Below are 120,276 nucleotides of genomic sequence, written 5' to 3'. Positions count from 1 at the left end.
CTCTTAATTGAATCAATAAAAAAAATAGGATAATCAACGTATTTATTTATCATATCAAAAAAGATTCATAATCTACAAATGGCTGTGCCTATGGACTCTTAATTGAATCAATAAACCATTTCCAAGACCGAAGGCCCCATCTAAATTACAGAACCATATGGTTAGAAATTAAAATCAAAATTAGTGATGGAATGGTAAAAAAATAACATGTTCCGAGGACCATTTACACTTTTTAAACTAGCGATGACGGTTGGGGGAGGGGGGGGAGGGCTGAAAGATTAAATAAGGCCCAGTGGCATTCGCTACTATCTCTACTGAATAGCTTGGAATGGTCACTAACATTTCAGTAAGGCACTTGGGTATCATACTTTCCCATGAACTTGTTACATTATGCATACGGAAGCAAACTTCATTTCAAAATTAATCTTAATATTGACATTAATAGCTACTAATAACATTATAATATTTATATTTCTTACTTTATTGAGAACCGATGGCTGTTGAAACGGAATGTTTGATAATCAGTGAAATGTTATTCCCTACTTGATTAGACCTTGTAGTCGTCATAATAATAAAAAGAAAAATCAAGGTCTTAAAAGTAACACCCAAGTCCCAATTATTATAGAAATCGCATATTGATATTGCCACTTCCCATCCACATACTCGCTGCGCCTTCCCAGGCATCAGAAAACTTGATAACGAGACTACTGTTGTACCTTGAAGGATGAGGCAGATAGTTACCTTCAAGGGGTGCCATTTTGCAGGGAGCTTAATTTAGCATAACAAAAATGCATATACATAATTCCTTCAAAATAAATTTAAAATCCAGAAAATGTTTTATTTTATATACAACAGATTCTACAATAGGTAAATTTGAATATAAAATTATGAATTAACTTCTCCTTTTGTTTCCGTATATAATATTTTATCAAGTTATGAATATACCACCATCCAAGATTAAGTATCTAAGTGTACTGATCAGTCTATTGATTTTGTAAATTTGTATCAATTCAGTTAATCAATAATTATAAGCTTACTACCTGCTCACTCAGATCACCAACCTCCAAGAATAATGTTGAGATTATTTTGGGATCACTACATAATCCTCGTTCACTCCCTTCGTTGCTATATAGTTATTCCCTTTTTATTGGTATTAAAATTATAAACAGATTCATTATTAAACGTAAATTATTTCAAACTGCATGAACTTCTAATATTAATTTTTCATCAGATAGTAAAAACTAAAACATCAATTACTAAAATTAAAATTTTCTGGTAACAGACATATATATATGTAAATGATATAAAAACAAAAATATATTGTTCTAAATGCCTAAAAATCCAATTTTTTTCATTAGTTTGAAATTAATCATTTGTGACTTCTCGGTGCATACAACTGACTGTTTCTCTACCTGGAGCAGCAACAAACATTGCATTAAAAGATTTAACTATTTATGTTCCCACGAAAACAGAAGCTAAATCATATTTATATTCCCTTATATGTTTGTGATAGATTTTTTTATTTGAATGAATCACTGAATAGTGGATTCTTCAATATTTTTGGTGGAATCAATAGATTTTCTGAAACAATTTTTTAACATGGAAACATTTTATATATATTCCACAAGAATGTACAATTTTTCCCCAAACGCACGCCAGCCTTAAGCACTGATTCTTTTCACAGCCCTACAACTACATTTGATTAATAATAGAAACTACTTGACTTAAGCTCATTTTTTCGTACTATCTAAAACCAAAAAAATAACGCTGTCTCAGATTTTCTGCCGAGGTAAGTATGTAAACAAAGCGAACGTCCAAGACAGAAGGCATAAGAGAAAGTGAAAAAAATTATTACTGTAATTAAAATTAAAGAAGAATCTGCTTAATTAAATCCAAGATGCTTCATAACAGCAATTAAAAAGCAGTCTATTTGTTTATTACATAAAAATTTACAATATCCATAAAAGTTTCGTAACTCATATCAATTAATATAAAATGAATTAATCAATATCAATTAATATAAAGGAAAATCTTGCCAAATATAAAAAATTCCATGTTGCAAGGGTGGTTGTTATTAAAGTTTCACTTTGAAATGGTCATAAAACGAAAACTATTGGACCAAATGTTATCAAACTTGGTAATAATTTAAAGGAGGTCATGAAATTTCTTTTCTGCCAAGAAATTAAAAACTCGCCACCAGGGCTGAAATGGCGTTGTATCAATATTTTTAAGCAATATAGTACATGAAGACACCTGTTTAAAATGTATTTAATCGTTTATGAAACGTGTTACAATGCATGTTCAATGTGTGTTATCTCAAAAGCACTGTTTATGGTGAATAATTTAAACAATTTTTACAGTATTGAAAGATGCGATTCACCGACATGTGCGTAATATTCCTCCTGTTATGCTAAGAGCTATTGTTCAGAATGCAGTAATGCAATTTAACTTGCTTTCAGAAAATGTTGGACGCCACATTGAACATGCTTTGTAACATATATCAGAAACGATTAAACACATTTTAAACCGATGTTTTCATGTCCTATTTTGCTTAACAATATTGCAGCAATTAAAAATATACAGCTCCATTTCTCCCCTGGTGTTGAGCTTTTGGACTTTTTTTGGCGAAAAAGAAATTTCCATGGCCATCTTTAAACTTTTACTAAGTTTGATAACATTTGGTCCGGTAGCTTTTCTTTTATGACCATTTCAAAGTGGAACTTAAATTATAACCATCATGTATATCAAATAAAACAATATTTTTTTTACATTTATAGTTTTTTAATAAATCGTTTCTGTGGCCAGTTAACTTATTATGCTCGTTTGGTAATGTATTACCATTTTAATTTATCAAACATTAATTGTATAACTAGGGTTTTTTTTGAAGTTTTGATTTAATTGAATTTTAAGTCGTTGACTGAATCGGGAATGACTGCTGAAATTTCGATATCACTGCTTTACATTAAGCATACATAGCTTGATCTGAGATAAATATAGAACAATATTAAACATGCTATATTTTAATATGATAATATTTATAAAATGATGTACTATCGTTAAATTGTCTCATGCGCTATACATTGAAATGCTTTGTACAGAATTGATTTGAATGCTTTGAAACAAATTGTTCAAAATGATCTACGAAGCAGATTTTCGATCTAGAGCAGCCAAATTTGGCACATAGTTACATCTTAGGTAGTGGACTGTGATCTATTTGAATATCCTAAATCGTAGTTATCGCTTGAATCCGAGGACCTACTGATATATATAACTACACAAGTTATTTTATGATCAATTAATATGTCAGTAAATTTGCGTACATCTCAAGATTTAACAAGTATAATAAAAAATTAAAAACTAAATTAACTGCACAGATTGAATACTGAGTCCTGATAAATCATCAATTGGCTGCAGTTGATACAGGTTATAATATTCTTTAATTGTGCATGTACAATGTGCACGAGGCAGGAATAAAGCACAAGATATTCTTTAAGAAAGTATTTTTCAAAATTCTGTTTGATTTTTAATTTAAAATTAATTTTAATTTTAACGTACTTCTTAAGTAGCTTCGAAGTATATTTTTACGCAAAACCTAATTTAAAGTTATAATACAAGTTCTCAGTTATATTAACTTTACATATGTCCAATTTTTTTTTAATTTTAATAATTTTTTGATGTGACTAGATTTAATTTTAGTTTATTTTAGTTTCTTTAGTTTATTATTTTATATTTTTATGTAACATCGTTTCAAATGATATTCTAGAATATCTTTTTTTTTTGTAACTAACATATCTCTTGCATTTATTACAGTGCCTTTCTTATCAGATTTCAAGTTTTATTTTTATGTATGATATAAGCAGAATTTTTATCAAATGAAATGATCAACATATATTTATGACAATAACACACGCAATTGATCTGAACGATTAAGCACTTCAACAGTTAAATTTAGTAATAAACAAAGCTTCTTATCAATCGAATCAAAGTTTTTGGTCGTACATTTTGAAAGATATGTCCAATCTTTCGTGAATTTGCGATTTATTGAATTCACCAATCCAGATCGTAGATATTTACAGTTGGTTCAAAAACATTCTTATTGCTCAAAGTTTCTTGGATTCCAAAGTATTTAAATCCTATCGTGAAACAACGAAACATCTGTCGTAACAAAAGCATTTCCTCCATTAGGAAATACGTACATTTTTCCCATTCCGTGGCCTTGGTCGTTCATCACTGAACAATTAAAATGGTAAAAAAAATTTCTGAGCGAGCTTGGAAAAGTTTCCCAACAAATATCCCTTCACTGAATCGCTATTTATTTTTATTTTCCTAAGAAGGTTAGCTGCTTGACAATACAAGTGAAGCGTTAAAAAGCAAGTGTTGCCAAGTAATTGGAAAGAGGACAAACGGATTTGTAAAAAGTGCCAACTTCGTGTACCATAGAAAGATCATCTTGAGGAACTAATCCACCAATAAGCCGTTTCGCCGCCAAATCTTGCGCAAGAAACACGCAAAACAATTGTTAGTTGACGTTTATCCGTGCAACACTGAAGGGAAGATAACATCGATTGGAAGGATTAGATTATATGCATCATTAGCAGCGCAGTAATTTTTTTTAATGTTGCCTCTGATTAAACAAATAATGTAACAAAAATAAGTCTAAGCAAAGTTATGCTAAATCTGATAAGAATAGTTGAACTGCCGATGAATTATTAATCGATTTATCTATTGTTAAAAATTAATATGTTGAAAATTTTACAGCAAATTACAGATTCTGGAAAAGCCAATGACCTGAAGGAAAAAGTCAGAATTTCCTATGAAACTTTCGTAATTATTTTTTCTATTAGTCTATATGAATTTAAAGGAAAATTCAGTATCAATTTTCCAAATTTTCAATCTAAATAAATCTCAAATGTATTCGAAAGGAAGTACATAAAATTGTATCAAAAACAAGAAAAAAATGAATTATTAAATTCACAATAAAATAAAAAAAATTTCACTCATTCTCACATGAACAGAAAGACAGAATGACTATCTTTTTAAAGGATTTCATCGAGATTTTTCAAAGGACTACAGTTTTGATATAAAGATAGCAAATGAAATTTCATTTATCTTATTAGTTTTATTGAATAATCAATTTTAAGCAAAACAGATGTAGTTCTAAAAACCTTTCAATGGACTAGGGGAAAATCTTAAACAATAATATTTATCAAAATCTTGAAACACAATTCATTGATATCAAAATTTTAATAGTGATATTTTTATTGCAATATTTTTGAAATTTCTTATACTAGATAATTAAAAGAAAATAATAAAAATGAGCTTAAGAATGTAATTTTTAGAATAAAATTTTCTTTTGAACTTTATTACATTCACAAAAAGTTTCCCTGTTGTTTATTTCTTTTTCATAAAATAACTAAGTTATATATCAACTGCAAAGTTTTCCAACTTGTTTTTGCTTTAGAATTATTATTTCATATTTTCGAAATATCTTTCAAACATTTCTAGCGTTAAGTATGCGAAGAATGTACATTTTATTAATATTTAATAAATTTATTAAAATATAGAGCTGAACACATCAAGTGATAGCAAAACAAATATTATTCCAAATATACGTTAAAATTATTAGATAACTTTCTTGAAGCATTAGATGCATCAAGAAAGAATATTCCTTCTTTTTATATAAAATATTTCGTGACATTTAGAAAGATTATTCCTTTCTTTTAGAAATTTCGATGCATTAATAATATTCATTTCTTTTACATATTTCGATGCATCAAGAAAAAATATTCATTCCTTTTACATAAAATATTCCTAAATCAAAAATAAAACTTTATTTTCTTTATTTTTTTTGTTTCATTTTATAAAAAAAGTAATTAAAAATTTTCAAATTTCAAAATTTAAGTTGAAGTTGTCATTTATATTTCTAAAATTGATTGAAAAGAAACTTATTATTCGAATACTATTAAGAATATTACCTGAAATTTTTACCATCAACTTTACTAAGCAATAGCAAAAGATAATATTGAAAATTAAAATAATAAGCTAAATGTTATACAAGGTAATACATTTAATTATTTTTCCATAATATACATGTTATTTCGCTAAATTATGTCTAATTCAAAAATTTTCTAATTTTTTTGACTATTATAACTTAAAGTATATTTAAAAAAATATTATAATTTGATGTCTTCATTCGCTTACATGGTGGGAAAATTGTTTGATAAAGAAATAACAAATATGCTCTATTTTATTCAGCAAACAGATAAAGCATTTAACTAGCTTATTAAATCCATTCATATTTCCCAAACGAAATTACTTAGCCATTAATTGCCCTTAATTACTGAGTAATTACAGTTATCAAAAAATCAAACATTGATGCACCAAACTCCACCAATTATCTTGGGAATTATTGAACTCATTATAGAAATTCCTGAGATTTTCTGTGTTTTTTTTCTATCCGTATCATTAACTAAATAAATAGCCTTTAGCTGATATTTAAGTATAATTTGCAAATCGTCATTTAATGAATTATCATCGATTAGAATCTATAGTATTCAATTTATTTCTTATGAACAATAATTCTTTGATTATTACTAAAAAAACTAATCCTTTTTTAGCTTTATTATTTGTGTGTTGTAAAAGTTGGTGCTTTGATAGTTTTAAATTCATTTGCCGATTGTTTTTTAAAAATAAAATTATTCTATATGAATAAAATACTTTACATTTTATGATTGTTTAATATTTAGATAATTTAATTCTGAAAATAGTTCAGAATCTATGCAGAAATATTTGTTCTATTTTCATAAAACCACCATAATAATTATAAATACTTCTCGTATTATAACTATTAATAACTATCGTATTGTAACTATTAATTGAAATATTTTTACTTTTTAAAATAAAAAGTTAAAATATTTTATGATATTTTAAAGTAAAAAAATATTAATATCGAAAATGCTGTTATATAATAAAAGACTAATTGTGATTTATTTTTAAAAAATTCGTTTTTATTCAATTGAAACTCATTTTGATTATTTATCAAAAAGACCAAGTTTTGACTATTTATTAATACTTAATACTTATACCATTTTTATTGTTTATCAAATAAATAATTTCTAGACTTAAAAAAATGATTTAGAATTTATAATTTAGGTTTTAGGAAATTCGAAAAGTTGTGCAACAGTCTTTTTTAATATATAGTCAAAAATTGTTTTTAAGTAAATAAATTAAAATAAAATACTTATAAATCAAAATTTTAATGAAAAAAATATTTCGTAGCAACTTAATATGTTTAAACATATTAAATCCTTATACTAAAATTTAGAGGATACCTATAAAAATGATAACATCCATCTATCTTTCCATGTACTTCATTATCAGCGGTATATAAATTCTGGTTCTGAACACAGCTTCTTTAATAAAATACTTGGATCGAAATATACAAACACATTGTAAATATGCATATAGTTTTTCAAAGCTTCATATGCCTTTCAAAAAAGTAAAATTTAAATTTAGTAATTGATAGAAATAACCTCAAAAAACTACTTACAAAAAAAATCATTCAGTTCGATTAAAATTACCTACAAAAAACATCTTTTAGTTCTATGAAATTAAAATATATGAATGGAGATGCACTTAGTATTAAAATTCATCACATTAAATCAGCTTTGTTTTTTAATAAAAAGAATTACTAGTTGATAAACAATTTAAAATAGAATCATAAACTGAAACCCCAATTTGTTTTTAGAACATAAACGCAAAATCCTTTTTTGTTTTGTGAAAGAAAATATATTGTATTAAAACAACAGGTATATATAACACAGGTATAATAAATCTTTTATATATATATATATATATATATATATATATATATATATATATATACAGTATGCAGGTAACAATAAATCTTATAAATTAAGGTATATCCCAAAATCAAAGCAAACAGAACAAATAAAACTCAACCTTTAAGGTTAGAAAGAAACTGAAGAAAGAGGAAAGCAACATTCCATTCTCTCAAATTCGAATTTGGGAATTGCTTGCTTGAGGCAAGTGATTGGCTATTCAATGTAGATCACTTAGGAAAATAAAAGTAAATATTGTTCCATTTGCTTTCAATTCACGTGCGGTTAAAATTACTCAAATCATATGCAAATATACTCTTATATAAGAAATAACAAAGGATATGCAGAAACTAATTACAAAAGATTTTTTTTTATATTTATTTCCACATATATTTAGTGAAATCTGTGAATAAGAAAATTGAAATAAAATAAAAATGTCCTTGAAATTATTTCAGAAATTTTTCTTAGCTCAAATTTAAAATGCAAGACCTTATACTTTCAAGTCCATATTTCATTTAACATTTGAATATGCAAATCTATTTATTTAATTTACGTAAAAAAAATATTAAGTATAATCCGTATCTGTTAACTACATGATGATCAGTCAAGTCCTTTTAAGTCCTTTAAATTGAAAGCAGCGTCTCGTATAGACAGGGAAATAACATGTATCTATAATTAAGTGACTATGCCGAATTTATTGAGACAGTAGCAGCGAAAAAAGGAAATTGCAAAATTAACTCAAAAAATAAAGGAGATAGGCCAAAAACCCAGTTATAAACATGTTTGCTATACAATAATGAAAACACAAGAAAACCTTTCATGGCGTCATCTGCAAAATTCGCAGGGGTATTTTAGATTAAAATTATGAACTTTCCGTGACTTGAAAAAAGGTTCGCCCGAAATTGAAAAAAAAAATATATCCACAGATTTCCAAGCACAATTGCGTTTTTAGATTTATATATAAATTTACTTTCTTCTTTGCTTAAAGTTTGTTTCGCTATTGCTTAACTCGGAAAAATTATATGATAATACAAGCGAATACATTTGTCAGTTTTAGATTAAAACTTTTTCAAGACACGAAAAGCTCAGAATTTTAATTGCAAATATCTCCGTCAATTTTCCAGATGACTTTCTGAAACTTTTTTCCAGGTTTTTATAATGATATAGTATCTATTATTCCAATTGGACTTTTTGACCGATCTCCTTTATTTGTTGAGTTATTTTTTTTTATAATTTCCTTTTATTGCCTCTAGGAGCCCTATAATATCTAGGAGCACTATCAATAAATTCATTGTGGATGTTCGCTTTGTCTATAAGCTCTCTAACCAGATTCAATGATTCTGTACAATAATTTTTACTTTATCCATAATGATATCTTGTCCAGATTTTGATGGCTTTCAAAAATATGCTTCACTTTTTTCATGAATGAAATGGTAATACCACCTCTTCATCTATCACTTCGCTCTAAACACCTGTTAATTCTTAATGTCATTTACACTTGAGAACTGACAGGTTTTCCTCAAACTTTAATGTAGTATCATTGTTTAAGTTTCATAAGCATTCTTTTCTCTTTTTTTTTTCAAAATTAGAAGTCCTACGGCACTAATTACATTACAAACTATCAGCTATTCCAGGACGACATGCAACCGCCATAACCATGAAAAAAATTCTATAAATTTGCATTATAATTACCTTACCACATGCATTAAATTATGGTACATGCTCATTTGCTTATCATCATTTGTTTACTCACTAAAAAAAAATTATGATTGGGCACGTTTTGAGCACACCTCATTATTTAAATATTTTAACTTTTGTTTTAATTCAACAAACATTTTACTTGTTTTAATTCAACAAACATTTTACTTGTTTTAATTCAACAAACATTTTACTTGTTTTAATTCAACATTTTACTACAAAAAACAATTTATTTTGTAGTAAAATGTGTGAACGACAACAGGAGTGTGAAAAATTTCTATCCATTGATACCGTCATATTACTGAAAGTATTTTTATAGCCAGAAAAAAAAAGAGATGTCAACAGCGTTAATAATATATAGGGTTAGAAAATCCAATAAAGCTTTCAAATATTCAAAGTTTTTCTTCTCTCCCACACTTCTTTAAAAAAGCATAGTTTTCTTTCTCTTTACTTTTTTAAAGGTTAAAAAAAAAGAAATTATTTGATATGAGTTTTTAAAATTCTAATAGTCTGCAAAATTTAAAAAATAAAATAGCGAATCCTTCTAAGAATTATCTTTGTTTTTTACTCTTTTAAAGGTCAATATGAGCTTTTGAATTTAATATTCTACAAAACATAATAAATAAAATAGCAAAGATAGAAAAATAGAATAATTTTCTAAAAAAAAACTTTTTTATTATACTACTTTTCAAATAACATAAAAAAGCGTAAAATAATTTCCTACAGATTTTTAACCTTATAACTTGATTTTTAAAATTCACAAGCATAAATTTTCAGGAGAAATTTATATGTGGCTAGGAATCTATATAGAGTTATAAATCTACATGGAACTTGAAATAATTTTATGCTTCTAAATCCGTTTTCTAGGCGTGATATATTAAAATTTGTTTATTTAATTAAATATTTTTGGTTTTATGTGTTAAATTTTTTGCGTGTTAAATTTTGTAATCAATTTTAAACTAACTACCCACTGAGCTATACTCATCGAAAAAATATGAAGCGAACAAACAAAAAGATGAGTTAATAATGTAATCATCCAGTTTTAATCAAAGTTGAAAGCTGCAATTCTCTATCTTATCGGGAAGTTAGTTTAAAATTGATTGTAAAATTTGTACCTAACAGAAAAACAAACAAACAAATCAAACAAGGAAGCAGATTTTTAAAAAAAATGTATTAAAAAAGGTGTGAAGAAGCAATGCATTTACGATGAGACAATTTTTATGATATTTTAATTTTTCTTTATCTTATTTTAAACAAAACTATGTTTTAACATAAACTGAATATGCTATATCAAAAAAATCTTATTCACCATTTTATGACTTTCTGTTAGTTGTAAAAATGGGATATAGGCGGAAGAAACATTATATAGAATAGTTTCTTATGTTTACATGCTTTGCAATTTGTAGCTTTAAAACAGTTACGAAGAAGCGCTGTAAGCCCTTGGTAAATGACCTCTATTAATGTAAAAGAGGAATTTCACAGCCTGTTTTATACAATAAAACCAAATATTTTAAAATAAATTAATTAATTATCATCTTTTTTATTACGTATTATAATGTGACTAATTTTAGATTCAAACGTTAAATTATGCAGCGCGATTTCTCGTGTTACCTTGAATAAACCAACGCGTGAATAACAGGAAACGTTCCTGACAAGATATTTTCAACAGCGCGATTGAATGATCTTGATGTATTATTAGCATTTCTATTCCGCATATCTTAGGAAAAACGTTTTGAACTTGTTTCGGAATGCGCCCTTTGGCAGTTAGCTATTTTTAGTATCAATTATCCTTGAAGTCTGTATATAGAATTATTTTTTTATAAATATAATTCATCAAATTCAATGTTTATGAATTACTTCCTTAATGAATATATGTAATTAAAATTTTAAATGTATCGATTGATGTAATGACCAGAGTAAAATGTAATTTTATTTCTCTGATAATATCTGAATTAACGTTTAAATTTATCATCAACGATAAAATTCTGAATGACATTTAAATATTAATGAATCGTTGTATTAGAATTCATATTCAAAATTTCTTTTTGTTTGTTTCCATGTCTTTGTATGACCTGGTGTAAGTGTTTCAATTTTTAGGCAGTTAAAAAATTTCAAAATTTATTTTTTTTATTCAGTTTTAGTTTTATGAATGATAGATAATTGCCTATTCCACAATATCTAGTTATGCATGTTAACATTTATGCATAATGGGATTTGATTTACGAAATGCTGTAGTAGGAAATTAATCCCAGAATTTCCAGATCAAAATTCGGTATGCTTAATATTTAATAATAAGTTGCCAATTAGTATTCCAAATTTTGCTATTATTCTGTAGATATTTTAGCTTATAAACTTTATTTCGTTATACATGTAATAAATTTTTTTGCTTCATTCCATTTGTTATTCTAAATTTTATACTTAATTGTATCAAGTGTTACTTATTTATCATAAATTTTATGTTACTTATGAATACATTCTTCATAGTTTTCGTTCCCATATATTCTTCAATTTTTTAGGTAGGAGAAATAGAAAGAATTAAATAAATAAATAATGATAAATATAATTTGACAAAAGATGAAAAATATTTTGGTCGATTTAAAAAAAAAAGCATATGGCAGTCAACAGCTCAAATGTAATTAGACCTAATGTAAATTAGGAATTTTGAACTTTAAAAATCTTATTGAAATAATTTACTCATTTAACAGTAAACTAATATGTTAGATCATCAAGTTTAGGATTTTTTTCATATTGGAAAAATTTTAAGATAAAAAAAACATATTTTGCTAATTATAGCTTTTACATCTATAAATAAAAATAATTCCAAGAAATTATTAGATTTAATGCATATATAATAATTTTTTCAAGATGAAACTAATCTCGCTTACTCCAACTTGTAAACAGAATTATCATTTTTCCACTTTGAAAAAATAAAATATTTGTTATTGTAACAAGATGGTTAAAAAATTACAAGTATTTTGCATATTTTTAGTTAATATATTTTTTGATGCGGATGTGTTGTTCTTTCTAAGTAATATCGACTCTTAATGAAGAAAGGAATTCTAAAATATATTTCACACACGCGCGGAACGAAAGGTTTTCAGTATCCTCCCATTTATATAGAAACAATATTGCTACTTGAGAAAATATCAAATGACAAATATCTATAAAAATCGGAAAGATGTTAGAGAAAAGGGGAGTTGTCTTTTTATAAACATGGAACGTTCCGAAAGAAGGAGGAAGAAGAAGATAAAAGAAGATTCTGCTATATCTATATCTATATATATATATATATATATATATATATATAACACAATTTTAAGTCATCCCACGATTCTTTAAATCAGCTAACAAATCACTGAATCAAATTCAATTAATATTTCTTCCCTTCTCATAAGATTGTTTAATTTAGATATTTTTAAATAAAATCCCTAAAATATTTTTCTGTCTTAAATTTTCAGAATTGTAGCAGATTTACTATGAATAAAAATATATATCACTCTACATATTTATCTCTTCATAAATTTTATATAGGCCAGCAGTTATCTAACTGAATCTCAGGTCCCTTCAAAAGGATGTAAATTTTCAGAAAACTGAAGAGGGTATCTAATCAAAAGAAAAATCATTGAATTAAAGAATGAAAGATACATTTTGTCGGTACAAAAAAAAATGGCGACTTGAAAAAATGTTTCCATACATAGAAAAACATTTCTTGCTTATTTATAGTAATTTAACCCCTTTCTCTGATCCATTTTTTTGCGTATTTGATCATTGTTAACGTTAACGGATTTCAAGTTAACATACTTCAAAACATATATCAAATTTTTTTGTTGAGATATGCTATTTTATTATATATATATATATATATATATATATATATATATATATATATATATATATATATATATATATATATATATAGAGAGAGAGAGAGAGAGAGAGAGAGAGAGAGAGAGATAAAACTGTTACTTGTCATTATTAACATATTTCAAAACTTATTCACTAACTATTATATATATTATAATAGTTAAATCTATTAAAAAACATATTCTATATAATATTATTGGCAAATTACGACATTTTTACTTTTTATTCCAAATATTATTTTTTTAAAAATACTTCATGTTAAAGAGTGTTTTATTATGTTCTTTATTTTTGAGTGTTTCTATTATGCTCATTATTTTATGAGTGTCTCTATTATGTTCATTATTTTATGAGTGTTTCTATTATGTCATTTATTTCCAACTCACATTTATGCTGTAATACTTGTTATTTTCAACATTTAGTATTAACAAGTATCAAAAAGCATATTTAATTAAAATTCTAAACTGTAACTTTAAAGGAAGAATGGAAATAAAAACACGAAGAAAATTGCAGAATTTTCTTTGAAGAGAATTATTATGTTTATACTTGCTAAATGTAACAATCCTTCAATCTCGAAGTTCATTAAACAAATGATATAAGGATTATTTTATTAACTATGGATAAGATGACTTGGAAATAGAGTCTTTCGAGAAGGCCTCATATCTTACCACTGTGCTCCAATGATATAGTCTCGGCTTTAGAAATGGAGAACTCAGTTTCTAAACAGGATTTCACCAAAGATTCACGGTATACATTGATCTGGTACATATTATATTTTTGCCCCGACGGGTAAAGTCTCTAGCGAAAAATCCATATGCAATTAATAAAATTATTCATATAAATGCATTTTCACTCATAGCAGATAAGATGTCCTGGATGCAGTCTCAACGGAAGAATTCATATCTTATCGCTGTGGAGTAATGAATTGATAATGTCTCGATAATGGTTCCGCTAATGGCTAGCCTATGGGAAAGAAGTGTCCCATTATCCGAATCCGATCTCTCTGAACATCCGCTGTGCTCACGTATCTCATACACGTTAAATCCTACGTTGGCGATCAAATGTTGTCCTGGTGATATCCGCGAAGACTCGTTCTGGAAAGTTGGTAACTCAAGTGATTGCATTCCAAACTTTCGAAATCCGTCCAAGAAATAACTCTAATATTATATGAGGAATAATAATATATTTAAAGGAAACTAAATCAATGGAAGCTAAAGAATATATCAATTTTTATTTTCCTTTTTGTAATTGTCCTGTTCTTTATATATATATATATATATATATATATATATATATATATATATATGTCCTCATTTCTAGTAGCCTTATTTTTTTAATAATTTTTTTAACATTATTTATTGAATTTTGTTATCACGAACAAACTGTATGTCTGCTTATGTAGAATAGCATAAGTTTTCAGTTTCCCATTGATAGTCTACTTACAAAATCACTGCCATTTCTCATTTGAATTTCAACCAGCTCATTGCTCTCTGCTCGTTTTTATCCAATATTAAAATCCCTTTACCAAATTTCAATCAATAAATATCAGACACCGGGAAGTTTGGGTGGCAGTCATAGCGATGGATAGAACAGGAGTGTCTTTTGATGTCTCCACTACTTTTCGTTCATTACACTGTTTAAATAACCAGTAGAATTATAGTTGCAGGGGCATGAAACAGTGTTGAGTGCTTTGTAATAGACCTCAATAGGTTTGAACGTCCTGGGTGTCAATGCAGATTCTATCTAATAGTTGATCAGATTCAAAATTGCTAATTCTCCTCAGCTTAGTATTTTATTAATGGCTACGTTTGCCAACTAAACTGCAATAAAATAAGCATAAGTAGAACAAAAGAAATTAGATTAAAAAAGAACATTTTATTTTCAATCGCAATAGCTTGCATTGTAAAGTGGCTCAATTTCACTTCCGATACAACTCCCGTTTTTCCTGGAAACTGGAAATAAAGAATAGTGCTAAAACCTATAGTTAACTTCAATGCTATCATTTACAGCTTTGGAAGAACCTTTATATAAGATATTGAACTTAAATTTTGCTACTTCTCGAGAAATCGGGGTGTTTATGTCTTGTTGGCGTAAAGATAATCCATCTTCCACAGAAGTTTGAGAAAGAGTGTCCGGCCAATCAGCTTTCAAGCGGAACACAATTTTTCTGAGCACTCGTCCGATCCTAAATAGCAGCAGATTAATACAGGGAGAGGAAGTATGAAAAAAACACAGCAATCTTCGTTTCTCGAAAACCTGGGTGCTTTTCCTTGTTTTTTCTTGCATTTTTATCTATCAGATTGTGTAACCTTAGCATTGAAATAGATATTGAAACATGTCAGTGTTAATAATGCCACATATAATACTTAAAAATCCATTATCAAGTCTAATTATTGCAATAAGACATATGTTTTGACGTCTTGTTTGATAACAAACGTCTTGTTAAAAAACAAAAACAAGAGATTTTTTTTTCATGTTTCAGAATTTATGGTTGAAACAATATTCACTTTAAGGACAGAATAAACTCGTGTCGTTTGGCGATAATGTTCTTTTGAGAAAAGATGCCAATGTTACTTTTGTTCAGATTATTATTTTTTATATTTATTGTTTAATATTTATTGAACATTTATTGTGCTCTAATAGTTGTTTTCTCTGTTCAAATTTCTTATATAATATTATTAATGTTATTTTTCAAATTCTGGGCTTCTTTTCATTGACCATTAGTTAGACTGTTAGACCATAGTCTTAAAACCATTTTGCTTAGTAACTGGAAAACTAACTTAAGTGTACTCGTATCAAATATGAAATCAGATTTTCTCTATTAACCCCCTTCTTTTAAGCTCAACAGACCTGAACTATGAAATATTTTACTATAAAAATTATCGAATAGCAGTTAATAAAAAATATTACATGGATTAGATATTGCTTTTTTTTTCCTTCCTTTTTCTCTGCATTATTATCAGCTGCTTTTATGGAGCCATTTTAGCCATAACAATCAATAGTTTGTATCTGACATAATTGTTTATATATAACTGTAAAACTTGACAAAAAACAGTGGATAATTAGTGTGAACTTTAACATGATTAACTTTCTCCTACGTAAGAAAGGAAAAAAATTTACATAGATTAATTACTTTTTTTTCCTTTCGTTTTCTTTGCATCTTTTTAGCAGCTTTTACCGAGCCATGTTAGCCATAACAACCAATAGTTTATATCTGACATAATTGTTTATATCTAACTATAAAATTGGACGAACAACAGTGGATAATTGTCATTCTTAAACATGATTAAGTTTTCTCTTTAGTTAGAAAGGATAATGTAAATATTACCCTTGCATTTTGGTTTTATGATATAGCAAAGTCAAACAGTAATACTGACTAAGAAAAGAATGACCAATGAAAATGAATATGGTCGTTGAAGAAATACCCTTAATTGTACATAATAGAATCATCCTACATCTGCTTCATACCAACTATTGTTGATGAAGCAGCTCATGAAAGGTCTTGGACAGAATAAACTTCGCTTAACATTTGTTTTTATCATATGAAATAAGAAAAAGAAATTATAACAGTATGGTAATAATCATGTGTTATGCTATATTTTCACCAATTGCAAACAACAGCATTGTATGGGGAAAAGAATCTTCCCTTTAAGTAATTAAATTAAAATACAGATTGATAAATTTATCGTTTTTCAAACGGATTTTTTTTTCTTTTTGTAATTTCCGAAATTGATATTAATTGATCTCCAATGAGTTGATCATGAATGAAATAAATATTAATCCCCAAATGAGTTGATCAAAAATTATAATTTTTTTTTATTTTTTAAAATTTTTAAATGTTATATTAATATGATTATCATTAATACATTGAATGAAATAAGTGATAACAGTTAAAGAATTTATTCCATGTAGATTAAAAACACAAACCAGAATAATATAAGTCAAAATAATTCTAGCTTGTTGACCAAAATATATTTAAGTAAGTTTAACAATTTTTTGCAAGTTCTAAAACAAATACTCCAAAAAGTTCACATTTTTTTTTTTCATTTACTAAGTACCTTCAAAGTTATATAATTAGATTATTATAAATGTATTGAATAAATAAACCCTAATTTCTGACAGCCAATTTCCAATTAATTAAAAAATACAAAATAAATATAATATATAAGCATTATTCCAGTCTTTTCATTAAAATATTCTTGAAAACATTTATTTATTATTCCCACAGGAGAATAAATCACTACTAGTAAGTTCAAAATCTGGTATTAGTAATGTACATTACAATTATCTGGTATTACTAAATTACAGAAAAATAAGTTTAAAAAAAACCAATGTTATTTTGTAAGCACTGCAATAAAAAATTTCGATTAATGTTTCTGCGTGTTGCACAATTCACAAATTTTATATGCCTTCTTAATAAAATTTTTTCAGTCAGTACTTATTGAGCAGTTCGTTATGTTTTCTTGCTGTTTTATGTCTTGATGAAGTTTATGTTTTCTTGCCAGCAAGAATCAGCAAAAAAAAGGAGTTTTCTTTGTAAAAGATGCGATGATTTAGTTACGAAGTATAATCATTAAAAGAAAATTGACCAATAGATATTAATATGAATAAAAAAATTCAAATGAAAAAACATAACTCCGTTTTTTTTATAAAATATCAAAAAAAAAAATTGAAAATTGCTACGTTCTTAATAAGAAAATAGAAAAAAATTCTGTATTTTTTTGCGTTGTTTGGAAATAAACTGGACTGTTTTATAGAACTATTTGGACTCGTTTTATAGAAACCTTTTCTTTTTACTAAATCTTATGTTATTCTGAAAATAAAATGAATATTAAGCAAAATAGAATTACGAAAGTTCGAGAAATACTTTCTATTGGCAAATTACTTATTAAAACACAAGAAATTTATACTTTGCAATTATATTGCCTCAACTTTAATTTTAAAAAACTAATTTTTTAAGTTATTTCATTCAATTCATTATTTAAATTTCTTGAACGGTTTATTAGTCTGATTAATGTTAATATGCTTAGTAACTAAATTCTTTTTTTATCAAAAAATGTTATCCTCGCCACTTTTATTGACCTGTTGCCTCTTTTCCAAATAGTAAAATTTCAATGAGGTTTTAAAACTCCAAAATTCTACCAGCTTTTTTCTCCAGTCAGATGAAAATTCATGACTTCAAAATCCATTATGATAAACGATGGAAGGAAATTTAGTTTAACATTAATAAATTATACAAAATCTTTATTATAAAATACTTTAAATCACTTTTTATTATAAATTTTATTATTCGCCAAATTTGAAGATTTCAATCAAGTTTCGAACGAAATCTCTTCAAAGAAAATCTTGCTGACAGACTGTTCGAAGACAAGAGACAGCAAACAACAAAAAGCTAGATAAGTAAAATTTTATATACAGATTCAGCAGATAGATCTTGTTAAATTTGGAATCAAATCTGGCAAAAGGCTTACCGTCTTTCAATTTGTACTTTCGCATATCTGTAAAGATAAATAACTCAAATAACTCTCTTCGCAAAAAACTCATAAACGCAAAACTTTGATTAAATAAAATTGCATATGTGATCTTTTTACTAAAATTATAGTTATTTATCAAATTTTGATTTCAGTCGAGCAAATATGATTAGATACTTGTCTAATTTTCTTCATTATACTACAAAGTTTAAAACAACAATGGGCTGGACGATGAAAATAAAATTATGAGCATTTGTGGGGTTCGTAGTGTTTGTAAGGCCCACAATTCATAAGGTATGAGAAAAAACACTTATATTAGAAATTTTGTAAAAAAAAAAAAAAAAAAAAAAAAAAAAAAATGGGAAAGGCCACTTGCGGTGGTTATTCACATCTAATATTTTTGCTCTTAGTTAACACGAAATTAATAGCAAAACAATAAAAATTGGAAATATTTTTTATAAAAAACAGTTAATTGATTGCTTTAAATATTCATTAAGCTTTAAAGATTCATTGCTTTAAAGATTCATTTAAATATTCTTTCAAACATTCACTTTGCATTCATATTTCATTAATCAGCCTCAAGCTATTGCTTATTAATTACGAATTTTTTTACAAATATGGAGAATTTTTTTTGTGTGACGATTCTGCGATTCCCTAAGGGAAACTTCTGTAAGAAAGTGAAATCTACTTAATTGCCGAGGCGAAACTAATCATCATAATTTCTGAATCCGAAAATAATAGAATATTAATGTCATTGGAAAGCAAGTTGATAATGTTGATTCAAATAAACAGCGGAGCAACAAGTAACAAATAATTAATCATGTTATGACATTGAACAGTTTGCTATATTTAGTTCTTCACACTTTCATATATTCAATGGATTAAAAAAAAGCAAAAGAAAATGGGAAATGCATTTCTTATAAATATAGATTATTTTGTATTTCTGCGTTTTTAAAAAATATTTCATTTTGCACATTTGAAATTTCAGCATCGATAGCATCATTTTGTATTTTGAAATTTCAAATATACAAAACATTTCAATGTACAATTTTCATATTTCATTGAAAATATTACATTTCATTTTCATATTTCAAAATAGGAAATTTCTTATCCTCAACGAAATGTTTTATTAACTTTTTTTTCTTTTTCTTTTGTACTAATAATAAAAGAAAAAGCGCGCGCGCGAGTGTGTGTGCGTGCGTGCGTGTGAGTTTGCTTGCGTGCATGTGTGTGTTTTTCCACTTTACAGACCAGTCCAATAGATATAAAGCTTCAGAATTCGACAACAATTTATTTTGTAAATGCGTACATGTGAGATGATTTTTCTTATCTTAATCAAAAAATTAGAATGGTTAATTATGTGTTTAGATCGCAATGACTTGCGAAAATATATTGCAAAAATATGATTTCTATATCATTTTAAAATGCAAGAAATTTTCTTTTGGAGAATATTAATTTAATTTATGTTCAATTTTATCCCCAGTTTAAAAGGAAAATTTAAATATTTATATAATTTTCAACAATACTTTTCATTGATAAATGAAATTCAAATCGCTTTTCTTGTTTGATCGTGTGATTTTTTTCCATTATTAAAATCCAAGGAAAAAAGATTCTGTTTATTGTTTGCTCAGTTTACATCAGCAATATCAAACCTAAATTACAATATATCAAGATGCAAGCAATACCCCAATCTAGCCAGAGGCCATGTGGGAAACTTGATGGGCCGGCGAAGAGCAACTCCACCTAGCACGAAGGAACAAACAACATTTGATGACATCTGACATTTGTAAACAACAAAGAACCCTCTAAAGAAAACTCATACTGGTACAGAAAAAAAAGAATAGAATAAAAATATTACATTTTACATTACAAATTAAATTTTGACACATTAAAAATGCATAAAATACATTAAACGTATGTTAACTTTTTACATTAGGAGAGAACTAGAGACAAGAGCTTTGACAAAATGTCCCTAATAGAAGTTTTAATGGCTGAAATTTTTATGAGTTCTTCGATGTCAAGAGGCATCCAATTTCTTGGCCATTTGAACGCTCTTGTTTCTCTTCAATATTGTGCCAATCTTTCGCCTGTTACAATATATCAATAAAAACAATTTATAATTAAAGGTTATATCATATGGACAATTGCACTTTTAATAGGACTGTGATGTCATGGGAATTGAATCTATCTCAAAGATTTATTTATACAATAAAAATAACTGGTTTAAGGCTATTATTATAAGACTATATTAATGTCTATCACGATTTGATACTTAAAATAATTTCTTAAGTGAATCCTGAAAACGAAGAATGGCACATAAGATTCATTTGAAATTAACAAGTATTCTCGGTGAGTCATACGGTCAGTAAACGCGACAAGACCAACATACGAGCTGTCTATCGCATGATGTCCTTTAATAATTCTTTAAATGATTATTATAAAATGAATGATGACGATTGATAATGATTAATTTAAATGATTGCTATAAATCATTAAGTGATTTATCGCAATCATTAAAATTAGAATTTTTCTAAATAGCCACAATTTCACTCAATTCGTTCATATATGTTTTTTCCATTTAAAATTTCAACCTATAAATACGACTATCCAATCATTTTGAACCAATAATCTTGGCAACAAAATTTTAGATCTGTACCAAACATAAACCAGTAGTTTGATCTAGAAAATTTTATATCTATACAAAATTGTAGATACAATTGGCTTACAAGGAGAGTCCAAAAATCTATATCCTATTTTCGTTACTATACACAAAATGTATCATATTTATTATATGTATTAGAAAGCAGAGAGAATAACATGTGTGCTGCTTGTTATATAATTAGATTATTTCAGCGTGCTAAATTCTTATCTAAGTAGGACGCAATTCTTTCACCTAATGTCTCAACCAACCGATATATTTATCTACTTGTATTTTATCGAGTCATTCATTTTTTACAGTTTTGTGGGGATTGTTTCAGATTACCAAAACCAAATTTAGTTATAAAATCCGTTTCTTATATTCTTGGCTACAGTCACTTTCTTTACCATGAGCGGTAGAGATTGTCAGTATCCTTCAAAATGACCAGCCATCACTTATTTCCACCGACAGACAGCCTTCACTACAGTACAGCCTATCACGCATGGATGGACTTACATCGATTTAATTGTTACATAAGCGTCAGCGCTTTCCAATCCCTAATGTTCTCATTAACGTCCTATTTGGAAATTCAATAGCGTTGATGTGACAAACTGCTCGTTAGAGATAAAAGCTTGTGACAGTCATTCCCTAACACCATTATCATGTTCTGTCTTTTTTTTCATACTGCCACTTCCATAGAACACCGTTATAAATTATTGACACCAAGCTCAGTTTCAAACAATGCGTGGTCAGAATACAATAACGAGTGGTAAAAGCGCAAGAAAGAGACCGATCTTAATTCCACCAACAACTGTTCTTGAGGTTAACTCCGTCGTACAGCTGTTGGGGCGTGTCGAATAGCTCGGCATTTACCGCCGGATCCTATCTAGGCCAAGTGCACTTTACTGTGGTCGGTTTCACGTTTTTCCTCTTCTTTTTATTTTCTTAATACCTTTTATTTACATCTTTGTTTTGATTGCTGCAGTGAAATAGGAGCTTCGGCATTGAAGGTTAAACATCGGCGTGGTGTTTGCTTTTTGCCACTTTTTGTCTGTTTTTTTCTGCTTGCGAGCTATTTTCTTCGGTGGGCGTTGTTGAGGAAAAGTGTACCTGAAAATTAAAGTGAATTCTCAGAGAAAGTTTGACCCTCACCCTTATGATAAATGCATTTTTTTTCAGCAGATATCATCGCCATGGTGCGATCTGATTTATGAGAAATTATCAAAATTAAAATTCCGATTCAAGGATGACGTGTTCGGATTCAATGGAGGGCACGTTTTTCAATTACAATGACCAGTGCAGTGAACTACAATCATTATCAGTAAGAATTTGTTGTTTAGGCTTAAAGGATTGTTGTGGCGATAGAATTAGATCACTTTCTCTTGATTGTTATTGTTTGTTCTTGCTCAGGGCGTTGTAATTACGTTTTTTATTCTTTTTGTCAAAGATCGATTGCATTTTGATTTTAATCGAATCTCATTTCAGAATTCATATTCATTCTCATTCAGATGAACTTTCATTTCGTTTTTCAAGATAAAATGTATGGACCTTTTCCGTAACAATCAACTTTAATTGATCACTTGTTGTCAAAAGATTCACACATGCGTGTGCCAACACAGTCCACTATAACTCACAGCGAGTCTAATAAAATTATTCGATACATTATAAAAAATTTATATTTTCTAAATGAATTAATTTTCGATCTAAGACTGTGCACCGGCAAATAATCTCAGCCGATGAAATGAGCATATTATTTTTACTTCTGTGAAAATTGCCTGCCGACGTGTACACGTCGTTGCTGATTTTGACAAAAGTATTTCGACGTACGTGGTACGACTTTCCAACGGAAGTGGTTAAAGAGAAAAGGTAACGTTTAATTTCTGGTCATAATGGATTAATAATTGATAGTTTGGTTGTTTCTGTATAAATTAGAGCTTTGGCTTAAATACACATGAATTTACAATGATTCAAAATAACGTCAGGAAATAAAAATCAAGTAATAATAATCAGGATAATCAGTAAATAAAAATGTATACCAGAAACAAAGAAACAAATCGAACTCTCATGGAAATGTAGGATCACAAATGTCTTCTGGAAACAGCGGGCATCCTTTAAGACAATACATAATGCACACGGAAAACAAAAATATTCAGTTGTTAAAATATTGTTTACATTTTTCATGTCTCCACATATTACACATCTTGAACAATAATGCGACTAAAGGGGATCAAATTCAACTCCCAATTCAGACTCAAGGGGATTTCCTACACGGTCTAATAGAATCAAAGTGTGTATCGATTTTTTTACATATTTTTTCAAAATTCTCCAATATTTAGATATTTTCTAATGCTTGCATTATTTTCTACCTCTCTATATACAGTGCATATTACCCAGAATGGAACATGAAATATTGTATGTTACTGAATTATGAATCCCCAGAGTGATTGAAGATGGTTTACACTTTCGCTTCATGTCCTCATTACACCGAAGTCAAGCATTTTAAAATTATTTTCATTATTGAAAATATTTTCACGCGAATAAGAAAAAAGTATTTGAATAAATGTCAAGTTCTTTTGCTTTCGTTAAAACAAAATAGTGTAGTATTCATTTTTCATTATATTGATTCCATTAATTAATTAGGGAGAATTTGTTTCACATTAATTATAGATATTACAAAGCATTCATAAATACACTTATCAGCAATGAGTTATATACGCTTGTTAGAGGAAGTTTTCACATTTAATATTTTCAAATAACTATAAATATCAGTTATTAATTTTAATTTACTAAACTTATTTAATTGAGTTTCATTTTTTGAAAAGAGTAATTTGCATCACATGCAACAGAGCTCTTCAATAGAAAATATTATTTTTCTCGTAACCAAATAAATTAAAACGATCATTTCTCTAAATTATACATGAAAAACAACAGCTACCGTTTCATACGAAGTGTACTATTTACTAATCCAAACATATATATTCAAAATAAAATTTTGAAATATATGTGTTTATTAAAATTAACTTTTAAATCAAAATTCCTCATTCAGTAGAGATAACTCCCTTAAGTTTTCAAAACCATTCTAACAAAGTAGTTAAAAAAATTATCTTTAAATGCCTTCCTAATGTTCTGATTCGATATTTAAGGAATTGTGCAGAAAAAATTATATATGCATGGAATTCTGAATTTCTATATCATAATAGATGGAGACCTGGACTTCAACTCAAATGCCTCCTATATCAATGATTTAAAAAAGAAATACATACACTCCTATGAAGTATTGTAAGTAAGCCGTATAAATATTCCTTGATTTTTTATTTTAATTTAATATTTTTAATTAGTTGAACTAAATACTTTTTATCAAAAAATAAGCATACTTCTTATCTTTCTTGATTAAATTATGATTATGTCTTGTTCTTCTTTTGAGTTACTGAATGCACATAAATCTTTCCAATAAGGAAAATTCATAATCATGTAATAAATATAAAGCGACCAGTACCAACTCGAATCAGGTATCCATTCTTCATGGTGCAGTTATGTAAGATTAAGAACAACATATTTGCTATGGGAATAGCTTATATTTTGTTTAGATTTTCTCTTATGACCTCTTATTCTCTCTTCTTTTCGCAACACTTCTGGGAGAGGGGAAATTATCCAGAATTTGATGATAATTGCTGCATAATGACAATATCGCCAATGCCGGGGTGTACCTTCTTTTGATGCTTCCATATACGGGACACTTTTATTGATCTAATTTTTAGCTGTTAGTTTTTCTCATTAATGTTTTCGGTATTCAGATGTTTTCAGTATATCTAATTAGAAGTAAGAGGAGTCATTATATGGAGTTGAGTCTAATTCTTACATTTAAGAATAAGTTGAGTTTTCGGGGATTTTTTTAACAGTTCTTTAACTTTTTAAATATTGGGTTCAATCTATATCACAATCATTCATATTTGCTAAACATTAAAGCAATGCTTAAAATAAAATTTTATTTCTCTCAATATACATTTTCTTCGTTTTATTTAAATTATTGATTCAATAATATAACATTTCAATAAATTATTTCTCAAATATGAGCACTAGAGTTCTGCAAATATTCTTCAGACCTGGAACAAAAATCAATGTAAAGAACTTATTTTGAAAGTGATATTTGTGGTATTTAACCTTAAAGAACTTATTTTGAATTTTCACAATGCATGTTTTTAATAATAGTAATTAGGTATGCAATTTGGAGCAACTAGAAAATATTTCTTCCAGTTAAAAGCATTAGCTAGTTAAGTAATTCGAATGACAGGAAATTTTATTGTAAGTTTTGTTCGCATCTTTTTTTTAATGTTGAAGGAACTGGACTTTTCCTGGACTGAAATTATAGCTTGTTTAACTAGGGCTTATCAGAAAATCGGTGAATATAGGACTGTAATTACTTTTTCTTTTTAATACAGTATAGAACCAATAAAGAAGAAAAATCATAATTAAATTTTAATCAAAATCAAACTGTGGCCAAGGATTCGATAACATTTCTTTGCTAATGAAGAAAGAAAATCGGAATTGCATTCGAATCAAAATCAGGCTATGGCCATGGGTTCGAGAACATTTCTCTTCCCCCCAAATTTTATTGTGAAACCAAGCGTCCTTAGTAATTTTTTGGCAGTTGTTTCTTTATAATGTATAATATGATCAATTTTCTGGTTGTTTCTAGGCATATCAAAAATTACTAAAAATTGGCAATAATCATCCTGTGGATTAGAGGATCCACATTTGGCAGTTATCAATCCTCCTATGGATTAGAGGATTCCCTTTGGCAATTATCATCCTGTGGATTAGAGGATTCACATTTGGCAATTATCATCCTATGGATTAGAGGATTCATATTTAGCAATTATCATCCTATGGATTAGAGGATACACATTTGGCAATTATCGATCATCCTATGTATTAGAGGATTCACATTTGGCAATTATCATCCTATGTATTAGAGGATTCACATTTGGCAATTATCATCCTATGGATTAGATGAGTCATATTTAGCAATTATCATCCTATGTATTAGAGGATCCACATTTGGTAATTATCGATCATCCTATGTATTAGAGGATTCACATTTGGCAATTATCATCCTGTGGATTAGAGGATTCACATTTGGCAATTATCATCCTATGGATTAGAGGATTCCTATTTAACAATTATCATCCTATGGATTAGAGGATACACATTTGACAATTATCATCCTATGGATTAAGGATTCACATTTGGCAATTATCATCCTATGGATGAGAAGATTCACCTTTTATTTTCCCAATTCTAATCAATTGAATATCTCCTCTGATTTGACATATAAAAAAACAGTGATTTATAAAAACTTTATGATGATATCCCAAGGTTATTGTTTTTAAAGTTCTAGATTTAGTTTAATTAGATTAATGACATGGTTTTAAACTACACGAGGACTATTTTTGGGTGACTATTTGGGCTTTAAATTATATTCATATATCCATTCATTAAATTATATTCATATATGTGTGTGTGCGTGCGTGCGTGTGTGTGAATATTAATAGAATTTAATTTATTGGAATTTAATTAATTAGATTAACAGTCTATATTGAAATTGTCAAATAAGCAAGATAATACATAACTTCTAACCTTTTTCAGGCAAGATATTTCATTCACGAAGAACTTCACGTCGAATTCAATATTGTTCATTATAGAGCATAAGCTTCTTCTACATCAGACATGTAGACGAGGAAACATGAATATGGATTTAATATGCTTCATTAATTTTATGCTATTGGTATATTTTTTGATAAAACAAACTTCTTACTTACTATTTATTAAAATATGTTTTATACACATATTAATTTTTTTCCAAATTTAATAACATTTAATTAATATTAATTAATTTATTAACTGATTGACATTATTCCTCATAACTTATAATAACTCATAATTTCAAAATCTAACTTGTAAACTTTTTGCCATGATGATATATTTAATTCCTCCTCAGATCCATTTAGTCCAATAATTAATTTCTAAACTTTTAGAAGCCATTGGCAGTAATTTCCTTAAGATTTTTTCATATAACCTCTAATAGATGTATTTTTCTATTATTACTCGTATGGCATTAACTATCAGTAGTTACGAAAGAGCCTATAAACGTAAAACATTTGGCAATTAATTGCTGGGATGAGAATACACAACAACTAGAACACCAAATGTGCATTTTGAACACTTTTTTCGAATCGAATGAAGCCAAAATTTAACACACAACTGCAATTATAGTCCTAAAATCACATGCTAAATTTCGTACATTTCATTTATTATGTTTTAAATTATCTTGTGAAAGCATAAATCGATGGATTTGGTTCCCTTTTTAAATGTTAAATTTTTTTATAGAATTTTATCCCCATAACTATTTTTGTTTCGAAACTTTCGTGCTAACTTATACTTGAATAGCCGGACAGACAAATTTCCTCTGAATTTATTTCGTTCAAGAATTGAATGAGATCTACTGATTTGGTATAAATTCCATAAGCGAAATTCCATCCTACTAGCTTAACTCTATTTGGACTTGCTTTCACAAATGGAAAATAAATACATATAGCTCCCCCTCCCCCAAAAAAAAATTTTAAAAAAAATTGACTCATGGAATAGGAATATTGCTAAGAAATAACATAAAAATTTAAACTTTGTAATTTTTTCAGCAGTATATTTATTGACCCAAAATTCATAAAATATAATTCTTAATGTTACTTAAAGCATTTCTCCCGTTGAAAATATATTCCATCTTTACCGCTTTAGAAATTAGCATTTGATCAAGAATAGACTTTGCATATTTTGAAAAGATATAACTATTTTGTGTTTGTTATCTCATAAATAAATAATTCATGTATTATCGCTGTTATTACTTCTTGTGAAAGACTTCTATTTTCAGTGTTTTTAAGAAAGTTTTATTTCCCCTGATGCTTGTAAAGCTTTGCATGTAGCTTTATATTTATTTTTTGCATGGTTTATAAAACATTTTTAAGTTAATTTCAACTTGAAGTTATACTTTATCTTAATTCCATCGCATTGTTCATGAACCGTTTTCACAAATGCCAAACTAATGTAATACCATTTAATCCGTTGAATACAAAACTTTTACATTTATTTCAAAAACTATTTTACATTCTAAACACTATTTTAATTCTGTTATATAATTGCTTATAGCTATTTTATAAATGTCGAATAAATATGGAAGCAATATTTAAATTTACAGATGAATACGAATTTTCCTGTTTAAAATATAAACAAACGGGAGTAGTCTTCCCAAACCTTTCTCGCATACTCTCTAATAAAGGTGATATGCAAAAGAATGTTATGCATGGCATTGGCATACTATAATCACAAAATATCAACCTTTGGCTTCAATATAGCATTTTTATTGCAATCCTTGGCGAGTTATTTTGTGATTAATCTCTGGCATGCGGTTAATAGTATTCGAAAAGTCGAATTTATGTTTTAGATACGCTTTTCCCAATAGATTGAAAAGGAAATTTGATTCAGAACCACGATTGTAGTCACAAAATCCCATATCAAATTGGAATTATCATGTCCACAAGTTTTTGAAAATACAAACCGACAGAATGTTCATCTCTTGTTGTATTTAGCTCAAAATTTGTAAGGTATATAGGTTATAGATATTATCTGAGTAAGGTATATAGGTTATAGCTGTGTATCGAGTTTTATCTATCTAGCTCTTTTCGTATTGTAGTTATCGTGCAAATTATGTTCGTACAGCCGGACAGACAGACTTCCTCTTAGCGAATTTTGCTCAAGATTTGATATAAACATACATATTTGGTATAAAGGCGGCATACCAAATTTCATCCGTATAAATCAAAGCGTTTCTCAGTTATCTTTGTCGAAGACAGACAAACGGACATTTTCCAAAAAAAGGGTTTTTCGAACTCAAGAAGGTCTAAAACGTGTAAATTCGTCAAAATCTCGAGTCCGAATTTTTTTTTTTTTTTTTTTTAATTACCATACTTTTTCTAACTGCGTTTGCGAGAAAGTAATAACCTATATGGTAATAATTAAATAATTAATATTTCTAATAAAATAAATATTTCTTAATAAAATAAAATTAATATTTCTTAAATTGTAAAAAAGTCCTACAGGTTTTTAAGTTTTGCTCATTTGTTATTTTTTACATTAAATATAAGTTCAAATTTTGAAGAAAAATTATTTTCCCGTACTTATAAGTTAATCTATCGAACATTTTGCTACTTTTATCCCATTCCCCTGGGATGCACTCAAATATGAGGATGAGAGGCATTCGGAATTGTGTTGGTTCTTACAGCTCTAGTAGATACAGAAATGATGCAGGGTCGGCTGCTTCCGACCGATGACGGGACGTGTCTCCTATGGGAGAGTTTGTACCGTGGCCAGTGACGGCCCTTATGACACAAACTCAATCTTGGTTTCCGTCAGATCTGTCGCGGTCTCCGGTCATTCAGATTATTCCGTGTGTCTCAGAATGGGTCGGAGCAGGCATTTAGTGATTACTGTTATTTGAATTTATAAAGTCATTATAGAAAGGCAACTGGCCGAATTGTCAATTTACTGAAAAATAGTGTATAAATAAAATACTCTGAAAAAATTTGTAAACCTTTCAGGTTTTGATTTTTTTCTATATCACTTACATGAAGGTGAAAATTCTCTTTTTGCAAGAATCATTAGGCTTTAAAAGGATCAAAGGAAAACAAACAATGTTTTCAATGAAATGTCGACCTTTCATTAATAATTATCTGGTGTGTTTTTTGTACCATACTATTTTAACTACTGGACAATCAACTGCTTTGTTTTTTGTTTTGTTTTTTATCACATTAACGAAATTTTTTTAACTATGGCCTTGCAATTGCGAATTGCTACCAGTAAATAAATTATCTCCTAGTAAATTCTCCAACTTAATTTAAATCCAGTTCTAGTTTCCAAAACTCAGTTTATTATAATCCTTCTCTTCAATTAACCCTGAAATCCTATCGCTGTTTACATCCAGTGAATAAAAACTGACATTTCTATGATATATGATTAACGAATCCCTCCCCCCCCCCCAAAAAAAAAAATAGAAATCTGGTGATAAACATTAAGATAACGAACAAGACTGTTCAATTTGACAATTTTGAGCTCTTACATGACAGACAAACGCTGCAGGAAGGACACAAATATGATTAACTTTTTAATGGCTTTAAGCAGAAAATTGATTTTAAAAAATATCTAAAAACATTTTTAAATCATAATAACCTTAAAACAGAGAAAAATTGATGAAATAATTAACATTGGAATCAATAAAAAAATCAGCGTTAGAAGATTGTGCATTTCTGGTGAAAGATTTTATGCTCTAGAAACAGGAATTTTCTTGAAAGAGATTAAAAATCATGCAGAAAAATGAAACTCCTACATTCGTTTTAAAAGTGTTATCATAATCTGTTATGCATAAATGCATGAGCAACTCTAAAGAAATTGAAAAGGCTTGCAGAACAAATTTGACTAGATATATATTTTTAATAACTGCTTAGTAGTTAAAATAACTTTTGTTTCCTAATTAACAATACAATGGAATTTAGCCTTAACTAAAACAGGTTTAAATTATTAATATCTCGTGAACAATTCCAAGGGTTTTTAATAATCTTTGAAACATTACTCAAATTACGATCGTATCAGTTAACATATTTCTCCATCTTTTATTTTACTAGCTGTCAACTCTTCAGAAATTAATGAAAACACATTAATCAACATTAGTGTTAAGCAAAATCGATTGAATTTTCATTGTTACGGAGATAACAAATTTTTGCATTCATTATCGTATTGATAATTTCATAATTACATAAAATTTTTTTACGATATGGGAACAATGTAAACAAATTTTTATTGCAATGATAACAAAGTAAACAAATTATTACCATAATGATAACAATGTAAACAATTTATTATCATAATGATAACAATGTAAACAATTTATTATCATAATGATAACAATGTAAACAATTTATTATCATAATGATAACAATTTAAACAAATTTTTATTACAATAATAACAATATAAACAAATTATTATCATAAGAACAATGTAAACAAATTTTTATTACAACGAAAACAATGTAAACAAATCATTATCATAATGATAACAATGTGAATAAATTATTATAATAATGATAACAATGTGTTATCATTTCTTTCTCAATACGATAACTACATCAACACCTTTTTATCTTAAAAAGAAAGAAATCGTCTAGCGCTATGAATCATCATTGAAATTAAATACAGGTGAAAAGTTTATGGAAAAATATTTTATTTCCCAAAATGTATTTATGCAATTTTTATATGATGAGAAAGATAAAAATTCTTAAAAGAATTATTATTTTATTACTTTGTTTTGTTTTAAGACTGACTCATAAAATATCATTTTGCATCCTGAAACTTTTCTATCGCAGCTTAAAATTAAAATTTTAATTTTAAATAAATAAAAATAATATTCTACTTAGAAAGAGCATTATTATTATTATCAATCTGCTAACGAAATAAATATATATTCGAATTTCTGGATTTCGTCAAAATTCAAAACTAGGAATAATTTTGACTTTAGAAAGCATTCAATTTAGTTTTCTTTATGGTTTTTTAAATTTTATTCCAATCAATCTATCCAAAATATTACTGAATACCGCATTTAAGAAATTAATTTTGAAGTTATTATTATTTCAATCAATATAAATTTAGCTTTATAATGCATTTCCCATTCTAAATTATATTTTTACATTGTTACTAAGAGTTCGGGAATGATTATTCAGCTCCAAACATATAATAAATTATATAAAAAAAATGTAATATTTATCATTAAGTTCAATATATTGTTACAAAGAATATTACATTCTGAAGGACGAATAAGAGTGAATCTTCTATGAAATCTGTTTAGTTACTTTATTATGTAATCAGTTCACTTATGTTGCAGTTAAATGACAAACGTTACTGCGCATGTCATCATATATCTAACGGTATGTTACCTAACACAGTGCAGTGACACCGCATTATTTTTCTTTTTGAAAGACGCTCGGAGAAGCTAATTTAAATTGGCGCACAAGTGTCATGTGAACATCAGTTGAATCTATTTCTTACCAAACAGGTTGAAATCGACGTTGGAGTCCACGACCATAGAAAGAAAACAGTGTTACAAAGTTTGTTTGTTTGTTTGTTTTTTCTATTCCTTATGTTGCGGAGAAAGTCCTCAGATAAGCTTTATTTTACGCTTGAGAAAAGACTACTGATCTATCAGAAGAGGCTGGTAGTTGAAAAATACGTTATCCATCACTGAAATTTAAATTTTTCTAGAATTTGGCTGGAATCTTAAGAAATATTAAAATTTGCCTCCATTTTTTTATTATTATTATTAATGTAATCTTTCTAATTTGTGCTTATTTCATCGGAGAATAAAAAAGATCTCGAAAAGTTTCCAAATAAGCATTATAAAAATAAATTCTAGAATGTTTGACTTGAAGAAATAACTCAAGATGATGACGTTTTGAATGTAATTTACGATAGGAAACGATAAGAAAAAATCAAAAAATTCGATACGAAATTCGATTTGAAAAATTGCGAAATTATCGATAGTTGAAAATTCTAAATAAGATAAGATTTTCTGACACTAAAACAAAGTTCCAAAAAAATGAACTGTTTGAATTAATACTAATTTATTTGTTACTAAAATAAATCAGCACTAATTTTTTCCACACTGTAAATTCTAATATTTTTGTCTAATATTTTCATTTTGTTTTGAATATAATTTACTATTTTTTAAAATTATATAACAAATAAATGTCCAATTTGACTTACAAATTCTAACTAAATACACAAGATTTTCAGATTCTGAAACAAAGTTCCAAAAAACTGAACTGTTTGAATTAAAACTAATTTACTTGTTACTGAAATAAATTAGCACTAATATATTTGTTTGATTACATTTGAACCAAAGAGATTGCAAGAATCATTTGAAGTAAATTTCATATAAGTAAATTTAAGTCTTTCTTTTACTTTAATCATTCAATTCCAAATAATAAAATTTTATCGAATTGTCCCTATGATCTCTTTTAATATTGGATTTTAGATCTAGATTCTAAGAAACGAAATGCTTTTATAAAATTGCTTTATGTTACAACTTGTTATATTGTTTGTATTTAACAAGCTACAAAGATTTATCTAAATTTCATGTTTTTCTTTCGTTTATCAAACCTTTTTGCTTATTAAGATTTAATTAGAATATTTGTTTTTCATTTAAAAATGTGTTTATTTCTAGCTTACTGATTCCGAAATAAGGTTAATAAACCCAAGAGAATTGACGAGAATTAAAGAATAATTTGATTTTAATAGCCATTGCCACTAAGTCAATAAAAATGTGTTTCGCATTGATTTTTAATCCGATTTTTAAAAAGCAAAAAATATGATATTCAATATTGATTTATTAAAAAACGGAGAAAAAACAAAATTATGCTTCCATTAAAATGGTTTTAGTTGAAATCACTAAACAATGAATATATATTAAATTTTGCCTTGAAATAAGATACTATTTTAAAACAAAACTTTGCTTAAAAAATAATCTGTCATTCTATTGGGTTCTAATAAAATCTCTTTTTTTTTCTGTATATTTTTTAAACAAAATTGTAGAACTTCCAGCAAAAGTTTCATTTCTTACAAGAATAAATTATTAAATTAATCATTTTCGTAAATTAAATATTTTAAGAGTAGTTTTAAATTACTTGGTGTAGAAAATTATTTGCAAATATAAGATTTGAAATATCAGGTAAGCGGTTTGAAATGTTTAACTGCCTTATTTCACAGTTGAATAAAACGGGTTCATAAATTAATTTTCTTTACTTTTAACCTCACTTTTAATTAATCATTCCATAAATTTTATTTTTAATACCATTTGCTCCTAGAACTTTTATTTGCAGGTAAAATTCTATAGCAACAATCGATATACGATTAATCGATTATTAACCTTTTGGGTACATTTGAAGTATCAGATCGTCGTGCATTTGTAATACAAAGTGCCTTAAGTAAATCAGTACCCTATGGGAATACATGTCATAAAGTGAACTAAATGGAATTTTGCATAATATTTACTGCTTTTCAAATTAAATTTGTTCCCAACACAAAAACTTTGCAAATAAATGTGTGTCCAAAGGCTTAAACTTTCAAAATTTCCTAAAAAAATTCTGAAAAAATGATCATGATAAGAGCCTTAACAAATACAGATGCAGATCATTATTTGCCATGACTTAATATGCCATTCGTTTTTACCAAAAATAAAGATACATTTTAAGACATTATTTATATAAGAGATATAAAGACCAAGAGTGATATTTTTATGTCCATTTATTTGATGAATTAAAATGGTAGATAGAAAGGAAGCAAGAACAATCTCGATTATTTGTACTTCTATCAATTGAGATCCTTGTTAAAGTATGTGACACCGTAATATATGGAAACTCTCGAAATGTGTTTTTATTTGTTGCCTTTATAAGCCATACATTTAAGTATTCGAAAATGCTTTATTTTTTTACGATTATTAGAAATGAAGTTATAGTATTAATTATAAACTGGAAGTGCAATATCTGAAACAGAAAGTGGGCATTTAAAGAGACGTAAAATTGCATACATAAAATTTCAATAGCCATTTTCTTATTCTCAAGCAATATATTTCTTAAAAATACAGATTCTTGTTTCCTTTACTTATATCTTATTACTTTACTAGCCGCCTTTGGCGACCAGCCGGTTCGCCAATCTTAATGTTCGTTTAAATTTTAATAGTTAAATAGGTTGAACCTCCTTCTTCTCCAAGTTGCGATAACGTGCCAAAGCTGGCAATCTTTATTATGCACTATAATTGAACATCTGCTCCTTTGCTTTTGAACATTTCGCAAGGCCGTTGTTGGCGATTTTTAAAAATTCCGCAAGCAGGGAGTTAAACTCCGGTCGTACCATTAAATATTTTTTACACAATTCCAACTTTAATAGATTCCTCAGCAAAATATTTTAAAGCTTCAAATTTTGATAGTCATAATATTATAAAGGCCTTCAGTCATAACGTGATATGTATCTCTCTAATTTTCTGTTACCCCTCGTAGAATTTATGCTTTAAATTAAAGTGTAAAGGATGAATCTGCAATTAATATAATAATATTTTTTACTGAAACAAAGCATTTTTTTAATAATATGATTACTGATAATAGAGTCACTGAGCGTTTAAACTTCATGGACACTAAAGAATATCTTTCTTAATTTATGTAATATCTCAAGAATTTGTCAACAAAATTTTCTCAGATTCATCATGAACAGATCGATTCATTAACAATGTTTAATTTTAAATGCATCAAACACTAAGAAAATAAAATGAATCGTTTGAAATAATCTATCGAATACAGGTTAAAAAAAACTACTTACAAAACGCATATACAAAAAAATATATAACTAACATAAATACAATTTACTTACAAAAGCATGCAACTAACCTAAAAATAATTTAAATCATCCGTTGATAATGGTTGTCATGGCAACAATCAGAACACAATGCTCATGCTTGAATTTTCTTCGCCAGTTTCGGTAACGCAAATGCGTGAATTTTTCTACGCAAGTTGGGGTAACACTATGCAGATTATACATTTTTAATTTCCTTTATTCTGTGTTATTTTAATTCAAAAGTACTTCAGAATGAATCTGAAACATGGATTAATTAACAATGTTTAATTTTAAATGCTTAAAACATTAAGAAAATAAACAGAATCGTTTGAAATAATCCGCCGAAAAATGTTAACCCTGGCCTCATTTCTGTTGGGAGAAAAAAAACTGAAGTCTTACTCATTTGGCGGTGGGGAAAATGGAAGATTTTTTTGGCGAGAAAGTTAGTTTTTAATTAATAATTAATATTCTAATTAAAATTTCAAAAAAAGGGACCCCAGGTGCACATTCCCGACCTCTAAGGTATACATGTACACACACACACACACACATTGAGCTTTATTATAAGTATAGATAATAAATTCTCTAACTTCAGTGATACAGATTCTGGCTTCCTCAGCTTAAAGGAAAGATTAAAAAAAAAGTTATATATTCCACACATGAAGTTGCCATGAGATTTATTCCGTCATTGATACATTTGTCTGTTGCAATAATTCAGAATTCATTTACAAAATGAAATCAGTTTCAGAAACATTTATTAAATAATGATAAGCTGATTGTAGCTGAAGTGAATGATAGCTGAGTTGATGATAGCTGACATAACTTGATACGTACATGCAGTTTATTAGTAAAGAAATGAAAACCTGAAACGATTATTGTAACCATTTTTTATTATCATATCTTCAATAATTTATATAAAAAAAGATTAAATTTCATTTAGCATACAAATGAGTTAATATTTTTTTATTATCCGATTAGAGGAACTTATTATTGGCTCGTTCACTTACCTTTTTTACGATATCCTTAACAAAAGAAATAAAATCATTTAATTGAAAATTCAATGAAGGTAACAAATGTTATTGCCGTATAACATTTTTCTTAGTAAACAGTCAGATAAAGAATCGGAATTCATTCAAAACGCAAAGTAATAATTATCCGTGTGCACCTCCAAGTATTTTTCCAAACTTCTTTATAATTAAAAAAAGCAGAATTTTAGTATGTTATATTAATCAGTGATCCGTTAAAACGTTTGTAATTAATCATTTTCAAATAAAATATTTTATTTCTGAGAATTGCCACCGTGCACAGTAATACAAAATTCAAACAGAAGATCGTGATACTTTATCCGTTGCAACGTATCAAATTTATTGTATGCATTAAAAAATAATTGTGGAAAATGATATCTTATTCCTGAGAAACGTTTTCGGATAGGATCATAAATAATTCGAACATTCGGATTCGAAACGTAACGCAAATGTGTGAGTTTTTCTACGCCAGTTGGGGTAACGCTATGCAGATTAGAAATTTTTAATTTCCTTTATTCTGTTTTATTTTAATTATAAAGATTTATGATTCCATAAAGCTTTTGCAGTGAATGATATTTACAAAAAGACCACAATACTAAAGTGAGAATGTATAGTAACGCACATGCAAAATGAAGCGTAGATTCATTGTTGATTAAATTAAATAAGGATACGTAGAGAAAAAAGATAAAATCGGAAAAAAGAACTTATTGACAAGTTTCAAAATCCTTATGTGATTCTTATCCATAGCAACATTCTAAAAGTGTAAAAAGCACGCAATTTGCAATAATAGCTGCTTAAGTTTATTTATTTTTGTAGAAATCACACTCCATATATCATGGCAAAAAGCAGCTGGTGCAAATAGTGCAACACGATGAAAAACAGTCAGTCTGTAACGATGAACATGAATGATATGACAACTTGCGAAAGGCAGTCATTAGGAAAGAATCTTTTATAAGAAGTGATTTAGAGGAAAAATATATACAAGTGAAGTTCCACTTTCATAAAAATGTCAGTAAACTTCGACGCTTTCTCTTTAAAAAATAGCGTTATTAATTCGTCTGATAATTTCGAACTCTTTTGAGATGGAAAAAATTACTTTTGAAAGTATAATCATAAAATCATCTAAAGGCAAGTAAATAATAGTGGAAATGATAGCATTAACGAATCTTCTTATTAAACTTATGATACTTTGATAATAGAAATGAATGTTTTAACAGTTTTTTAATTATCATGTGTGGGTTTTTTTTTTCGTCTTGTAATTCCAAGAACGAATTACTTCGACAAAAATTAGTAATAGGAGTAGGACTTGCGAAAGGACTCTATTATTTAAAATGGAAATCTTATCATAAAGAAAGAAGCCAGTATTGAATGAAAAAAATTGCTCTTTCAGGAAATCTCCTTCAAAAGAAAAGAAGGCATGATTAAAAAAAGGAGTTTGCTCCGTTATGATATCCCCTTTGAAAGAAATGAAGTCATTATTAAATAAAGAAAAAAGAAGAAATTATTATTTTATATAATTCCCTTCGAAAGAAATGAATTAAGGATTATAGAAAGAAAAAAAGAAGATACTGTTCTTTCAAGAAGTGATCAACAAAAGAAAATAAATCATGATTGAAAAAAGAAAGAAGATATTGCTCTTTCATGAAATCTTTTCCAAAAGAAAAGAAGTCATGATTGAAAAAAAAAAGAATTCCATTATGAAATCCTCTTTAAAAGAAATGAAGCCATGATTGAAGGAAGAAAAAAAGAAGTTAATATTTTATGAAACTCCCTTTGAAAAAAATGAAGCCAGGATTGTAGGGGGGGGGGGAGAAGAAATCGTACTCTCATGAAATCCTTTTCTAAATAAAATGAGTCGTGATTGAAGAAAGAAAGAAAGAATAAATTGTTCCTACGGGCAATATTAGAAAGAAAAGATGTGAAAAGTTAAAAAAAAAGAAGAAATTATTCTTACAATTAAAGAAATCACAAGGGAATTATTCTAGAATTCCTCACTCGTAGCTCTCAGTGAAAACTATTTTTCAGTTCCACTATAAACTGTTACGGTTTCAAACTCATCCTTTTCTTTCAAATTATATCTAGCCTACATTTTTAACGATTTAATATTGTGTTGCAATCCGTCTAAAATGCTTATTTTATTGCCATTTCAATATTTTAAAATATTTAAGAATACGAAATGCATTCTCCTTCAATTTTATCCATTGAGAAACGTTCCTAATGAGTACCCTTTTTTTTTAAAAAAAAAGTTATATAAAGAATTTTATTTTACATTCGATTCCGCAAGATGTTCTTACGAAAGTTCTTACTAATTTAGTTGTAACAGTCACAAAATAGAGATAAAGAGTCAAGCCAACCGGAAAATAATATCTTTAAGCGATGAAGTGACAAGCCAATAAAGCTGAAACAACTAAACTCCTTCTTAAAGCTTGAAAGTCTCACCTGTAATGCCAATAAAAATTTGTAATTCCAATTTCAAGGAAAATTTGCAATCACCCTATCTCCTGCAAAGCTATTTTTGTCTCTTTAGTCTTTTATTTCTTGCTAGGTATCTCTTTTAAAGTTATTCTACTCACTACTCTATTTAAAACTGAATATATATATTAGATTTTAATACATTTCTACATATATATATATATTAATAACAATTTCTAAAAATTTCTTTCAACGCATTAATAACATGTTTTTATATATCTCCTAAAATTATAAAGTGGACACTATTAGGGACTTTTGGGAATTATTCACATAGGGTTATGTAAATATGTCAAATTAATTAAAAAAATTTAAAATGAAATGTATTATTTTTAAAAATTAAAAATTGTATTATTTTTAAAAATTGAAAAATGTATTATTTTTTAAAATTCCGAAATTTTTCAGGCGACTTAATTTTTTAATTATTTTTTCCCTTATTCCCAATATAAAATTATTTTGAACAAAATTGTGCATAATTATGCAATTCCAATTAAATGCTAATTTTTTAGAAAATTTTTATGCACACAAACTGAATTTTCATAAGAATTTTATGTTTTTTTTTAATTACTATTGATTTTTATTTTTTAAAATAACTCTAAAAATAGAAATATTTTTAAAATAACTCTAAATATAGAATATAAAAAATCCTTTTTTTTTTTTTAATGTTTAACCGAATTTTTCAACATCAATTTTATATCATTTCTTCAAAAACTAAGACATCTTGAACATTTCAAAGATGATTAAATCTAATTACAATATCATTTTGAGAAAAGACAATAAAATGTGTGCGCGTGTGTGTTATTTTGTAAGCGCTTCAAATATTCATTTGATTGAACTATATTTAAGGTGACTGCCTATATTAAAAATGGCATTTTTCAACCCTCTTGGTCAAAAAAAAGTTTTTGCAAAATTATTTTAATTCAAAAATATTTTTTCCAAAACCGTTTTTCTCTTCATTTTATGTCTTCTAGAAGCCGAGATATATCAAATTTAAAAAGTGCAGTGTACTTGAAAATTAACCGGAAGTCTCAGTCTGCAACCGGAAGTTGTTGTAAAATGCCACTTTTAACATATTTTTTACCTTTTTTCTTAGTTTTAAAATAATATAATATGATGTTGTAGATAATAATTTTATGATGTTGCTAGTGCACGGCCATAACTTTTGAACATCCACTTTTTCCAATTTCTTTATGGTAACTGGCAATATTCTCACGCTTTCGAGACTGGGGGGATTTAACGTGCACCAGACACGCTTACACAACGGTTCTTCAGTGGAATCGGGTCTCGAACCTAAAACCCTCCGGTTCCAAAGCCGAGACATTACCAACAGGCCACCGCGGCCATACTAAAGTGCAGGGGAAATCCTTTCTTGGGAAATCAATTGGATTACCGCAAAACATTATAAACATCATAAAACCTGTATATTTGCAACTTTGTGATCAAAAATTGCTAAAGAAATGCTTGCATGGAATGACACAAAACGCTGATGAGAGTTTTAATGGTTTGCTCTGGAATATAGTCCCGAAACAACATTTCGTTGAAATCCAAACTCTGTCATTGAAGTCCTATATTGCTGTCCTTCAGTTTAATGAAGGTGGCAGTGGTATAAAAAGTGTGTTAAATCAATTGCAAATAGAAGTTGGTAGTCACACTCATAAGGGACTAAAGCTTTTTGACTATGAACGTATTTGTAGTTCACAATACACGGCGACAGATTTATCTTCAAACATTTTGAAAGCTCTGGTGTCATTCTAGTCATTTAAAGGCGGTTCAAAAGTACGAGGTCAGTCTTAAAATAGTCCTAGTGTTCCTTAAAACAGAACTTTAATATAACTAAACTAAACTGAACCAAAACAAGAATAACAAGAATTCGAAACTTTACCATCATTCTACTTATAAATGTTACACATTATAGAAATTCATTTCTTTGATGCAAACTGGAGCTTTCAAGAAAAAATAAGAACAATAATAGACATTCTTTTTACCGAGACAAAATACGTCCGTCTGTCTGAAAAATTCTGAAATATGAATTTCCTTGGCGAAAAAGGCTTTCCTCTAAAAACGAATATTTTACAAAACTTGGATTGCTAAGTTCATCAATTTTCCATCTCTTTCTAATTATTCAATTTTTTTATTCATATTCATTCAATTCATTCAATATACATTCAATTTTTTAAAAATCTGCGTAAATCATAATTAATTATCATAATTTGCTATGGTAAAAAGAGAGAAAACCACTTCATATAATAACATTGTAAAACTTGCAACTAGTTATACTTTTTAAACATATCTCTAACCTTTTTTAAATTTATAAAAAAGAATCTGTTCAATCTGAGAACTTCATTAAAAGTAGGAACAAACACATTTGACAAGTATATATTGTGGATACGCTGCAAAGAGTCGAAAAACAGAATTACTCCATCCAATCAAAGGAGGAAATGGCATTTTTTCTCCATCGACAATCCTTTCTAATCCAGATTATTTAGATTCGGATTATTATTTATTAATAAAGAGAATAATTGAAAAACATGAAATTACTTATTTATGTAAACAATATTCAACATTTCAAACAGATAATGACATTCTATCAATCTATTCGGATTTGATCCTTCTGTTCCAATTTATATATCTAAAATATATAAAATGAAATAAAATTTCCCGAAATATATAAACTGGAAAATATAGGTATTTATATATTTATATCTAAAATATATAAATTGGAACATAATTTCCAAAATATTTAAATTGGAAACTATAAATATTTATATATTAATATTTTTCAATTTATGCATTTTGATTCCCAATTCTTAACATTGGTTCTAAATATGATCCAGTATTAAACAGAGTTATGATAATGTTAAAAATTGAGATGTGCAGTTTTAATTCAGAATGCCTAACATTTTTAATTAATTCCCAAATAAAATATTTCATTCGTTTTTATTTTTTTACATATTTTTTTATATTTACCTATCTTTGTATTTTCCTTATTTCCATATCGATGTAAACAAGTATATGGCGATATAGATTTTATTACACATTGAAAGGTTTAACTTCCGAAGCGTAATCCAGAAATTCGCCACATGGAAATCACTTTTATTTCATTAATAACTGAAAAAAGCAGATTATGATATGCTTCAAAAAATTTACATCAGAACTATAAAATGCAAAAAAATTATTACTTTCGTATTTTATTTTACTTTTTTTTGTCTTGTATCATTTGATTTCTTGCTATTATATTGCATCTCAGTTTTTAAAAAAACGGAGAAATAAAATGCCAAGAGATCAATCAAAGCCTCAAAACTCATAATTTCATCGACTCATCTTCCTTGTTTTTATTTTCAAAGTTCTTTAAAATATTCCGCATAACTTCCAAAAGGTAACAAAGTAATGAATCAAAAATAACGAAATCAAAAGTAACAAATCATCAATCTTCCCAATAAAATATTCCATATGAGGATATATCCCGAAAAATAAATTTAACTTTCTATTAAAACTATATTAGTTTTCAGATTCCTAATACAATTTCTCTTTTTATAATGATTTATAGTCTTATTGTTCCAGTTTGATAATGGTTTGATTTTTTAACTAATAATACCATTTCAAAACTTTTGTATTGATTATCACACAATCCCTCGTGTTGAGAAATCCATAATTCAAACAAACTGCCTTCTTTAACCAGAAATACATTACTTTTTTATTATTCCTTAATCTCTTGAGTTTCCAACACGTTGTTGAAACGAGGTTATAAATTTTCTTAATGGTTCTGATTTCAACGAAAAATTGCGAAATTTCTTTATGATCATATGGACAGTAAGAAAAAGATTTATGTGTTTCTACAATAATGAAAACCATTATAGAAATGTGTCTCTTTTTAGAGAAATCCATGTAGGGATCTAATATCTTTTTACTTTTTATTACTATTTAATTTTATTTCGACATTTAACAATAAAATTTATTGTTCTTATTTTGATTGTGTTAAATTTATGTTATTTGCTTACACTTTTTATTTCCCTTTTTGTTGATGTTTGAGAAAAATATTTTTGATTAAGACAAACATCTGGGGTAGGTCACGAATTGAAACTAAACATTCATTATTTTTTTTTAACTTACTGCTGTCTCTTTTAAAAATAAAGGTGCGCGCGTGCGCTAGAGTGCGTGCATGCGGACGCGTACAAGAATGTGTGTGTTGGTGCTTTGTAACAGCTACCAAATTTGGCCCATACATACATTGGAGGGTAAAAATCTCTATTTTGGAACAATTTTTTTTAAATTTTAACTAGAATTTTAATTGATTAAAAATTTAAAAATGTAACGAATTTTTGGCCGTTCTTTCGCGATGCCACTCGAAAATATTACTGAATAAAGATAAATTCCACATTGTTCCAAAGTTTTAAAAATTGTCTTTTTAAGTGTCCTAATTTCCTAGTTTGCCTGAATTTTGGTAATTTAAAAAGAAATATTTTTTTTACTAATATCCAATAATAAATAGGATTATTAACCTGAAACTAAAACCATTTTCATTCTTTCATCAATTTTCTACTAAATAGAATTTCTTCCCTTTTTGAAAACTTAGAAAAAGCATTCTGATTAATATATGTGTTGCTTGCGAATAAAAAGTAGTAATCCCGCAAAGCTAGATGAATTACACGTTTACGTTTTTAATTACTCTGTAATGTCATGATATTGTTCTCTTCAAAAGATCATTGTACGAAATAAACATATGAAGGACGGTTAAAATAACGCGGCTTCAGTGTCGGATAATTTGAAGAAATCACGAACAGGAAGTTATATTTATAGCTTCATATTCGTGATTTTTTTCACAGATTTTACAGAATTAAATATAGCCATTTTCGCTAACAAGCGAGTTGATCGCCAAAAGCAAATAAAAAATAAATGACCATATATAAGAGTTTTATAAGTTTTTTTTTTTAATTTAATGGTTAGTAAAGGGACTCGACTCCATTAGGAAAGTCTATGCACAAGGCTATTTAGCTATTAGACAAATTGATACTTAAAAATACATTGTTGGACAATTTATGAGCATCAAGCGTAAGAATTAAAATTTAAAATCACCAATATTTACAACGAATCAACTATTTTGCTAATAAGTAAAATTCTATATCACAATAATTAACAAGATTTTTTTTAAGCAAGTTTCTAAGGAAAGTCGTTTTGCATACATTATGTTTTAGTACCATTTATCAGTGTGAAAAAGATGAGGTTTTCTTGCCTCTGTTTATATTAGTAATATTCGAGAAGGTTTTTAATAACAATTAGTGTGCGCATGCACATATGTAACATGGAAAACACCAACTATGAGCATAGAAAAAGAAGTTTACTGTAATTGAATTTGAGGGAAAAAGATTAAAATTTAAAAAAAAGTAGCATTAAAATATAAACAATGCTAATATAAAAAATAAAAAATAACGTAACTTCTTAAAATAGGTGACTACTTTGAAAAGTCGAATTTCATCTAAAATATTGGATATTTTTTAATTCAATATTCTTAATTTCTGGATAGCCTACTTTCTAAAACCATTTGCATTTTGCTTATACGTTCCTATTTTAAGAAGTTACGTTTTTTTTTATATTGGCATAGCTTATATTTTAATGCTCCTTTTTTTTTTTTTTTTTTTTTTTTTACTTTTAATCTCTTTTTCTCAAGTTCAATTACAGTAATCTAAAGTATCCAATATTTTAGATGAAATTCGACTTTTTAAAGCAGTCACCTATTTTAAGGAATTTTGAAAACAATTTTTTTTTCTCAGCTGCATTGTAAAATGGTGCTACTGTTATAAAATCAAAATAATTTATTGATTAAAATATATTAAAATAATATTTTTAAATGAGAGTAAACACCTGTACAGAATTTCTAAATTCTGATATACCAGGGAATGAGAGAAAAAATCTATTATAAAATTCCTTTTAATAAACAGAGACAATTAAAATTGTAAAACTCTGTTTAATACCCATATTATGATTAAATGCAGGATGCTTATTATAAACCCATTTCAGTATTGAAACTTATAACCATTAAATTGATTAAAAATAATTGAGCATTTAGATAAATTTTATAAAAATCGAATGTCAACATCTTTAGATTAAACTCAGCACCCTTAATAAGGTACCTTTATTACAGCGTGCGTATCTCATGAAACAAGCATGTCATTGCCAGGTTGTCGTAGCGGACTTTTATCACATGAGGTCATAAGTGTGAGAAAGTTGTTTCAGTGTCCCTTCTTCTAAGTAATGTCATAAATACACCTTCGGGTTTGCAGCATGATGTGCATTGGTGAATATAAATTGTCCTATATCTAGAGGCACGAAGTGTGCGCCTCTAGCGCTTGAGAGAAACATCATGGCAGGAGGTTATAATCTTTCTCTGGAGTGCGCATTAACCGGATTATACTGCAGTTGTCATCTCCTACCATCCAATTTTTTATGTCTCTCCATAATAAGATTCCTTGTTGGTAAATAAAACACAAGCAGAAAGAAAAATAGGAAGAATTAACATATAGTATGAAGCTTAATTAATTCAAATAATTAATACTAGCAACAATTTTTTATGAAGAGTCAACAATATATTGTCACGTAGATACTATAGTATAGAACTCAATGACACACACAAGGGGTAGAGCTAAACCAATTTATTAACTGAACTGAGAACTGAGAATACAGTGACTGACAAATCTTCTGCTTTTATACAAGCAGACAAAGTTCCAGAATACTCTTCTGGAGACAGTAAGAAAAGTCCAGAACACTTGTCTGGTAAACTAAAGAAATGTCCGGAATCTTCTGGAAGATGATATAAAGGAAAACATAAAATCAAACAATTAAGTATTTACGTATACTATTAATCGCATTGTCTCTAGCGGGATTCTAACCCAGGTCTCTTGATCATGAGACCAATGCTATGACTATTCGGCCATGGAGATCCGACTGTCTCTCTTCAATGCGGCAATATAGTAAGTAGCTGTACCATTTTAAGCATATTTTAACGCATTTTGCATTAATTAATTCCTCAAGATAATTAAAACCAATAACAAATAAACTTGGGTTTATTGGGAAGATAGATCCCATCTGTAGGTTTATAATTAACAGTGTCAAACCAGTATGTGTTTTTTGTCCTGTTGATGACAATCATAAGTACCCATAAATGAGATGCAGCTTTTTCAGTTTCTTGACAGTTTAATGAGACAATTATGGTCCTAATTTACTCTCTATAATAGTACTTTATATCAAAAAATAACATTGGGCATACAAATGAAATTCATGAATTCCCCATCATTCATGTATTTTATTCAGTGCATTCTACATTATTACACGCTTAGTTCATTCCATGGTGTATAGAAAGTGGGCAATGCAAAGGTGACATTTTTAAAATATTCAGAATATTCAGTTACGGCAAAATTCATGAACTGAAAGGATTGTCCGAACTGAGATTCTTGAAAATGTAATAATCAAAATGTTATGCTGTTGAAGGGTACCGCAGTTTCTTCATTGAATTATAATGAAATCTTTTATCATAATATATGCTGTAGGAGGGTTGACTACTTTTATGAAGAAATGTAAATAGACTGGCATTTCAGTAAAATTTGATTAAAAAATTCCTCTCAGCGGAAGACAAAGATAGATTCCTTTACATCTAGGTTACTATCTGATGACATAAATTGTTGTGTTGCGACTTATGACACTTTAAACCCGCTGACAATTATCTGTCTGCGATTTAAGCCGAGTGAGCTTCTCTTGTTTTTTCAGTAGCGTCAACTAGGGTCAAGAGTACGACTCAGCTACTTCATGCTTCACAATCACTTGCACAACCCCTTTTTGCACGGGGGAAGGGCACATCAGGGAACATAGAAGAAGAACAACCGAGCCGAATCGGGACTCGAACCCGGGACGCCCATATCATTGGGACGACGCGCTACTCCTATGCCAGGACACCGACACATAGACTGTTGATGTTAGAAGCAGTCAAAATTAGGGCTTGAAAATCATTTTTCAGCCCTTTGTTTCTAAGATACTTCAGTTATCGAAAAACGTTAAATACAAAAGTTGTTCCTCTTAATGAGGAACTAATTTGGATAATTGGATTTATTTTTCTATCTTCGATATTAAGAAAGTTATTGAGAAGTTAATATTTCAACCCCCTAACATTTTCACCCTCTTTGAGTTAGGTAGGCCATTTACGAAATCGCAAAGATTTTATACGCATTACATTGTGTGTGTGTGTGAGTGTGTGTGTGTGTGTGTGCGTGTGCGTGTGTGTGTGTGTGTGTGTGTGTGTGTGTGTGTGTGTGTGTGTGTGTGTGTGTGTGTGTGTGTGTGTGTGTGTGTGTGTGTGTGTGTGTGTGTGTGTGTGTGTGTGTGTGTGTGTGTGTGTGTGTGTGTGTGTGTGACTTTTAAACAAAAGTTGGTTTTGGGTTCTGTAGGACCATGATCGTCAAAGAACTAAAGAAATTTTCCCGAAGTCTTATCATGAGAACCATTGCAAGATGTAGTCTTCCTATAGGAATCTACCTAAAAAAGTAGTTTGAGTACATATGCAGATTTACAAATTAAAATGACCTGATATTACTGCTGAAGAAATAGAGCAATGAGGAAATCCATGCATACGATCAATTGATAGTAATTACTTAACATTACAAAATTGATTAATTTTGTGCCATAACTTCTTTGCGAAACGTTTTAGCACTGCTTTTATGTTCGTCGCCTTCATTTAAAACGCTATTTCAAATTTTATAAAAAAATCTTAACGGTTTAATATTAAAAGAATTACTTTCCTAAAGAATTCTGAAGATTCCATTGCCCACCAGGTGGTATTGTTAAAATTGTATAACATTGTTTCATTCAGTTGAACGTACATTAATTTGAAACACAATAGGTCATCCTACTTTCCCTTTCATGAAAAATGAAAGGAATACTATTAGGAAAACGTAATCAGCACAACTGGAGTGATTACGGATAATATCTGCATATCTGCAATGTTTTATTCAAATTTCATCTGCGCCTCAGTTGATTTGCAAACGTCTGCCACTCGGTCGTTGTTGAAAGGTTTTGTTCTCTATTAGCTCACCTACTTACATAGATTCATATAAGTTTCATTTTTCAATTTGTTGTCCTTCACTTTTTTCGATGCGAAAATTGATATGAATTTTCAATTCGCTAAAATGTGCTGAAGTTTATGTCAAATGTCTTTTAAAAACTTTTTATCTAAAATTGGGATCGGTTTTGATTGACTGATCTTTTGAAACGCAAGATCTACCAGAACTAAGCATAACTTTTTATTTGGATTAGATTAAAATGATTCAAGGTGTCGATAGACTTGTCCTTAAGCAGGAAAATATTTATAACTAAAACCAAAATGACGCGATTCAATCGTCGGTGCTTGATTAATTAAAATTCTAATTAAATTTTTAAAAATGAAAATATATTTTTTCTGCTTCCGAAGTATATATGTGCCATCTTCCGCAGCTCTAATTCAAGCGGGCTGACTGCAGAACGTCAACAACACACGAATTAATACTATACTTATTCATTAGTGTACTACTACTACACACACTACTACTATTACTACTACTACTACACACACTACTACTACTACTACTACTACACTACTGCTACATATACACAGTGTGTGTTTAGTAATAGTAGTAGTAATACTAGTAGTAGGAGGAGGAGTGATAGTGTGCATGTGTAACCGTGTGTGTTAGCAGTAATAGCGTGCATGTGTAACCGTGTGTATTAGTAGTAATAGTGTGCATGTAGTACTAGTAGTAGTAATAGTAGTAAGAGGAGGAGGAGGAGTAATAGTGTGCGTGTGTAACCATGTGTGTGGTAGTAGTAATAGTGTGCATGTAGTACTAGTAGTAGTAATAGTAGTAAGAGGAGGAGGAGGAGTAACAGTATGCGTGTGTAACCATGTATGTGGTAGTAGTAATAGTGTGTGTGTGTGTGTGTAGTATTAATAGTAAGTGTGTGTAGTAATAGTAATAGTGTGTGTGTAATAGTAGTTATAATAGTGTGTGCGTGTAGTAGTGTGTGTGTGTAGTTAAATTAGAGAAATCCCTTATTACGTGAATGAATATGAATAGTTATTTTATAAAATAACAAAGAATTTTATGAAACAACTGAATTTATATTTTAACGTCAATGTATAACATGATAATATTGTTGAAATTAGTTAATACTGATAATAATAGAAATCATGAATGCACTGATTTAAAATTAATGCATTCACTTCATAAATAATAAAAATTATTTTCCACTTCACTTAAATAACTTTTAAATTATCTTTGTTCGTCAGTGAAATAGAAAATGAGGATATTTTCAATATGTTCCTAATAGGTGGGTTCGAATGCCGGTTTGAAACATTATACTTGCTATTTAGTATTGAATTTCTGAATGCATTATTAAATTAACTTATTCATACTACTCTAAAGCGTATAGTGATATTTAATACTACCGTATTAATCCGTAAGAAAACAGATCTTCGAAATACAGAAATCCAGTAATCTTATACATGAGAAAATAGCTTGTTCTTTCTATTTCCTGAAGATTTATTTTAAAACGCAATTTATTGAAGCTTGAATGCTGTCAGACAAAAAAAGAACGAATACTTTTTCCGATGCAAAAACTGGATCGCTCTGACAAGGATATGCATAATTATTCAGCCATTTGTCATTCGTCCAATTCCGATTAGAATTCATTCTTGTCATCTTGATAGGCGTCTAATTCTTGCAAGCAAATAATCAGTAATTTGCAGGTGATAATAGAGCATTTTGGACAACAGCAAATTAAAATTACATTTTTTATGAAAAAAATTTATATTTGATTATTAACATATATTCAAATAAAGAAACCTCAGGTGACAAGAACTAAAAGAAGCAACAATGCGTATAAAATTGATGGGACTGTATTTTACTGCTAGTAATTGCTTCTATTGGTACAGAAATCAACAAACAAATATAACATATCAAAACTCAAAGAGCAGAGCAGACTGGCTAAGTAAGAAGACCAGAACAGATATCGAAACGAAAAATAAAACTGAAAAGGGCAAAATGAGATATTTTGTGTTTTTAAGATAAGTTTCTGGAAAGCAATTTTGATAACTATTTTTTGCATCATATATCTCATCCTTTTTTTTTCTTTTTGTAAGTGAGAAAACTCGATAACCCGATGGAATGACCCTGGTTTCATACCCAAAGGGATCCAGATTTGAAATCCAGTGTCATTAAATACCATCCTTGTGTGCGTTCAGCGCATGCTTAATCTAATAAAAACTGCCCTTTTTTTCCCTCTGCTTAGGCTTGCAAATTTAAGGAAAAGTTGCCGGCTTAGATGCTATCCTCTTCATCTGACACTAGTACAAAACCACGAAATCATTAGCGGCACATTAATATAGTTAAACGGTACTATATTAATCTATAGTACTATATTAATGGTTAAATCAGGCTACAAAATTAGTCTGATTAATTTTATTTAAGAACAATTAAGTCTAAAAAGAGAAAAGAAGTATGTTCTCTTTAAAATCAGGCAAGATATTTGCGTTTCTATTATCTACATACACAAAGATAAAAGTTTGCTGATTGTAATTTTTTTATACAAATAAAAAGTTTTTTTAATTATTATTTTGATGAAATTTGGAATAATGCTCTTTAAGTTAAGAAGATTACTATCAGCTTTTCAAAGTATAAAAATAAATTATCTAGTTTTTATAAAACCTGAAAGCTCGAAAAGATAACTTTTTGGGATACTAATTACATTATAGTGCAATTTTTTTTATTAATCTTGATAATATTCTATTTAATTTGATACACAATTTGTAATAATAATTTTTTTTAAAATTCGAACTGTTTCAATGTTTTACGAAATTATTAAGTTGACACTGTTGCCAATGTTAAAATAAAAAAATACTGTCTTTGAACATCAACTCCTAGATTAGATTTTCACTTCTACTTTTATTTCATTGTAAATACATTTTTTAATTTGCACGAATTTCTAAAAGACAGATTTCATTTTTTAATCCTATCAAATTATGAAATTTTAAATTTAATTTAGCATTATATATTAATAATTTAACATTTCACATTAATAATTAAATAGCCAGAAATGTTAATATCGTGGACGAACAAGCTGGTCACCAAGGGCGACTAGGTGTAAATAAATTAACATTGTAAAATTTTGTTCAGTGAGTACCATTCTTTATAACAGTATCTTAAGATGGGGATTATTTTTCTGTAGTGACGAGTGATGCGTTACAATGAAAAGCTTAGTTCTGATATCATTTGTTTTACCTTTATCATTCATTGAATTATAAAACAGAAAGAGTGTTGTGAATATAAAACAGAATTGAGTTATAAAACAAAAAAAGTATAAGTTTTATGAAATAATTAAATTGGAAATCCAATTATAAGGGTTTTTTGATTTGACAAAAAAGAAAATGCGTTTTCCAAAACAACATCGTTGTGTGATATTTTATTTCTTTCTTTTGTATGGTTATTGTGTTATTTATTTACTTTATTTTGCATGGAAACTATTAAAAAGAATTTTTGATTTTTCCTATCAAGTTCTTATTCTGAAGAGAGAAAGAAAATGAACGTTCTTTTATTTCTCTTGCATGTTAGAAAGTTTCGAGGTATTCATTAGATAAAAGAAAGTCATAGGCAGTTAATATACAATTGAAAAGGACAATCTTTTTTAAAATAATCATATTGGTATTAAATCTCATTATTCCATCTATGCAAATAATTCTTCCCACTTTAATCTTTAGTAACCATTTCTATCTGTGTCAAACAGATACAGCCGGTTTTACTTAAATTCGAACTTTTTTTTTTTTCATTATCAGACATTCTATTATTTAGTTTTAAATGAAGCTGTAGATATGCATTCATTGACAAAACTTACTTTTCTTACAAATAAGAAAAATATTTTAAATTTTATTGGTCTGGCACTTCTTATTGTGATAACGACTCTGCCCTATTTTTGTTGAAATCTCATTTCTTTAAGTATGTTATTGGAAATTATGTTTACTTCGTTTAAAATGTATCTCGCGTAAATTACTTTTTTAGTTTGAGGCAATTGATTTTTTTTTTTTTTTTTTTTGCTTTAAATGCTTTTTTTTTTACAAAATATACTTTTAATGTACTCAATAAAAGGCTCACTTTTGTTTAAAAAATATATAGTAATAAGTTTCATCAAAAAGTTTCCTCGAATACTTATTTTCGAAGTTGTATAACTTGAACTGATTGATGAACCAGGCAATAAATTTGAAACTTTTTACATAGATGAAGATTCTTTGAAATAATTTGATTATTTCTTAATTTTTTTCATTAACTGCTAGCCACCTTTGGCGACTAAATGGCTCGTAGTGAATATTAGCTTCATTTATTTTCAATAAAATATATCGTGTACATAGTTTTTAAAATTCTTTCAAGAAAAATTTAAAATCTTGCATTATTTCATTTATGAACCATCTAAATACGGTCAAGTTCAATCACATCGTAGCTCTATTATCAATGATATAATTGAACATTAATATTATCTATCCGGATTTGCAGTGACATCATAGAAGATAGATTATCCGGATTGATCAGTTAATCTATTTTCTAATGTTCGTGGTACTTTAACTTCACTTTCGTATTCTTCATATAAAATATTGAACAAAATTCTTCAATTCTTCCTTTTTAGCTTTCAACAATGGAAGAAAAGCAAGCCATTAATTAAATATTTGAAGAAATAATGAAAACGGTTTAAATTACAGTGTATAAATAAAATTTATTTATTAAAATTATGCAAAAAAAAAATTCCAAAATATTTTAATCATAAAGATAACTTTTAAAATTTTAATATGATGAGGAACTCAGCTTTGGTTAACAATATTTTCGGGGTTATGACGGAAAATCTTCAAAATTTCGCTTAAATTTTACTTAATAATTTTTTAAATCGCTCCAATGTGCACATTTTCGCGCTTTATATCCCAAAGTTAATATGTCCTGCAGAGTGACCTCCAATATATGCTCACACATTTTTCTTTATTATTAGCAGAAGTAACTCTAAAAACTTACAACTCAATAATAACAAAACTCATTTTTCGAATGGAAACATTATTTTAATGTAAGCATTATATATCATCAAGATCTCGTCAATGTAAATGCTGTTTCTTGTGAAAATGAATTATTTTTTCATTAAAATTATATTCCTATGAATCACAAATAGAACTTGAAATTAAGAGCTACTGCTTTAACGAAAACGATGAATTTGCATGGAACTGTAAATGCAGCTTGCACACAAAACTTGCTGTAAAAAAAAGCAGAAATAAAAAAAAATGATAAAAGATGTTCAACTCTGAATTCACTTACACAAGCCATTAATTCCAATATATTATTTGATATAATACAGAAGACTTAGCAATGCGATACTGCACCAATCCAGACACTCTTATAGTTTGACGTTTTCTGGTAAACGAATAATAAAAATTAAAGAAAAGAGAATCGCTGTAAGCGGATGTAAATGACCTTGGAAAAAATGGATTTTGTATAATATTTTGAATTATATTTTGTAATATTTATTAATTGTAATATTTTGTAGTTTTATCTCCTATTTTATTTTACAATAAGTCTACATTAAAATACATTTTCTTTCCCATGAGCTTTTATCAACTCAACAGTCCTCTAATTTGATATCTGAAGGATAATTGGAAGTCTATTGTTTCGTACAAAATCAAAAATTATCGTAGTGAATCTTGTATATATAGAGATCGTCTTGTCAATATAGAGATTCTCTATTATATTGCCTACTATATCGGAGACAATATAGTAGAGAATCTTGTGCCACTTGAGAAATGGGAAGCTACCAGCCAGTTAAAATGCGCTATATACAGCATCTTCAATCTCTTTCTGTATGTAATTTCTTCCAAAAAATTCCCTCAAAGACTTAATTTTGAATTTGAAGAAGCTGAGCTAAAAGCTGAGACATGCAATTCATTTGAAATTTCAACACAAAATGAATAAATCATTTTCATTTCTCCATCTATCCTTTATTGCATGTGACGCAACGCCGAAAGAAGACAAACCTATTATTAGAATGCTCAGCCAACTTGCGTTGACCACACCACTTGGGAAATCACCAAAACAAACGCCAAGAAAAGACTCATTCCGCGCGATTAATTACATTCATTAACGGAAACAGTTGCTTCCATGCATTTTCTTCCCTTTTTCTACCCTCAGCCAAAAAATTGTTCTTCCAGGGTGGTGAGCACACCTTGTAACCTTCGCGGACACACCAACCAACCACCTTCTCCGGAACTCGTTAGGGGAAAGGAGATCCTTGAATCATTTTTAGGTTAGGGTCACACGAGAAAGTGATTTTCACTTCCGCATGACGAAAATGAGCAATGTCTCGCCAACTGTGGAAACCCTGGATTAACTGTCAAAAATGCAATCGAGGGATGAAAAGAGGGTGATTTCCAGCTGAGAAGCTCATATCCCTCAACAGAATCAGTTTGGAACACAGTACTCTCTCCACTGCCCACAATGCTCGGTATAAGAAGCGTCCAGCCCTACACCAACACCAACCATGCTTCTAATAAGAACGTACCACCTAAAGGTATGTATTTATATATGAATTATTAATTCTATTATTTATCTTTTCATAACTTTTTATCACAAATTATCTTTTCCAGATATCCATATGCAGCCTTCTATACATTCCCCCCTAAATTTATGTAGTAGGGGATAAAGGATATAATCCATTTGCATAGTAATAATTTGGCTTATACCATATTATTGATTGGTTGATTGAGTTTAAATTTTTTATTGATTTTATTTTTATATGTTATTAGAATATGCTGGTGATGAAATATTACTTCCTAATGAAAATTTAAATCGTTTCCAGCTTCATTCATATTCTGAAGATTTTAACTATTTTACATTTCAGCACTATTTGACTTTAATTCCTAAGCAGATTACTGTAATTCACATATCTATGGAATGTGTTTCCAGTATATCGCGACTTTATTAACCAGTGATTTATCATAGCATTTTAACATAAAATTTAAAAAAAAGAATTAAAAAATATTCAAATTTTGGTTGAAATTTTTTTACAAACATTTGTTTTTAGCATACGAAATTTAACTATTTAACTTGCTTTAATTTCTATCTGTATTCGATAATGCTTAATTTTTCATAGTAATTGTTTCAATGATTCGTATTCTAGTAGAAATTTTTAAAAATTTTAAACTTTTTAAAAAATATTTTATTAAATTGTAAATATTAATCACTTTCTAGATTAAAAAAAAATGTATATCTCCTATTTCATATAATAAATGGAATATTTTAAATAATTTATTGCATTTTAACTAAAATCATCTAGATCTAACAACCTATTTATAAACTAACGTTCTATAATTTCTTATGAAAAAATATAAATTTCCCTTACTTTAGAAATTTCAATTCAAGAATTGAATGGTAAGAAATATTTACATTCATACAATATTACTTAAACTCTATGCGATTTCTATTTAATTTAAATTTAAGTTTATGTTTTTAACTTATTCAAACTATTATGTTCCTATTACAGAATACAAATGAAAAATTTTCTCCACTTTATTAAGAGAATTAAAAATCCATCATAAGTTTGCATGTAATACCTTCCATTCATATTTGAATATGCCAGAGTCCCTCAAATGTAGGCATTCATTTCTAAAACTTTCACTAAATAAAATAAATTTTTTTGGCATTTGGGTATTAAAATGTTTTAATGCTGCTTTTGATTCAATTTTTTTATTCAACCTACTTTTTATATCAAATTTTATCGATTTAATTTCCAATGATTTTATTTGAAATAAACCATCCTTATCCCAAACATTTAAAGATTTTATTAACTATTATAAATATTATTATTTGCTATTTATTGTCTTTGGATTTTAATAGATATTTTTTACTGTCCGTCCACCCCTTTTGTTATTATGTAGATGTGCGTCAATGATAAAGAAACCACTAACTAATGCAAACTTTTTAACTTACATCAAGTAAACACATCTATGAAAAGTATGCAAAATAGTCTCTTATTACTGAATATATTTTAATCCAATTTATATATATAATTCAGGCAAAAGTTGAGATTTTAATATCAATTTATAGAAATGAAAGGCAGATTTTTCAAAGTAAGCAAAGACATATTTAGCTTCCCTTTGTTGAATACACTGTCACTACTTCTTTTGCCTTGGAGTATTCTTTGCAATAAAGACCTGCCATTTTGTTTTGCTTTATAATAAAGACCATTTCGAAATTAGAGCAAACCTAAATATTTTGTAATTATCACGTCGTAGCTTTATACTTCATTTGTCGTCTTGCGCTTCAGTTGAGAAATAAGATTTCTTCTTCTTCTTTTTTTTTTTTTCTTTTTTTAAGCTCTTTAAGTAGGTCTTATATGAACATCTATTTTATTGCAACAAAGCAAGAGAACGAGTCATTGTTTTATTGCACTAATACTAGCTGACAAATTCTAAATTTCTCTTTAGAATTGTTTAAATAGTAACTACTCTTTCAGTGATTAGAGTTCAAATTTACTTATCTTTTTGATAGTTCCGGAAATATAAATACATAAGAAAAATATATATAACTCTCTTCCGGATTTAGATGAGCAGGTATATTTACATGCCTTTTTAAGTCAGTGAATAATTTTCAAATAAAAATCAAATATATTTCTAGTATTGCTTATATAATATTTTTGTTTCTACTCACATATTCGGTATTTAAAATTCTTCAAAAAAATTCCAAAAAATAATTTTATGAATAAAGAAATATTACAATACAATTAAATTAATATTACAATTACAATCCCTATTAAATCAAGTCGAGAATATCTCAAAACAATTATTTTCATTTCTTAAATTTTAAATATAAAATTTTGAAAAAAACCCGCTAGCGTACTACAGTTAAATGAACATGCACTTAATAATTATAAAACTATCTTATTTTAACATAATCCTTTTTTTGATATGAAGCGACTAACTGTTTTTTTATTCGATTATTTTTATCTTGATCACCATATATTACTCCTAAAAGTTAATGATTAACCATTAGAGGAATGTATTTGTAAGGAGTTAAAATATTTTTCTATGTATAATTTTGTTTTTCGAAAAGCAAGACATATTTTCTAATTATTATTTAATTTGTCAATTTAGCCCTATCTCTAATTTAAAACCTTAACACATTGTGTCAAATGCTGCTAGAGATTAATAGAAAATTAGAAAATATTCCATTTTATAGTTTAAAAAATTAATATTTATAAACTGAGCGTCGAAACATCATTTTATGTTGAATTCATTAAAGAATCAACGAAATCTTTTTATTACTCTTCAGTTATTCCATTAAAACAATAAATTTTCGATAAGCTTAAATTTTTGAGCTCGCCTAATGTTAGGAAGAATTATAGTTCAAAGAATAATGAAATACTTTGCTAAATTTGTTTTATTTAGTTTGAAATTTACTTCATTTACCATTATATATTCAAAATCTTATGTAATCTTTAGTCAAATAATATTATGCAGTTTCAGTAAAATATTAATTAAAAATTATAAGTCAGATTAAAGGTAAATAAAACTGAAATGGGATTGTCTTTAAAATTAAGAATTGCACAATTAAATTACCGAAAATAAATTTGATTGTAAAATAAACTAAATATTCTCAATTTAAGCACCAATGTACAATTTCTTCATTCTATTCTATTCGGAATATTTCAGAATCACACTTTTATTTATTCTACTCTCAAACCCATTCTTTTTTCAAACAAACATAGAGAAATCATAAAACATAAACTGAATTCCTTACTAAAAGATAACAGAAATATAGAAAATATTATATTGAATGAACTAAAATCTTTTTAAAATTAATGTGCTTATCTATGAAAAAAAATCATTTTTTTCATATTGTTTATTTATTAATTCGTTTTGCATTTTTTTTTCGATAAATTTCCCTTGACCTTTTTGCAATCTTTTCTTACATTGTTTAAGAAAGTCGATTCGCTTACAGTATCTTTTTATCATCTAAAATAACAAAAAAACGTGCAACTATTCGTAAAACACGAACTCTATTCTTCTCTAGTTTGTTCTTTTTTGTGGTATCATTCAGAGATTTACACTGAAAATTAAAAGTAGAAAAGTAGACAACCTTGCTTATTTCCTTCTGTTTGGAATTTATATTGAATGTGACTCATGAGAAGAAAGAAATATATTGAAAGTGACATATCTTTGCCCTATTTTTTACTTCCTGTATATCGAGAATTTCTTCCTTTCTAAACTTCATTTGCATGATAAAGAAAATATTGTAACTACATAAATAATCTGTGCATTTCAGTTAATGAATCAAAGCATGTTTTGGTTGTTTATATTTGCAATTAGTAGTATCTTTTCTTTTTACAATTAACCTTCAGAAATTCAATAATAGAAATTTTTAGTTTCATTTTGTTAAGATGTTTATTTTTAAAATCGTGTGCAATGGAAACAAACCATGAACTAAATTAGCTTTAAATAAATAAAAAGGTTATTGATTCCATGAATAATTCCAATAACAATATTTAAAAAAATCAAACGATGAATGTGAACTAAAAACTTTTATTTTTGAAAAAAAGAAGTTTAAAATTTCCAAATCTAAAAACAAGTTTTTATTTATTTAAATGTATGTATTTAAATCATACAATTACTACTATAAACATTTCTCACGATGATGACTAATGCTATAAATGGAATTTTTAATCGATGAAAATATTTTGGAGATTAGAGGGGAAAAAATCATAAATATTATATTTAAGTAAATTACATGCATGTGTTGATTAATTAAACATTAAATTAAATAAAAGAACTAATTTTATAAAAAAAATTTCTTTGATATAATTTAAATTCGTTATTAAAAGCATTCCAGTTTAAATTAAAATTAGAGGTTCAGAATATATGTGAATATTACTTTAAAAGTCGTTTTAAACTTTTACATCTTTTACTTTGGAAATTAGAAATCCAAAACCATTCCTCAGTCTTTTTAAACAAAATTAAAATAACATAAAAATTGTATATTTTACTTTATTGTAAAAAAAGTAAAATATACAAATTAACTTAGCTTAATACAAAGTTAAAACATATTATTTTCAATATCATACTTAATGTTATTGTTAGATATTTTGGGCTTGCTCTGCTTGGCTTGCTTTGCTTGGCTCGTAGGGATTAACATTATCAAAAGTCAATACCATTTTATTCAGAATTGAAAAAAATAGATATTTAAAACTCAGTACTACAGTAGAGAGTGGAATAAAAATTTGACTATAAAATATTAGTTCCGAAAAATTTAGTTTTGATAATTATCATATGGATCGAACTTTAAAAACTTCAAAAATTTATTTTCTCAAATAACATTTAATACTTGATGTACACTTCGAAAAACTCCCAGCATTTACTTAAAAAAAAATCAGATAATGATATTTCTTCTTGGCAATTTAAAGATTTGGGTTACCTATTTGTTTATGTCAGCTTTTAACTTTGAAATTTCGTTTGCAATATTTTTATACTTGAAATAAATATGTTAAATATGCAACAATCTGTACGTGTTTTGTTCTTCTGTATTCTTCAGAAAATTTATTATTTGCATAAAAGATTGCTACATTTATCATTATGTATTCAAAACGTGTTGTTACTCATAGAAGATCACTCTTAATTTTTCTACTAGATTTTCTTTCTTTTCTACTACTCAAGCTGAGAGGCAATTCGCTTCCGAAATATAAAAAGACAAAAATAAAATGCACCTTAATTTATCAAAAATTATAGTATCTCTCTATCTACAAAATGCAGTTAATTCACTGAAATCCATTCATTCCTTGATTCATTCAGTGAAGCTTGTCTAATTTGAAATTGATGGCTCCACATTAAAAAAGATTCAAATTGTATCAAATACAATTTGTTGTATTCAAATTGTATCAAAATTCAAATATGAGATTTTCAAAACCAATTTTTCCAGTTTTTCAAATTTAGTTTTTCTAATTCTTCAAATTCAAAATTCAAATCCAGAGCTTCCAATTCTTAAATTATTGAATTGAATTGTGAGATTATTTTTATTTTAAAGAAATTTGAGATATAAAGCACTTGTTGAAAGAAATTTTGCTAGTGAAACTTCTGGCAAATAAAATATTTGCACATTTTCATAGATTGATTTAAAACAGATTTTAAAAATGTTGCAAGTGGGAACACGCCGGTTAATTACTAAGGGTGCCAACATTTAAAAAAAATGTGCATGCATAAAAAAAAGAAAAGACCGGATTTTTTTTTTTTTTTTTCCATTTCTCGAAACGCAGAGAAAGTGTTCTTGATAAAATCAGAACAACGAAAGTTAGAGTTGAAATAAAAAAAAATATTTATACTCGTTTCTAAAGAAATTGATATATTATTGGTAATCATATTATTTCATTATAGAATAATTTTATTGAAAAATATAACGAATACTTTTTTTAGTTCATACGAAACTAAGAGAATTTTGAAAAATATTATTGCTTATTTATTTCCATCGCTTAAATTTTGCTTGTTTTGAATGAAATTCATCACATTTCCAATAATTTAAATGTTTAGATTAAAATTCTGAAATTTTAGATACTTTGTCGCATTTAAACTTTCTTTTATTCTGTAATCGTGGCCATTCTAGGAAAGATTAAGTTATATCAAAAATCATACTTTAGAAACGAAATAATAACAAAGATATCTAAATCCTACGCTTTAAATTTTCGATCAGTTTCAATTTTACATTTTGCACTTTTCTTATTCATTATTCAGTTCTCGTTCTACATTTTCCTATACAATGCTCGTTTTAAGCAGAAATAGAATTATCTGTAAGCTTTTGTGTAAGGTTCCGAATTCAAGTAAGAATAAAAGTAGTTCGCAAACAATAGAGATGGTTTATTGATTTCATTAAAATTGAAAAGTTCCTTCTATCAAAAGTTATTTGTATTCGTTTTATATTAAATAAGGTCAAAGATTTTACTGAAATGATGATTATTTATTTGTTATATTTATTTATTTATTTCATTGTCAAATATTTAATCTAAAATTCTTCAGATGGTGATTTTGAATTTCATTTTTCGAGAATCTTAAATATTTAAATTATTTTTATTTTTCGCATCTACATTACTTTTTAGTTTTGGTGATAAATCTGGTAACAACGTGAAAAATTGTTCTAACTATTTATTTAACTATTAATCCCCTTTCTCTTCTGTTCAGCTTCAGCAATTAATTTTAGAGCACTGAGTCATATTTTCCAGATTTGTAACAAAATGCATGAAACTATATTTCCTAATATATACCGTCGTTCTTTTTAATTAAAAAAAATGCTTTTATCAATTCAATTTTAAGATTTTTTTTTAATTAAGCTTTTGTTTCATATTCTTCTTTTAATAAAATCTTAAGAAATCGGACTTTTAGAATTTGTTATCCAAAATAGCAAGTGGATAGATAAAATGTCCAGTTAGAACATTTTAAAAGGGGAGATGGTATTGATCTTAAGAACACCAAATTTCTGCAGCTTGTATTTCAAATTTTAAGGCAAAGAGTTATGTTAAAAAAATTTCAAAAAAAAAGAAAGAAAGAAACATTCCATCCAAATTGCAGTTTCTTTACGAAAGAATGCTTTACTATGTATAAATTCAAACGGATTATGGATGTTTATACAATAATTTATATCTGTTGAATCTTTATATAATTTAAAGTTAAATTAATATGCACCAAGACCATGGTTGAAGTATTACATTACGATTGAAAATTACTATTCTTTTACATCAAAATTCTTTACCATTTATAAATTAAATTAATTATAATTTAAATATATATTACTATCGTTTGAATCTATGGCATTCATATAAGTCATGCAATTAAATTAATCAAAAATGCGACCATGATTGATCAATCATACGATGAATGAGCTGTTACACATTTCGAATGGAAGTAAAAAGGGTTTTTTTCCTCTCAATATCTTACATTTTTTTATGACAATTAGAATTTTTTCATTTCAGAGTTCTGAATTCGAATGCCTTAACTTTACCCTTTCCATATGTTCTAATAAGTGTTGCAAACAAACAAAAAAAACAAGTAAAATAAAAAAATTAGACAGAAAAATTTTCTATTAGTGAAAGAGAACGTGAAGAAAAAATCCAGGATTCGGATATCCTCTGGTATTTTTTGAGAGAGAATTTATGCCGTCAATGTATCAAATTCATTAATTAATTATTGAAACGTTCAACTCATCCAAGTTTGAAATCTTTTGCTTCATAGTATCCTGTATTTTTTTTTCTTTCAATGATAATTATTCCAAACTATTTAGCAGAATTAAGTATTCTTAGTTAATAAGAAAAAATCTAGCAACCTGTAACTGAAAGTATATGTTTATTAAAGAATAAAATATGCTGATTCAAAAATATTTGAAGATTTCTTTTTTGAATCTGCAGAATTCAACATCAAAATGCGAAATATTAAAATTTTAAGTTATTGTTTTTGTGCGGATAGAAGCTTCATAGAGCCAAAATTTAATTTTAAAAATCTGCTGTATTCTAAATTAACAGATAAATGAAACGTTATTGAAAATTGAAGCATTAATTATTATTAAACACTATTACAAGTTACAAATCATTCCAAACTATTGCTTCATTTAAAAGATTTATTTATTCGTATGTAATAATATTCTAATGAAAATAGATCAAATATCTGTGATTTAAAATGACAAAGAACTTAAAGAAAATGAAAAAATTAATTACAATAAAACCGCTCGATACTTTAGACTTTTTGTTTTTCATTCGCATTTTGAGGTACATTGGGCATCTACTATAATGAATTCATAAAAATATTGAATTAAGTATGTGAAAGTAGTGGACTGATCCATCAGTTCGTAGAATAGATTCATTAAAATTCCAGAATATTATGTTTCTTTGCTTTTTTAAAAATAAATAAATAATAAAATAGATTTTATAGTGAACTAAATAGAATAAATAAATGTAATTTATCACGATAAAGAATAAATTTGTTTCATTTTATCTCTTTAATGTTCTACACAAATAATTTCACATAAAAGTGTCAAGGTACCTTTCACAATATCTGAAAACCAAAACTACAAAAATAGGTTAGGAAAATATTATTATGCAAAATACATTAGCAGAGACAATTTCCTCAAATAGGGATTATAAGGCTTCATATCAAACATTTAGACAGTTGTAGAACAATTTGGGAATTTCCTCTTCCGTACATAGACTGGTTCAATGTCATTTGGACAATGCATCATCAAGCAAACCTATCTTAGGACCCCAAAAACGTCGTCCAAGTCCATTTTGCTTTCGAAACTCTGAAATCACGTGCAACCCACAAACCTAGAATGTCTGTATCGTTCCCAACCTGTTTCGAGCACCTCAGAACCCCGCAGTAAAAGTCCATCCCTTCAGGTGAAAGATATATTTCATAAAAGCTTCCTGTGATTAGAATTTGCAAGCATGTCACTTGGAATGCTGCTGGGAGAAAAGATAGATGGCGTGATCAGCAAGTGAGAGAAGAATCGTTTGCCTTTTAACCATTTTATAACGGATGGAATGAGTGGCATCACCAATTTGAAATCGGCGTACAAGGCTGTTGTTTTATATTTTCTCGAATTCTGGAATAATAAGTTTTAAAAAATCTTTTCTTAATAATTGAATTAGATTTAAACAGTTATTTCTGATATTATTTGTCTGTGGTAAAATTTAGAATTTGGTGATGCATTTATTTTACACACTATTCTTAAGTAACAATTATGTTCTTTTCAGCATGATCATATTTATTTCTCAATTTTTCAAATATATAAATTCCAATAAATTGAATATGCCATCAGCTTTTTACTAGTAATAAAATCTTTCTGCAGTTTATTTGAAATGTTATAAAATATTTAAAGCATACAGACACAATGAATTTCGAATTTAAAAATTGGAAAAGCGTTTCGATCCTCTGACAGTTAATTCTTGATAGGAATTAAAATATGCATAAAGAAAACCAAAAAGACACAAAGTTCATCTATTTAATTATAATTTCTACCTACTTATACTTCTAATGTAATAAAAATATTTGTAAACATTAAACACCAATTTTCTTTAATATTTCTGCTAAATATAAATTTTCATGGGGAAATGTCTAATTTTATTTATTGATTCACAAAAACTGATCTTGCAGAAAAAAACTCGGAAAGCCTTTCTGAACTATTTCTTAGTGAAAAAAACAATGTAACATTAGTTGCTATGTTAGGATTTAATTACTATGCAGCATATATTATTATATTTAAAAAGAAGATGAATCATCATACATTGAATTCTTTCCGACGAGAGTTTTTTCGCTTTTAGGTATTCTGAATGCTGTTTTGCATTTATTCTTAAAGTTTTAACAGTTATAAAGATTCTGAAAATGCAGTTTATTTGACATAATATTATTAAAAGTCGTTTTAGCTACGTATGTATACATGTTCCATACCTCGTCCTAAGCAACAGTGTTGAATTCATATATACTCTGCACATGTATTATTTAAGACAAAAAAATTTCAAAGCGCAAACATTTATTACATGCTCAATTAACTGAAAATGGCAACCGAAATGTTGCCATTTTCCCACAGTAACGTTGGAAAAAATTATCTCAAAAGAAAATTTTTCCTTTTTAATCATATAAATTTTATTCCTTTCTTATTATTTTTTTCAAGATTTAATGAACAATGGAATAAAAGCTAGTAAATTTTTAAAAAGAGGAATTTTTAAATATTCAATTGCTAGAGGATAGCAAGAATTTGAACTACTCTTATTTTTTAACATTTCTGTATTATTTCTTTTTATTTCTTTGCCTCCGTTTTTATAATTTTTTAAAGACAATTAGTGCAATATTTGTAAAATATTTTTTGTTGTTGAAAAGCAAGAATAAAAACGAAGAACTGTTGCCTGAACATGTAAGTATAATTTTGGAAGAAAACTGAAAAAAAAATTTTAAGCATATTATTAACAATTTTTATTAAGTTTAACATACAACTATTGATTTGTTTTATTATTATCAAGAAAATTAGCTAGAGGTGGGTTTTGAAAATCATCCGGAATTTTAAATTATAAAAAGATTATGTATTTTAATGTTTTATGCAAAAGACAAGACATTAAAAATATGACATTACATTATTAGACAATTTTACATTAAAAATATTAGACAAGAATTTATTTTAATCATAAGAAACAGCGGTTATATCAGCTACTTTTATATGTAATAAATTGAAAAATAAAGTAAAACGAAAAGATTTAATTTTACAGAAAATAAATCATCAATCTAATTATCAGCCCATAATAAATTATGCCATTACAACAAAAATACTCATAGGTATAACTGTAATTGTTGAAACTTTTCAACATTATCAGTCCTTGTGAATAATTGTGAAACTGTTTTAATAGTTAATATGAACAAAAAAAGGCTTTCTTTTTTTAATACGCTAATCATTGAAAATAGATGATTTCAAAACAGGCAGATAAGGAAATCAAATTCATAACTAGCAATACTCAGGTACTGATCAACTTTAATGTCCCTTTCAAAAGTTTCTAGATCCCAAAGATAAGAAAAGAATGAGATTTTAATCAGAGGTATGCTTACCCATTTATTTGTTACAAAATCTGTTCTTTGTATCAAATCGCTTTGCAATCAAAATGATTCAACCTTCAGATTCGCGTCGTTTGACCTCTTTTTTGAAGCCAAACTCTCTTCTTATTATAAGTTATGTGCTAAATAGGACTAACTTCTGATTTTACCTTTCGATAAGGTATGTAAATTTCAAACAGGTTACATCATCTTGTTTAGGAAATAGGTTTCATATTATTGTTTTGATTTTGTTCTGGAAATGTAATTAGTGTACAGCGATTTGAAAAAAGACTATGGGACTTCTTTGCTGTCCTGCAGTTATATTTATGAAAATCCTTTTATAAATTTACCAATTTTTCTTTAATTCATTTAACCATTTGTGATGAAACAAATGTTCTTTGGTTCTGTTTTTCATTCAATCGATTTTGGGTTGAAAATAAATAGTCATTTCTGAAAAAATCCTTTTTCTAGATTTTATTGTAGATTATTTAAAAGCAAAAATTCAAATGAGATTTTTTTTTTTTTTCTTTTCAATACTTTCTCATTAAATGAGTTGCACAGATTTGATATTTATTTCATATTAATTGTTTCAAGTAAATTGTTCATAATAAATATGTTAGTATTAATCTTCTCTTCGTGTTGTTGCCATGCAACTTTTTGAAATCTTTATGCGAAAAACAGGTATTTAATTTAAATTAATTAATAAGGTAAGATAATTAATAAGGTAACAGGTAATTAATTTAAATATATATATAATTAATTTAAATATATTTGCAACCCATTTTTATGGGTCTAGGGCTGTTTTGCGATGGACTTGGTAACTTTTGAGTTCTTGCCAGATAGCGAGTACTCATCGAATTTCCGCGCCATGCCAAATGAAACGTCCTAGGCTCCGAGGGATTTGGCATTGCCAAGGTCCACTTACACTGCGGTTTTGGATGGAGTCGGATTTGAACTTGGAACTCGCCATTCCAAAACCGAGGCCGTATCGTCAAGCCGCAGCGATAGCCTTTGCAAACAAGTTCAGTTTTTTTTTTTCTCTCTTCCTTTTTTCAAAATATTATATATATATATATATATATATATATATATATATATATATATATATATATATATATATATATATATATATATATATATATATATATATATATATATATATATATATATATATATATATATATATATATATATATATTGTTTTCTTAATAACTAACTACAAGAATATAAGCTCGATACATTTGAATAAGAATAAATGTTGTACATGTATAATTAGTAAAATTTTAGTGGGGGGGGGGGGTCTTTCATTTTACAAAACAATTAAATATTTCTTTCTAGTTTTTGCATGGCTAACTTAAAGAATATAAGCTCGAGACATTTTAATATGAATAAATACTTTGCCTTATAATTATGACTCTATTAAAAAAAAATTTCAACCCTTCTCCAATTTTAATACAAATAAAGACAAAGACATCTATTCGTATCAAAAGACATCTGTCCATATTTTGCAAAATTCTCAAACCTACACGAACATCGAAACAAGAAAAGGCCTCCTAAACTTCATGGTTGTCAGATTTTAACTAACAAAAAATTTTGCTAAACTTCATTACTTACTAAAAAAAAGTGAAGCAATTTATAATCTTTTTAATAAATAAAACATTAAAAAAAAAGGTCGTGAATATATACTAAAATTGATTAGGAAATAAACATTTAGTCCAAAAGAAAAAAGATGAAAACTTCTTTCTCTTTATACATGACAGATAATCTCAAGGAGCCTCAACCAGGAAACAGTTACTCATGCGTCCACTTTGCATGCATCCACAATGTCACAGCATTTAACCTTACTGAAACAAACCATTTTACTACAAGATGGATTACAACACAAGACGATTCTTTAGCAACATTTTTCCTCTAAACTTTTTGTACCTACAACTTGATATTCCTACTGAAAACAAAGAAAGCATCAATAGATCATTTCGAAACACAGTTTGAAGAAAAAGATTCGGAAGGCTGGTTGACCTAGTTAGCATTGCGGACGATGCACCGGAGGGCTTGTTGAGAGGATTCAATTTCATTAACAGAATTAATTCATCGTTGTTCTTTCCAGAAATTTCATCCAATCAAAAATCGATCTAAAATTTCACAACCTACAGATTCACCTTGCTCTGTATTTTACCTAAAACATAATAGCCCTCCATATCCATTTTGACAGATTTCTTTTACCAATTCTTACTTTTTGTAGAGCCTAGGGGAGGCGGCATAACTCAATAATTTTCCTCGTTTGCTTTCTTTTTTTTCTTTTTTTTTTTTCCACTTTTTTCTAGCACAGTAGCACTAGTATCCGTTTCTTCTAGCCCGAAGCTAAAAGGAGAAAGTTGAAAGATGATAATGATGGCCACTTTCACTTGCACTGTTCAAATTCGAAGTGACGAAGGACTTCGTGCTGACTCGAAAGTGTAAAATCGCGATGGCGTGACGATAAATAATTACGATAACAAAGAGTTGTAAATGGATGTGGAGCGAGAACTATGCGTCCATTTACAACTCCGTTGACTTCATTAATATGAATGAAACTTTCTTTTTTATGTGGCAGCAGTTTCATTCAATGAACTATCAAACTAAGACATTCCAGATTTAATAATCCTTCTTTTATTCTTTGTGACCGAATGTTAAATCGTGAAAAACTGTCAAAGGGTTCTTAACTAAGGAATAAATGTCTTCTAAATCTTTATTTCCACACATATCATGATTATGGTTGTTATATTAATAAATCAAAACTGGTAGATATTTATTAGAATTTGCAGATATTTCCTTTATGAAAAAAACACCTTTCATTTTAGGAAATAAATATCTGTATAGTTTAATTTTGAATGAATTTACCATCCTTTCTGTCTTGTATAAATGATTTAAAAATAGTTTGTGCTCAATTATAATGAATTTTTAATAACTGAATTTATCAATTTTCACATTTACAACAAATAAGATAATGTTTTTGCTATTCGTAACTATTTAATTTCTAAATTTGTACTATTTTATTTTAATATTTGTGTAACAGATATGTGCATCTATATTTTTTTTATATGGATATTTCTTGCATGCAATAAAAATGCATGTAAAAGAGTATTATATCGTGCACAAATTTAGAAATTATATGTTATTAAGATAAATAAAGAATTATTAAGCTTAATAAATCTAAAATAGATCAAATTCATTTTGATAAAAAAAAAGCATAGAATGTGTTAGTGGATTCTTTTTATATATTTCTAAATAAAAAAATAGGGGAAAAGATAATAGATAAAGATAAAAGAAAATAGATTAAAAAAGCTTCGAAAACGGTATTTTTACACTTATTAAATAGCTGTTACTATTTTTCATATTATATAATATTAAATAAGAAACAATAATCAATCATTTAAAAATCCTTTATAATCATTTATCTCCATTTAAAAATCATTTATTTTCGCATTTTCTTATAAATGTTTAATCTTTTTTCGCAGCTAAAGGCAAGAAGGGGTTAGTGGACATCATCTCAGCCGGTACTCGTCAAATATGGAACAAGAAGGTTCCTGGCACCCAAATGGAGAAACTACAGAACATCATCCAGGATAAATACGGCGTCAAATTCGGTAAGATAACATGGAAAATATTTTACTTATAAAGCTTTTTGTTATCATTCCATTTCCTCAAAACTTGTATTTGTTTAAAGAAAATTTTGTTGGATTTTTTTATTATTATTATTCATTTATTTATTTCCATTTCTTTTATTAAAAGTTCAGAAATCTATGCTCGAAATAATGCTTGGGAGATAAAATAAAACAAATAATTTGATAGAAGACTATAGTACATTTATTTTGTTTTTTTCATTTGGTTACTCTTACAAATAACAGAAAAAAAATATATTTTAAGCATTTTTTTCATTCTAGTTTTTTATTCGAATAATTTCAATTTGTGTTTAATAATATACAATGAAACGTAGTTATTAATTTGTAAGCAGAATATGTTATTAAATATACTATTCTTAAACAAAAAATACTGTTTCTAAATCAAAACCATACTTTAAATAGAAAACCTGGAGAAAGTGTAAACTAAATTCCTATTTTATTTTATTTTAAAGAAATATTTATTTTTATTTCTGGGGCATATCTTCATGTTATCTAAGAAATATATTTGACATTCATGGATTTAAATACAGACTAAATCTTTCTCCTATTTTTTTTCTCATCTGTAATATGATTGATTGCACTAGCGTAATAAAATGCACTCAATTTATTTTAGCATGATTCTGGCAGAACTTTCACAGACAACAGATTATTAGCTAAGATGTGTGTCAAATTTAATTATATAAATTGATGCTCATTACACATCAAGAAACATTAATTAGAATTTTTAGTTTTTAAACAATTTGTATTAAAAATGTTTTTTTTTTGTTTTTTTGAAATTTACAAAAATGTTTAGACAAACCCACTGAATTTCTAGCTTTAGTATTTTTTTAAAAAAATCTAGATTTCATATCAATTTATCTATTTTTATAGTATTATGTGTCTTTCTAAATATTTATCAAACTGCAAAAAAAAAACACAGGTTCGTCAGAATTTTTTTACAAAAAAAACCAAATCTGTTTAAAATGTCAATATTTTCAAATTTCTATTCTTACAGTTAAATAAATTTTTAAAAGCAATTTCTCATCATTCAATTTCAATTTTACTCTTATTTAATTGAGTTTAATCTATATGATTGCATATTTTTTTCAGAAAATTACTGGGATTTCCATGAGTGGTCCATCAAAAACTATTCTCAGTTTTGGGAAGAAATTTGGAACTTTTATGAAGTTGTCTGCTCGAAACCTTATGATCAGGTAATATTAATGTATTAAATTATGTAATTACGTTACATTTTACAAAAAAGGATCATCGACAAGTGATCATTTTTCGCAAAAAAATATTATGGGTGATATATATGTATAATGATCACCTGATGATTAATATTAAGAGATATAATTACTTTTGTATATTCATGAAAAGTACAAAAAAAGTATCCCATCAATAAATAACTCTCTTTATTCTCTTAACTAATTTTCATTTCTACTTTAAAGAATATCTTTCAAATAAATCTTATTCTTAAGGTCTATTTTTTTATTGAGTCTGAAACTTTAAAACATTTTGGCTGCAACAGATAAATTTAATCTTTTCATGGGTTTTTTTTTCTTTTTTTGTCTTTGCCTTTTATTTTCTTCAAGGAAGTTTTAGAAAGAGATGTACAAATTCAATTTATATCTTCTTCAGATTTCTTAATTAAATATAAATGAAAAAAAAAGTAAAACGAGCTCAAAATACGGCAAATGAGGTTTGTGCTTCGACGAATTTTCTTATATGTTGAGCATCATATAGAAAAATAGTGTACTTTTCTTAAAATATTATATTAAAATTCTAATTAGGATTTTAAAAAGTTATTCTTATTTATGGTTAAATGCGGTGATATTTTCAAAACTAACAATGTTACTTTTCCAAATTTTTGCTGCAAACACATACAAAAACTAACATCAGCTCATAGTTCTAAAAACTAACGTCTTTACAGCAATGAAAGAATATATTTTTTCATCGATCTTGGCTCGTGGTTTAACACGCTTTGTTTTCATTTCAGCCCTCCAGGCGAACAGGAGATCGAGTCATTGATGTGGAATGGTTCCCTGGCGCTAGGTTGAACTATGCAGAGAACATCCTTCGATATCGAGACGATGGGGTAGCCCTCATCTGTGTTGGTAAGTAATCACATGAAAATAATCGATCGGTAACGCTTTTGAATAATAAATATAACTCTTTTTTTAGCATCTTAAATCCTTTTGCGTTGTATCGAAATCTTGCCAAACGAAATTACGTACTGTGCATGAAATTCAAATTTGGGCTGTTACATTTACATTAGATGAGAAATATTCTAGTTTATGCGAAAAATCGCAGTGTAAAATTAGCATATTGATATAGATATATGATATTTTTAAGGGGTATGAAATGAAAACCCTGAAATAAAACTTCGTGTAGTAGACGTATTTTCATCGGAAAAATGGGCTTTTGTTGAGAATTTAAAAAGGTTTTTTTAAAGATTTTCACTATTCATTGAAAAATTCTTCTTATAATGTTTTAAGAAAATTCTTCAAAATATTTTAACTTCGTGTTACTTTAAAGGAATTTTACTATTCTTTAAGAATAACGGAATTTATCAATTATTTAGTAACTTTTTAACTATTTTATTGATTTAAAAAATTATGATTCAGATTTATTAACAATTTATTTTTGCTAAAAGAAAATAGTCAAATATCTTAATGTTTTGTTCCCAATAAGCAAATTTCAGAAAATTTTATATGTTTGTCGCATGATATTTGTCTTCTCCAATTTGATAAGGGAGTAACTTTTTTTATTATTATTATTTAGGTCACTTTCATCTTTATGCCTTAACATAAGAATTTTGTTTCTATATTTTAATTTACAAAAAGCCTTTTTTTTTTCTTTTTTTTTCTTTTCTTTTTTTTTTTTTTTTTTTTTTTTTTTGCTTCTACTTTCCCAGTTTTTAGAAACGGAATTTAAGATATGTGTTTAAATCTTTCTAAAGAAACGAAGGTTAGAAGTATTTCCAGTGTATTCCTAAAAAAAATTTTGTTAGTGAAAAAATTATTAAATAAAATCAATATAAGAAAATTGATGCATTGTTTTTATTTTTTTTAATAACTTTATAATTTTTTGGAAGAAGGGCATTAATTTGCAAAAGGAATCAAAAGTATTTTCACAATCTCGTATTTGAAAACTGGTGCTGCCATCTGTTTTCGAATTTACATACTTAAAAATAAACTCAAGAAGCCATCAAAAATTTTTCAAACAAAATTACTATATCAATTGCTTTTGTTGCGGTAATTGCACATGATAAGCATTAGAAATTCCAGCGTTTCTGCACATAATGTATATGGAAATCTTTAAATTCAAAAGTATTATCTATATATTTTCTTATTTAAATCATACCATCTCTAAGCGCTTATTTTTTTAAAAACAAGATAAATGTGGAATATAAATTTTAAAAAAACATATTCTATAAAAATTATACACATAGGGTAGTAATATATTCAGATATGCTGAATACTTTATTAAGGGAGAGTTTTTTCTGAGCGCTTGCTATATATCAATTTATTTTAAGGATATAACAAATTTATTATCTTAATAAATGAAAGATTATTAAGAAGTTATTTTTCTATTTACTCTAGCTCTAATCTCATTAAAAAATTTTACTAAATTAAATATTTTTCCTCTAACACCATTGAATAATTTCTATTGATGGTTAATAGATAAATTAGCCATCAACCGAATGCATTAAATTAGTATTAGAAGAAAATGTATTTAATTAGTATTAAAAGAAAATGTATTTAATTAGTATTAGGAGAAAATTTTATTTCTAATCAGAAAAATTATTAATATATGAAAAAAATATAATCTATACCCAAAACATTTTCCCGCGTATGTTTAAAAAAAGTCTTGAAGCAATACACAAATTCGTTTTAATATCAGAGATCGGAGAAAACTGCAGATGTCACAGGACATTTTATGTCACAAAAATAATGAGTATTAAAAAAATATTCAAGTATAAGATCAGACATGATTTGAAAACAAGATATAATTTCAGGCTAGAACTGTCAGTTTTATTCAAATTAAAACAAATAGCTTCATTCCGTATAAAATCTTATACCAAATAAATTATTCAGCATTTTTGAGAAATATTAATATATAAATGCATGTTCTTTAATCCTATTCTTTACGTACCCTGAATGTACCAAAATTTCTTAAAAAGGATCTTGTCAGAACCAAGACCAACTATTAAGTTGTTGATAGATTTAACTTGATTTCCAGTATTTACTTTTTAACCACTCAATTTATTCAGCTATAATAGAGTCATTTTTTTTACTCCTTTTAATACATAAAAGTATTAAAGCCTGGTGTTTTGAAATCCTAACGATAGTCTTCAGAAAAAATAATTTAAAAATTAGACCCTTTAAATGATTTAGAATTCTAGCCCTATTTGGCTTCATCGATTCTTTAGTACTGATAAGAATTTTTGTTATTTCAGTCAAATGTCATAAATTGTTTGATTAGATTTATTCAATAGCAGATTAAAAAAAGTTATAAGTTTAAAACCAAACTTTTGGCATTCTTAGTTCTAAAATAATGAATTCCTTAGTATAATATTATACCAAAAGAATTTTCTGTACAATTTTAAATAAATTCATATAAACCATAATGATTAAATCAAACATAACTTTCGAAGAATATAAATTCATTTATCATTAATCTTCAATCTAATTTCTGGCATTCCTTAAAGTTAAGTAAGACTCCAAGCAAAATCTTGACAGTCAGACAGCCTGACTGCATTTACAATCATGCCATCGAAGGACTATATCTCAATTATACAGTGTTTACTTTTTACTGGTTTCTCTCGAAAGTTCAATCGATCCAGACGTTTGTAACGTAAAATCAATATAACTATTTTTAGTCCTGATTATTAATCATCAGACTGACTTCTAACATTCCCTACAGCTAAGTAAAACCTCCACGCAAAACCTTGACAGTCAGATAGCTTGAGTGCTTTGACAATCCTGCTATCGAAGGACTAAATTTCAACCGCCCCTATTTACTTTTCACTGATTTCTCTAGAAAATCCAATCGATCTAGTTTAATGAAAAATCAATATAACCCTTTTCCATCCTTTTTCATTTTCTTTTATCTGAGTATTCCAAGGTAAAATAACTTCGATATCCTTTAATCCTCGTTTCAATTTCAGACGAGGATGGAAACGAAGTGAACGTGACCTTCGCTCAGATGTACGAGGAAGTGAGAATGTACGCTGCTGCCTTCAAGAAGATTGGCCTTCAAAAGGGGGACAGAGTGGCTTGTGAGTATCGCCAATGATCATTAAAGAACAATTAGGAAAAATTCCATGAGCAAATCAGTTTGCTTGGATCAATATTTTGATTCATGATTCTGGTTTTGAAATCAGGCATTTTTCAGCAATAAAAAAAAAAGTGATTAGAGTGAAAAATATTCCATATGAATCTTTAAAATCTGAAGAAGGATAAAATATTTGATTTTAAATCATCCATAAAATGTTTCATTTATAATTTCATTGTCAACATAGTAATTTCATAATTAATGCTTTTTAGCATTACAAAACAAAAGTTTTGAAAGGGTGTGTAAATTGGCTAATTAAAAGACGAATAGTACGTTTTTGGCATGCTCAAAATTCATTCATTAATTGTCGTTAAGTTTATTTTAGTTGTTTCAGTGACAAATAGTGTTATTTTTCATGTACAATGTTTATACAAAAATTTCATTACTTAACATGGGGATGATTAGACATACATAATCAATTAGACAATATTTAGTTGAATGATTACGAAATATTACAATTAAGAAAGCTTCCAAGAGATTTCTTAATTTTACAAAAACCCAATATTTAATCCATTTTAGTTCATTAGGCCATATTCTCAACTGCAGAGAAATTTTAAAATATAATTATCCTAGATTTTTCGTATAAAATTATAATAGAAATGTACAGTTATATTATGTATTTGATTTAATTAAAAATTCTAGATATTTTAAGTTAAATCATAAAAAAAAGCAAATAACTTCACACTAAGGAAGAGTTAGGCTAGAAAAATAAAAATCAAATTCATAAATGTTATAATAGCTTCAATATTTGGTTTAATAAAAAGATATGAAAGTGCTACAGATTTGTTTTGATATTCTTATAAATTAATAACATTTTGTAACTTATTTAACTGGATACAACTATAGAGCTGCAAATGATATGCCATCATTCAACCATTCAGATGAGGTCAAATTATTAACAATTTTCTAATTAATCTGAACATGAGAAACATATCACATTTCCGATTATCTTTATAATCTTTTATAAAATATGTTCCTAAAATAAAAATAAATTACATATTTTTAAATATACATCATGTCTAGAGTGAATAAATTTATGTTTTTAATCTTATTTCATCTTTCATATATAAATAAATACCTAAAATTTCAGTAATTATTAAGACTTCTTTTATATCATAACTGGGGAATGGTATATTCCGAACAGGAAGGCTTAAGATAAAGAGGATGTGAAAACGCATTCAGAGGTCATATAGCTTCAAAAGAGAATTCTCCATAATTTAGCTGAGAAAGTATTTTGATTTGGGAGTGTGCAGATTCTGAAAAACAAAAACGCGTGCAACTCAGAAGTTAAAGTAAAGTTTGAATTCAAATAATTGGAAAATATTGAATTTTAAGAGCATGGATAAATTAAAGTTATTACAAATGTAAATATATATTTCATCAAGCTGCGACAGTCGAAATTATTCTGAAATTTAAATTAAAAGAATTTATTTCTTTTGGTGCAGGTTACATGTCTAACAGACGGGAGGCGATTTATGCAATGTTGGCGGCAGCAAGCATGGGAGCCATATTTGGTGGTCCGTTGCCATTTTACGGTGCAAAGGTAAAAAAACCGAACTATATTTAAATCAAATGTAAGAGATAATAATAAAAATTTCAGGTGTAGATCATTCACTTTTCCTGATTAATTCATCTACTTTAGTGGATTCTGTGGATTTACATGATTTTTTTTATACTATTCGCAGGCTGTGGCAGCTATCATGGACATCATGAAGCCGAAATTCCTCATCACAGTAGACAGATTCCAATTCAATAAGGATGAGATTAACATCTTGGAGAGACTCCCAGAGATCGTAAATGGTAAAAAAAATTAAACAAGATCCTTTATTTTAAAAATAATTATTCAAAAAATAAATACAACTTTTTCGAATAAAATATTTTATTAAGAAATTACAACTTTTTGTTTTATTGTTTTCAGATCAAAAATGCATTGAAAAAGTAATCATCATTCCAACCAAAGAAAGCTCCAAATTAAAGGACATAAGCTCAGTAAACAACAGGTAAAAAATTCAAGTGTCAATTTTTTTCATAAAGTTCATTCATTTTATAAAAGTTCTGAACGTGAAAGATTTATATATATATCCTACATTTACAGCTGCTTCCTCGACGAATTTCTAGAAGGGGCCTATAATCCTGATGGAAGTATTCCTGAGCTTGTTTTCGAACAATTTCCATTCAACCAACCCGTTTTCATTAATTTCACATCAGGCACAACGGGATTGCCAAAGGGTCTCGTCCATTCTGCTGGAGTGAGTAAAACTATTTAAAATTTGTTTTACAGAAAAAATGCATTGTTCTAAATAGTGTGAGTTTTAAGAGAAATTGTATCCTTTTTCATGTATTCAGACCTTTCACTTCATATTCATGTATTTCACACCGTCCGTTTCAGAATTTCTCTTTAAGCAATAATTTCTATTGTATCTATTTTAAATCCTCTAAATAATTTTTTCTAAACGAAATTTCAGTTTCATTTTAAAATCCTCTTCATTATTATTTTCTAAACAGAAATTTTAAAGAGATTTTATTGAAAATTTTAATTTATAGATTTCAACTACCATATCTAACATTTTTTTTAAACTTTCTTTCCAGACATTTTTGCCTCTTCTCAGAGATTTTGGTCTGCACTGCAATCTTGATCGAACCACTGTGACCCTAGCCATGCAACCCGTAAGTACAAAACTGATTTTAATATTAACTGAAAATTAATTAATTGAATCTTAATTATCAGCGTAACAAAACCAATTAATGTTACATATTTATTACACATATTAGGAACCAATTAACCAATTTATTTATTAGGAAATCAATTTCTTACACATAATGGGGGACGATTCTAACAATTTCTCATTAGTGTACTTACCATATGCTTGCGTTATATTTGAGTACAGGATTTAAAAATATTTAAGTTGATAAAAGATTAATTAATATATTGAATATTGAAAATTCAGAGAGAAATTCAATCTTCGATTTTTTTAAAAAACGAGCAATCTATGTATATAAAGAAAAGAAAATTATTTTAACTCAGAGAAATGATTATATTAATTAAAAGAGCTTCCTATTTAAATTTTATTAGTTAATAGTAATACAAAAAATAGTATTTATATAATCAAAGAAACAAAAAAATGTGAGTATATATAGGATACATTCTATCATGGGTTTTTTCGAAAATACTGTACACACATTTATCATTTTGTATTCAGGTCGGTTGGAATTTGTGGAATTTGTACGTCGGAAACCTGATGCTTGGATCCAGCCTTCTTCTGTACGATGGTCTTCCCTGCTTCTTGTCCAAACACACTTTCTGGGACGTCATGGACAAATACAAGGTGACCTTCGCCTTCATCGTTACCAGCATCATCGATACCTTCGAAAAAGAGGACATCGTGCCTGGTAAAGTTAATGTTTTCGATTATTTAGATTTCAATTATAATTGTGTCTTTGCTTGTCTCGGACTTTTTTTACTAAGAGGCTTTTAAAGATTTTCAAAATATAAAACGAATAAATAGTATTATTGTGAAAAGCTTATAAGCCAGTTAACAGGTACGCTGCACTAGCAATTGCTTTTGTATCGCGGTCATGTTACTCGGCTGCGAACCACAAGGTCCCAGGTTCTATCCCTGCTCATCACAGTTCGCCACAGAATCATTCAAAAAATTTTTGCACATCTCGAATAAGAATTAATACCTATAAAGATAAGATTAAAGCTTGGAAAATATAGGCATATCAGGAAAGTTTTCATTTTTTAAAACATTCACATTACGTGCTTGAAACTCTATTTTAAATCATTCTGAAGAATTATATCTAGGATTAAGATTCTGATGCCAAAAATTAAAAACAAACGATGACAAAATTTTGTTTCATATGCTTTTAAATTGGATTTTGTCTATGGAAGAAGAAAAACTTAAATAGACATTTCTTAAAACATACAAAAAAAAATATCACAGAAATTATATTTTTATTGCCATTTCCATTATCTCATAAATGAAAATAAGTACAAAGATATTTTAGATTTTATTTATCTTTAAAACTGGATTCTTTTGATTTATGATGGCAACAGCATTTATAGGTAATAAATATATTATAGATATATTATAAATACCGTAATGTATTTGTGGCATCATTAAAACATTAGATATAAAATATACATATAAATCCTATATTAGCCAATGAAAGCGGTTTCCTTAAAACTTTCTCTCATACTAATGGAGGTGTTATCCCAGATAATACCTTGGATAGTTTTGGCTTACAATAATTACGAAATATTAACTTTTGAAGCGAATTTAATATTTTTACTGAATCTGTTGTGTGATCCTTTGCAAGTTTCGTGACGATGAATCCCTTGCATACCTTTAATAGTATCCAAAAATCAAATTTGTACTTTAGATATATTTTTCCTAACTGATTGAAAAAATAATTTGGCACAAAATCGCAATTGTAGTCACAAAATTCCATGCCAAATTTGATGCATTTAAGTCACTGTATCTTTGCGTTTCACATTTACATGTTTCTGAAAATACAGACCGACAGACGGTCAATCCCTTGATGGATTTGACTCAAAATTTGAAAGGCACCTAGCCTACAGATGTTAAATCTGTATATCGATTCTTATCTATCAGCCTCTCTTCCTTTTGTAGTTATTGTATTAAATTATATTCAAACAGCCGGACAATTAGATTTCCTCTGAGCAGATTTCATCCATCTAGTCAAATCGTTTTTGAGTTATCTTTGTTACTGACAGACATTTTCCAGAAATGTGTTTTTCTAACAAAGAGCAGTCAGAAATGTAAAGATTCGTCAAAATCTTGAATTCGAATATTTTGACTATCACAATACTTTCTTTATACTTCGTATGCAAGAAAGTAAAAACATAAAAATTTAATTTGGTCGCACACAATATTCATTTGAATACTTAAAGCTTAATAGGATTCACTTCAGCATAGCACGGTATTTTAGATAAATTTGAAGAGTATTCAAGTTTTCAGCCCAAGCTCTATTGCGAACTGACTGTGGAATGTCTTTTAAGTTAGTATAGATCTGAATTTGGCCTTCGAATACCATATTAAATCTCGCCAATGTTTTGTCTAATGTCAGTAACATTTATCAACAAAGTCTCGCCAACATCAGCTCTTGAAAACAATATATATATGCATCACTTATCAAAACATAACAATGCAAGATTCATTTGGAATATTTCCTGACGACCTTTAAAAAAAACCTGGTTCCCAAACAAGACAACTAAATAGTAATATACCGTTAAACTTCCAGTTGCTTGGCCTTGATCTTACCAGCAAATGTCGATTTGAACAAAAAAATATAAAAACTGCAAATCTTTCTGTAAAGAACATTGTTCAAAAGGGCGGGTACGACTGAATAGAAGAAATAAGCTCTTTGAATATCAAGGGCATGTTAAGCTTTGGTCAGTAGGCCGTGACGGGGTTAACTATTCACCACACCTGGACAAAAAAAGCTTCAATAAACCTTGAAGGAACCGGAAATATATTTGTTCAATTCTTTTAATGGATTTTTAAATATAAAAACGTGATATAAAAATGAGCCGCACAAAATTTGCACATTTTGTATGGATTTTTATATTAATAATATGCCTGTCATGAATATTAATAGAATTTCTTAAGCTTGATTATAAATTCGTTTCACACCCAATATTTCTATAAGTGACTTGATATTTTATTAAATAATTAAAAGTGGTAACTTTAAGGTCTCTTTCTAAATCATATGTATAAATGTTTCTGACATATTACATTACATATTTTGAATTAGACGAATTTCGTCATTGTCATATGACCATGGTTTAAAATTATGAAATCCTTCCGTATATAATCTTTTCGAAAAGCAAGGCTTTAGCTTCAAAATTTACATAATTGATCAAAATTTTAAGAAATAATTAAGTAAGAATATTTAAATAAATTTAACTATGTAAAATTAATTATGTGAAACTAAATAAATTATTCAAAGTATTAGTTATTACTTATGCCTTTTTTTAAATTAATACTTTTATTTTATAAAATTTCAGTCAAAGATACATTTTAAAATTAATTTTTGTGACCTTAACAGATTTACATTTTTTATTTCACTTTTGGAATTTTATGTATATAAGTGGGATGATAATTCACTGATAAATTTCAAAACCTATGCCTTACTAATATTCCCAAAGGCAAAGTAAGGTATTGGTTTTGAAACATTAGCATTGGTAAGGCACTTGCATTGTTTTTTATATAACAGTTAAAAATTTAAAATCATATTCATTTTATATCACATTGTGAAGTATTTTTCAATTTTATAAATGTTTAATTTCTAATTAAGTAAAATACAATTTCCTTAAACAATACACAAAATCGGCTAAAAAACTTGAATAAAAAATGAGAAATTGGAAGTGATGTATAGTAAAACGCTTTTAATACTATAAATCTCAATACTCTGACAACAGAGTTTCTGAAAATATAACAATGATTCCTAAAAATTAATTGCACCTTAACAAAAATATTCCCTGAAGTATAATAATTTTTTTTTACAAAGAATATTCTATTATTCCCAAATTTACATTACAGAAGTTCTTAAATATGTTCCTTTCGAGATTTCACCTAACACATAAATCTTTGTTTTACTTAAACGTTGTATATACTGTTAATTTCAGGATATCGCGTCTAGAACTTTTCAATCTTGCACTTATCTAAGGAGTAGTATACCGAAAGATGAGCGGTTATTACATCGCCCAATTCCACAATTAATCTGAGTTCACCGTATTGCTAAATACTGCATATTGATCTAAATTTCATTCATTCATTTGCAATTCCAGCTCCTGATTGCAAGCTGGAGCATCTGAAATTGATTTCCATCGGCGCCAGTCCAGTTAAACTTCAAAACGTAGATTTCATCTTACAAAAGGTGAAGCCAGACGTTTTCGTTGGATGCTTATATGGTGAGTTTGCAAACAATATTTGCTTTATTTTTCACTTTCAGTGCATCATTTAGCAAACACTTTGTCTTAAATATATAAAATAATTCTTCCGAAATATTAAAATAGGCAAGAAGAGGATCAAATTTTAAAATTCTACCACTATGAATGACTTTAATTTAAAACATTGAAATTAAGCATCTTCTTCAATGCTCAAAAATATCTAGCATATTTACTCCATTTTCTTTTATATCTCAATTAAAGAGTTGAACAATTTGAACTGTATTTAATTAATTGTATCGAAATAAAATAATTTATTTACAATTTCATAAAATTCATGCATTGCAAAATTATTCACAATTTTAAGATCAAAAATTTTACTTTCTGTTCAATATGACATATTAATATCGTTAGGAGAATCTCCCTCTATCATTTCAAAAACAGAATTTCTAGGAAAGCATTTTCTGGATTTTACTTTACATTTTTTAATTCTATTAAAATCAAATACATTCATTAATTAATCAATCATTAATTAATCATTACATTAATATCATTACTTTATTTCATTCCAAATCTTATTATCTTATCTTATAAGTACTTATGAATATTGATCAAGTACTGAATTATTTGTTGAAATTATGCTTCTAACATGTATCTATTCGTTCCAACATTAGCCATTTCCTTTATTTCATTAATATTTTCATGTCATTATTAATTCTAGCACTTAAGAAACTGTATGGCAACCCGTGTTTTTGATTGGATGATCTATTTCCTGCTAGAGAACTGGATAAAAAGAAAATTGTTAATACATAAATCATGATATTCTTTGTAATAATTGGTTTTTGCTATTCAGGTGCTACCGAAGTCATTGGAGTGTTTTCCGGATTCGACTACAATTCACCAGTCTACAGTTCAGAGATTCAGTGTCCGGCATTGGGAGTCGATATTCGAATTTTCGATGACGAAGGTAAGATTAATTCGAATTTCATTTGAATTCTAACAGATATTAAATGTTTACAATGGTGGATTTTCGATTAGGGAAACTAGACAGTTGCCTAGGACCCCTGAAATGAAGGACGACAGCAGGCAACTCAATTAAAAAAATCTTTTTAATCAAGTTAGTTAAAAAAATGCAAATTCTATGAATCAATTTAAAAAATTTTTAGCTATGTTTCCGCATAAATAAATTTTTAAAAATACAAATTCAATGTATCATAATATATTAGAACCATCTGTTTACGCTGACTTATTCAAATCATAATTACTTAGATTAAGTTATTAATAATTACTCTTTAAATATATTAACAATCTGTTAATAAATTATCATTTATTCATTAATTGATTAATCAGTTAATGAATGATTATTCTTTCATGAATTAATTAAATTTTATACCATAGGTTATATTCTTGATAGGTCATATAAAATAATTATTTTTAATGTTATATTTGATTGAAGTTTATTATTCCTTTGTGATCTTTCATAATAATTAAATCTTATATTCGTAAATCATAAAATCATTAACTTAAAATTATGAATATTTTTTCAAAAATCTTATTGTTTTATTCTTGTATGATAAATTGATAAATATATATATCCACAAAGTTATTAAAATAAAAATAACTAAAATAAATCATGTTTATTACCTTAACCTTAAACTGGCTACTCCGACCCGCCCGAAGGCACACGGCAAAATCTGAATGACTGGACCGCCGCAACAACACTGGCGGGAACTGTGGTGAGTCCAAAGGACAATCACCGGCCAAGGTACAACCCTTCCCAAGGGAAATACGCCCCTTTATAGATGGGAGGAACCAGGCCCTTACTTTTTCTGTACCCATCAGGATAGCGAAAATAAACCACCTCTGCGAAAGCTTTTTATCTTCAATTACGAGGTGCCCCCCGGAGGAATAATATGTTGGTTTAATAAAAATGCTTTGAAATGTAAAATTAAATTGACCACCTATTAAAAAACGAAGCCCTGTTATGAGCACAAATGTCTAAGCAATTTTTTTTAATAAAAATTTAACATTTCCTTCAATCTATTTACTTTTCCTGCAGGAAACAGCATAGTTGGAAAATCTGGCGAACTCGTGATTGCAACACCCACGCCCTCCTTCCCCGTCAGCGTCTGGAATGATGAAGATGGCTCCAAAATGCAAGATACTTATCTCTCCAAATTCCCTAGTAAGTGCCTGATCTATTTAATGACCATGTTGTGATATTAAGAAGAACCATCTTGAAAGTTGTATTCTATAAATTAACAGACATGGATAGCATAATTAGAGGAAACAAAAATGTGTATATCGCAGGCAGTGAATGAAATGTAGATCTTCTAAATAATGTCGGCTTAACATAAAGCTGCACATATTTTATAAAGAAATTGTAAATAACAATTAAGCATTTTATCTAAAAACAAACGCTTTATGTCCAATGTAGATAAAGAATATCATGGAGAGAAAATTTTATTGAAAAGGAGCTTAAACAATGGGCAATGATAAGCCATCTTTGGCGACTACTTTCTTTTGCTAGAAATTCATTACCTGTTATTTTTTTAAGTAATAACCTAGATAAATTGTTCTTACAAAATTTTTCAGCAAAATATTTTTAAATAAATTGTTTTAATTTGACTTGTATTATGTCATAACTCTTATGCTTGCATTATTCATTGTATATTAGTACGTGTTTGGCTGGAATTTTATTTAAAATTTAATATTTAATCTTTAATTCTTTTACTTTCTCGGGTATCTAATTATCGTATTGTTTCAATTAAGAGTCCATAGAGCACATGATCTGCTTGTGCATTTATTCTCCAATTTCCTTTCTTTTTTGCAAAATAATAGTAATAATAATAATTCCCTTTACGCTATCATGCTGGAGAGATTGAAAATTATTGTACATCTTTGTGTTTAAATAATTTTTATCAAAACTCTTTTACTACCGTGCAGACAAAAACAGTCTTATTAAAAATTATTTCAATTTTATTTGCAACAAAAAATCTGTACATTTATTTTCAATCATCTTTTAACCGGAATAAATTATTACTTATTTAGAATCATTTTTTATTTTATTGATCTATTTTGTGATTATTTTATTAAATTGATAATATTTCTCTTCATAAAAGAATTAATTCATATTTTCTTATATTGAAGTAATATTAACATGAAATCTCCAATACTTTTCAGATGTCTGGGCACAAAGCGATGAAGCTTGGATTGACCCCAAAACCAGAGGCATGATCATCATTGGCAGAAGGTAAAATTCATTTTATATTTTAATTTCGTTTGAAATCTACTATAACCTAATCCTTGAGTTTTCTGCCAATATGATAACCAAACAAGCTTGGTCAGCAATTCTTCTATCAGTCCTATGCGCAGTATTACCTACTTTGTCAGCCATTTTCATTTTTGGCTATGCCTTTGTTGCCTACTTTGTCAGCCAATTTCATTTTTGGCTATGACTTTGTTGGCGTATTTGGCGATGCGAAGAAGAAAATTAGAGATTTCAATCTTAATTTCTATTTTCTGGTATCTATATTCCTTTCAAATGAGACTTCTAAACTTTGCTACATAAATAATATAATCTTCCACCTCGTAAATCTACTTTTATAACAAAATGGAACCAATTAATAAATAAACTGATCCATTCGAGATTTAAGAGAAGGAGTATAAACTGCATCTCAAAATAAATTTTCAAAATAATTTTCAACCTAACAAATTCAGAGGAAAACTTTTCTCAGAGGATTTAAGACAAGACAAAACAACAATTAAAAAATAAAAATAGATAGAACAAATAGTTATAAATAGTAAGAGTAGTAGTAGTTTAGTAGTAATAGTAGTTTATTACCAATTTCTCACAAAGTCAAATTAGAGAGATTCATTAATTTATTATAAACTTAATTTTGAGGTCTATGATTCGTCCTTTAAACATGTCCCTCTTACATAAGAATTCATTGTTAATTTTTTTAATCTGTATTATTAAAATAGCTCTTTGTTCTCAAATTTATATATTTTTCTATTCGCAGCGACAACACAATCAAACAGCATGGAGAAAGATTTGTGTCAGAGGAAATTTATTGGGCTAGTAAGTATTCTCTGATCTTTTTTGCCTTTTCATACACTGGAAAACATCATGTAGAAGCATTGTGAAAAAACAAAAAAATGTAACTTTCTGTATTCGTTTCTATTTAATCAAGTATTGTCTTCCAATTAGGAAACTATTGATTTTACTTTCATACCTATTTTGATTTTTCTAAAATCTCATTAAACATTTGAAATGTTTTTGAATTTTACGTAATTTTTATATGCAATTATAGCGTCTTAATTTTAATTTAAAAATTTTAAATGTGATAAATCTGTGCACATATGACGCTTGGGAAAATAAATGTAAGTTATTAATATGTAATTAAGAATGATATAACACAGAAAACAAGTGACACTTTAATTTTAAAATTACGGGTATTCGAATATTCTAATCATTTTTGTCAAATTCATTCTTAATTGAAATACCTTTTTAGCATATGAAATTTTTCATGTCATTGCATTATGTTGCGTGAAATCTTATCAAGTCAATTTCATTATTTCATTTGTTCATCTTATCAAGTCAATTTCATTATTTCATTTGTTCATCTTATCAATCATTTTATCAAGTTTTTGCAGAAGAATGTTCCATGTGAAAAATTCTTGATGAAGTTTGATTGCAATTTTGCTTATAAAAATATAAGCAACCTTTATTCAGTTTTAAAATTAAGAACCTCCATTCTCTACTAATTCAGCGTAACTTAATCTTCTTCAGTTACTATATTTAAACAGTTTTCGGCATTTTTTAAATACCAGAATTCAAAATTAAATGCAATATTTTACTTTCAGTTCACGACGTTGAAGAGATAGCTGACAGCATCTGCGTGGCTCAAAGCAACGGCAGTGGAGATGGTCGAGCCGTCCTCTTCGTCAAGATGAAGAATGGACACGTCCTTGACAAGGACATGACCTTTAAGATTGAAGAGAAGATCCTCAAGGAACTCACTATCTTCTACATTCCAAAAGTCATCTTGCAAGTCAAGGATATTCCGGTAAGAGTAATATAAAATTAATTCATTTCAAATGAAAAATGTTCTCCCCTTCATTTTATCTATTTAACTTTTTCGGCCCTAATGGGCAAATACATTTCAGTGATCAGACTTTGTTGGTCTTCATTCATTTCTTTCTATAGGTTATTGTAGGAAGAAGCATTTTTACATGGGATTTAAAATTTTAATCATACAAAGTCGGGTTGAAAGGATTAAAAACTGCATTAATTATTGATGATGCCAGAACTAACAACTAATTTTTATTAAACATTCTATTATAGTATGTATAAGCAAAAATTCACTATAAACCCTAACAATTAAAATAAAAAAAAATGTTTTCCCAAGATGGAATTTTTAATATAAATCAAAAGAAATGAGCTAACTATATCAGTGTAGAAATCCTTTGAAAAACGTCAGCTTAACCCTATTTTAATAAATAAAATTACTTTCAGCCTTTTCCATCAAAAAGCTTACATTTTTAAATGGTACACAGATTTTGAAAATACTTCATATATTCATAAAATGTATGTTAATAGGAAGAAAAAAACTCTCTCTAATAATCTACCTCTTTTTATTCCTACAAAAATATATTTCTTCAGATAACGACTAAAAAGCAGAATAAACGTAAAAGTCAACTTAATAAAGTTCAATTTTTGGTGCTTAGAGACGCTTTCTATCCCTTGCCGTTTGTTAAGAAGAATTACATACATTCGCAAAAAATGAATAACTCTTCTTGGCGATGTTAAATAATAATATTTTTATTTGAATTATATTAATATAAACTTTGAATGATAGTTTTCCGCTACAGGAAATTGCCCATCTTTAATTTTAAAAGTATCAGTGCAAAGAAGAATAGAAATTTATCGTGCAGGTCATGGAAATATTTTATGGAAATTTCATGGGAATATTTCATGGAAATATTTTAGTCCTCATATTTAGTCCTCAATTAGATTAGCGGTTGATATATTTGGCAAAGGAATCTAAGATTCCAAATAAGTTTTTTAATCCATTAATTTTTTGTCTAACTGCAGCTCGAAAACATTTTTGGATCTCTGAATACATACATACTTGTACATACATAGCTCTTCATTTATAATACGAAAACAAAATATTGCATAAAAATAATCTGAAATGCAGGAAATAATATTTGATGCTTCTTAAATCTTCACAGTCATTTTTTTTTTTTTTCAGTTTTAGCAAATTTCTTGAAAATAATTTGCAAAATTTTGTTTCAAAGGAAGTTTTTTCCTAAAAATCTACCATCTAGAACATTTAGATTTTGACGAAAAATTCAGATATCGCGAATTTTGATTCAGATTTTTTAAAACAGAAAAGGATGATCTTTATAGAAAGCAAGATTTTTTTTTTAATTACACAGAACTTTTTAATAAGTTTTACCTCGCGTTATACTACAAAGTATGATTCTTATTTCGCTTTATTTTTTTAAAAATAATGTGAAACAAATAACTAAGACATTTAATATTAATATTTTCTTATTTTCATATGCGAATATAAGTTCCATTATCAATAAGTACCATATAAATGTCGCATCCCTATTATTTTCCATTTTAAAATATGATTATCATTTTTTTGAATTAACCAAGTGAAGCCATTTTAATTCTTATTTCTTTTTAGTACAATCTGAACGGAAAACGAATGGAAAGTGTTGTGAAAAAGATCGTCAACACCAACGTCATACCCGAAGTGAATAACATCAGGAATCCAGAATGCCTGCGACAGTACTGGAATATTCCACAACTTCAAGATTTCTAAGCAGGTGTTCGGAATCTCTAAGTCTAAAAAGTGGATCTTCAGAGATCTGAAAAGTACAACTGCAAAAGAGACTATTCGTGAAAGGTCATGTGAAGGTCATGATGGTTTACTTCGACATGCTACGAAGATGGTGTGCTAAAGACTGTTTATCACTAATTGTATTTATTTCGCACATTATTGTGTTTCTTTCATCACTTTTACAGGGAAAGAATACTATTTTTATATAAAATTGTACATTTTTAGTGTGGTTATGGTATTCTGTAACTCTACCATTGTATGTGAATAAAAAAATCCAACTGAGTTATGTTAATTTCTATTAAAGTACATACTTTTATTGCTTACCATTTTGGAATACATACACCATAAAGCATTCATTAAAAGGATATAGATTGAAATACCTTCGACAGATCTAAAACTTTGATGAAAAATTGGATGTGTGGTGGACATATTAATGATAATAATCATTGTAGTTATATGATAGTATCGAAAATTGATAGTATATAATAATAATAATAATAATAAGCAAAACTGCAAAGCTATTTTGAAACTGAGTATGCAGCAGAAATGGCTTAATTTATTTGCAGATGCAAAATATATTGGTCCTACATTACGTCTAATACACCCTAGTAGCATATATATATTATACAATATTTTATGATATAAAACAATATTCGCAATATTGTATAATATTGCTTAGTATTGAATAATATTATATATCGTACAATATTGTGCTACAGGCTGTGCTACCTGAGCATCCAAGCGAATACATATTTACCATTGCGGCAGAAAATGTTGGTTTAAGGAGAATTTTCCCCAATGTCAACTCAATGGTGACATGAAAAGAGACAGATTGTCAGTGTAGATAAATACATTAAAATTGATTTTTCTTTATATTTCTAAAAGATCTGAATCCATGTGCATAGTTATGGAAAGGTAGAAAAGGCTATAATTCAGAAAAAAAATCTGTAAAATATGACCAGACTAAAATAGATCACCCTAGCTTATTTTATTGTTATTCTACATGTTCATTTTATTAGAAAGCTTAAAACTCTTTTAATTTCACTAATTCTTAATTTATGCAACTTTATAATTAATAATCTTTAAACTCTAAAATCTTTATCACAGCAAAATAAACCAATACAGTATTTTGTACAGTGTACAATATTTTGTACAATAAATTGCACCGATCCTTTTTTTTTTTTTTTTTTTTTTTTTACTTTCTCTTATACGAAATATTGAGAAAGTATTGTAATCATAGAAAAAGCCAACTAGACATTTTCACGGATCTCCGGACATTCAAATCTTTTTAGGCTCAAAAAACACATTTTTGACATGATATTTGTCTATGAAAATGATAACTCAAAAACGTTTTGATATTGATGGATGAAATTTGATATGTAGACTTACGCCCAAATTTATAGATTTCGTTCAAATGTTGAACGAATTCTGTCTGCAGGAAATCTGGCTGTTTGATTACACGTGAATTCGATAACGCCAAAAAGCAAAAAACTAGATACATAAAATTTGGTACATGGATTCGTCTAAAATATAGATTCTTATCAAATTTTAAATCAAATCAATAGTTGAACGTCTGTCGTTCTGTACTTTCGAATGCATGTAAACATAATCATAAATGCATTTACTTAAATTAAAGAAATTCAATAAATTATCTTATGACATCAACTGTAGTTTTGTGTCAAATTTTGGTTCTATTCAGTCGTCTAGAAAGGATCCAAAATACATATTGTCACGAGAGATTCAAAAAAATATTTGATTCGCCGCAAATATCTATGTTTCGTAATTATTATTTGCTTATGCCATGCAATTCATTTCAACCTTAAACAAAGTTCACAATTTTTTGTGGAGGAAGGGAGGAGGGCTAAAACATTAATTAGAAAATATATAAGAAAGTTTTGTAAAGAACATTGTCGCTGGTTTTATGCGTCATTTCACACTTAAACGTCTCATATCGATTTTGGACACTTATATCAACCCTGTCTGCAAATAAACCACCGTTAATTTTAGAATCCCCTCTACTTTCTCATATGCTTACATATCATAACACCGCTTCATGCCCCTGCAATTATAATCTACTACTTATTTAAACACGTCTGACATTTATTGATTAAAATTTGGTAAAGAGGTGTTAACATTACGTAAACAAAACTGAGAGCAACGAGCTGGCTGAGATTCAAATGAAAAATGGCAGTGATTTTGTAAGCAGACTACCAATAGGACAATGAAAAGCTTGAGTTATACAATATTTCGCTTTTTGTGTTTAGATCCGTAGAGTAACGAAGAATAGTAAAAAAAACAGAGTAGGGATACCTATTTCCATAGACCGATAGTATCCAAAATTTAATATCGTTCTACCAATTTTAATGTAAAAATCACTTATTAAATTTCATTTATCTTGTTTATTGTGTTTTTGAGATATTATATTTACTTGAACTTTTAAAGAAACAGTCAGAAAATTGAGGATTCGATAAAAATTCTGTACTAATCTATACTTTAAATAATATAGTCAAATGCTGAACTTTATCTTTGTAACTCTTTTCATGGTTAAATTACCCATTTATACTTTCCGTTGACGAATTTCGAATAAAATTTGACAGAAATCCACAACCGTCATGTAAACATTGCAGGTTAAATTTCTTCTCTCTAGCTCATTTCGTTTTTAAATTATAGTATTTCAAAAACAAACAAACACGAGACTTAAAAGATCCAGATAATATTTTTTTTATGTCTCCGAACATCAAGATAATCAAAATCACGTGATCTCATTTCTTACAGTGAGAATATTTTCATTTTGTATTCTACATACGATACGAAAAGTAGAACAACTGTAAAATAGTGAAAGTTAAATATCGTGATCGAGGCAAGCATCTTGAAAATAGGTGACTACGTTAAAAAGTTGATTTTTTTCGAAATTAGAAAAATATTTTGCTAAATATTCTCAATGTTTGAACAGGTTTCTTCATAAAACCATTAGCATTTTGTTTCGATATCTATCTTTTGAGAAGTTACACTGATTTTTACATTTGCATTTACATAGGCTTTCTTTAATGGCATTTGACATCTTTAGATGGTATCAAATATAAAATATAATGGAATTTTCTGACGAAAAACCTCGTAAATTAAAATGTAATGTATAATTTTTGTTCAAATTTGATATAAAAATGTCTCAATATATTCTGAAGTTCCCGAACTATAGAATAAATAATTTATTCATTTAAAAATATTTTATAGTTGTATTAATGCTAAAAAAGGAAATTTTCGTGTTATTTATCAGTCAAACTCCAATATTTAAGAAACTGATCGAAATACATGTAATGGTTTTAGGAACAAGATAATATATTTCTCAAGCTATCTGCAAAAATTTCAGCAAATCATTTGACAAAGCACTAAACAAGAAAACTTTTGCTTTACCTCTTACCAAAAAAAAAGCCTCAATTTTTCCAATTTTTAAAAAAACGTTTGCCACTTTATTGGTATATTTTGGTTTCATGGGTGTGTTTTTTCAATCTTTTTCATATAAATATTCAAAAATGTTATTATTTTCGAACGTTTTTCAAAAAATTCGTCTTGAACGTAATCTCATTAAGAGGCATAACAAGAAACGAATTTCCAGCTTCCAAAATGGAAATGAATCGAAAAATATACTTAATAATGAGTAAATATTATTGCTAGAGACAACAGAAATCAATATCCATTCTTAAAAGTCGCTTCACTACCGGTTTCGACAGAATGAAACGCGCTGTTTATCTTTTTGCTTCACGGTCCTTGCATTGGCTGGAATACCAATGACAAATGGCTGTTCGCATTTCGAACATAATAAATGGGTTGGAAAATTCATTAGCTCACTTTACAGCTGTGCGTTGCTTGCTCATTTCCTGAAATACCAACATGGAAGGAGATCGAAAACAAAAATACAAAATGATTCGAATAAAATGGAAATAAAAAATTATAATTTCTTGTAGGAGTGGTTGAGCAAGGAGGAAGTATACTTAAAATAACCGAACACTCATTGGATTAGCATATATAATTGATATACGTATTTGCTGTTCATCAATATAATCAAAATTTAAACGATAATAAATATCGATTGGGCAAAAAAAGTTGAAAATAATTATTATATAATAATAATTATTGATTAGTAAGCTGCACCCAAAATTAGGGAATATTTCGAAATGAATATGAAGCTATTAAAAAACAAACCAGCAGGAGTGGTCTCCCTAAAACTTTCTCGCTTACTCTATGATAAATGTGTTATCTCAGAGAATGCTTTGCATGGCATTGGCGTACAATAGTTACGAAATATTAACTTTTGGCGTGAATTTAGCATCTACTGAATCCATCGTGTAAGTCTTGGCGAGTTTGTTTGTTTTTTGGCAATTATTTTTGGTTGATCTCTGGTTTGCGGTTAATAGTATCTGAATTTGCGCTCTAAGCATATTTTCCGTAACCGATTGAAACTAAAATTTGGCACAAAACTACTCTTGCAGTCACAAAATCCCATACCAAATTTGATATATTAAAGTTAGTCGTTTTTGAGTTATCGGGGAAAACAAGTTTCTAAAAGTGCAGACTGACAGACGATCAACCGCTTGTTGGATTTAGCTCAAAATTTAATAGCTGTCTACACTATACATTTTAAACAACGCACTGAATTTTATCTATCTAGCTCTTTCCGTTTAATAGTTATCGTGTTAGCTTATATTCAAACAACCAGATTTCCTATCAACGGATTTTGCTTAAAATTTGATAGAAATCTATAAATTCCGGGAAAAGATCATATACCAAATTTCATCCATGTAGCTATAAACGTTTTTAAATTATCTTTGTTACGAACAGGCTGATAGACATATATTTCATAAAAATGTGTTTTTCGAACTTATGGAGGTCTAAAATGTTGAGATTCGTCAAAATCTCTAGTTCGGATTTTTTGACGATTACAATACTTTCTCTACACAACGTGTACGAGAAAGTAAAAATAAGCGTTTTATTTATTTATTGTGAATCGATAAGTCTAATCGATAACCATCAAACTCTCCGACCCGCCACAAAGGCACACGGATTTAAACCATAAAACTGAATGACCGGACCGCCGAAACAGCAACATTGGCGGGAACTGTGGTTGAGTCCTAAGGGCCGTCATCGGCCACGGTACAAACCTCCCCGAAGGAAGTACGTCTCGTCATCGATGGGAGGAGTCAGATCCCCCACCTATTAGTGTACCCTCCCGGGTGGCGAGATCCAACCACCATGCCGGAAGCATCTCATCCTCATTTCGAGGTGCCCCCCGGAGGTCATTGTGAATCGATAAGGTATGAAAAACAAACAAAAGGTACTTTTCGTTTTAGATTTGTGTGCTATCACTTTTGGGTGATCTTACTAATTTTTCGGGTGTGCGCAATAAATAAGATCAAGTTTCCGGAGATTTTTGTGAGGCACTTTTTTTCTATTACTTTTTCTATTCTGATGTTGATTTTCAATTTCTTTTTTAATTCGAAGCTCAGATATTATTTCTATATGTTGCTTGATAAATAATAAACCTGTTCACTTTTCATCTCACCCTTACTTTAGTAAAATCAAACCATACTGACGCATGCGCAAAAGAACACAGAATCTCCATGTCTTTAAACAGACGGTAACATTGTCACTCTTGCTTAAATGCTTCTTTTATTTTTAATCGTTTCATATTCATTCTGAGTCAGCCAATTATTTTTTTTAATTTATAAAACCTCAAAAAAAATTATTTATACTTTGTTATTTGTATTAAACACAATCTTTTGTAAAAAGATAAAGAAACATCCAAACTTTTAACTTAATAAAATAAATTTTAAATTTTCTCTGCTGACGGTTTCTTTTGGAAGAGTAAACTACTTCTTTCCTATAATAAATTAAAATAAATAAATATTCCTTCGAAATACTAATTTCTAATAATAATTAAGCAATATATTTATGTGCCTTCGCGCATGCGTGTGTTGTGTGTGTTTGCTATTCCTCAGCAAGACAAACCATTTGTCCTAAAGCTGCAAAATCAAGTACAAGTTTATTTTTGTGGATGAGAATGTGCATCTCAGAACATTTTTCTTTTTCTTTTTGAAATCCTTATTAGAATTTCAATTAATTAAAACATAAGCGAAATTATAACATCTCCCGTCAGAATTGCTGAAAATATTGTTATGCAAAAATAAATTTTCCGCCACGTTACCGTATAAAGAAATCTATATATTATTATTTCTAATTATATCAATTTAATTGACATGCAAAATCTTTCTGCAACTTAATGAATAAAAAAATAATAATTTTTCTTAATTTTAACAACAGATTTCTTTCTTAAAATTTTTTTCAAATTCAGCAATAGATTTCTTTATTAATCTGAAACTGCAATCGTTTTTATTGTCTCATTAAATATTTAATCGCAAAATTTCTTTCATTGATTCATTACTAAATTAAAAAATATTCTGCTTATTATTTTTGAAGTTTACATCTCTACTAATAATAAAGATGAATATGTGTGAGTCAGTGCATATCTCTGCTTGTTGGCGCTCTACGCGCCAGACATTTTGACTTACAACTACCAAATTCGGCTCATATATACCTAGAGGAGATTTTGTTGAAATTTTGATTGGAATTTTAATTAATTAATTAGGTTTCCCCGAGATAATTCCTGAAATATTATTGCAAAAAATGGTTTTTCCACTATTTCGCAATTTAAAATATTATTTTTTTAATAATATCACTTTAATAAGCGAGAAAATTTTTCCTAAATTGTTCGACGGTTTTTAATTTTTTTTTTTTTCTCTAATAGGAAAATATATTTAAAATGCTATAGTAAGTCTGAAATTACCGTGAAGAAAATATATATATATATATATATATATATATATATATATATATATATATATATATATATATATATATATATATATATATATATATATATATATATATATATATATATATATATACTAGCCGCCTTTGGCGACCAGCCGGTACGCCAATCTGAATGTTCGTTAAAATTTTAATAATTAAATATTTTATGCAATTCCAACTTTAATAGATTCTTCAGCAAAATATTTTAAAACTTCACATTTTGATAGTCATATAATTCACTCATAATATTATAAAGGCCTTCAGTCATAACGTGATATGTATCTCTCTCATTTTCTGTTACCCCTCGTAGAATTTATGCTTTAAATTAAAGTGTAAAGAATTAATCTGCAATTAATATAATAATATTTTTTTACTGAAACAAAGCATTTTTTTTAATAATATGATTATTGATAATAAAGTCACTGAGCGTTTAAACTTTATGGGCACTAAAGAATATCTTTCTTAATTTATGTAATATCTCAAGAATTTGTCAACAAAATTTTCTCAGATTCATCATGAATGGATCGATTCATTAACAATGTTTCATTTTAAATGCATCAAACACTAAGAAAATAAAATGAATCGTTTAAAATAATCGGTCGAAAACAGGTCTAAAAAAACTACTTAAAAAACGATTTACTTAAAACTATAAGCATATATAAAAAATATATATAACTAACATAAATACAATTTAATTACAAAAGCATGCAACTAACCTAAAAATAATTTAAATCATTGAAAACAGGTTAAAAAAAACTACTTAAAAAACGACGTACTTAAAACTATAAGCATATACAAAAAATGTATAACTAACATAAATACAATTTACATACAAAAGCATACAACTAACCTAAAAGTAATTTAAATCGTCCGTTGATAATGGTTGCCATGCCAACAATCAGAACACAGTGCGCATGCGTGAATTTTCTTCGCCTTTTACGGTAACGCAAATGCGTGAATTTTTCTACGCCAGTTGGGGTAACGCTATGCAGATTAGACATTTTTAATTTCCTTTATTCTGTGTTATTTTAATTCAAAAGTACTTCAGAATGAATCTGAAACATGGATTAATTAACAATGTTTAATTTTAAATGCATCAAACATTAAGAAAATAAACAGAATCGTTTGAAATAATCCGCCGAAATATCTTAACCCTAGCCTCATTACTGTTGGGAGAAAAAAAGAACTAAAGCCTAAATCATTTGGCGTTGGGGAAAATGGAAGATTATTTTGGCGAAAAAGGTGGCGGTGGTTAAAATGGAAGATTTTTTTGGCGGGAAAGTTAGTTTTTAATTAATAATTAAAATTCTAATTAAAATTTCAAAAAATGGGACCCCAGGTGCACATTCCCGACCTCTAAGGTATACATGTACCAAATTTGGTAGCTTTATGTCAAATGACCTGGTCTGTAGAGCGCCAACACACACACACACACACACACACACATTGAGCTTTATTATAAGTATAGATATATATTTATATATATATATATATATTAAAATTTATTAATTATGTTTAACCAGGAATTTCTATTTTATTGTTCTGCTCATTAGTGTTTTGCTCAGACAAAATCAAATGTTATTAATATAGATTACAAATCTAAAATCTAAAATCCATCTAATCGATCGTAATTAAAGGTGCGTTACCATTTCAAAACATTTGAAATGGAACCAAGATGTTCTTTAATAAAGATAAGCTTGCTGAAATTTTACTTAAAAAAATTTTAATTTATAATTCATTTTCATTAAATTACAATAAGAGCTTAATTTCATTAATGACAAATCAAAAGTTAATATTTGCAATCATTCAGTATCGGTCACCATATAATACTTAGAATAAATTTTTAAAAAATAATTCACAGAATTGCACCACACTCGACAAACACTATTTTATAAAGAAAATAAAACTTGTTTTTTATAAGAAATATTTTTTTTATAATTTGTTTTTTAAACAAAGTAATAGATTTCGGAAAACAAAACAAAACAAGTAATAAGGTTCCTTCTTTACATTTTTACTAAACTTGACGCTACTTAACTGCACAACGTAATCAGATCATTCTCATGTGACACACGCTTGCTGCTTGAAATTAATTGTGGAATTCATCGGGCTTCTTGCAAAAAAAAAAAAAAAAATCGGAAACATTACAACACAACTCAAGTCAGTGAAATGACATGCGCATTTATATTTGTTTCGTAAGTGTATTGTCAGCTGAATTGTTTTATGGGTAAGCTTTCTCATGGCAAAATTCACCGAAAAGCTTGAATTTCCATATATAACATTTTTTTTTAATTTAAAGCCCGTTTAATTAAAAATTTAAACTGAAAATGTTTTGGAACGAATATTGAAATGAAATTTTAAAATGTAATGAATATTATTTGAAAATACTGCAGAATTAAAATAATGTAATGTTTCCAAATTTACATTAGCGTGTGTGTGTGTGTGTGTGTGTGTGTGTGTGTGTGTGTGTGTGTGTGTGTGTGTGTGTGTGTGTGTGTGTGTGTGTAATTCATTAGAGAAAAAGTGCAACTTTTTGGATGAAACAAAATTTTAGAAGTTTTTTTGTTATTCATGGAGATATTGTAAATTTTACACCCCTTAAAAATGTCCAAAATTATTTTATAATGATATCAGCAAATTATTGTACAATTTCTGACTGGATTTTGACATATTTTTCAATAGTACATTCCATTGTTAAAATTGAAACAGATTAGTTTTTATTGCTTCATCAAATATTTAAATAGTGAGATAATCATAGCGTGCTTCATCAAATAATCATAGCTTGTGATTTCCGTGAAATATTATACTTAATGTTTGGAATTTACATAAAAAATAAGGAAGAGAAAGTTACAGTACGGCGAAAGATAAATTACTCGGACAGGTAAACTTTTAATAATATTATTATAACAGGATATTTGATTCTATTGAGAAAGTTCCTGGATTTAATAAATTAACGGCCGTATTCACAACCGTTGTTAAACATCAGCTGATGATTAAAAGCTGATCAGCAGTCAAACTGACTGTCGATTTCACCCTGTTTTGCCCTATTTTTTGATTCACGGACTTCCGATGATCAAATTTGATCAACGGTTTTCTGCATGCGTAGCTCTCAGGAAGGACAACTGTTACATTAGTTTTCAAACAAAAGAATCCTTTTTTCTTTTAATTCTGAAGATGAATGTTTGGCAATTATACCAATGAAAGTAAACAGCCTTCTGATAATTGCTATTATTTCTGCATTAGAGAATCATAAAAATTGAGTTATGAGCCGAAGATTTAATTGAAGTTAAATTCAATCAATATTAGCGGTGAAAATTGTGAGACACCAAAATTAATAATCAAGAATTAGAACAAACTTTCTTATTGAAAATAGATGTTTGTATTTTTAGAAATTACCAGACCTTCACTATAAAAAACATACAGCAATTGAAACTGTAATTAAAATGTAAATAGTAGGATTTCTGTTCCAGAAATTTCTCGCATACTTCTTAATAGAGGTATTATGACTTCTTCCTCTTGCCACAAGTATCCAGACTTTCATTTTCAGAATTTAGCGTATGAATACGTAGTGAAAAATTTCACTATGCCTCGAATCATAGTGAATCAACGAATATGTTTCTATAGCCAAATGAAACCGAAATTTGATGCTGAATTAAAACTTTAGTAACAAGATTACATACTGAATTTCGTTTATCTAAGCCCTTGCGTTTCTTTTATAGGTATGCGAATGAACACACACTGCCAAATCTTCGACGGATAGGTTCAAATTAGATACAGATCTGCAATTCAAATTCTAAAAATGTATACCAAATTCCACCCAGTTAACTTTATGCATTTTGTAATTATCGGGTAACCTGACAGACAGACAAGCATATAAGATTCCAACGATTAGATTTAATCCAAAATTTGATAGAAATCTACAAATCTGGTAGAAAAAACCTCATACCAAATTTTACAAAGCATTTTTATGTGTTTTTAGGACTCTGAATGTTGTAGATTAGATAAAATCTGCATTTCGAATCGCTTGAAAATTGCAGTACATTCCAAAAGTAATGATTTCAGTTATTTAGAAAACGATGCTAATACATACTACTTGGTGTGTGAGGCAGCAATGAATTCCGAATTAAAGAAATCGAAACTGAACTAATTTTTCAGGAATGGCAACACTTGATAATTTCTGCTTGTGGCAATTTTTGAGTTTGTAAACAAGTCAGGCTAGTTTGGATACTAGTAATTTTGCGTGACACTTAAGGTCGAACGTTTCATTGTCTTCCATGAAATGACTTTTTAACATGTCTCTGAAATCCGAAATGGTTAAACAGTGTATATTGCGAAGTAGAAATTATAAATTTCGCGATGTTCTGCTACCAGATCAAGTCTCAGTAATAGTTGGTCGGGGCCCTCAAACTAAAATCAGAGACCGGAGGTGCTCAAAAAATCAAGGTTACATCTTTAAATTTTCTTTATCATCCTGCTATTCTTTAATCTAAATTAGAAAAGAAACATTTATTGGAATGAGGGTTGAAATATTATTAATTTAAAGCACTCAACTGATAATTGTGCTATTATTCTCTTTCTGCATGTAATTTTACTTGTTTAATCAACGTCTGTTAACTGTACGTGTTCGTTTTATGTAACCACAACGTTTTATACAACTATTAATGGATTTATTTAAGCAAATAATGAGGTACAATTTAATAAATCAGTAACACAGTATTAATTGCAATCCATTTTAATTATACGTGATTTTAAATATAAGACAATCATATCTTGATGAGCTTAAATTAATTTCAAGTAATTCTTTAAAGAACCGATTTGTTTAACGGTAAAAAAGGATTCACAACGTTTAATAAACTATTGAAAGATTTAAATTATATAATATCATTTAGTTGTTATCTTTTTTTGTCCTAATTAAAGAATACGACACAAATGCAAAATTGCGATGTTTTAAAAATGATAATGCATGAAATGTGATAATCCAATTGTATTGTTTAGTTTATATTTGACACATTTTCTAATGCTATGGTTTGATATTGTCAAAGAATCTGTACTGTATTGTTTAGTTTTTTCCTTTTATTTCTTTTCTTATAGTGTAATTTTTGCATTAATAGTATGAAGCATTTTTGTTTTGTTTTCACTTTCTAATAATCTATGCATGTGAATAATAATATATGCATAGATCATATTATCTATGATGTATGCAATTTAAATAATCTACATTTTCCGCCCTTTCTCTTTTTACTATAGTCCAAATTACGGCTGATTATGCTAAAAGCAAGGCTGTGATTCAACAACTAGGACCAAACCCTTCAGAAGTAGATAATAAATTATTAGTATGTGAAACTGAAGCTGAAGTTTCTGATGGAGCAAGCATCAATCTTCTTGAAGATGACCTGAAGTTCACTTTAGAGTTTTTAGATTCAGAATCTAATAGTAGAAATAAACATAAACACCTTTCAAAGAATTCTCCTGATAATACTCCCAAAAAACTCAAAATAGAAAACTCTTCTGGAAATGAAAGTAGTTTTTCTGCTTCTAACTTTCAAGATTCTTCTCCATCAACTTCAAATGTAGTTATAAGTAATGAAGACGAACCTCAAACTGAAACTACTGGTATGGTCTTTTCTTATATTTTGTAAGTTTAAATAAAATATTATGAGAGTATTCCTAAATCAATATTTTTTGCCACATTAGACTTTTTTTTTTCATTTAACTTCAAAAAATAAATTTTATAAGGAAAGAATAATTTCTTCAATTTATATTTGCTATTTCAAAACTTGAATGATTTATTAATAATTTATCAAATATTCCCACTGAAAATATATTATGTATTTCAACATACAGTATTCAAGATAATTCATGCCTTTTTTTGCATTACAAATATACTTATTTTACCTAGCAGTTATTGGTAAATTTCAAAAATTTTACTTATGAATTTTTTGTATAATTTAAATAGAAAATTTTTGTTATATTAATTAGACTTTATAATGGCATTTATTCTATATTAAAAGTCAACTTTAATTTTATAAATTCTTTATATTTCCATTTAGCTGTAAAAGAACTTATAAGGTATGCAAATTTCAGTCAGTTTTATTATATTTTACATACTGGAAATCATCAATTTGAAAAATCTTCTCATTGTACATTTAACTATCGTAGAACATTTCTTTTGAAAAGATGTTAATTCATACCAACCCACTTGAAATTCTGTTGACTTTTCCCACCTGTGATTTTAAATAATTATGTTAAAATATATAACTATCTTTCTACTATACTCTTGCTTCTCTTTGTATTTTGAGCTGTTAATGCCAATGATAAATGTTGTGCTATGCAATGATTAAAATCTCTGAAAATAAAAATAAATTTAATAATTAAACATTAATAAAAAAGTCAACACTATTTGTAATTTTGTGTTTTATGTAATGAAAGTAAATTAAAAGTTCTAAATTATCCTTCAAATTGTGCTATTTTCTGTTGCCACCTGTCTACCATTTTGTGTTTTAAATTTCTTAAGATTGTTTCAGTTATGCCACAAATTTCTTTGTAATATCTCCAGTCCTCCTGTAATAGCTCTTACAGCTCAACTGACATTTCACGTGTCACTTCATATTATTAAATTATTATTCACTTTATTGATAATTGGAAGGCTTTGTAAAATTATATTTTCTTTATATTTTTCAACATTTTTGCTTATTATTCTTTGATTTAATGCTTTTTCTATAAAAATAGTTCTGCTATTTGAGTTTTTGTAAAATAAAATGAGTAATAAAGCAAAATATATGTTAGTTATTTTTCTCTTCTTGATTTAGCTATATCAAATGAACAAACATAATGTTTTTATTGCCTTGGTAAAGCATTTACTGTATTCTTAAATTATTTAACTTTTCTAATAATTCTACTGAGAGAGTTATATATTTTTCTTATTCATTTTAAACCTAGATATTCGCTTTAACATATATTTTCAATTAAAGTATTTTCTTCCTCATAGAAGTAAAAGAAGTTCACGATACCAAATCAGAAATGGAAAATTTGCATAAGAATTTTATGGATGCCTTTAATTCTTTGTTAACTGAAGATCGCTGGGAAGAATATGATCACAGTAAAATGTTAATATTTACTCCAGCTGATCTTAAACCCCAGAAAAAGGTAATTTTTTTTATTAACAAATATTTTTCTGAATTAGTTTATTTTTAAATGAAAAAGAATAAAGCAGCCCAACTGTAGACTATTTCTAAAAATGTTTTATGTGTAGTTGAATTAATTTAAAACAATTTTTTGTAGCCCAAAATACTGAGTAATATGATAGTATGAAAAATGTTCACTGTTAGATTTTGAATTTTTGTATCCTCATATAATATCACTTATTCCAACCTTGTTTTTAAATTTCTTTCTATAAGCCTTCAATATTTTTTGTATTTTCTTAAACATTTATGTGTAATGGTTCCACTTTTTTTTTATTAGTGAAAACATTAGGTAATAGTTTCAAGAATTATGATTGAAGTTTTTGCAAATTGTCCAACTTACTAATCTTTGCCATTAAATTATTTTCAGAACTGTTTACAATTCAATGAAGAAATATTAATAATTATTCAAGCAAAATGCCTCTTATAAAAAAAATAGTGTCTGTCACAGGATTGCCTATTATTCTTATGTTCTTATTTATAAAGAAATGAAAAAAAATACTTCATTAACAAGTCCTGCAAATAGTTTTCAGCCCATAGACAGAAATACTTACAAAATGAGTTAAATATATCCTTTTTAAGAAAAATGTGTAAAAAATATTTCTTACTATCTTAAAATTTAATTTACTTTTATCTTCTATTGTTTAATGCATAACTCTCCGTCGTCTTCTTTAAATTTTATTTCATTATTGTCACTGTCCTGTTACATGCAAGGCTGAATCATTTTAATTTCTTGAACAAACCAAATGCAGTATAAGAAATTCTGAAAATATTTGTCAGTTGTAACCTTAAACAAAACTAGTTACCGTTGGGTGCCAAAAACTATTCCTGCTAGGGAAAAACAAAACTCTTAAGGAAAGAAGCTTAAATGATTTAAATCTTTTTAATGAAACATTAAAGGACATAACACATGAAAAACAATAATAGGACAAACATTTAAGGAAAAGTTCAATTCTTGTGGATAAACATCGTGCTTAATTCTATGACTCCAGAGCACAGACTGAAGTTTTATCAAGCAGACGCTAGGTGGCAAGCTGGAAAAGTTGTCTGGTTACATAGTTAATTTTTCTCTATCATAAGAGGAGAGGATTTTGGGAATTTTCTCAAAACTTTATATAAAATTAAATTAATTTGACTTCATAGTTTATTTAATTTCATTTAATAATTCTTTAATTGAATTGTTTTCTCTTTGTACCATCTTAGGTAGCTGCATTTGATTTAGATCATACTATCATCTGTACTCAATCAGGAAGGGTTTTTCCTACAAGTATGGATGATTGGAAGTAAGTATAAATATATGTTCCATGGAATACTCACATGATTTTATTTCTCTAGATACTGTGATAGTTAAAGATATTGTTGTTGTTTTTTTATTCTTTACAAAATTATTTTTATTATACATCAGATAATATACATCAAATATATCATAAAGTATTTTTAAAATAATTATTAATTTAAATATATGATGTAAATTAATTACAAATTGTTATTATAAAAAAATTTATTTCATAAATGATTATATCTTGTTATATTTTTAATCTTAAGTAGAGATATAGTAAAAAAAATCATTCTTATATCAGAATTTATATATATGATATCATTTTTGCTTACAGCAAATTTAAGTTTTTTTATATCTTTTATAATATTCTGTAACTAGTGATTTTATACTTTCAAAGCATATCCCAAGTCATTCAACTTCCTTTTAAAACTGACAATACACTATGTTACCATCTAATCAAAATTTGTAATTCTGTTTCTTAAAACTTCCATCATCTGTACTGCATATTTCCATACTTATAATTTTACTTTTTAGTGCTCTATTTTCATCAATTTTATCCTTACCTTTTTCAAAATAATGTTGTTGTTTTTTATTGCAAATAATATCCATTGTAATTTTAATTCACTCTTAAGGTGTTTATGGATTGTTTTTTTTTGTGTGTGTGTGTGTGTGTGTGTGTGTGTGTGTGTGTGTGTGTGTGTGTTGTTTGCGTTGAAGAAAAGAAAAAAAATGTTTCTATTCGTCCTGTTTTATATTTTACGTAGTAATGATTCATTTTATTGAAAATCATTTTCAGAATAATGTATGCAGAAATCCCTGGTAGGCTAAAAAAACTACATGCAGAAGGTTATAAAATCGTGATATTTACTAATCAGGTAAAATCTATATAATAATTTTTTTCCATCATTCTTTATTGGAATGAAATTTCAGTTTAGTATGCCATAAAATATTACTTTTAATTTCTTTATTTCTTTTATATTTTTCTATATGTATTAAGAAAGCAAAAATTATTTTTATTTCCAAACTATTTCAGTTTTGAAATACAGTGGCAGCTTTTTATCTCAGAAATGAACAAGAACTGAAAAAATATATAAATTTTAGGAAAATACAATTACAGGAAATACTATATAATAGGAAAATACAAGAGTTAAAGGTGATCTTACTGAGTGGGAAAAAAGGCAAACAGTATCAATTAGCTGGAAAACGAAACCAGAGTTGCGAAAATCTCAGCTCAACCACTTTAAATTCAAAGAGAGGAAATTTTCTTTTTGTCATTTATTTATTCTGCACAGTAAATGAATTTTGATGTTTCAAGTTTTATTGTTCGCTTACTTGTTTGCTGAACTTTCGGGATTAAAAAATAATCAAATAAGATAAAAATCAAAATTGATTAAATTTTTAAGATAATATTGTGGGTGATACTGTTCTGAAACTTTAATGAATAAGCTACCACTTTAAAATATTACCTTATATTAATTAATTTTTATTTATATTTTCTGATCAAGTAATTTTAACAAATATGCTATGTTTTTTTTATTATTATTATTTATTTAAACTTTTTTTTATTTATTTTGAGAAAATTAAAGAAGTTTAAATGTGAATGAAGTTGAATAAGCTTTGACTAACTTTGATTTAATTTACATTTACAATAAAGATTTAAAATAAAGTTAGTATTTTAGAATATCTTAATAAATATAAGGAAAGACTATTCATTTTATTAAAAGAATAACACTGTTTTTTGAAAAGTCATATTAAGTGTAAATTCATCACAGTATTATAATTCTAAATATTTTTTATGAACAATTAACAGATTTTTAACAAATGTTTGACATGTATCTTGGTTTTCACTTTTCTTTCTTTCATGGGGGGGTTTTCACTTTTTTATTCACGAGAAAAAAGGCTTTGCATTTATTTTCAAAAATAATAGTATTATATTCAAAACAAGTAGACTCTGTTTAACCATCAAATAATATCTGAAACTAATATTTGGAAGTCAAACTATTAGAATTTTATTTAAATATCAATGAGTTATTACTCTATTGCAATCATTGTGGACTCTTATCCCTCTCAACTAACTTAACTTTATTGGTTATAACAAATTCAATAAAAGGATTTTTTTTACACTTTTTAATGATGTTTTCTAGAATGAAATAAAATTTAAAGTATTTATAAACAGATAAAATAAGAATACATGACATTGATAGTTATAACATCATTTATCTTTCTGGGATATGCTGTAATATGATTAATAATTTTTGAAGCTAGTTTTCTACATTTGAAAGTTGTCATTTTACTCAAGCTAAAAGAGAGAAAGTGTCTTAAATGTTTTTAAAGCTAGTTTTCTATTTCTTTTTTATTTCATACTTTAAGTACATATTATGTGTTTACTTATCATATAGTATAGCTTTGTATTTGTATTAAGAGTTCTGTTTATTCCAACAATTTGTACAATAACTTTTTCTTATTCATGTAATTTTTTAAAAGATTATTATTATTATTAGAAAGGAATCTCTCGTGGAAAGACATCCACTACTGATTTTAAGTTAAAAATTCGACGAATTGTACAAAAATTGGGTGTTCCTGTTCAAGTCATGGTATCCACTGGTTCAGGAAAATATCGAAAACCTAATACTGGTATGTGGGACTACTTTGTTCAGAAATGCAATCAAGGGATGCCTGTTGATATAAAATCAAGTCTTTATGTTGGAGGTAATTTTTTATTGTTGGTTTTGGGGTGAGACTTACAATAAAAAACTTAACATCTTATCATACGAAAATGTAAATAACATGTTTATTGATTTATTTTATGTTTAATTTATTTTTATCTTCTATTAAACTTTTCTTTTCTGTTTCAGATAAGATTCATTTGTTATTTAATATTTAGAGCATTCATTGTTTGGCTTAGTTATTCCACTTTTAATTTATGTTAGAGAAAGAAAATAGAAATATACTGTGTATATTAAATATAATTTTGTCCTCTTAATTTATTTCTAGAAAATTTCACTTCTAAATCGCACATGCATGTGATTTCTTCCCTTTCTGATATAGATATATATCCTATCTGATTTTACTTATTTCATTTCTTTTCCTACTCTTTTTTTTTTAAATGCAGCTTAAAAGCAAGTGTTAATTATCATTAAGATGTTTCTTTTTTTTCCCAATAGTACTTTTCTATAAATATGTAATATCTTTACTTGCCAAAGTCACACATTATTTACTGAAATTATTCTAGTAACTTTATTTGGATACTTTCTATGCATTTCTTTATTGCTTATCTTAGAGTTAAATTAATTTTTTCGTCAAATAGTAATTGCAGTTTATTATGCATTCAATGAATGGTGGCATATTTTTTTGGGAAATTCAGTGGAAAACATTAAGCCATATTAAAGTGTATTAGGCTATTATTAATAATTAGAGCTATTTAAATAACATAGTAGAATTTATAAAACTGAAAAATAAATTACAAAATTTTTATATTTTTAAAGAATAGTTCAGCTAAATACAAATAAAATTATCATAATATTTATTTTTCATCATCTTAGATTATCTATACTTTGTCTTATTTTGAATCAAATCCTTTTTAATGTCCATTTTTTATTTATTGTTTTTATTTATTAATGGTTGTTTTCATTATACTTAATTTTAAAGAGCTGATTTTTTAAATGCTTGACAAAGCATGCTGTACAGTTATTTAACGGTGCAAATTTTTAAAGTAACCTTATAGAAGGTTTGTATCAGTGCTCAGCTTTCTAAAGTGAATTTAACTGTTTCATCTTGATTAAACTTCTTGCTAAAAATAATAAGATATGAATAGAAAATAACTATTTATTGCATTAATTAAACAAATTGTAAGCAGTTATTTTAAATAAATCTGAAACTTTCTCTTCAAGATGCTGCTGGAAGGCCTGATAACTGGGCTCCAAAGAAGAAAAAAGATTTCTCATGTGCTGATAGATTGGTAATTAGATAATTTATTTTCAATGGAATTCTGTAATGGATAATAATTACTTATATTGTATTTTTTATTACATTTCTTTTTGAAAGTTTTGAATTTCAATAATATCAATTCTAAAATATAAATAAATAAAATAATCCCTACTAATTCAAAGGGTCTTTAAGCCTGAAGTTTTAAAATTGGAATTCAAATTGATTTAAAAATACCATGATTTTCATTAAATATAGCAATCAGTAAATAATGAGATCAGTTTGAAAAATTTAGATGAATTACAAGATGATTTCATACAAGATTGAGTGAGACATTACTTTTTCTTCTTTGTTTATTGTCAGCATTAGTTAAAAATAAGGTTTCTGTCTTTCTATGTTTGTCACTTATAACTACTACAAAATGTCTTTTTGAAAATCTGTATTTAATTATTATTTACTATAGTTTCAAATGTTTTGAAACGTATTGAGCATACAATTAGAATCTTTGAGCATAAGAATGGGATCTGTTTTTTCTTGTTTTTCAAATCTTTGTAACTAAACCTGAAGAGTTTATTCTGTAGCTTGAAATATAATCTGGTGTAGCAATTAACCTATCAAAAGGACTCTATGAAGTTATTCCCTAGTTTTTAATTTAAAAGAAAATAAACATTTTTATAAAAAAAAAATTCTTCCAACATTTTTTTTTTTTTTTTCTTTTTCTGTTAAGTGATTCTATAATAGAATTGCTAGTCCAAAAAATAATGTAAAAAAAAAGTCATTATTTTTAAATTATTTTAAAACACCACATGTTGATCATCCTAAATTATCCCCCCCCCCTCTTCCTTATTTGTGTATTTTGTAAAAAGATCACTATAATGTAACAAAGACAGAGTATACTTGTATTGCATGATAAAAAAAAATGAATATTAATGCATTTATTTCACTTTTTAAAAATTAAATTGATAGGGTGGGGGATATGTCCTGTATCAGTAACATTTAACCTTAATATTTTATTGAATATTCATTAATTTATAACTTCTAAAATATTTTGAAATAATTATAAAAAATTATAAAAGCAAGTTCTATTGCAGTTGAACGTTAAATTTATTGTTTTTGGATTTTTGTGATATTTTTAGTTCTTTCTCTACACGCTCTTCTTGTATCAACATAAAGCATAGTCTGTCTTTTTGAGTACAAGATCAAATATAATTGTGAGTGTGTATCAATTTATGATAATGGTTATTTAATCCCTCTTTTCAGTTTAATAAAATATCTAAAAATGACTGCAAATAAATTCAATGTATCCTATTTCTATTTTATGTAATTGCTATTGATTTTATATTAAAACATATTTTTTAAATATTGATATTTGGGTAACAAAGTATCATATACATTTGATATTTTGCATGTTAAAATTATTTATTGGTCATTGTAAAAAAATAAAAACAGTGCTGATAATAAAATTTGACTGTCTGCACTAATATATATTTTTTATCATTAACAAATATATTTTTGTTTTTTTAGTTTGCTTTAAATGTTGGTTTGAAATTTTCTACACCAGAGGAGTTTTTCCTAGGTCAGAAGCCTGCAAGTTATAAAATGCCTGTATTTGATCCTGTTAGTATATTTATTTTATTTGAAATTACTAATAATTATTCTTTTTTTCCCTTGAAGTTATATTGGTAAAAACAATTCTTATTCTACTTTTAATGGTTTCTGACGTATTGAAATAACAAACTTTATTTTGATTTATAAAATACATTAATTTGAAATTCAAAATATGAAATTTCCATATGAAGAATAATACTTTTATAAACTTTTTTGAAAATTAGGTGCATAGTTGTATATTTTATTGCATATTATATTAAGTAGTAAAAAAAACTATATGATATTAAAATTTTGACAATGGGCTATTTAAAAACCATTATCAATGCATTTATTTTCTTAAAAACAAACAATATTTTAATAGAACTAATATATAATTACCTGAATACATATTGCAGGGATTTTATATTCTTCATAACTGCTGGTTTTAATTGCATAAAAGCATGTATTTTTTTCCCTTTAATTGGGATTTAAAAATATACATAAATATTTTATGAAAGAAAAAAAAAGTGGAACTTTCCAATGAAACTTGCCATTCATGTTAAAATTTTAGAGTTTGTGTAATTTTTAACATTTTATATTTCTCTTATAATATACAAAAATTCATCTTTGGGCATATTTTTACATCATTAGCATAAATGTCTTACAGTTTAATTTGTATAGTAAGCGAAGAAGAAATTCACTCTTTGAGAGATATTTAAAGAAAAGATATTAAATCATGAATATATTAGTTTTATATAATTTTTGTATAAAAGAACTTTCTTTAAACTGTGGCCATATTTTCAAAAAGTACAGGCTTATTCGAAATTTTTTTTGTATCTTTGTTACAGCGAAATTTGAAAGCAACTGCACTTGCAATAAAGCTTCAACCTCCTCCTACAGAAGAACTGAATGCTAATAATATCATATCAACTTCATCAGAGGTAACTCATTGCTTATGCTAACAAATCTAATATTGTCAAGAATTAAATAAAACATATATTCACTATTTTAACATAATATTACATTTTTGAAATATTTGTAATGTGTTGTAACATTATGGATATATCTATAATAGTATAATGAAACAAAAAGCAATTATTGCTTACTGCTGTATAAAATTTCAAAGTCTTTTTAATAATAATTTAATGTTTACATGAGGCTATTAATTCATTTTAATCTGGTAATTTGAAAAGTTGACATGAGTTAGCTTTGAAGTTCTTAAAGGAGGAATGGGTTAAGAAAAAAATATTTTAAAATAATAATGTCATGGTACAACAAAATGTGCATTTTCAAAAGAACGTGAGCGTTTTAAAAAATTTCGATATAGTAAACATAAAAATGGTGCATTATCTGTCTTTCATTCCCTAAATGAGGATTTGTTTTAAAAAAATTTAATTTGAATTGCCAGTTCTTTATTGTCACATCTTTCACTTTGTTACTTAAGGCTTTTAGTATAGTTTTTGTTTTAATAAACAGTGAAAGTAACTAAAACTGTTTTTTTTTTCATTTGTTATTTAACAGTTTATTCAAATAATGAAAAGATCCATATAAGAAAATTTAATGGAATGATTATCCAAAAAGTATAAGATTGTATTTATTGTAATAAGTGAATAGTATAAGTATAAAGATTGAAGCAAATACAAATTTCTCTATTATGATCATTATATGGTTTTAAATAGTCTTCAAATTTGTAAGCAGTTTATCATGTTTCTTGGAAATGTCTTCCACAATATTTGTTTTATTACTTTAATAATTATTATAAATTTGAATTTATCTTTCACTCTCAATTATATTACTTGTTTTTTTTAAAGGTTATAGTGTTTGTTGGCTTTCCTGCTGGTAAGTTCCTTTGTAGTTAATTGTCCCAATCTAATTATTTTTTGTTTCCAAATTTATTAACTATTTTATATTTGTAAAATTATTCCATTTTACTGCAAATTTTTGTCAAAGAAAATAATTATATAAAATATTTTTATTCTGGACCATAAATGGTTTGTTTATGAATCCAAATGATGATAACATAATAAATTTCTTGAGAAGCTAAAATGTATGACATCTTTATGTGTGATAATAGCACATTGTAGTAAAACTGAATGTCTTCTAGATAATTTTTATATTTACAGATTTTTGTAGTAATTATTACTTAAATTTTTGAAATTGGACATAAAGAGGAGGGAGATTGATTTTTGTTGTGACTAAACATTTATATTTGTAGAAATAGATTATTTCTTAGATCAATAATATATTATAGAGCTCAAAAGTATTCAGCTATTCCATTAAGAAGCATTTTTTTTGTTTGTGGAAGATCTAATATAAAAGATTAATATTGTATTTTCTGATAGAGACCAATATTGCAAATGCTTTTAAAAATATATAATGTTATTGTTGAAGTTGCAAGTGAAAATTCGATATATTATTAACTTTTTAACTAAACGAGTTTGCTACATTGCACATGGACATTAAAAATAAAATAAAAGAGCACTTTATAGTAATTATAATTTTTTAGTATTTACCAAAAAAATTATTTGTTGTATTTAAACAAACTGATGAACATTTTTTTTTTATTGTTTAAAAATATGCATCATAATTTCATGATTTTATTCACATATGAAATTCTGTATTTTACCTGAAGCAAATAATCGCTAAAGAAATGGAAATTGAATGATAAAAGCATTTTTGCTCACTTAACTCCTTTTTATAACTGAAAAGCCATTTTTCACTTATATAGAATGTGGAGTTCTTATAACTATTCAAAACATAAAAATTATTATATTGCATATTAATCTTGTTCATGCCAAAGTTGGAATAGCTTAGATTAGCATATAATGCAATCAGATCTTGATATCTATATTATGTGTGATGGCAATTAATATGTCAAATGAAGACCCATGTTGATGTGTTATGGAACATAATTAAATTAAAAAATATTTTTCTTATATGTATAATAGAAATTTAAATAAAACTATCATAAAGCATAATACATATTGTTGATTCCATGTGAAATTACGCTACTTCTACTATTAAAGAACTTAGTGTTATTATTATTATTTTTCAGTTAGATTTATGCATTTCTTTTTTCAATGAAGCTCATAAATAATTTACATACAGGAAATGAAAAATGTCAAAATTAAAATATTTAATTAGGAATAAAATTAATTGAAAATAAAAAAATTTATCATGATTTTTTTTAAATTTTTATTATTTTAGAATGTAAAAAAGAAAACTAAATTTTTTATTTAAAATATTTTTTGAAACTAATATTCTTATATATTTGAAATATGCTTTTTGTAGCTGGAAAAACTCATTTCGCCAGGACATATTTGGTTCCCAATGGATATGTTCATGTTAATAGAGTAAGGGTTTATTTTATTTTTTCAAAATTTGTTTTTAGTGTTGCAATTTTAATTCAACATTAATGATATTATTAACTATATGTGGTATCCATAAATTTTGCTTATGTATAGTCATAAATATGTGTAAATGTTATTTATTTAACCATAGTGGTTTGTTATTTTTTGTTTAAATATATAAAGAAAGTCAGTAAAAGTTTGTATATAAGTACTTCTTTTGTATTCTAGAAGTATAGTTTCAACAGAAATAATGATTTTACTTTTTTTTGTCAAATATCACAAAATATTTCTAAAATTAATTTATTATTCAAATTTAAATAAGATATGAATTCTCTATAATAAATTGCACATCTCAATCACTTTTTGAAAAAATGTGTGCATTTTACATAAAAAAGCAATATTATTATTTGGAAAATAAAATTAATTATAAATTTTTGATTTATAGGATATCTTAGGATCATGGCAAAAATGTGTTTCTGAATGTACAAGATCTTTAAGCAGTGGTCTGAGAGTGATAATAGATAATACAAATCCTGACTTCGAAAGCAGAAGCAGGTAAATCCCTTGCCATGTATATTATTTTTTTCCCCTTTTTTCATTAATTGGTATATTTTAAAGTCATTATTTTGGTTTCAGGTATATTGAAGTGGCTAAAAAATTTAAAGTCCCTTGTCGTTGTTTTCTCTTTGATTGCTCAATAGAACAAGCAAAGCATAACAATGTTGTAAGTAGATATGAACTTTTAAAATTATGTTTACTTCAGTCATATTCATATTTTTTTTTATCTACTGTGATATTTTGTTCATTTGTTTTTGATTCTGGTTGTATTTCATTAAAATCTGTGCTTATGAGATTCAACTTTTTAATGAAAATTTTATTTTCCTGAAATGAGGGAAATTTTACATCAGATAACAGAAATAAAGACGTTTAACAAATATTTTTTTATTTGTTTAGTTCAACCAAAAAGTAATCTGTTATTAAATTTTATTCATATGTGTTAGCAATGAATATATTTGTCTTTTAGTTTAGAGAACTTCAAGCGCCTGATGAAAAGCATGTTGGAGTTAATGATATGGTATTGAACAGTTATAAGTGAGTGTTCTTTTATGTCATTATGTAGCATTTCTGTTTTCAATGCATATTCTTTTATTAATAATATTTTTAATCATTGTGAAGTATTCTGATCTTTGTAGCTATTTAACTAAGCAAGCATTTAACTAAACCACAGCTTTACAGATAATATTAAAACATTTAAATAAAGTAAGTTTTAAGTTGATGCTAATAATTCATTCCTGAGAAAACTGACTTTAAAAGCATCAAAAATGAGAATTACTTAATGAATTAATTGCAATTTTTAGAAGCCATGTGATGAATAATTAATCACATTGTATGGCTTAAGCATGAATTACATAAATTTAACATATTTAAGTTCAGTACTTTAATATGTTGCATAATTTTAATGACATAAATTTAATTATATATCCATTAATACACAAAAGATACATGTGTGTCTTTAAAATATGAATTCTTCCTAAATTGAAGAATTAATCTGAATGTATTTTATATTTTTTTATGAAGTAGTATATGTACATGTTTTATTTTAGGTCTAAATATCAGGAACCAAGCATGAAAGAAGGTTATTCAGCTCTTGTGAAAGTAAATTTTGTTCCCAGATTTAAAAACAAGCATGAAGAAAAAATGTTTCAAAAATTTTTGATTGAAAAATAATATTGAAATTTTTAGTATGAGCATGGATTATAAAAGTCTATTTATTTTATGTAATTGTAGTTTAGTATTTTATCAAATTGTATTATTTTTTTACTGTTACTCCCCTTCTGTAAATAAGAAAATGTTTTTACTTTTGGTATCTATTTTTATGAAAAAACAGAAAAGGGGAAAAAATTATTAATGAATTGGGGAGAAAAAGAATTAATTTTCCATTTTGTTTACGCATTGCTGATTGTTTCATTTCTTAATATACTTAAAGTAAAAGTTTTTTTTTTTTTTTTTTAAGTAAAACAATTGCATATGAGATGCTTACATTTTTTTCAGAAATTAGTTTTGGTTGTGATGTGCAGTTAAAGGTAAAATATGTAAGTCTAAATAAAAATAATTTGCATGAATCAGTAGTGCCAAAATATGTCCAATTGTATTTTTTCAGAATCATGAATATAGTCCAAATTTATGGTTCTGGTTTCTTTATTGATTGATTGATGAATGGGAGTTATGATATTTTTTTACTTCAATGAACAGCCCTTCCCTGTTTTTATTTAATCATTCCTTTTTTTATCTTTATCCATATTTTTTAACAGGCCTAATTTTAAAAATATTACCAAAATTATTTTTCATTAGCTTTAAATAAATTTTAATGGCATTTATCAAGGATTAAATGTTGCGTATTTTTTATTATCAACTTCTTAGGTATGTGTAATAGTAATATTAAAAAGGTAACAAAAATCATATTAAAGTTTCATAAATTTGAAAAATATGGGCTTATTTAAATGCCACATATTATATAACTGAAAATTAGATAAAAAAATTATTTTTTGGAAAAAATTTAATAAAAAAATGAATAAATGATTTTTTTATCAAAATAATATTCTTAATGTCCACAAAGTCTCATCATTCTTATGTAAATTATTAGAAAATAAATATTACATATTAATAATGATATTCATAACTTTTTATAGCCTTTTAGTGAAGTTTTTAAATCAGGGAACAGATATCATTACAATATCATCATGGAACATTACAATAACATTAACTAATTGAATGATGTGTAGCAAGCTTTCAGTCATTCTAATATACCATCAATGCTCTATAAAATGTCACATAAAACAGGGTGCTGCATTATTCTTTGCCATGAAAATGATTGAGTACAGATGCATCTTCTAGGTAGATTATGTTGTTGTTTAAGATACGATTTTAAACTTCATTGCATTTGCATGCATCTACTAACCGTTGGATAAAACTTGGATCTGTGACTATACAAATTTTCAACTATAATTTCCATGCAAATCTTAAATCATAGTTTCATCCATTTGCAAGGTGAGTTTGATATAATATTCCAAGAAAAAACAGGGTGACAGAAGGACCCATGTGGATCATAAAACACTATAGCAACCTTGTATTATTTCTTACCATTTTCAAGTTATAGTGGATAAAGTAAATATGCTGACATTCAGAAGAAAATCTGCATTTCAAAAGTTTCTGACCTAACCACATGTTAAATAAGCACCGCATATTTTGAAAAAGCAAGAAAAATCCTATAAGATGACATCATTTTCTTCAGGATGCCTGGATTTAAGTGGAAACCTTGGCAAAATGCAAAATCGAATTGTCACCAAAATCTTTAATATTGAAAACCACAAATGCTGTTCTAGCTACAATCTGTTAAATGTATCTTATACATGTCCATTCATATACCTTTCAAATGGATATATAATAAAACATATAAGTATTCCATTCAAACAGAAATTTAGTTTTTTATCTGCATCACACCACTGAAGTTGTAGTTCTTCTATATAGAAAAAACGTCGAAATGTCTGGAAATAAAAGGATGGCGGATAAATAGAATGTATGTAAAATCACCATTATGAACTCTTTCAGATATGAAGATGTTTGCTGGGTTTTTTTCCGTTGTGTTTATAACTTAATAAAAAAAATCCTTCTTTTCTTTTTTTTTATTTGGTTTTAAAATTTACCTTCTTGAACCTAACAAAAACTGCAGATTTAAAGCAGACAGGAAATTAAATTCGGATGCCAAAATAGTCCTTCTCGAATTTCCTTTTCTTTTTCTTCTTTAGCGAACATCAATATGTCGTGATATATTGCAAATGATCCTCTAAATTTTTCTTCAGTTGGAACAGTGATAAGGTTTGTAGCAGCCTCATTCAGAAGCTGATTCAATGGAAAAGTATAGTGAATTTGATAGAATTTAGCTGGAACTGCATTTGTTGTATTCAGTATTAAAAATTTTTCGTGGTCATTCGATTTTTCATTTTGCCAAAGTTACGGCATTTGCAACTCAGCTTTAAATCTAGGTATCCTGATTAAAATGATATCTTATAGAATATTTCTTGCTTTCCCAAAATATATGCTTATTTTTTGCACAGGTCTGTCAGAATCTTTTTTAATTAGAAATTTTTTCTGATTGATAGCATATTTAGTTTATCTGCCTTAACTTTCAAACAGTTTTTTTTAAAAAATTGGATTTCTATAGGGTTTTAGGAGTCCATATGGGCTTTTTCTCATTCTCTTTCATTTGGCATTGTCAAACTCACTTCTGTGTAGATGAAATTATGATATATATATACAGCAGAACCAATAGCTCTTTCAGAAATACAATGTATGGTAGAATAACATTAAATAAAAAAGAAGTATGAGATAATTAAATATGTGATACGTTTGCTTAAATATTGTGGTTTTATTTCTCTAACAACAAAATTTGTTTTAGAAATCAGAAATACTGTTAAAATGCAATTGTTTTGTTTTCTTTGCGTGCAAGTACCCCTGGAAAGTACTTTAATGTAGAATCAATAAATGATACTGACCAAGAAAAGTATTTTAAGGGGACTTGGTTCCGAAAAAAATTGTTCTATAATTTCGATAAAATATACTTTATTTTGCGGTGGATAGATGCAAATTGTTCAGAAATCTTGATTTCTAAAGTATTTTTCTTGCATCAGAAATTTTAAGTTTAAAATTTTTTTAAAAATTACCAGTTTTTTTATGCTTTTTTACATTCAATTTTCAACATTTGCTGACCAAATGTTTAAGCATATTCTTAATCAATTTATTGCAATAAGGCATCCGATTTTGGATGTTTAAATTAATTTCGGGGAAAAAAAAACATGTTTACGCAAAATTTTTGTAATTTTTCGGAAAATATTCGAATTTTTTCAATTTCACTATTTTTAAAAAGTTTTCTGGTTCATATTTTTAAAATATAATATAAATGCTACGTTAATTTATTTCCCTATAAAGGGGCATATTATATATATATATATATATATAATATGGTATTATTTTTTTTAACTCCATGAGAAGTTTTTGGATAAGAAAATTCCACTAAGGCTTGTAAAAATTTAAAGAAGTTTAATGCTAAAGGTTTTAGATAACTTTTTTTTAACAGCTTATTAAAATTCATTTTCTTCTTATAAAACATTTTCCTCTCCAATTTCTCTTTATATAAATATTTTAGATTCTGATATAATACTGGGCGAATTAAATAAAAAGCTATTGTCTGCGTAGCTACTAATCATTGTCTGTATTGTTGCTATTGTCTGCATAGCTGCCTTGCTAATCAAACTGAACTGATTGCAAACAAAGAAAAATGCGAACTCATCCAAAAAAGCAAGTTAATTTTTGCAGTTATTTTTAAAAAATTGAAAATGAAAAAAGCTGAGTTGCAAAGTCAAATTATGTTATGAATAATTATTAATTTCAAAATGCACACTGCTTTGCTTATGATATTATTTGAAGATATGAAGAAAAAATATCTCTCGCAAAATAATTAAGAAATATAATATTAGTGAAACATTAGTCGGTCTTTCATAACAATTTTTTATCTTGATTGTTTTCAATTAAGCATGCATTGTACAACACATTAACATTCTGAACAATTCAAAATCATATCACTTTTACACCGCATGAATAAAAGAATATTATTACCCAGCAAAATAATGCGAATAATAAGAGCCGTTTGGAATATAATATTTCCACTCTCATTTATCATCAGCTGCTTAGAAAATGCTAATATTTATTAGGATGTATTTGCATAGCTAATTGTCTGCATACTGCAAAGTCTTTAAAAGAATTGACTTTTTAAAGCGAATTAAACGAACAAAGGTTTTGCTTCTTGTCTAGAATATCTATAAAGCTCCCCTCGGTGCGCCTATATTAAAGCCAAACGCAATGTAGCTTTATATCCCACTAGATGACACGACATTTTTATATCCTGTATACTTTCTCGCATACGAATACACGAAAGAGAAAGAATTGCAATCGTAAAAAATTTTGACCTCAAAATGTTAAGGAATGTTCCATGTTTCAGACCTCCTTGAATCCAAAAAATTCATTTTTGGGACTCTGTCTTTCTGTGGAAACAATAAATCAAAAACGCTTTGAACTAGATGGGTAAAATTTGGTATATGAATTTTACAATATGTAGATTTTTACCAAATTTTGGATGAAATCCATTCGGAAGAAGTCTTGTTTGTCCCGCTGTCTAAATATAACATGATAATTAACAAACGAAAAGAGTTAGCTGAGTAAGACTTGAAACAAGATTTAGCGCCTAAAGCATAAATCTGTATCAAATCTGGAACCAAATCCGTCAAATCATTCATGCTTTTGGTACTTTTCCGAGGACCGTTGGCGAAAGTTAAATTATTTTCGCCAACGGTTTGGTGTTTTTTTTTTTTACAGTTCTTGGAAACGGAAAAATACCATTATATTTCGAGGGTCATTGGCGATAATTAAATTATTTTTGCCAAATCACCAACAGCTTGGCGATTATTATTATTATTTTTTAAATTTTTTTTACGGTTCTTGGAAACGGAAAAATACCGTGCTTTCTTATGCGTGTAAACGCAATAACTGCTATGATTTAAGTAAATGAAATTTCCTAGGAGGCGTCGTGGTTACAGTTGTAATTATGTATCAAATTAGGTTCCGGTTGGAAAAAAGGCGTCCAAAATGCATTTTCGATTGTTCTGATAATTGTTTAAATTGTTTAATCGCACAACTGTGATTAGTCTTAAAATAAATGCCAAAAATCGCATGTTAGATTAGATTAATGCAAAAATCAATATTTCGTAATTATTTCGTGAAAATTGTTATAATAATCACAGTTAAACATTCGCCATACTATAATTACGTTATTTCGTAATTATTGTTTACCAGTATCGGTCTCGGAACTGGAGGGTTGCAAGTTTGAGGCCCTATTCCACCGAAGAACCCTCGTGTAAGCGGGCCTGGTGCATGTTAAATCCATCGGGGTCAAACGTCTCATGCATGTATGGCATGGAAGTTTGGACAGAGGGGTGCCAAATCAGGTGTCGTCATCTAACCGCGGTTCAAAATTACGAGATAGCCCTAGTATTGTTTTAAAAACGGGACATTAATAATAACTAAACTTAACGTTTATCAGTATCATGCAATCATCAAATTTTTGTTTCATTTCTCAACCAAGCTCTTCTCTGGAATATATTAACT

The 120,276-nt window shown here is 27.3% G+C and overlaps 2 protein-coding genes across 2 annotated transcripts; both read left to right on the top strand.

Annotated features, from left to right (window-relative positions):
* The first annotated feature begins 54,946 nt into the window (after positions 1 to 54,946).
* LOC129963621 (acetoacetyl-CoA synthetase-like) lies at positions 54,947 to 89,149 on the top strand. The gene is made up of 18 exons (XM_056078103.1): positions 54,947 to 55,090; positions 69,623 to 69,751; positions 70,877 to 70,980; positions 71,766 to 71,883; positions 74,940 to 75,050; positions 76,552 to 76,649; positions 76,792 to 76,906; positions 77,025 to 77,106; positions 77,202 to 77,355; positions 77,696 to 77,773; positions 78,307 to 78,496; positions 81,921 to 82,043; positions 82,873 to 82,986; positions 84,079 to 84,204; positions 85,203 to 85,272; positions 86,042 to 86,100; positions 86,886 to 87,088; positions 88,721 to 89,149. Exons 1-18 carry the CDS (start codon positions 55,018 to 55,020, stop codon positions 88,856 to 88,858), a joined length of 2,085 nt encoding a protein of 694 aa, XP_055934078.1. The 5' UTR covers positions 54,947 to 55,017; the 3' UTR covers positions 88,859 to 89,149.
* Positions 89,150 to 99,921: 10,772 nt separating this feature from the next.
* Positions 99,922 to 114,840, top strand: LOC129963776 (bifunctional polynucleotide phosphatase/kinase-like). Its single transcript, XM_056078324.1, has 15 exons — positions 99,922 to 100,180; positions 100,985 to 101,350; positions 102,726 to 102,883; positions 104,122 to 104,201; positions 104,994 to 105,072; positions 106,699 to 106,906; positions 108,088 to 108,155; positions 109,646 to 109,738; positions 110,557 to 110,649; positions 111,520 to 111,547; positions 113,000 to 113,061; positions 113,504 to 113,613; positions 113,695 to 113,782; positions 114,083 to 114,150; positions 114,663 to 114,840. Exons 1-15 carry the CDS (start codon positions 100,030 to 100,032, stop codon positions 114,784 to 114,786), a joined length of 1,776 nt encoding a protein of 591 aa, XP_055934299.1. The 5' UTR covers positions 99,922 to 100,029; the 3' UTR covers positions 114,787 to 114,840.
* Positions 114,841 to 120,276: the final 5,436 nt, after the last annotated feature.

Source organism: Argiope bruennichi, chromosome 3 (genome assembly GCF_947563725.1).
Source record: "Argiope bruennichi chromosome 3, qqArgBrue1.1, whole genome shotgun sequence".
Taxonomy (NCBI): Eukaryota; Metazoa; Arthropoda; class Arachnida; order Araneae; family Araneidae; genus Argiope; species Argiope bruennichi.
The sequence above is the reverse complement of the archived record's forward strand: the minus strand, read 5'-3'. Positions and strand labels throughout refer to the sequence as shown.

What these genes read in the sequence shown, in the direction of transcription:
- LOC129963776 (XM_056078324.1), top strand. Translation starts at nt 100,030, where the DNA reads ATGTCTCTGAAATCCGAAATGGTTAAACAGTGTATATTGCGAAGTAGA. An exon ending in ACCTCAAACTGAAACTACTG is followed by an intron (nt 101,351 to 102,725) that starts GTATGGTCTTTT and finishes TCTTCCTCATAG; the next exon opens with AAGTAAAAGAAGTTCACGAT. An exon ending in ATCTTAAACCCCAGAAAAAG is followed by an intron (nt 102,884 to 104,121) that starts GTAATTTTTTTT and finishes GTACCATCTTAG; the next exon opens with GTAGCTGCATTTGATTTAGA.
- LOC129963621 (XM_056078103.1), top strand. Translation starts at nt 55,018, where the DNA reads ATGCTCGGTATAAGAAGCGTCCAGCCCTACACCAACACCAACCATGCT. An exon ending in GTCTCGTCCATTCTGCTGGA is followed by an intron (nt 77,356 to 77,695) that starts GTGAGTAAAACT and finishes CTTTCTTTCCAG; the next exon opens with ACATTTTTGCCTCTTCTCAG. An exon ending in AAAAGAGGACATCGTGCCTG is followed by an intron (nt 78,497 to 81,920) that starts GTAAAGTTAATG and finishes TTGCAATTCCAG; the next exon opens with CTCCTGATTGCAAGCTGGAG.